The 144,179-nt window shown below is 43.5% G+C and overlaps 3 protein-coding genes and 1 pseudogene across 3 annotated transcripts; 1 reads left to right on the top strand and 3 right to left on the bottom strand.

Moving 5' to 3' along the window:
* Positions 1-12,310: 12,310 nt before the first annotated feature.
* On the bottom strand, positions 12,311-29,193 carry LOC140724649 (extracellular calcium-sensing receptor-like). Its single transcript, XM_073039073.1, has 5 exons — positions 28,936-29,193; positions 27,155-27,988; positions 26,184-26,411; positions 13,889-14,012; positions 12,311-13,218 (listed from the first exon to the last, which is right to left on the bottom strand). The coding sequence occupies exons 1-5, from the start codon at positions 29,191-29,193 to the stop codon at positions 12,311-12,313; spliced, it is 2,352 nt and encodes a 783-aa protein (XP_072895174.1).
* A 27,881-nt stretch (positions 29,194-57,074) lies between these two features.
* LOC140724648 (vomeronasal type-2 receptor 1-like) lies at positions 57,075-97,266 on the bottom strand. The gene is made up of 8 exons (XM_073039072.1): positions 97,143-97,266; positions 92,437-92,751; positions 75,268-75,427; positions 71,971-72,262; positions 70,194-71,027; positions 69,229-69,456; positions 58,493-58,616; positions 57,075-57,982 (listed from the first exon to the last, which is right to left on the bottom strand). Exons 1-8 carry the CDS (start codon positions 97,264-97,266, stop codon positions 57,075-57,077), a joined length of 2,985 nt encoding a protein of 994 aa, XP_072895173.1.
* A 12,760-nt stretch (positions 97,267-110,026) lies between these two features.
* On the bottom strand, positions 110,027-118,895 carry LOC140724647 (extracellular calcium-sensing receptor-like). The gene is made up of 5 exons (XM_073039071.1): positions 118,638-118,895; positions 116,879-117,712; positions 113,636-113,854; positions 111,018-111,141; positions 110,027-110,937 (listed from the first exon to the last, which is right to left on the bottom strand). Exons 1-5 carry the CDS (start codon positions 118,893-118,895, stop codon positions 110,027-110,029), a joined length of 2,346 nt encoding a protein of 781 aa, XP_072895172.1.
* A 10,457-nt stretch (positions 118,896-129,352) lies between these two features.
* The window catches only part of LOC140724646 (extracellular calcium-sensing receptor-like), a 14,830-nt pseudogene continuing 3 nt past the window's right edge, over positions 129,353-144,179 (top strand).

Below are 144,179 nucleotides of genomic sequence, written 5' to 3'. Positions count from 1 at the left end.
CTCTCTCTCTCTCTCTCTCTCTCTCTCTCTCTCTCTCTCTCTCTCTCTCTCTCTCTCTCTCTCTCTCTCTCTCTCCCTCTCTCTCTCTCTCTCTCCTTCCGCACGAAGGAGGTATCTGCACCTCTACACTACGAATAACCCTGGAAGTTATAGGACAGTGAACCTCACATTGCTAGCGGGAAGTTATTTGAATGCATTCGAAAGGATTGGATGCATAGGCAGTTGGAAAGCCAGGGGCTGAACTGGAAAAGTCATCATGCATTTGAGCGGAGTAAATCGTGTTTAACGAGGAATCTATCATGAATGTTAGTGAGGGGATGTTGCCTATATGTACACGAGCAAGTACATTGTCATGGCCACGAAGCTTCAGTGGCTTGGCATTTAAGATGAGTGTGTAAATTGCCTTGAGCATTGGACTTGTGGATGATGCCAGTACGAAGTTATAACTGCACTAGGGTTAGGAGTGAATGCTGCCTCTCTGACTGAAGCCTGCTGAATGGCGGTGTGGCCCAGTCATCGGTGCTGGGCCGTCGTTGCCCGCCATCTGTATCAGAGATGTGGATCTGGATCTGAATCAGCAAATATGAGGATGACGCAAGGAATGATACTGGAATAAATAGTGAGAAAGTCTATCAAAGGGATCATGTGGATTTGAGCTAACGGAATACAATGGCTTGAATTTGGCTGGTGACGTTTAGTGACTACAATTGTGAGATGCACAAACTTGGAAGGACGATGGGGGCAGGTCTTATATCGTGAGCAGTCGGGCACTGAGGATAGTGGTAGAACTTGGTGATATGAGAACGAAATTATATGAGTTAAGTGTAGAAGGTAAATATTTTCAGGAACAATGATGGAGAACGTTTTCACAAAGAAGCTGGTGGGAGTGTGCAACAAGTTATCAGCTCAAGTGGTGGATCTAGGTTCAACTTCAACAATTAAAGAAATTTGGATATGGTAGAGCGGAGTAGGGCAATGGAAGGCAATGCCCGACAAAGGTCTTGGTGTAAGTTAATAGGACTCAGCACGGAGCAGATAAGCTGAAGGGTCCGCTTATGGTCTGGGTAGCTCTTTGATGCTCTGACACTATGATTATAAACCTGAAATTTTGATAATACTATCTATATGAATAGATTTTTGCAATATACATAAAGTTTCTATTCAAGAGATTAATACACTAGAAGCACCTGTTAAACAAGAGGAAATAGCTAAGGCGATATCTTGTATGCCACTAGGGAAAGTTCCGAGTCAATATGGATATACAATGGAGTTTTTTAAGACTTTTCCTGAAATGCTCACGTCACATCTTTGTCAAACTTCACTGATTCTATATCCTGTGAGAAGCTTCCGAAAACTTTTTATGGGGTATCAATTTCATTGATTCCTAAAAGAAGAAAAAAAATCTATCTCAATGTGCCTCCTATGGATCAATTTCCTTATTGAATATGGACTTTAAAATTCTCTCTAAGATTCTGGCTAATAGGCTTGAGAATTTTTGTGTACTGTCATTTCAAATGATCAAACTGGATTTATTAAAAATAGGTATTCACGTTTTAATATTCGAAGACTGGTAAATATTATTTATTCTCCCTCAGTTTAATAAGCTGAATGTATTGTTTCTCTCGAAGCCGGTAAAGCTTTTGATAGTGTCGAATGGCCTTATTTATTTCAGGTTTTGGAGAAATTTAATTTTGGTACGGGATTTATTTCCTGGATGAAACTGATCTATCAAGATTCAAGATTCAAGATTCAAAAACTTTATTGTCATTCCAACCATACATCAGCTCTACAGGGCAGATGAAACAGCGTTTCCCAGGGGCAAGTGCACTCATAACATAACAAAAAAAGCAATAGATAGTCCCAGATGGTGGAGGTTTTAACTAACAATCAAAAATCTCCTTACTTTAGACTATATAGAGGAACCTGTCAGGGTTGTCCTCTTAGTTCTTTATTATTTAATTTGGTTTTAGAACCACTTGCCATCGCTCATAGGGATTCCAACTCTGTTCAGAGTATTAAGAGACGGGATGAAGTCCATAAGATTTCGTTTACGCAGTTGTTTTATTAATTTACATTTTAGACCCTAGGAAATTTATTTCCTCTATGTTATCCATATTTACTGAATTTAGTATTTTCTCTGGATATAAGCCAAATTTACATGGAAGTGAACTATATTTTATTAATAATTATTCTGATCACTGTGATCAAATACCTTTTAATATTGCTAAAATTATTTTACCTAACTTAGTATTAAAATTACTAAAAAAAATAAAGATTTATATAAATATAATTTTCTTCCTTTAATTGAATATACTCAACAGATGCTTTCCAAATGGTCGCCTATGACGATGTTGTTAATTGGTCGAATGAATGCTATAAAAGTGACATTTTTACCGAATATTTTATGTACGTTTCAAGTTGTTCCATCATTTGCCCCAAAAACGTTACATGATAGAACAGAATCAATACTCTTGTAATATATCTGGAATAATAAGAGTTCTAGAGTGAGTAAATATTTACTGCAAAAATTTAAAAAAATAGATGGAGGCTTGGCTTTAGCAAACTTTTGATTCTATTACAGGCTAATTAATATTCGTTAAATTACGTTTTTGGATTTACTGTATAGATAACCAGGACTGTCCTTCAGGTTTGGACTTGGAGGAGAACTCGGTAAAGGTGTTCTCTTTAGCTTCTTTACTGGAAGCTCCGCCTCATTTTTGTTTTCTGGGCTTGGTAGACAAGATCTTAGTCCCATGATTAGACATGCATTAAAACATTTGGTTTCAGTTTCGCAGATTTTTTGACTTAATAAATTTGCCCTTTCTAGTAATATCCATCTTAACTATTTTAAACCATCAATTTTAGGTAAGGCCTTTTTAACATGGCAATAAAAAAAACTTCTCTAGATTTGTTTTTAGAAGATTTCTTAATGTCCTTTTTTGCAGCTAGTGGACAAGTATTATATAATTGTGCGACCCACTTCCCAGCGCACTCGAACCGGCACACAAAGTGGCACGCGCCGGCAATGAGGCCGGCCCCCAAAAAGGGCGCCAGGCTTTCTTCACCAGCAAATGCAAAGCCGGCGCGCGGGACGAGACTGTGAATATGCGCCCCCTACTAAATTCCCGCCCGGGGAGGATGGGAACAGGAAGGCTTTAAAGCGAGGCCGCGAAGTTTGAATGAATCTCTTTTGCAACTGCAACTCACCGACTGCGTGTCGTTATTTCAGCGCTGTTTGTAGCACACCTCTACAATTAGTGACCCCGACGGTCCAAACGATATTTTGACCGGAGATGAACGACGCCGCATCTGTTCATGCAGTTTCGTTAAAACTGCCAAGCTTCTGGTCGCTGCGACCTCACCTATGGTTCCAGCAAGCAGAAGCTCAATTCCACATTCGGCAGATAACCGCGGATTCCACATGTTACTACTACGTGGAGCGCTCTCTCGAGCAGGAGACAGCCGCCCAGGTTTTCATAAAGTCGCCCCCGGAGGACGGCAAATACACAGAATTCAAAGCCTTGCTCATAAGGACTTTCGGACTCTCACGGCGCGAGCGAGCTGCCCGCTTACTGCACCTGGATGGTTTGGTAGACAGGCCGCCGTCGGCTTTGATGAACGAGATGCCGGCCTTGGCTGGAGGACAGAAACCCTGCCTGATGTTTGAGCAGGCTTTCCTAGAGCAGCTGCCCGAGGACATACGCCTGCTGCTGTCTGACGCGGATTTCAGCGACGCCCGGAAGGTGGCGGCCCCGGCAGACGTGCTGTGGAAAGCTAAGAAGGAGTGTGGGGCGTCCGTCGCACAGATCACCAAGCCATGCTCCCAGCAGCAGACCAGACCAGACCCGGCTGCAGAGCCTACTGACCCCAGAGGTAGGAGTGAGGAGACCAACAAACAATGGTGCTTCTACCACCAACGGTGGGGCGTAGAAGCCCGCCACTGCAGCCTGCCCTGCAGGTTCCTGGGAAACGCCAGGGCCAGCCGCCGCTGATGACTACGGCGGCTGGCCATTGGGTAGCCTCCTGTATGTGTAGGACAAGCAGTCGGGACGCCGCTGTTTGGTCGATACGGGAGCCGAGATCAGTGTCTTACCTCCAATGAGTTACGAGACCCGCAGCAGAGAACCGGGTCCCATCCTGAGGGCCGCGAACGGCAGCACAGTAAGGACCTACGGCACCCGTAAGGTGCGGCTACAGGTCGGCTCCAGGCGGTTCACGTGGGACTTCACACTGGCCGCTGTAACCCAACCGCTGCTAGGGGCGGGTAATTTGCAAGCTCACAGCCTACTGGTCGACCTGCAAAGGAAGAGACTGGTCCACGCCGAGACCTTTCAAACGTTCTCCCTGGGTGAAGCCCAGTTGCTGGCCCCACACCTTGACTCCATCCCGCTGTCCGACAACGACATCACCAGAGTCCTGGCGGATTTCCCATCGGTTCTGGCACCGCAGTTCACTGCAGCCATGCCCAGACACGGAGTACAGCACCACATCCCGACCCAGAGACCCCCCCCTCCTCCACGCCTGTGCTCGAAGGCTTCCCCCGGACATGCTCCGACTGGCAAAGGAGGAGTTCAAGAGGATGGAGGAATTGGGGATCATACGGCAGTCCGACAGCCCATGGGCCTCCCCCCTGCACATGGTGCCCAAAACAACAGGGGACTGCAGACAATGCGGCGACTACCGCAGGCTGAACGAGGTTACAATACTGGACCGCTATCCTGTGCTGCACATTCAGGACTTTGCAGCAATCCTGGACGGTGCACGGATCTTTTCCAAGGTAGACCTCTTCCGGGTATACCATCAAATCCCGATGCATCCGGAAGACGTCCCCAAAACGGCACTCATCACCAATTCGGCCTTTTCAAGTTACTCCGCATGCCGTTCGACCTAAAGAACGCCGCACAGACGTGCCAGCGGTTAATGGACGTTAATGGACCTGGTCTTCGCTTTCATCTAATTGGATGACATCCTCATAGCCAGCAGTAGTCATCAGGAGCATCCGTCCCACCTCCGTTAACTCTAAGCCCGACTGAGTGAATACGGCCTAGCAATCAACCCGGCCAAATGCCAGTTGGTGCTCGACACCATCGACTTCCTAGGCCACGGGATTACTAAAGACGGGGCAACCCCTCTGTCCGCCAAGGTAGACGCGGTCCGCCACTTCCCCCGACCCAACACAATCAAAGGCCTGTAGGAATTCGTGGGTATGGTGTATTTCTGCCACCGCTTCTTCCCCTCAGCAGTCCGAATCATTCGCCCCCTGTTCACTCTGATGTTGGGTAAGGACAAGGACATTACCTGGGACGAAGAGTCCGCAGCCGCGTTCGTTAAAACCAAAGAAGCCTTGGCAAACGCCGCGATGCTTGGCAAACGCCGGACGTCCCTACCTCCCTCACAGAGGACGCATCTAACACGGCAGTTGGTGGAGTGATGGAACAACTCATCGAGCGTCGCTGGCAACCCCTGGCATTCTTCAGCAAACACCTACGACCACCCGAGCTCAAATACAGTGCTTTCGACCAGGAACTGTTGGCGCCATATCTGGCAATCCGGCATTTCAAGTACTTCTTAAAGGTAGGCCCTTCACCGCGTACACGGACCACAAACCGCTCACGAAACCGTCCGACCCCTGGTCGTCCTGCCAGCAGTGACATCTGTCCTACATCTCCGAATACACGACGGATATCCGGCATGTTTCGGGAAAGGACAATGTCGTGGCGGACGCTCCCTCCAGACCCTGATCCAGATCCAAGCCCTGTACACTATGAAGCGCTGGCGGAGGAGCAGCAGGCAGACCAGGAGATCCCGAGTTACAGAACTGCAGTCTCCGGTTTGCAGCTCCAAGACTTCCCCGTAGGCCCAGGTGAGAGGACCCTACTCTGTAACGTAAACACCGGCCAACCCCGCACCGTCGTCCCGGCAGCCTGGCAGCGGCGCGTTTTCGACTCCATTCACAGTTTCCCGCACCCCTCCATCAGGTCAACCGTCCGGATGGTAGCCAACAGGTTTGTTTGGCACAGACTCCGCAAGCAGGTCAGTGAATGGGCCAAAACGTGCATGCACTGCCAAACAGCCAAGGTGCAGCGGCACACCAAAGCCCTGCCGCAGCAGTTCCACCCCACCTGCCGGCGTTTCGACCACATTCATGTGGATATCGTGGGCCCCCTGCCAGTGTCGCGAGGAGCGCGGCACCTCCTGACTATCGTAGACCGGTTCACAAGATAGCCAGAGGTAGCCTCGCTCACCGACCCCACCTATGAATCCTGCTCCCGAGCACCGATTGCAACCTGGGTATCTCGCTTTGGTGTACCGGCCCACATTACCTCCGACAGAGGCGCCCAGTTCACCTGCAGCCTGTGGTCAGCTATGGCCAGCCTTTTGGGGACACAGCTGAACCACACAACTGCCTACCACCCACAGTCGAACGGACTAGTGGAGCGTTTCCACCGTCACCTGAAGTTGGCTCTCATGGCCCCCCTCAAAGGGCCTAATTGGGTGAACGAGCTTCCCTGGGTCCTGCTCGGAATCCGCACGGCGCCCAAAGAGGATCTGCACAACTCGTCGGCCGAGTTGGTGTACGGCGCACCCCTGGACGTCACAGAAGAGGTCATACCAGCCCCAAGGGGGCAAGAGGAAGAACCCGCAGCAGTCCTGGACAGACTTCGTGAGAGGCTCGGTAACCTGGCCCCCGTACCGATTTCACAGCACAGACAGACCCCGACCTGCGTACCCAAAGACCTGCAGAACTGTAAGTTTGATTTTGTACGACTGGGCGGACACCGGACACCGCTACAACGCCCCTACGAGGGGCCGATTACGGTGATCAGAAACAAAGGGTCCACATTCGTGCTGGACATTGAAGGGAGAGAGGAGGTTTTTCACAGTGGACTGCGTCAAACCGGCCCATGTGGACTTGGTGCAGCCGGTCGAGATTCAGGTACGGCGACGCAGAGGCAGACCTCCAAAGCAGAGACCGACACAGACTGAGGACATTGGGGGGAGTATCGCCGGTTCTGGGGGGGGGGGGGGGCGGTGTTATGTGGCGACCCACTTCCCAGCGCACTCGAACTGGCTCACAATGTGGCGCGCGCCGGCATTGAGGCCGGCCCCAAAAAGGGCGCCGGGCTTTCTTCATCAGCAAGGGAAAAGCCAGCGCGCGGGACGGGACTGTGAATATGCGCCCCCTACAGGAAGGCTTTAAAGCGAGGCCGCGAAGTTTGAATGAATCTCTTTTGCAACTGCAACTCACCGACTGCGTGTCGTTATTTCAGCACTGTGTGTAGCACACCGCTACATAATGCACTCGTTTTAGATATTTACAAGTCAGGAACTTTTCACGCGATTTGTTACCGAATTATCCATTTGTTTTTTTTTACCAAATATGATAGATGTTATCTTTCAGCTTAATCCATTTCAAAAGGGTTGATAGCCATTATATATAAACGGCTATTGAACTTACGAATGATGTGCAATGATAAGGTTAAACGTGCTTGGAAATTGAACCTTCAAGGGTCACTTATAGAAGCCCAATGGAATAAAAATTTGCCCTTTAATTAACAATTCATCTGTCTTTGCCCGTCACTCCTTGATTCAATTCAAGGTAGTGCACAGGGCGCATATGTCAAAAGATAAATTAGAGCATATTTTTTCTAATATAAATCCTACCTGTGATAGATGCAATACAGTACTGAGATGGCTACCTTAACTCATATTTTTTGGTCTTGTATAAAGTTGAATAATTTCTGTAGAGATGTTTTTGGAACGTTATTAAAAGTCATAGGTTTGGACCTATAAACTAATTCATTTACATCAATCTTTGGGATAATTATTGTCAGGAGCGGACATGGAATGGACCCAAATGCAGGACGCAGGCACTGAAGTACTAGGGGTAGGACAGGATAGGGATGCCATGGCATGCAAGGGGTAATGCAGGCCGGGCTGGATCCCGGAGGTCAGGCAGGCAGAGCAGGATCTCAGTGTTCAGGCGAGTCAGGATGATCCCAGAGTTCAGGCGAGGCAGGATGATCCCAGAGTTCAGGCGAGGCAGGATGATCCCAGAGTTCAGGCGAGGCAGGAGGATCCCAGAGTTCAGGCAAGGCAGGAGGATCCCAGATTTCAGGCAAGGCAGGAGGATCCCAGAGTTCAAGCAAGGCAGGAGGATCCCAGAGTTCAGGCAGGCAGAATAGCCCCCTAGGGCGGGCGCATAACTCCTGGGCAGGGCCGCCTCCCAGGCAGGAACACGGAGGCCCGGGCAAGAAGCGGAACCCTGGGCAGGTACGCGCACAACTCGTCGGAACAAGGGGAGGAAATGGTAGGAGTCCTCAGGGCGGGCCGCATCCTGGGCAGAACCGCCTCCCAGGCGGAGACCTGGACAAGGGGCGGACACCTGGACAGGTGCGGGGCACAACCCATCCGAGGTGAGGGGCAGGAAGGGGCAGAACCACCCGTAGGGTAATGGCAACGGCCTGGCTTACCCCACTGAGGCAAGGGACACGAAGGGACAAAACCACCCGAGAGGTACTGGCGACGACCTGGCTTACCTGACGGAGCCAAGGGACAGGAAGGGACAGAACCACCCGAGGGGTAACGGCGAAGGCCTGGCTTACCCGACGGGGGCGAGAGAACAGAAGGGAGCTGGGTCCGGAGTGAGCAGCAGGACTACCGGGATACACTGGTAAATTGGGAAAGGCAACCGACAGCGTGACAGCGTGGGCAAGGCAAATAAGGCGGAACAGCGGGACCAGCGTACACGAGAGAAGCAGGGGAACAAGACCAACCGGACAAAACAGATACAGAGCAGGCCGGCAACGAGACAGAACCGGATCCGGAGCGGGCGAAACAGGTACAGAGCAGGATTCAGAGCCGGCGGACCAGGTACAGAGTGGGTTAAACCGGCTTCGGAGCAGAACGACCCCCCCAACTAGGCTCAGTCCCCGAACCCCTTATAAACACCTGTCTCCTAATAGGCGACAGGTGTACCTCCTTAAGCCAAGATGATCCAATGGCTCCGGGTGACAGGAGGGCTGGCTACAAGGCCCAGAGTCCGAAGTCCGCGGACCGGAGCAAGATCCGGAAGGCGGGCTCCGGACCAGACCCTAACAATTATAACAGAAGCAGGAAATGTTCTTGCTTCCGCTCAACTCATGGTAGCTTTCTCAACATTATTTACTAGGATTCCTGTTCTATTGTACTGGAAAGATCCCAATCCACCCACTGTTTGTTTTTTTTTTTCTTCCTGGCTCCCCTCCGTTATGTAGTGCTTCAGTTTGGAGAAATTTAGGAGTCGCACGTTTGATACATCTTTTAAATTTGAGTAAACTTGGCGAACTTTTCTTCAATATTTTCATATGATCTAATTTATTTTAATTTTTTCTGTTATTTTTTCTCGTCTTCGCGAAGTTTTAGATTTGACCAGAAGGTTTTTATTTTCCTTTTTTTTACCGTATCCTCAAAATGGACTGGCCAGTCCCTCCCCCCTCCTTTTTTTTGTTTTTAGTGTTTTTTTTCTCTCAATAACAGAATGCTTGAGTCTTTTTTTTCTATGAACTGTTGACGGGACGTCGTTCTTTTATTTCTTTATATTAGCATAGTACTATACATGATGTTGACAATGTATATTCCTTTCTTTGTTTGAACTATTATTGAAATATGTATTTGAGTTAACCTCTCCTCTGATTTGTATTTATCCTTAGTCTTTTAAATCAACAAAGATTATTGAAAAATAAGAGTCTCTATGATTAAAGAGTAAGTAAATCTACCAGGTACAGTGAAAGCGGAAGAAATCTTACAGAAATTCGGATCAGTGCTGCATCCTCTGCAGAGGCAAATGTGATTAACTGGAGGACATGTATTGAAGTTGAGAGAGGGAAACTTTAAGAAGATGAGGGTTACTTCTTTTACTGCAAATATGGTTGCTTCCGATGGGCTTCCTGAGGTAGTGGAGCAAGCAAATTCAATGTAGGTACTGAAGAGTTTTTTTTTGGATATGCTGATTAATATTGAAGAAGTACCGCAGCTAGAAGGTACTTGGTTTGAATTTAATGTTTTGATCATAGGAGATATCACGGGAGAAAGGGCTCTCTGCTGTCTAGTAAGTGGCGGTGCCTGTAGAAGGTAGCATTCATCAGTAAGGATCGTCGCAGTTCAGGCTGTGTGTCTACTTCGATGTCAGAAGGAAATATGATCATTATACGGGTTGAATTTAACAATTTGAACAAATAGTTGTGCACATTAATCTAGATGAAAAGTTTATATAATGTTTTATGAGTCTTTCTTACAGAAGAATGTCCTGGAGTCAATCAAGTTCAGGCTTGAAGGTGCAATGATGTATCAGGAGTCAACTAAAGAGTTCAATCTGAAGGGAGGCTATTGTAACATACGTCAAACTAGAGTTACATTTTATATCCAATTCGAGCGAATGAGGAATGGTGCAAACAAAGAATGTTACGGAGTCAATACATAGTTGGAAACGCAGATCAAGCTTCCAGAGGATTCCTGAAAAAATCCCAGCAATTTGGAGGACATTTAGCATGTAAACAGTGAGAGAAAGTAAAGGGATCTATCGAGTTACCATCCTGATACACTATTGTTTAAAATTGCTTAAAATTTCTAATATGGCTGAAGATGCCCTGATGCAGGGTTTTCTACACGAAAGGCTCCTTCCTTTAACACTTCAGAGGTGCATTTAAATTTCATCTATGATTGTTAATCAGATTCCTCATTTTTTTGGCATGTCCGTATTTGGACAGGAAAGTTGAAATATGTACAATTGGACATAAGCTAAAAACAGGCAGGGAGACTTTCTTTGATGGGTATCCTATTTGATATGGACAATTTGGGCATCATGGTCCATTTTCAATCCGGATAATTCTAAATCATTACATTTCCTTAGCTAAGTCATTTCTACAGATTGAGAACCAAATATTTGAAAGTACTGGTTCTCAGTGTAACTCATTAGTATCCGTGCTAACTCAAGTCAGCCTAACATACTCCAAAATCTTCGTCTAAGCCAGCATACCCAGCGGTTCTATTCTAGTCAACGAAATTCTTGGGTAATAGTGTGTTCTCTGCGTGACGTTGATTTTCGCAGAACGACAAAGGGGATTTGCCAATGAACAACTAACTGTACCACGATTGGTAACAGCCAATGTAAAAAAAAACAATATCTCTTGTAAAACACAGGACCTTAGAGGAGTCTGCTTTCATTTTCAAAATATATATATTTTTTGCAATATCATCACCCTTCTTCTACAGTTCTCACCCGGTTTCATCCACAAAGGTCCGTAAATATTCCCTCTTTATTGTCTTAAACACCACCAGTCTCGATGCAATGATGATGATCATTCCATTCGTCGAAAAATCTTTTTTATACGTCGTACAAGTCTCCATCATCTAAAAGGTAACTGTCGATAAACTGACTTTAATCTGAACAAATTACTAAGGTTTCCGTTTTAATTATCACATTGCAACTTTAGATTCTTCATAAATACAGTTTGTCTCAACACAACAATTTTATTTTATTTTTGTATCTTTATATAACACACTTTCTGATATATTCCAGCATTTTCCCAATTGTTCTCTTCGAACCTCCAGATTTATTGGGTTCGTGTGTTTACTTTCTCCTTTGCAGTCATTTTTGTCACCACAGCATAAGAATCCATATAATTGTGGATGTCGGAAAGTAAATTATTCACTGACTTTGAAGACATCTCTTTCGAAACTCTGGCGTTGAGGCTTCCAGGTTCTTTGGACTTACGTCCACCATTGCAGCATAGCCAGTTCTGTACTAGGTGTTGATTGTGATATTCTTGAAACACTGGTTCAAACTGAGCACTTTCGACAATCCTCTCAAATATATTTGATCACAGCTGCGTTAGATATATTTTTTCTTGTTATCGCCTAACGTCGGTAACAAATAAAGAACTATCCAATAACCATGTAAATTGACTTGAACAACACAATAGAAACATATGTTGTTTTTTTAATCATCCCCAAATTCCAGACTGATAAGATGACACATATTTTGTGTAAATTTAAGAGGAGAAGGTTTGACATGGCAAGTTTAACAGTGCATTAACCATAAATATACTGTAAATTGGACGTCAGATTACCTGTAGATCACATTATAGTGTTAATCATTATATGCCAGTTTGGTCTGATCTGAACCATTTAGAGCATACCGTAAACGATTTTTTGGAATTTCTGCATTCCCACTAAATTAATCTGTGATTAGGTTCAAAAGATTAAAATCGGCATCTACTAATCTCTGATTACACATTGTTGCTACAATTATACAAAGGACTGCTGCTAGTTAAGGTAAAGTTCCTTTCGCCATCATTTGCTTCTTAGTATTAAACTCCGGTTTCAGTAAGATAATGTAACATTTCGGTGCAAAAATACAGACGAGCAGACCGAAGCTCGATGCCCAAATAGCGAACACCTCTACAGCCACAGTGTACTTTCCTGGAGAACTCAGATAAGCAGGAATAAAAGTTATCCAAACAGCGCAGAAGATGAGCATACTGAAGGTGATGTACTTGGCGTCGTTAAAACTGTCCGGGAGTTTCCGGGCAAGGAATGCAAGCACCAAACACACAACGGACAACAGAGCAATATAGGCTGACACTAAGTAAAAGGCTGACAATGAACCTACGTTACATTCCAAAATAATTTTGTCTCTGTAATGACTCATATTTTTCAGGGCGTAAGGAGGTGACACACTAAGCCAGCCAACGCAAACTAATCCTTGAAAAAAGGTAAGGATGAAGACGCCCAAGCGTTGCTGCACCGGTCCGAACCAGTTCATCGCGCTACTTTTGGGTAGAGTTGCTTTAAAGGCAACTACGACAAGAATGGTTTTACCCAAGATGCAGGAAATGCAGAGTACGAACAGAACCCCGAAAGCCGTGCGGCGCAGCATGCAAGACCAGTCGGACGGTTCTCCTATGAAGGCGAGCAGGCAAATAAAACAAAGCAGAAGGCCGAAAAGAAGCAAGAAGCTGAGCTCTGAGTTGTTCGCTTTGACCATTGGTGTTTCTCGATGCCGGTAGAAAATTGCAGCGGTGGCCACTGTAAAACACACACCTACTAGAGCAAGCAACACTGATACCCATCCCAGAACGTCTTGAAATGAAAGGAACTCAACTTTCTTGAGAACACATTGGGTGTTTGCCTCATTAGACCAATATTCTGAAGGACACTTGATGCAATCCGAGGAATCTGGAAAAGTAATCGTTTCACAGACAAGTGAAAATCTGCACATGCTGCGAATTCAAACAACACACACAAAATGCTGTCGGAACTCAGCAGGCCAGACAGCATCTATGGGAAAAAGCGGAATCGACGTTTCCAGCTGAAATATTTCCGCAGGACTGGAGAGAGGGAAAAAACTGAGAAGTATATTTGAAAACTGGGGGTGGGAGAGAGAGAGAAATACGAGGCTATAGGTGAAACTTGCAGGGGAAGGAATGAAACAATACGCTCGGTATTTGGTAAAAGAGACAGGTGGCCATGGACGAAAGAAAAAAGGAGGCTGGAGTTTTTGAGGGGTACCGAGGGGACGATGGGCGGTCAAGGAGGTAACATTAGAGAGGAAAAAAGCGATGGGAATTTGTGAAGGTGGGTTGAAAAGTATTTGCCAACAAGTTGGAGGCGACCCAAACCGAATATAAGTTGTTGTTCCTCCACCCTAAGTGTAGCGTTATCACGACAGTGAAGGAGGTCATGGATGGACATATGATACTGGGAATGGGAAGTTGTATTGAAATGGATGGCTACACGGAGATCTCGCTTGTTCTAGTCGATGGAGCACAGAGGGTACGTATTAGATAATCATTTAATACACAGAACTGTCGCATTGAGAAAAATAGCTGTTGATCTTAGCACTTACCAGTGGCGTTGTTGATCTCACCATCGGCGCATTCTGCACAGTCAAAACAACATATTGGCTGCCCTTTCCGGCTTACTTTTCTTGTTCCAGGAAGACAGGGCTCTGAACAGATTGCTCGTGGAATCTGAGATTAAGGGAAAGTTCCATATAGTTTCCATTAGATGAGTAAAAACATCCATAAAGGATGCTGAATAGTTGGCAAAGAAAAAAAAAAGCTTTTGAAAGGGAGCAAGAAAAGTTTGAAAATGTTAAATACAGATGAACGTTGACAGACCGTATAACTGCGCAATATATTCTACAGGACCTTGAACACTGAGGGTATGGCGTGCAGCGGACTTCAACGTTTGAGCGTATAGACATTAATGAAGAGGATGTGTTCAGTTCTGGTCATTTCACTACAGGAAGAATCCATATACTCTAGAGAGAATTCAACAGAGATTTACAGGGATGTTCTGTGGATTGGAGAGCATCCCTCATGATAATAGGTTCAGTAAACATGGTGTTTTCCACTGGAGTGGCGGAGGATGACAGGTGACCAGATAGAGGTGTATAAGATGATGAAGGGCATTGATGGTGTGGATAGCCAGAGGCTGTAATCCCAGGGCTGAAATAGCGAACACATACTTTCAAGGTACTTGGAAGTAGACACAAAGGGGATGTCAGAGGTAAGTCTTTAACACAAAGAGTGGTGGGTGCGTGGAATGCACTGAGAGCGATTGAAACAAAGGCAGATACAGTACGATCTTTCAAGAGACTCAGGTGGAATGTAGCTGGAGCTTTGTAAAATAGAAGTCTAGGCGTGATGTTATTTCTAAGCTGTTTCGAAGTAGGTTACGTGGTTGGAACAATGTTGTGGACCCAAGGGAACCTAATGTGCTGTGGATTTCCCTGTTCTATGTTCTAATAATATATAGAAACCTATAGCACGTTACAGGGTGTTCGAACTACAAAGCTGTGCCGATTATGTTCTTACCTGAGAAATTACCTAAGGTTACCCATAACCCTCTATCTTTTTCGGAGCTCCATGTACTTATCTAAAAGGCTCTGAAAAGACCCTATCGTATCCGCTTCTACCACTATCGCCGCCAGCCCATTCCACGCGCTCACCACTGTTTGCGAAAAAAAAGCTTACCCCTGATATCTCCTCTGTACTTATTTCCAAGCACCTTAAAACTCTGCCGATTCGTGCTAGCCATTTCAGCCCCGGGAAAATGCCTCTGACGATCCGCAGGATTAATGCGTCTCACCATCTTATAACTCTCTATCAGAGCACATCTATTCCTCGGTCGCTGCGAGGCAAAATATCCGAGTTCCCTCAACCTATTCTCATCCAGGCAACATTCTCATGAACGTCCTCTGCACCTTTCCTACAGAGTCCATATCCTTCCAATACTGAGGATCCCATGCCTCAATAAGCATTGCATGGGGTACCTTGTCAAATGCCTTGCTGAAATCCATACATCTAGTGCTCTACAATCGTCAATGTGTTCAGTTACAACCTCAATCAAACTCTTAAGGTACGACCTGTGTTCCAGAAACCCATGCTGACCATTCCTAATCATATTATCCGTCTCCAAATTTTCATAAATCTTGCCTCTAAGGATCCTCTCCATCAAATTACCAATCACTGAAGTAAAACTCACTGATCTATAATTTGCTGGGTTATCCCTACTGCCTTCCTTGAATAATGGAAAGCATCTGCAACCCTTCAATCCTCTGTAACCTCTCTCGTCCCAATTGTTGATGCAAAAAGCATCGGCAAAGGCTCAGCAATCACCTCCCTCGCTTCCCGCAGTAGTCGTGGGTACATTTCGTCCAGCCCTGGTGACTTATCCAAAATTATGGCTTTCAAAATCTCCTGCACATCTGCTTTCTTAATATCACATTAAGTACCTCTGCTACGGGTTTCACGGGTTTCATACACACGTTTTTTTCCCATTGTCCACCATGATTGGTCCAATTCTCTCAGGTCTTATTGACTTGCTCTCAACATTCTTGTAGAATGCCTTGGTGTTTTCCTTAATCCTGTCCGCCAAGGCCTTCTCATGGTCCCTTCTGGCTCTACTACTATTTTCTTCAGCTCCTTCCTGCTAGCCTTATAATCTTCTATATTTTTATCATTACCTCGCTTTTTACACCTTTCGTAAGCTGTTATTTTCATCTTGACTGCATTTGCTACAGACTTTGTACACCACGGTTTCTGTACCCTACCATCTTTCACCTGTCTCATTGGAACGTACCTACGCAGAACTGCACGCAAGTAACCCCTGAACATTTGTCACATTTCTTCCGTACATTTCCCTGAGAAAATCTGTTCCCAATTTATGCTTCCAATTGCCTGCCTAATAGCCTCTTATTTCCCCTTATGCCAATTAAACGCTTTCCTAACTTTTCTGCTCCTGTCCCTGTCAATGCTTTGGTAACGAAGACAGAATTGGGATCACTCTCTCCAAAATGCTTTCCCAGTGAGAGATCTGTCACCTGACGAAGTTCATTTCCCAATACCAGATCAAGAACCGCCTCTCCTCTTGTAGGCTGATATACATATTATGTAAAGAAGCCTTCCTGAACACACCAAACAAACACCACCCCATCTGAACCCCTCGCTCTAGGGAGATGCGAATCAATAATTGGGAAATTAAATTTTCCCACCAGGCCAACCACGATATGACTACACCTTTCCAGAATATGTCTCCCTATTTGTTGCTCGATGTCTTTCGCCTTTTCTGCAACCGAAAAACATTCACGCTCCCACCGTATTTGCCTCCCACCATGTACGTCCTGAAACATCTAAAGCCTGGCACTGGAGGTAACCATTCTTATTCCTAAGCCAGCCAAGTCTCTGTATTGGCCACGACATCATAGCTCCAAATAACAATCCACGCTGTGATCTCAAGCAGCACACAAAAAATGCTGGTGGGACGCAGCAGGCCAGGCAGCATCTATAGGAAGAAGCACAGTCGATGTTTCGGGAGGAGGCCCTTTGTCAGGACTAAGTGAAATTAAATATAGTAAGTGATTTTAAAGTAGGAGGGGAAGGGGGAAACCCGAAATGATAGGAGAAGACATGAGGGGGTTTGGTGAAGTTAAGGGATGGAAAGGTGATTGGCAAAAGGGATACAGAACTGGAGAAGGGAAAGGAATATGGGACGGGAGGCCGAGGGAGAAAAAAGGGGGAGGGACGCATCAGAGAGAGATGAGGAACAGGCAAAGAGTGATCGGCAGAGAGACAGAAAAAAAGGAGTGGGGGGAATAAATCTGGGATGGGGTAAGAAGGGGAGGAGGAGCATTAACGGAAGTTAGAGAAGTTCTAACTATGCTCTATGGCCTCCCGTCCCATGGTCATTTCCCTTGTCGTGAAATAACGGCTGCAGTGATAATTCATCGATTGGTTAAGGGAACAGACAGAAGGTTTGTGGACAAGCAGATTTCCAGGTGGTATATTCCCTCCCAGATTCCAGTGTTAGGGATGTATTCCGAACGAGTCCACAACATTCCGAAGTTCAAGGGCGACATGTCAGAGTCGTGGTCAAAATCGGTACCAATAATATGTGTAAGCAGCGTGACGAGGTGCCACAAACTGAGTTCAGGGAGATATGTGCTAAGGTAATGGACGACTTTCCGTGATTCTAATGTAAAGGTCGCTACGCTTCACACCTACAGGCAAGAATAGAAAATGGATGACTGTACAGTTTAACACGTAGCGAAAGGGTTGGTGTAGGGGTGATGGATTCATAAGTTTGGATCATTTGTCTCTTCCAGGGAAGATGGGACCTGTAGAAAAGTGACTTGCTACATTTTAACTTGTTGTGGCTAACATCCTTACGAGAAAATTCGATGGTGCTGCATGAGACGGCTATAAATATAGTTGCAGAGTAGTGCAATTTCGAGCTCCAGTGCAGATTGGAGTGTGATTATACGTAACAACAGTGTTAAGCCTACATGCATGCCCTGTGTGCAATGGAATGTCTTAGCGTGGTGAGAGTAACGTTTTGGCTTGTATACATTTAATTGCAAGGTGTAGTGTAGAAAAGGCAGATGAGCCTAGTGCATGGATCTGCACACGGAATTATGCATTTATAGCCATTTGTGAGTTATACTTATAGCAGGCATCGGAACATTAGCTCAATGCTCCAGGGTTCCATTGATATAGACATGACTATAGGAGGGCGGGATGGTATTAGCGGTCATGGAAAATATCTGGGCATTGCTCAGATAGGCCCGATTACACATCCCGTCTACTAAAACTATATGAGTGAAAATGAGGAATAAGCGAATGAGCACATGAATGAGATTATAGCATAGACCTCCCAACAGCCTGGGTGATTTAGAATAGAAATTGTGTAGAGAAATCACAGACTGTTGTAACAAACATCAGGTTTTGATATATGGTGATTTTAGCTTTCAACATATTGAATAAGACACTCATATTGACAAAAAGGCTGGCTGGGACAAACAGGAGAATTTCCTCTGTCAGCATATAGCGACACCAGCTTCAATGAATATGATTGTACGTCTTCTATTAGGAAATGAGAGCCGGTATGTGACAGATGTCTGTGCAAGCTAACACTGTATCGAGTTTCAAAATAATTATGTAGAAGGATAGGTCTGGTCCGCGGATTGAGATTCTAATTTGGAGAAAGCTCTGTGTTAATGATATCAGAAACGTTCTGGCGACTGTGGATTATGAGAAGTTGCGTTTATTGTTTTTTTGTCTGTCAAAAGTGTTCTCAGTAAGTGGGAGGCCTTCAAATGTGAAACTTTGAGAGTACAGTGATTGCATGTTCCAATCAGAATAAAAAAGCTGATCTAACTCTGATCCTGGTGAGCTAAAGTGACCAGGTTAAGAAAAGAAAAGGCGCAGAGCTGTTAAACACCTAAAAAAGCAAATGGGAAAAGAAAATAAGAAGATAAGTCCACAAAATCGGAAGACATATGAGCAGAATCAGATCATCGAGTCTCCTCCGTCATTCTAACACGGTTGTTCTCGGATCCCACTCCAAAGCGTACAGCTGCCTCCTCCTGCATATCCTTTGATACCCCGACATCTTAAGTATATTCACTGAATTAGCTTCCAGTGCAGAATTTAGCGGAACATTCTACATATTCACTACACTCTGGCTGATAATTAAAACATAAGGAAAGAATATCACCTTTTGCTGCTCTGAAAGGTCGCTGCTCAGTTTTAAGATTGTGAATACCCCCACAACAGAAAACATCCTTTCCACTTCCACTCTATATACTCTTCAAAATTAGGCAGGGTTCAATGAGATCCTTCTGCATGATTCTCAATTTCTGCATGTATACGCCAAAGGCTGAAAACGCTCCTCGTATGTCAAACCCTTCATGCCTGGAAGCATCCTCATTCATCTCGCATAGACTCTCTCCACTGACTATGCATCCTTTCTGAGAGATGGATCCCAATACTGTTGACAATACTCCAAGAGGGACCTGACAAGTATCATGTAAAGACTCAGCATTATTTCCTTTTTGATGTTCTTTTTTCCCCGATTTTATTTTCCAAAATTGCATTTAGTCGTCTTTATCACAGTCTCAGCCTGTAATTTAGGAGACTTGCACGAGAGCTCCTGATTTTAAATCTTCTCCCTACTTAAATAATCGTCAGCACAATCGTTCCTTTTATCAAAATGCATAGTCTTGCTTTTCCCAACACTTTTTTTCCGTCTGACAATGTTTCCTTTTTTTATTATTATTTGCTCAATTCCGTCTGCAACCGCATTGCTTCCTCAGCACTGCCAACCCGTAAGAACATAACACAAAGGAACAGAACTCTGCCATTCGGCCCATCGAAACAGCCCCGCCATTTTATCATGCGATGATCCATTCTCCCATTTAGACCCATGCCCCCGCCTTCTCACCTTTGATACCCTGACTATCAATCTCTGCCTTAAATACACCCAATTACTTTATCTCCACTGTCGTCCGTGGCAACAAATTCCACAGATTCACCAGATTCACTTAAAAAAAATCTTCGTATCTCTGTTCTGAATGGGCGCCCTTCAGTACTTAAGTCATGCCCTCTTGTACTAGACTCCCCCACCATGGGGAACAACTTTGCAACATCTACTTCGTCCATGCCGTTCAGTATTCTAAACGTGTCTATGAGGTCCCCCCTCATTCTTCTAAACTTCATGGAGTGCAGTCCAAGAGCGATCAAACGTTCTTCATATGTTAACCCTCTCATTCCCGGAGTCAGTCTAATGAATCTTCTCTGAACCCTCTCCAACGTCAGTACATCCTTTCTTAAGTAAGGAGCACAAAACTGCGCACAGTACTCCATGTGAGGTCTTACCAGTGTCTTATAGTGCCTCAACATCACATTCCTGCTCCTATACTCTATTCCTCCAGAAAGGAATTAGAACATTGCATTCGTCTTCTTCAACACCGAATCAGCCTGGAGGGTAACCTTAAGGGTACCCTGCACGAGGACTCCAAGTCCCGTTGCATCTCAGAACTTTGAATTCTCTCCCCATTTAAATAATAGTCTGACCGTTTATTTCTTCTACCAAAGTGCATGACCATACACTTTCCAACATTGTATTTCATTTGTCACTTCTTTGCCCATTCCTCAATCTATCCAAGTCTCTCTGCAGTCTCTGTTTCCTCAGGACCTCCGGCCCCTCCATTTATCTTTGTATTATCAGCAGACTTAGCCACAAAGCCATCAATTCCATAATCCAAATCGTTGATATACAGCGTAATAAGAAGAGGCCAACAACGCAGACCACTGTGGAACACCACTGGTAACCGGCAGCCAACCAGATTGGGATCTCTTTATTTCCCCTCTCTGTTTCCTGTCAATCAGCCAATGCTCTATTTAAGTATGTAACTTACCCGTAATTCCTTAGCCACATATCTTGTTTAGCAGCTTCATGTGTGGCACCTTGTCAAAGGCCTTCTGTAAATCCACTGCATCTCCCTTGTCTAGCCTACTTGTAATTTCCTCGAAAAATTGCAATCGGTTTGCCAGGCAGGATTTTCCTTTAATGAAACCAAGCAGAGTTCTGCGTATCTTGTCATATGCTTCTAGGTACTCCATAACCTCATCCTTGACAAGCGACTCCAACAGCTTCCCAACCATCGATGTCAATCTAGAAGGTCTCTAATTTCCTTTTAGCTTCCTTGTCCCCTTCTTAAAAACCGGAGCTACATTTGCAATCTTCCAGTCCTGCAGGACCATGCCAGAATATACTGACTTTTGAAAAATCATTGCTAATTCCTCCACAAAATCCAGAACTAGCATTCCATCTGGTCCGGGAGATTTATTAACACTTGGACTATTCAGCTTCCTGAGTACTTTCTCTGTCGTAATTGTGACTGCGCACACTTCTCTTCCCTGACACCCTTGAGTGTCCGGTACACTGCTGATGTCTTCCTCAGTGAAGACTGATGCAAAATACTCATTCAGTTGCTCCGTCACCTCCTTATCTCCCATTACAATTTATCCAGTATAATTTTCTATCTGTCCTATAGCTACTCTCACCTGCCCTTTACTCTCTATATACTTGAAAATGCATTAAGTATACTCTTTGATATTATTTTCTAGCTTTATTTTGTAGTTCATCTGTTCCCTCTTAATGACCTTCATTGTTTCCCTTTTTACGCTTTCAAAAACACCCAATCGTCTTTCTTCCACTAATTTTTACTTCCTTGCATGCCCTCACCTTTGATTTTACCTTGGCTTTGACTTCTCTTGTCAGCCAGTGTCGCATCTTTTTTTCCATTCGACACTCAAGGGCATCTGGCATATTGCTAACGTTTTGCAAAGTGAAGCCAGATGGAAGGTACGCATTAAGATTATCTATAATTTCTTTGTCCCCTATTACTACTTCAGCAGCATCAGTTTCCAGTGGTTCAACATTGTCCCCGCCCCCGTTTTACTCTTTACATACCTGATGAAATGTTTTGATAGCCCGTTTTATGTTATTGGCTGTTTTGCATTCAGATTTCAACGTTTCCGCTTTAAACGGTTGTTTTTTTTTGTTTTTTTAGTTTTGGATTCATACAACCTCTCACTCAGTGTTGCTACCATATAAACGCTTTAATTGGCTTTCATGCAGTTCTTATCTTCCGGTGTCAGATAAGAACGGCTGCCTCCCTCTGCCATTGGAGTACGTCTTCCTCTGTGGGGCATTCTATCCTGCACCGGGAGAGCTTCAGCCATCTCTACTCTGCCGTCAGCCCCACCAGAATCCTCCTATAATCTATTTGGACAAACTCCTCTCTCATGCCTCTGTAATTCACCTTATTCTATTGCGACTCTGATACGTAAGGCTTCTGCTTCTCCCTGTCAAGTTTCCGTATGAATTCAAACTAATCGTGATCACTGCCTCTTAACGTTTCTTTTACGTTCACATCCGGAAAATATTTGTGTTATTACACAGCACCCAGTCTAAGATAGGCTTTCCCCAAGTAGGCTCAAGCAAAACCTGCTCTAAAAAGCCATCTCATAGGGATTTAACACGTTCCCTTTGTTGCAATTCGACTCCAACCTGATTTTCCCGATCCCCTTTCACAGTGAATTCACCATTACCCTTATTACACATCATTTCCAGCTCGCTTTATCTCAGTCCCACATTTTGGCTACTATTTGTGTGCCTATATATGACTCCCATAGTTTTTTCTTAACTCCACCTACAAAGATTCAACATTCTCTGATGAGATGACATCTTTTGTTAAGATGAAATACAATCTCCGAACTATGGCATTATTTCAACCATGACTCACGATGTCCCGTACACGATGCTTCCCAAACTCTAAATTCTCAAAACGTTTGTCCGCTTCATTCCAAATGCTGAGCTTATTTAAATATAGCATCTTCAGTACGAATTTTGCCACGTGGAACAAGTTAACTCTTTGCGTTGTCTGCATTTGTACCCAATCAGTGTATTGTCCTTCATTACATTCATATCACGTCCATCATCTAATTGTAAACCTGCTGACTCATCCACAGCACTATGGTACGGGCTCCCATCTAACTGCCATATTACTTTAAACCATCAGCTCCAGTAAATCTGCCCGCAAGAATATTGGCGCCCTTTTGTGTCAAGGGTAACTCGTCCCTTTTTCGCAAGTCCCACTTGCCCCAGAAAAGGTTACAATTAAATCTGAATCCAGAATTAAATCCAGAAATCTGAATCTCTGCTTGCTGCTCCAATTCTTCAAGCACGCATTGATCTGTAACTCTATACTATTACTAACGTCACTTTCGCGTGGTACAGGATGCAGTCCCGAGGTTTCCTTCCCTGAGGTTCTGTTTCTCAGTTTCCGTTCGAACTCCAAGTATTCGTTCTGCAGCACCTCCAATATTTTTTATCTATGTTTTGTTACCAATATGTACTACAAATTCTGATTGCTCAGCCTCCCTTTCTAGGATATTCTCGACACGTCCGAAAATATTGTGGATACAAACTAGTATCCGTGCTTCTATTTTACGTCCATATAATGGTCCATCTCTCCCCATAAATATAGAGTCCCCTATTACGGCTCCCATCCACATCATTTCCCTACCCTTCAGTGTCACAGAGCCAGACTCAGTGCTAGAGGCTCTGCCACTATTTCTTCCTTAGTTATTTCGTTCCACGCCAACAGTACACAAAATGGAAAATTTATTGTTGAGGGAGACGGCCACAGATGTGCCTTCAATTTTCTGATGTTAGCCCTTCCCTGTCCTAAAAGACACCCTTTTATCTGACGTCTGTAGCCTTGGCCTGAGTACCTCCCTGTAGCCTGTATATCGTTGCTTCACTTTCCATAATTAGCTGAATATCATCAAGCTGTAGCTCCAGCTCCCTAACGTGGATTCTTAGGAGCTTGACCTCAATGTACCTAGCGCAGAGGTGGCAGATCGGGGTGGCTGGATTGTCCAAGAAATCACATATATTACACAAGAACAGAACCTTTCTGTTATACAGGAACGCTTCTATTGCATCTTAACTGTACTCCAATCAAATCCTTAAGCAACCTTCCATTTGGGACCTTATCAAAGGCCTTGCGAAATTCCAGAATATAGCATCCACAGTCTTGCCGCACACAAATAGTATATGACGTATAAGTGTGCAATTTATATTGGTGTCAGGAGGCCTAAAAACTGGATGCACTAGACAAGGTGATGGAGAATTCCAAGGGCTTCGACAGATACGTTAAGAGAGAAAGTGGCAAAGATCTATCTTTTGGAAGATATGCGTGGCGATCTAACATGGAGCCTAACGAGATGGGGGACATAAAATGGTTTTGTTGCATCTGCATTCGCCTAGGAGATCTATAGAAGTAAGAAAAAAAAATAGGAGGAAGCTTGTGCGTCTACAGTATATTTAAATGTTTGTATAGACAAGGATTATTTAGTTTCTGTGCATAACAGCTCGTGTTTATTCAATCTTCTGGAGTTGTTGTTGTGTGTGTGTGTGTGTGTGTGTGTGTGTGTGTGTGTGTGTGTGTGTGTGTGTGTGTGTGTGTGTGTGTGTGTGTGAGAAACCACGAATGTTGATGACTGCAAGATAATGGATGCTGTCTTCTGGACTTGTGCAAGGCCTCAGACAAGATCCCACACGGGAGTTTTGTCGAACAATATCAGTCGCTTGGCATTCAGGATGCGGTAGTAAATTGCGTTAGAAACGGGCTTCGCAGCAGAGCTGACAAGGTGGTTGTTTATGATTGCATAACTGCCTCCATGTCTGTGACTGTTGCCATGCTACATGGGTCGGTTGTGGATCGTTGTTAATTGTCATCCGATAGTAACAATCTGAATGATAATTTTGTAAACTCGATCAGTAAAGTTGTCGATGACAGCGAGTTGCGGGTACAATGGACAGCGAGATTGATCGTTAAAGCTTGCCACATCATCCGTGCGGGCTGGTGGTATGAGCGAAAACAATGGCAGATGTAATTTCTTGCTGAGAATTGGGAGCTGTTACACTTTGGGAAGGCAAACCCGGAAAACACTTATGCCGTGAGTGGTAGGGCACTGCGGAAAGCGTTAAACAGAAGGAACTAAGCATACAGTTTCAAAGTTCATTGACAGTGGCCGGACATGTAGATAGGCTGATAAAGAGAAGTTTTCGCCTGTTGGTCCGAATAAATCAATATAATCACTACAGGATTTCCGTTGTTATGCTGAAGATGTGCAAGACGTGTATGATATTTAATTTAGAGTAGTAAGAGCAGTTGTTGTAAACGACCTATAGAAAAAGTATCAATAAGATTTAAAACGTGCAGAGAAAATTCATAAGGATGTTGCCAGGATCTGAGGACACGAGTTTCTGGAAAGGATAAGATAGGTTAGCGCTTTATTCACTCAAGCTTACATGAATGAGGGGAGTTTATACAGAGTGTACTAAATCATGAGTACAGTCAGGATAAATACAAACAGATTTTTACAACAGAGTTTTGGTGAGACTAGAACTAGAGGTCATGGGTTAAAAGGGAAAGGTGAAATATTTAACTGGACCTTGAGAGGGCAACTTCATTACTGAGGGGTGGTGAGATCGTGAATAGAGCTGACAACGGAAGAGTGGACGGGTATAATTTCAAACTTTAAGAGAATTTTACATAGATCTGCTGGGTTATGTTGTGGGTAGAGCTCTATGGGACTAGTATGAGTAATAGTTCTGCATGGGCTAGATGGGCAGAAGGCCCTCCTTCTTTGCTGAAGCGTTCCTTGAATCGTGAAAGCCAATCTGGCGTTATAACATTGTTCTCTAGGTTAGTAAATATTAATTTGCGAAGAGAAATGGAAAACATAGTCACACAAGAACGCAGCATGTAGAAAGAGGCCACTCGGCCCTTCCAGCCTGTCGAAACATTCAACCTGATCATATCCGAATTACTGCATGCTATATTCAACTCCATTTTTCTGCCAAATCCCCGTTATCCTCAATTTCTTTCGAATATCTTCTGAATCTAATACATAACCTGTCTTTTACTACCTTCGTGCAGAGAATCCCAGAGATTCACCAAATGTTTGGAGGCTTAGTATCTACGCACCACAGTTTAAATGATGAGCGTCTTACCTTGTGAGCGATTCTCCTTGTTCGATCAGCTCCAACTGTTCAGTCAATCTCAAATCTACCCTGAGTTACTATATCATTGAAAAATATCATCGCTTGTTTTGTAAACTTTTGAGCAAACAGACCAAATTCTGGAGAGTGCGCTTTAATATGAATACATTATGCTAGATCATTATTAGCAATATGTTTCTACATTATCACCCACATCCCAGTTATACAACCATTTTTCATTCGGTCAACGGGCGTAGATGTTAAAAGAAGGACCATACCGCATTTTGGTTCGTGTTCCACCTGATTTTCTCTACATTCAACACTAGCTCGTGCCCCAACGGTGCCGAGCCGTCATAATATCCGACGTATACAATGTCAACGCTCCCCTTGAAATTCGCTTGTAAGTTCACGAATTCGTATCTTGGAACAGGGTCTCCATTTTCATCAAAATATGTTGGATCACCTGTCTTTGTGGTGAAATTCACCTTGCGGAGGTAATGCAGTAACTGCAGCAGGGGTGCGGAGAGGGTGTATTGGAGAAGGAAGCAATGGAGAGTATTCTTTAATCTGAGTGCAGATTCAGTCTACGTAAATGCAAACATATACATTTGCCATCAATGTAAAATATTAATCTGTGCTACACGATAAGCACCAGATAAAGAAGAAACGTATATTTAAGACTGCCAAGGAAGCGCTGAAGCTACTTTAGGAATGATACAGGGGATTCCCCAGATAAAACAAGCAAATAAGATGCTCTAGGTTTTAGATCTGACGAAGGTCTCGAACTCGTTCTCTAGGCTTGCATGTCATTGCAGTACCGCAGGAATGCAACCCTGTTCGATATACAGTTAGGTGCTGGCCTCTCACACTACCTAATAAAGCGTAATAAAGTCCAAAGGCAGCTACTATACAGGGAGCAGGAGAATTTTAACAGTGATCTTACAAAGATTCATACTTGAATGATTACCCTACGTAAACGAAAGGAGCGCGTATTGCAGTTACTGGAAGAGATTGCATTCCTGCACTGCATTCCCCATTGATTAAGATATTGGCGTACTAAACATTTGTAAACCTTTTTTCTGAGAATAAAAGTTTGACCATCACAAAGGGAATATATTGCAAATCTATAGAGGATAGCAGTTGCATACCAGAAAACGACAATGTAACACGATATGGGATTCAGAATGTTCTCATGATTGATGACCTTCTAAATGGGGACCTTGCTTTAGAAAGAGAACTACATGCCTACCTGCCATGGTTCGAAATTTTCAATACGTGCGTCTGTTTGATTCCTAAAGGGTCCGTCGCCTTCTATAGAGCTTAGCAGATTGTGCAGTGCATGAGCGATGGAGTAGACAGCTGTATACACGTGGTATGAACTCCCGTCCATTATCGCCGAAAGGTATGCATTTTCCATCCCTTCCATCTGTTCCTTCCCTGTACATTGCCTAGCTTGACCCGGAGCGTTCCCTGGTTTTGTCCCGTTGTCAGCAGTAAAAGAACAGGAAAATACTGTTTCCCAAAACTCCCTCACCAAAGTACTGCCAGGAAACTTAGAAGGATGGACATTATGGAGATAATCTCTGAGATCATCTATGTCTGTCCTTCGAATGGTTGGGCCGATTGTGCCTGCGAGATAAATCACTCTTTCTTCAGGAAGCAGAAAATCTTCTGTTACCCAAGCTTCACTTCCAATCCATTGTATACCGGTAACATTTTGACGCAATATTTCATTCAATAAAATTCGCATATCACCAATGTGAACAAAGGCAACTACTACTTTAGTGGACGCCTGTTTAATCACCTGAACAATTTTGGTGATTTTCTCTGGAGGGTCTGTCCTGTAAAATGACTCAGAGTAGGCAATGCAAACACCAAACTTTTCCACATGTTCCATAAAACCTTGCATTCCGAAATTACCGTATTCGGTGTTACTCCTAATAGTTCCAATCCAAGTCCAACCAAAAGTTCTCACAAGCTCAGCGAGGATTTTGGATTGGTACTGATCGCTGGGAATAGTTCGAAAAAACGTGGGATATTCTTTTTTATCACTAAGGCAGGAGCAGGTGGCGTAGTAACTAACCTGTTGAGATGAAAAAAATAACTTAATTTTAAGATTTGAATATGCAACATGAAGAAAATAAAGCGTACTTGCATAATTTACAACGTTGCATAAACTGCTTATTGATTATTCTGTTTATAAAACTACAGTCAGAAGCAACAGGTTCACTACTGTCAATTTTGGTCGCTCAATTATCTGAACGATACAGTGGCTTCCGACGAGGTGCAGGATTACAAAGTTGCTGCTTACATCAGACGACCTGTGTTATGAGTTTGGTCAAACTTCAGTTCACCAAACTTCCTTTGATCGGGAGGATTAGGGGATACGTGATAGAAATATATAAGATTATTGAGATTGAGTCGAATGTCGGTGTTTCTTATTTTTTCTCTCCACCGGTTTAAATATCACATACTAGCATTTAACGTGAGAAATAGGAAAGATTAAAGGAGTTATACACAACATTTTTTCATAGTATTCATGCCTGGAATGTGCTGCCTATTGCAGTAATGGTGGAAACTACGAGACAGACGTTTAAGAATTTCTCAGATGGGTACTTAACTGTGTATAAGAAGGAGGGAGATGCATATTCTGTATACAAAAGGGACTAGTTCAACTGATTATTTAACTAATACTTCAATTATGCCAGCTCAACACATCGACCGAAAGGAATGTTCCTGGGTTGTACTGTTCTATGTTCTGTGCTGTATGTTCCATTACAACGAAATGTAATAGGGGATAAGTTAACATGTGCACAGTTTATTACAGTGAATGGAGCATAACCAGTTTCTGCATATTTCAACGACTATAACAACTCACGATAAAAAGTACACATTTAGATGTGTTTGTATCCGAGATTAAGACATCACTGCTGACACTTTGTCCTGACATAGGATCATATGTTTGTTTAGGTGCTAATAATGAGATGGTGCCATGATAGTAAAAATGCAATCGAATAGTTGAGACGTTACCAACGGAATTCCAAAGGAACCGATTGTCCTGGCGGTTACGATGGAATTTGTAGATAGTTCGCAGCCTATAATGGAGGCGACGTTGGAGGAACCTCGACATTGTGGGTATTCAATTGATTCGTCTTCTCCGTTGATCAAAGCGAGCGCTGCTTTCGAAGCGATCGCGGGGGACGAGCAGTCATCATGGATCTGATACCCAAGTGTGATCCCCGGAAGTAGATTTTCATTTTGATTTATCTCTTCAATGGCAAAGATCATCGTTTGCGCCAGTCGGAAACTTGCTAACCAAAAACTGTGGGATAATTGCAAGAGGAGGTGATAAAGCTTTTCAGAATTCCAATTCAATCAGGAAATAACATTAGATAATCTTAAATTTGATTTGCTTTTAATTTAACAGTTTTCTTGGTATCGGAGAAGGATGTCACAGCACTGACCTCGAATTCGGATGCAGGCTGATTGTTAGCTATTTCACCAGCTCAATAGACCTAATTCGCACCATTTTACAGTAAAGAGGGTTCAGGTGATCTTTTCGGAGACGACTGGAATGGAACCGTATTCCTAGAAGTACGTGCCCGATCTTGAGGTGAATATCAAGGTCAAAGCAACACAGAAATAATGCTGAAGTAACTCAGCATGTCAGACTGTGTCTACGGAAAGAAAATAAACGTTTGCCGTTTTCCGTCGAGACCCTTCGTCAGCGTTGGACAGGAAAGGGCCACACATCATATGGTCATGGAACCCGACAACAGCAGCTTTCTAGTTCTGATGAAGGATGTTCCACTCCCACCCTCCCCCCCACCCACCTCCCCCGAAACAACGGCCGAATATTCTCCTCCTTGCGTCGGCCTTGAGTTCCTCTAATAATTTATTTGTGCCTTTCAGGATTTCCAGCATCTGAAGACCCCTTTCTCTTCGTAGCGAGAACGCAGTGGGCTCAGATGATGAAAATTTCTGCTGCCGTTCTGCAATAGTCAGTTTACTTATCGGAATAATCGAAAAGTTTTGAGAGCTGTTGTACTCAGGTAACTCTGATTAGAAATATTATGGACACAAACCAGAGGAATATTAAGTGTTCGGGGACAGAAGCCAATAAATATCATTATAAATGAAATTTTAAAAATGCTGGAAATCCAGAATAACACACACAAAATGCACAAGGAACTCACTAAATTTTCTACGATTCAGTCTGAGTTCCCACATCAAGATTCGTCATGATATAAATGTTCTCAGTGTCTTCAAGTGATTTTCTTCATCATCTCTGAACTGTATTTAAATTGGGTGATATCAGTTAAATTTAAATACACATGGAACATAAAACAATTTAGCGTAGTTCATAGAATAATTCTGCTGAACAAATTGCCCTGCTAATTCAATGTTAAACTAAACAAATCGATTCGGCCTACACAATATCTCTATCCCTCCATTTACTGTACATTCACCGAAGTACTATTAAAATCGATCCCCCATGTCGTGACATTAGAAAACAGCAGTACACTGCCCTAACTCTGGAAATCAGAGCCCAGCCGATAAACCGTGACGGAGATTGTAAGTAGATCAGCACAACTGCAGACAACAAAATCACTTATAAGATCAATGGTGGGCTGATACTCATTACGTGCCAACAAGGACAATTCTTCATTTGGAAGAGGAGGAAACTTCAGGTGCAGCCATCAATTTTTCAGACATTAGATCAGCATCATCACTGTACGGTTTTCCGCAATGAACGCTATCAACCCCATTCAGTAGAATAGTCAGAATAAGTAATTAAATCATTGGCCACGAATAAGAATCACTCATAAGAGAAGGACAATAAAGACAATTCAACAAATAGTACGAGACATTATTCATGCAATTCATACATAATGCACTCTCATGCCATTTGGACGCCGCTATGGATCCCTGCCATCAGCAGGAGAAGAGACTAATCCCGTGTTCTGGCTAAGTCCATTCGCCTTTTAAACACGCAATTTTCAAAATAAAATGTGCATAGAAGCGTTGACAATAAAAAGAGTCAGTGCTATTATGTGTACTTATGTTTTATATTACATTCATCCTTTTTAGTATTTATTTTCTATTAAGAGTATGTTTGTTGTGTTTCACTATGTACATAATGCGACGCTCTGTACCTTAAACTCTGTGACGTCGTCCTTACCACTGCAAAAACGAAGTAACTACTTATTTTTAAAACGTTAACAGGAGCTATATGGTTACAAATGAACGGTTTCGTTCTGAAATCTCGGTTGTTCATTTTCTTACACATATTCTGCCTGACCTGCCGAGATCCAACATCAGTCCTTTATTCTGAATTTCTAAAGTCATTTCCAGTGTGAATGGTTAGTTGAGAAGCTGCGGCTGCATTTCCCATTGGATGGTGACCTGGTTTCCAGTTTCAAATATCCTGGGTTTCACAAAATTGCATGTGAAAGAGACTTTCTCTTTTCTTCATTTGTTATAGAGATGACCATTAGGAAATTTTTTCTCCCTGCTCATTTTCAACTATGTATGTTCGTTGAATGTACGGATGTGTGTTGAGTATTCAGAATTCTAGTGTCTGTGACGTGGGAAACATGAATATCTGCCATAAATTTTGCCATGTAAAATTATTAATATACCAATTTGCTGAGAGTGCATCCATCCTGTATCAATTGCCAGACCTATGAACTTGATCATATCTCTCTCAAAGGATGAATACCATCTGATAAATAAGAAAATTGAGCATCACAATGCAGAACCCTTTTTTGGTGGATTGAATGTATAATGCCTTGAATTGGACACATCACTGAATTTTCCATTCCATCTGACTGCAGAATACCCAATTTGGCGCTGTGGAATCTAATATACCACAATATACCCAACGACAGTGCACAATCAGATGGGGAAAAATAACATTTGTTGTGTGTTTTCCAGTAATTCTAATATGGAGAAAAATAACAAGACTAATATTTATTTAAAGCCGCATTTTTCGTCGGAGATAGATAGATAGAGAGAGAGAGAGAGAGAGGGAGAGAGGGAGAGACAGCGAGAGATACAGAGAGAGTGAAAGGGAGAGTGAGACAGAGACAGAGACATAGAGAGAGTGAGAGAGAGAGTGTGAGAGAGAGAGAGAGAAAGAGAGCGAGAGAGAGAGAGAGAGAGAGAGAGAGAGAGAGAGAGAGAGAGAGAGAGAGAGAGAGAGAGAGAGAGAGAGAGAGAGAGAGAGAGAGAGAGAGAGAGAGAGAGAGAGAGAGAGTCTATTTGTGTGATTGTGCAAAGGACATTTTGTGACCGTTAATTCTATATTTCATGTCGATGCAACAAGATTAAATTATTATTCTACCAGGCTATATCAGCAGAAAGATAAGATATCAGTACAATTAGGTAAAGAAAAAAAATCAGGAGATCATTAGCTCTCACATTGAAATCACTTATGAATGGATAAGAACAGTATGCACTCAGAGAGATTACGAATTGCAAACTACAAGAGGTAAACTCACCTTTTGCACAGAGCGGGTTTAGGTGTAAACGTAAATGAATGAATCTCATGAATTAGATCCAAATGCATGGTGAATATTCCACCGAGGATGACATCTCCATCTTTGGACAAATCAGGCAAATGAACTTTTGCTCTCGGTTTACAGAGGATTCCATGCGATTCTGGTGAAGCGGTGAGAAACAGCAAAAACAGAAACGGAGACATCACTCTCTTGCAGAAACTTATTACAATTACAGGGAAGAACATTTATGTTGTGTCATTGAAGATATGAAGATGTATCAAAGCGGTTTGAAACTGTTATACCTATTATAATGTGTCAAGTCTCTGAAGATGACATGGTACTCGAGGGATTCATCTATTGATGTAGGTTCATTTGGCTAACGGCTGGGGAATTTCGCAGGAATAATAATTATATCTAATAATTTTCGGTTAATCTGCACTCCCAGCAGAGCGTAAATAACTTCCAAAGCAATAACAAGGAACCTCCAGTGTATAAAGTTTTTTTTTTACAACCACACCTGGTATGTAATTTAGTCTGTTGGTACTTCCTCAGCTCATTAATAACTGAAATAAATTCCAAGTTGAATAACAACTACAGAAAACAACTAAACTTATAGTTATAGTTAGTCTCTGTAACAGAATCCAGGAAACGACCATTCAAGATTCCAGAATCTGTTATATCTTTCATTCCCAACATAATGCAGATATCCTGAATTCACACAAAGCAAGCTTTTGCAAAGTATTGAATATAGCAGACGATTTGATGTGTGAAGGAACTGCAGAGCGAACCTAGCGCTGAGCAAGAATGCTATACTGCAGGCAGCAGCAACTGCACTACGAATGTTCTCAACACTGGTACCCTCTAAGTCTGCGTCATCAGCCTTCTATTCTACTCTTAGAATCATAGAACACTACTGCACAGAAACATGCGCTTCGATCCATCTAGATAATGCTGAACAATTAATATGTCTAATGCATCGATCATACACTTTCAACAAAATAACCCAAAACCTGTACTCAGAAAATTGATTTATGAAGGCCAATACACTGAATGCTTTCTTGACGACCCTACCTATCCTTGACGTTTCATTCAGAAATATGGATTTGTATACCATGATCCCTCTGTTCTACTGCATTCCTCAGTGACCAACCACTTATCGTGTACCCGGTTAGTCCTCCCAAATTTCAAAACACCTCACATTTTTTTCAGTATTGAATATCATCATCATTTTCAGCACATTAGTGCAGCTGGTCAAATCCCATTGTAAGGTTTTCTAGTCTTCCCCCCTTTCCTCTATACCGCAATCTTGGAGTCATACACAAATCCGAGAATCCATTTTACCATAACGTTTTCCATATCGCTGATACAGATGAAAAACAAGAACACACCACGAACAGATACTGTAGCACACAACAAGGCACGGGCCTCAAGTCAAACAGCCAGCCTTTATCTGGCCTCTCCCAAGCAGCCAAAGTCAAATTTAATTTGTTACTTCATCTTTCATGGCAAGCAACTGAACTTTCTTAACAAACCTTCAATGAAGGAGCAAGTAAAATACCCTACTAGAACCCATATAGCCACAATCCGCCTCCTCGCCTTCTTAAACCTGCCTGGTAACGTCATCGAATAACTCTTGAAGATGCACCGACCACGGAAAAACAAATGATATTTATATCTAACAGTCTCTGCTCATTGACCTCGGAAGGAACTTTCGGAGGAGGGATGGCATAAGGCTTTAGAATCATTTGGGTCTCTTTTGGTGACGGTGGGACCTATCTGGAACGGACGGTTTCCACCTGAACTAGAGGAAAACTAGTACCGTTGAATATCGCTGAATATGAGGTAGCTGGATTACAAATAAAATCTTGTGTAGTAAAATGGGGGTCTTCATTGTGCAAATCCGTCGTCAATAAAAGAGTTGGAACTTGAAAGGCGGACAAACTCGATGGGGGGGGGGAACACCGGATTGAAGGGTTTTTTCTTGTATACAGTATACAGTATAAGTTAGATGAACTTGTGTCGCAGTGATGAATTGGCAGGTATGGTGTCGAGGGCATCTCTGAATGTTGGTTGAGATAAGATTATAGCTGAAAGCTTAAAGTCCTAGGATACACATTGCATCGAAAGGACAGGAAGGAAATGGGGCGGCATTTTTCCATTGGGGAATAAAAAGTTAACTTAAATCAAATCAAATCATTAGAAAGTTAACAGAGTTGAAAGAGGTGACATTGGGTAGGAAGGAGTTGAATCATTGTGGGTTGAGTTAAAGAACTGGAAGTGTAACAAGAGACTGACGAGAACTGCATTTCGACCCCCAAACAGTAGTAAGGATATGAGCTATGATTTACCAGGAGATAGCAAACGAATATCAAAAGGGCAATGTTACAATAGTCATGCCGGATTTAAAATATACAAGTAGATTAGTGGGAATTTGGAGGTTTTGAAAACTTTTAAAATCCAAACAAAAGGCGAATACAGAATATGAAATTAATGTAGCCAAAAATATTAAAGATAATGCCAAAGGTGTCTTGATATAGAAAATGTGTAAAACAGAGGTAAGGGTGAATATAGGACCTCTGTAAAACAATGCAGAGATGCACTAATGTGGGCGAAGAAATAGGGGGAAAATTAAATAAATATTTAGCGTCAGTCTTCACTGTGGACGGCGTTAGCCGTATGCGAGAGTTCCAGATGTCAGTGTTCATTAAGTGTGTGATGTTACCATTATTAGAAAATGATTTGGGGAATTTGAAAAGTCTGGTTAGGTAAGACACATATACCAGATTATATACACGACATGGTTCGGAATGAGGTGGCTGAAGAAATCTTGAAGATATTAGTGAAGATCTATTAGGAAACATTATAAAATAATGGAATGGTTCCACAAGAGTGGAAACTTGTGAATGTTCCCTCCAATCCTCAAGAAGGAAAGAACGGCAGAATTTCGGAAACTATAGGCTGTTAGTCTGACTTCCGTATTTGGGAAGATGTTGGAGTCGACCATTAAGGATAAGGTCTCACAGTAGTGGATGCAGATGTTAATGTAGGCAGGAGTAGCAAGGTTTCTTGAAAGGCTAATGCGACGCTGGTATTCATTTCAAGAGGACTAGGACACAAAGGCGGGACATAACGTTGAGAATTGATAAACCATTAGTGAGGCCTCAGTTGGAATATTATGAGCCGTTTTGGGCCCCTTATATTAGAAATGGCGTGGGAAATCCTGGGATTATTCAACAGAGGTTCAGGAAAATGATTCCAGTATTGAGCGATTTGACATATGAAGAGCGTTTAATGGCTCTATACCTGTATTAATTGGAATTTTGAAGAACGACAGCTGGCATTATTGAAGCATATCGAATAGTGAAAGCCTTTGAATTCGCGAATGTACAGAGGATATTTAGTATGATAGAAGAGACTAGGGCTAGAGGATACAGCCTTCGAACAGAGGCGAATCCTTTTACAAGGGAGATGAGGAGCAATTTCGAAACCCAGAGGCAAAGCCACAGCCACCGCAGACAACTGTGGAGGAAATGTGTATGAACATTTAAGGAAGTAGTTGATTAATTCTTCATTGTTCATGGTATTAAGGGATATGGAGAAAAAAGTAGGCGAGAAGAATAATGGATTAATCATGACGAAATGGCGGACAAACTCGGTGGGCCATATGGCCTACTTCTGCACCTACACGGGTATACAAAAGTTTGGGCACCGCGTTCAAAATTTCTGATACAGTGAAGAGTTAAGTGAGTAGAAGATGAACAGATCTCCAAAAGTCATGAAGTTAAAGATGAAACATTCTTTTCAACATTTTCAGAAACATTCGTGTATTATTTTTGTTTTGGACAATTTTATTGTGAAAAAAGCAAAAGAGCACCATTCAAAAGTTTGGGCCCGCAAAGAGATTTGAGCTCTCAGATAACTTTTACCAAGTTTTCAGAACTTCATTAGCTTGTTATGGTTATGGTTAGCTCACAATCATAGTTAGGAAAGGCCAGCTAATGCAAATTTCAAAGCTTTATATATTCTCTGACTCCTCAAACCTTATCCCTACAATCAGCAACAATGGTCTCCTCTAAGCAGCTGCCAAGCACTCTGAAAATTAAAATAAATGATGCCCACAAAGCAGGAGAAGGCCAGAAGAATATAGCGAAGCGTTTTCAAGTAGCTGTTTCCTCGTTTCTTAATGTAATTAGGAAATAGCTGTTAACAGGAACGGAGAAGGTCAATTTGAGGTCTGGAAGACAAAAAAACTTTCCGAGAGAATTTTTCGTAGGATTGCTAGAAAGGCAAATCAAAACCCTCGTTTGAGTGCACAACTCGTTAGGCAGATTTAGCAGACTCTGGAGTAGTGGTTCACTCTTCTACTGTGCAGCGACGCCTGAACAAATAACACTTTCATGGAAGAGTCATCAGAAGAAAACCTTTCCTGAGTCCTCTTCACAAAATTCACGGTCAGAAGTTTTGAAAGGAACATCTAAACAAGCCTGATGCATTTTGAAAACAGGTCTTGTGGACTGATGAAGTTAAAATAGCACTTTTTGGCAGCAATGAGCAAAGGTATGTTTGGAGAAAAACGTTTGCAAAATTTCCTGAAAAGTAAATTTCCAAGTGTTGATCACGGGGGCAGATCGATCATGCTTTGGGCTTATGTTGCGGACAGTGGCACGGGGAACATTTCACTGATAGAGGAAAGAATGAATTCAATTAAATACCAGCAAATTCTGAAAGCAAACATCAGACCGTCTGTAAAAAAAAGCTGACGATGAAAAAAGGCTGTCTTCTACAACAGGATAATGATCCTATATACACCTTAAATCCACAATGGACTACCTCAACCGGCGCAAGCTGAAGGCTTTGTCATGGCCCTCACAGTTGCCCGTCCTAAAACTCGTTGAACATCTGTGGGTGGACCTCAAAAGAGCAGTGCTTGCAAGACGACCCAATAATCTCACTGAACTAGAAGACTTTTGCAAGGCAGAATGGGCGAAACTCCCTCAAACAAGAATTGAAAGTCTCTTTGCTGGCTACAGAAACCGTTTACAACCTGTGATAATTGCCAAGAAGGGTGTTACTAAGTACTACCATGCCTGACGCCCAATCTTTTGCTTCGGACCCTTTTCCTTTTTTGTTATTTAGAAACTGTAAAAGATTGAAATAAAAAACGTAATCTTGCCTAAAATATTAAAAGAATGTGCTATCTTTAACGTTATGGTTTTTGGAAATCAGTTCATCTTTTATTCGATTAGCTATTCACAGTAACAGAAATTTTGACCAGGGCTTTCCGCGGATTTGCATGCCATTGTATGTCTTGTGGTGAAAACTCCTTGATAAACATACGATCTTGGCTACTCTGTAAAATCAGAACTATCTCTCATGGGTGTTATCCTTGATTCAGAATTAAATTATGTCTTGTATAAAGAAAGTTAACAGAGCAACATTTATAAACTTTAAAAATACTGCCAAGATGCGTTCATTTCTGTCGCGTAATGACGCTGAAAATCAAATTCACCTCTTCATATAGAATAGAAGAGATTATTTCAATTCACTTTGTTACTGGCCTTGCAAAGCATTCAATAGAGAAATTTCAACTCAATCAGAGCGCAGATGAGAGACATTTAACCAAACGCAGGAAGACATAGCAAATCACTTCCAGAATACGTACTCTGCATTGGTTTCCTATATCTTTTAAAATTGGTTTTGAAATACTCGTACTTGTTTTCAAATCTCTTAATGATCTAGAAACGGACTACAGCACAAACTGGCTTTGGTTTTATAATCCTGCTCAATCTCTCAGATCTTCTTCAGCCAGCCTCTTAAATTAAAAAAAAATACAATAATAAAAAAACCCTCAAAATCTAATTAGTTGGTCAGCTTTGTGAATTAGGCGCCTTAACTGTGGAATTTTATACCGAAATGAAGAGGGATGCAGACTCAGTAAACACCTTGAAATGAAAATTTAAAACCCATTTACAAAGAACATAGAACAGGAACCTTAAAACTGTGACAGCACACCAAAATGCTGGTGGAACACAGCAGGCTAGGCAGCATCTATAAGGAGAAGCACTGTCGACGTTTCGGGCCGAGACCCTTCAACTCTAAAATCCTGTGATTTTAGATTGGCAATAACATCGCCTCCATGATCTTCATCAGCATTATGTACCAACAGGTATGTGTTTTGCATCATGCTCTACTCGCTTTAAACAAAAGACTGTTAAGCACAACACCAATGGCATGGGCATGTTCAAGAGTGCTGATGTTACGACTGACCTGGGTTGATTCATTAGGTGGTGATGAATCAGGATTTGGAGGAAGATTTAAAATCTGTCCGAGTGGTGTCTTAACAATAAACTATTATTCAATGTCAGCAACGACAATGTTTTGGTTATAGACCAGTCAGAGGAAACCACAGGGATCCATTCTCAGGATCAGAGGCAATTAAAAAAATTCTTGGTGTTATCACCTCAGAGGACCTGTCCTAGGCTAGGACGTAAGTGCAATTGCGTAGGGAAAACGACAATCCCTCTACTTCGTACATGGCAGCTAAAGTTTTGGAAAACCTCGATACCTGTGCAGTGGGGAATATGTTAACTGACTGAATCACAGCCGGGCGTGGAGACATCAATGCCTTTGAAAATAAAATCCTGCAGTAAGAAATTGATACAGTTCACTACGTCACATGGAAAGATCTTGCAAATGTTGAGCGTACTGGATCTACATGAAATAATGTCTTAGGAAAGCAGCATCGATCTTCATGGATCCCAACCACCCACGTCATGTTCTCCTCTCACTGATGCCAGCGGGAAGAAGGTAGGTAATACGAAGGACTCGCCCCTCCAGGTTCAAGAATAATTACTACCCCATCTTAGATCATGAAGTCAATAGTCCATACACTCATAGAAAACTGATAATTTCTGCACTGTACAGACCCTCCGACACATAATGTCATAATAACGTTTTAACTTGCTCTGAGATCAATCGATAATTATGTCTCCAAGAGAAATTTCAATTTTCCTATCATCCATGTGCTTATCGAAGTTTTTTAAAAAGTTAATTGTCCTTAATTCAACTGTCTCCAGCACGATTCCTAGCAGAGAGTTCCTCCCGCTCGACACTGTACCAAACAACCCTGCTATGACATCACACACCCCGCATACATACTTTCAATCACCTAAAAATATGCGCCCTCGAATTAACTATATCTGCTTAGAAAATGACTCTACGTCCCCGCTTGATCTGTGCCTCTTGTTATCACATCTACCTCGATCAATCCAACTCTGCAGGGAAAAGTTCTAACATATTGAAGCCATGTTCATAAAGCATGTTCTCTAATCCAAGCAGCATCATCGCAGATCTCCTCAAATATTCTATAAAGCTTTCATATCCTTCTTAAATTGAAGGGATCAGGCCTGAATATAGTGCTGCAAGTCTAGTATCGCGAGGGCATTATAGAGCTGCAGCAGTAATTCGCGGTTTATGAAACAATACGTTGACTGCTGAAGATCAAGACAAATATGCCTTTGTAACTACTCAACAAACTTACACAGCAACTTTGAGGGATCAAAGGTCGTGGATTCCAGGACGTCCCGTCCCTCTACACTCCTAAGAACCTTGCCACTCCGCCTTTAGAATTCACCTTCCCAAGTGAATTACTTCACCTTAGAAGGTCAAATAAAGGATACCCAACGAAAACATTAGTCCTCTTGAAAGACAGTGTGCGAGCAGAACGAGCAGATGTCTAAAATATATGTTGAGGAATACTTTGAATCTCATAAATACAATTCAATTACTTTCAATGTCTTTTATGGAAACGGACAGATTTGTTCTTTGTTTGAGACTCTAAACTGGAAAATGCCAATTTTGATGGCGCTTCAAATCATCCAGCAAGTGTGAGTTGGGGCAACAAACAGAACAAAATTGCAGATGACTGTGTACCAAGGATTAGGATAGGTTGGCAAAAGTATACTTGGCCTGGGGGAGGCAGGCAAATGTGAAATTTGCCGACCGGTTAGTCTGGGTAGCCTCCAGTCCCTTGGCATGAAACATATACGGTTTGGGTCGTCTCCAGCCTCTTGGCATGAATATTGAATTCTCGAACTGTTTGTACTTGCCTCCCCCTCCCTTCACCCATCCCAATTCCCCTCTGCCTCCTGGTGCAGCTGCCTATCACATCCCTCATTTTTTCACCTCCTTCTACTACCCATAGTGCCTTTCCCTGACATTCCTTCCTCATCTTTCTAGCCTATCCCATCCCTGATTCCCCTCCCCCACCCCTTGATGTTTCCCTTTACTGGTTTTTCGCCTGGAACCCACCAGCTTTCTCCTTCCTACCCTCCTCTCACCTTCTTTATCGGGCCCCTGCGCCCTCCGTCTTCAGCCAGAAGGGTCTCGGCCGGAAACGTTGACTGTTCGTTTCCACGGTTGCCGCCCGACCTGCTGAGTTCCTCCAGCGTGTTGTGGGTGTTGCTTTGACCACAGCATCTGCAGAGTATGGTGTGTTAAATGTGAAAATTTAATTTGTATGTTCCTGTCAGAACATAAAGACAATTATAGTACGTTCATAAAACACTGATTTCTGTGAAATACTGAGGACCAAGTTAAGAAAGGAAAGGGTCGGAAATGCATCGGAAGTATATGCTGGCAGGAACAAAACAAAACAGTGCTTGCTGAGTATAAAACGTATTGGACAATTTACTGTAGATATCGAGAGTGCCTAACAGAGATGCGGATTGCTCTAACAGACAAGTTGAAGGGGACAGCTCATGGTTCTACAGATATATTAAACGTAAAAGGATAGCCAGTGATAAACTTGGAGCCCTCGAAGTTCAGAGTGGTAATTTACGTTTGGAGCCAAATGAGATGGAGTAGATATGAAATCGAGTTCTGGAATCTGTATTTACCACAGCCTCAAACCTGCAAATTAACTTCCAGGGAATCCTACACAAGGAAACACTAGACTCTTTGCAACTGAGTTTTTACTTAATATTTCCTCCTCATTTAGAAAATATTCCAACATATTTATTTCTTCCGCAAAAGTACATTCCCATACACTTCCAGTCAACGCATTCAGCTGCTATTCCTTTGTGAATTCTCCAAATCTGTATTCTCTATACTTACGCAAAACTACTAGTCTGTAATCACCGTAACCAAGCCATGCATTCTATTACCGAACTCATTGACATGAGCGATAAAGCCCATTGGTTACAAATCAGACCGCTATGGAACACCAACAGTGACAACCAGCTCACCATAAAAGACTTCCTTTATCCCCACAGTTCGCCACTTGCCAATCAGCCACATTATTAATGCTAGATTCTTCCCTGTGTTATCATGGGTTTTGGTTTGTTAAGGAGTCTCATATGCCACCTTGACAAAAGCCTTTGGAAAATCCAAGTACTCATCTATCGATTAATCTTGGTTCTATCCTGTCTGCTTTTTCTCAAAGGATTATATAGCAGGTCTGTCAGACAGGATTTTCCCTCCGGAAATCATGCTGATTCCGGCCTATTTTAGCATGCCCCTCGAAGTAAACTGAGACCTCATCCTTCAGAATCATTTCTCAACATCTTCCTAAACACATGCCCTAAAATTTCCTTTATTATGCTTCTTTCTCCTTTTAAAGAGTGGAGTGACCTTTGCATTGTTCCAGTCTCCGGGACCAAACTAGTGATTCTTGAAAGATCATAACTAATGTCCCCACCGATCTCTTCAGCCACCTCCTTCAGAACTCTGGAGTGTACAGAATTTGGTCCAGTTGATCTATCTAAGTTCAGACCTTTCAGTTTCCCAAGACACTTCTCTCTATTTCTGGTAACTTTTCACATTTCGTTACCTCTGACACCTGGCAGTTCTACCGTACTGCTGGTCTCTTAGACATTGAAGACTAATGTAAACATATTTATTAAGTTTAGTAATAAACGTCTGTATCTACAAAGTCACTCACATTCTAGGCTGATAAATATTTTGCATTTTAACACGATAATTTCAAGTGCATATTTTGGTTCATATTTTTCTACTATAATGCTGCACGTCTCATTTTGTGCTGCTTTTCGTGTGCTGCGTGTTTCAGCTTATGTCTGGGCTATTGTGATAATAAGGGATGAGGAGACATGTCTAACATCCAATTGGCTTGGCTGCATTGAAGGGGGTTTCGCTGGTGGGGAACACGACGATTAGTTTTGTTTTTTTTTTATTTGTCTGGTTAGTTGGAGATGAAGAGTGAAGACGCCGGAGAGAAGAGGTCGTAGGGTTCGACCTGGAGTCGAACCATGATTCGTCAAAGCCCAGGGTGAGATCGATTCAGGGTCGGTGAATTGGGGAGTCCGTGAGTCCACATTGTGTACATTGGGCTATTGCAATAAACTGGGACTTTTTTTTTGTTTTGGTTTGTTCCTTTCGTTACCAATCCTTTATTGAAATTCAGAATTATAAAACTAAAACCTTTAATTCTATGCGGTGTCCTGCCTGTTATTTCGTTCACCCCTTTGTGAAAGGGTAACGAATTGCACAGCAGCCACACAAACAGGATATTTTTGGGTGGGCTCGCGCATCAGTCTCGCACGTTTGGCGGGGTTGCAGAGTGTCATCGCTAGACTTTCGCAGCCAAGGAAACAAGACTGTTTCACATTGTAATAAAAGGGCCATGTTGTGTTTCCAGTCCTTTTCGACACATTATTTTAAATATTTATCATATCTCCACGACCTGTCGGTTCTGAGTCACCAGAATACACAATCGTTACAATCTCAACTATACCCTTCGAATATTTTCTGTAAATTCACTACTTCTTAACTTGGCACAGCGTCAGCCTTTTCATCAAAATACACTGATATTAAAATATTTTCCTGTCTTTGCTGTGAAATCCAAAGATAGTGCAGCAACTAAAAAATAATAACGCGTGCGACTTTACTTTAACTGGGGCGTGGATTCAGTGAAAGTAAACACAGATGTTCAAATTCACAATAAAGCTTGACTTACACAAATCTAAGTAACAAGTACAAGAATAGGAATTTTGTGTTCAAAATGTTAGTAAGACGTAATTGTGAAGTGCTTTGTAGAGTTCTAGTTGCCTACCTTCAGGTAAGATATCAATAAGATTGAACAGCATAGAAAATAGAAAATTACAGCACAGTGAGAAGCCACTCCACCCAAAATGCGGCGCCGAGCTAGCAATAAAATAAATCTAAAACCTAGCACAAATATCTCATATCGACATCACTCAGAAACTTAATCTTACTTACATCTATGTACCCATCAAAACGTCGCTTCAACGACTCTAATGTAGTTGCTTCTACCACCATACCAGGTTTCACATTGCATGCCTCCACGACGCAAAGAACGTAGAACATACTATAGAAATCTACAGAATATGAGAGGCCCTTCACCCACAGTGCTGTGCCGACAATGTAAACTGCTCTTTTATGCTGCTTAGAATAACCCTACTGTATAGCCCTCTATTTTCCAATATTCATGTGCCTATCTAAGAGTCTATAAAAAGACCATATTGTATCCTCCTTTATTACTATAGTTAGCTGTGCATTCCATTCACCCACCACTCTTTGTGTAAAAACTCCATCTCTGACACCCCCATTCGGACCTACTTCCAAGAATCGTAACATATGCTTCCCTGTTAGAAATTCCGACCCTGGGAAAAAGCCACTGGCTATCCACACTATTAGTGCATCTCATTATCTTATATACGTCTATCAGCTCTCTTTCTCCGCCCCCACAAGGAGAAAATGTCAAGTTCACTCAACTTATTCTTATAAGGCATGCTCTCCTATCCATGTGTCAACCTCTCTTAATGAGTAAAATAAAGACAAACAAACAAAACCCCTCACATCCTCCTTAAAACTACCCTCTCTCACCTTCAATACATGTCCCCTGATATTAGACATTTCAGCCCAGGAAAACATACACTTTTCCACTCTATCTACGGCTCTTATAATGTTGTAAACCTCAATTAGATCTCCACTCAGCCTCCGACACCCCACAGAAAACAGCTCGTTGGTTATCCAGCCTCTCCTGATAGCTCATGCTCTCTAATCCAAACTGCATCCAGGTTAAGCTTTTTTGCACCCTTTCAAAAGTCTCAACATCCTTCCGCTTGTGGGGCGTCCACAACGGTATGCAATGCTCCATCGGTAGCCGAACCATAGTTTGATTAATTTGCAAGATAATCTCCTTGTTTTAAACTCAATACCTCGATTGATAAAAGAAAGTATCCCATCTTCGTTCTTAACCACCTTATCGAGCTGAAGTAACCACTTTCAAGGAACTATGAATTTGGATCTCAAGATCTCTCTGCCCAGCAATATATTTAAGGACTTGGGCTTTAACGGCGTACTGTCTCCTTTCTTTACTTCTCTACAGAGGTCAGTGTTAGGATTGCTAATTTGTCTGGGTTAAACTCAACCTGCCATTTTTAGACAAGTCTATCTGATCGACTTTGCCTCTAACTTTCACCCAGCCCTCATATTTACTTGGTCCATCTCTGATACTTCTCTCCCCTTTCTTGATCTCTCCGTCTCCATCTCTGGAGTCAGACTGTCCACTGATATCTTCTATAAACCCACTGACTCCCATGACTACCTTGATTATACCTCTTTTCCACCCTGCCAAATGCAACAATACTATTCCCTATTCCCAGTTCCTCCGTCTCCGCCGCATCTGCTCCCAGGATGAGGCTTTCCGTTCCAGGACATCTTAAATGTCCCCTTACTTTAAGAATCATGATTTCCCTTCTGCCGTCATCTATGATGACCTCACCTGCATCTCCTTCATTTCCCGCACTTCGGCCCTCACCCCATCCTCCCTTCACCACACCAGGGATCGTGTTCCCCTTGCCAAACCGACCACCCCACCAGCCACCAGATCAAGCAAATTATCCTCCTCAACTTCCGCCTCCTTCAATAAAACCCCACCACTAAGCACATATTTCCCTCTCTACCCCTCTCTGCGTTTTGCATGGATCGTTCCCTCTGCCGTGGGAGAAGTAGGCAGCATGTGTGTGGATTATATTGCGTTGAAGAGTTGCACCGTTATTGACCAAAATAGCTCCCTGAGGGCGAAAGGGGCGCTGTCTACTGAGTGGTGCGAAGTGGTTTAAGGTGCTGGATCTGAGGAATGGATGTTGCCAGATCCCGATGAGTCGGCCGACAAGGAGAAGACGGCCGTTATGGGTCCCCTAGGATTCTTCCGGTCCGAAATGATGCCACAGGGCATATCCGGATCCCTTGCAATCTTCCCGGGGAGCAAGTGGAGGACCATGGGGGATATGGAGGTGTTTGGAGTTTTGGCGGATGTGGATGATCTCCTGGTATTTGGGTTTGCTTCGTATGAATATGACGCGAGACTGTTGCAGGAGCGGCTGAGAACTAAAGATTTAAAGCGTTCTGTGGACACATGCCAGGTCTGGCGAAGGTCGCAGTTCCTGAGTGACTGTCTCTACGGAATCAAGTTTGAAATGTAGGCGCGAAGACTGGAGAGAATGACCTGGAACCAGTTGGAAGACTTACAAGTTGAGGAAGACAAAGAAAGTTCTCTCACTAAGAGCAGAAGAAATCCGAGAGCTCAGAGAGGGGAGTCTGAGGAGGTGAAGCAATTGCGGACAGGTCTTGGAAGAGGGAAGCGACAGCTTGAAGGAAACCTAAATATGACCACCAATAGTCTAAATGAAGTGGAAAACCTGAAAGTTTACCTGGATGAAGTAATTAGGAAGAAAAAGCTGGAGTTAAGTGCAGTGAATACCGAACTGGAGGCTGACCAATCTTTAACTGCTGCTTTTCAGGTCGGGGTCGAAGAAGTTGTTGGAGTAACTGCGTCCCAGATTGAGATGGCCGGAACGCGTGAGTCAGAACTGCTGAGCCTATGGCGAGAGTTGGAGGAGCCGGAGAAGAAGCTGATCTCTCGATTGCAAGAGGCTGAAGAGACTGCAGGAGCAGTGCAGGCCATGTGTTTCCATTTGTAGAAGATCAAACAACAGCCACCGATCGCAGAAATGAGGAAGAATACGGATTCGAAGGATGATGTGCTGGATGTGTGGTACAGGCCGCCTTTTGCTGACTTTCCCTCGATTGAGGAAGAGACCATTGAGTTAGATGAAGTGGGGACGGTTAGCTGTGGGCAGCAGGGGACTCAGTGTTGCAGTTGGGGTATGAGTGAGAGGTTGAGAGAGGAGTTGCTTCCGGGCCCGAGGTATCCCCAGTTGTGTCCGAGCCTGAAGGGTTTACGGGAGTGTTCCGGAGTGTTAGTGACCTCCCAGATAAGTTGACCTATGTAGCGCCTGAGGAACAGGGCGTGAGGTTTACTGTTTGGGAAGCAGTGCCAATGTTTGTGCCTGAGTTAGGGTTTGTGTTGGCACGAAAGGTTAGCGAGTTATTTAGTAGTCATCAGGACATGACTTTTATTTGGTGGGGGGAGGGTGTAAAGGAAGTTTCTTCTTTTTTCTTTTGTTACTGCGTATGTTGATCAAAATGGCTTATTTCTTTATTTAAAATGTTACTGTGGATGCTAATCAAAATGGCTTCTTTGTTTTGTAAAAAGTATTACTGTTTCTTTGTTGCGAGAGAGTGTTGGAGGCTTGTTTGTGTTAAAGTTGATTGATAACGAGAATTGTATTCCTTTGTTAACCAATTGGAATTAATGTTGTTCTTTCTTCTGAGTCTGTAAGCTATTGTTGGCGAGCATTTTGGGGAGATCGTCGCAAGGGGGTGAGAGAGAGAGGACGCGATGCTGTGAGCTGGGCGAGGAACGGACCCCCAAGCGGACTTCGATGAGTTTGTCACCTTTTCTTTATTTTCTTTTCCTTCATGTATACTGCATCGTTATTAATCACTAAGTTATAGTAATCTTAATAAATTGTAATCATTTAATCGCATATGTTGTACTGTCTGTTCTTTGGCGAGGCGGGAATATCACACAGCATCCACACAAGCTGATTACCCAGTTTGGCGGGTCTGGAGGCTGCTCCACCGAGACGAGAACGAGCTGAGCGAGCCTCAGGCGACCCAGGGGGTTACCCATGCACTATTAAACGATTGTGATTTATCATTCTTAATATCACTATAGGGTTAGTAAAGAAAGCAATATAGAATAAGGACCAATTTTCATGTAATAGTATAATGTGCATGTTGCGGCTCACGATTGTCTGCCTTTTCATTCCCAATCGACATTGTCCAAACCACATCGACCGTCAGACCATCGCTCCAAATGCACTCCGCCGGGATGTCTACTAACTCTGTCCACTTGCGACTTCTCTTTTCAGCTCTCGCTGACAAGATACTGCGAATAACTTCTCTTAGATAGACAGAAAAGAAACAGCACGCTTTCATTAGATACCGCACATTCCTAAGCGCCCATTACTTCCAGTCATAACCCAAACACTGCTATTAAATGTAAGCCATTACATTATCACTGAAGCCTTACACTCTCCCCCCCCCCATCAAATTTAGTCACGTCCTCGTGACGTTCAGATCATTCGCAAAGCCTTCCTGAAAGCACAAAGTCCAACCCAGCTGTAAAAGCAATGATATATCTCCCTAATTCGGTAGGGGCCACATTCTGTTCCCCCGGTGTTACATAGGTCAGACTATCGGGTGGTCCCCTATTTCCCAGAGATCTCCATTCCCCCTCATCTAAATTTTCGGGTTCCGACGCTATTGCGGATAATTCAGGTCTACCTGGCCAGGCCTCCGCCGCCCTGTCAACCGTGCCCACTCGCAACTCGCACTGCTCTGCCAAGCCCGGCTTCATCCTTCGCAGCGTTCCACTGCCACCCAAGCAGTCCACAGATGCCACATCCACCGCATCCCACCCGTCGATTTCAAAGTGTCAGGAGTCTCTTCCTCAATCAATGGCAAGTCCGCAAAAGGAAAAACCTACCAAATCTTCAGGTCCTCATCATCCGAATCAATATCTTTCTCAGGGGTGGAAGAAGTTTAACCTCTCCTTCTGCCGGTCCTGCAGTCGCTCCGTGTCTCCGCAGGGTCCTCTTACAAGATGTAGTTTCCATGTCGGGCTCTGGGGCTGCCTGCACCTCTTGTTCATCAGGCAGAATGTGGTTCCGACGAAGAATCTTGACAGCCTTATTTCCACCCTCTGGTTTCACCCGGAAAACTGGTTGGTGTGCCATCTGACTCTCCGCCACATAGGGCGTAGCCGCTCAGCGGTCATCCAGCTTTTGCTTCCCAGGGAGAACCAAATTCCTTATGAGGACTCGTCTCCCGGCGGGAGTTTTCACTTCTGGTCGCATCACTACAGGAAGGATGTGGAAGCCATTAAAAGGGTGCAGATGAGATTTATAAGGATGTTGCCTGGATTGGGGAGCATGCCTCACGATAATCGGTTGAGTGAACTCGGCCTTTTGTCCTTGGAGCGACGGAGGTTGATAGGTGAGCTGATGGAGGTGTACAAGATGATGAGAGGCATTGATCGTGTGGATAGTCAGATAATTTTTTCCCAGGGCTGAAATGCTTGCCACAAGAGGAAAAAGGTTTAAAGTGCTGGGTCGTAGGTACGGAGGAGATGTCAGGGGTAAGTTTTTTTTTATTCCGAGAGTAATGAGTACGTAGAATGTAGAGCTGTATACTGTAGAGTCTTTTAAGAGGCTTTTAGAGAGGTACATGCAGCAGTGTAAAATTGAGGCTATGTATAAGCCCATTAATTTCTGAGATAGTGACATGTTCGGCGCATCTTTGTGGGCCGAAGGGCCTATGGTATACAGTACGTTTTCTATGTTTCTCTTTTTCTATGTTTTGATCATACCTCCTCTTATTTCCTTGAATATGCTTGGTAGGCCGAACACCATATAATTCATAAGCCCTTTTCTGCTCCATTCTCATATCAGACACATACCTCAGGGAGGTCTTCGGTAACTAGGAGCCCTCATCAGTCCCAAAACAAAGGTTAATAGGCAACCTTGCCTTTTGCCCTAACAGCAAGTAATATTTCGAGTATGTCGTAGTTTCATTTTGGGTACAATTATAACTGTAAAACAGATGTCCAATATATTGACTCCACCTGCTCTTCTTGTTGCTTGCCACGTTCCGGTCATATCTAGTAAGGTTCAATTAAACCCCTCGGGCTGGAGATCGCCCTGCGGAAGATAGGGACTGGTCTTTGACTTCTCGACTCCAAGCATGCCCAGTAATGCATAGATAAGCCTGCTCTCGAAATTCCGTCCCTTATCACTATGCATCCGCCCGGTTGTGGGTGTACTGGTCATAGTAAATGACATACTTCTTCTATAATACTTTGGCCACCGTGGACGCCCTCTGGTCCTTGGTAGGGAAAGACTGCACATACATTGTGTAGTGATCCGTGATGACTAAGACATTCGCCATGTCGCTGGCATCGGGTTCTATTGACAGGAAATCCATACACAATAGGTCCAGGGCCCTGCACTCTGCAAGTGGGTCACGGGAGCTGCCCACTAAGACAGCGTCTTACACCGTATGCATTGAATGTACGACTTGCAGTATCTTTCGATCTCCAGCTTCATTCGGGGTCAGTGAAACCAGTCTCTGAGAAGTCCATTAGTCTTTTCAAACCCCAAATGACTAGAATCATCATGAAGTGAAATCAATACAATATTTCGATACTTCTACAGCAGAACCAACTGGGAACGCCGAGGTCGGTCGATATTTGGCATGAGCCGGTATAGGATCAGGTACCGCAATTCCAACAGAGGCCATTCTCTAAGTAATGGAGGCACCAGAGCTTGATTCGTCCTCTCTGCCTGAGCCATGTCTCCCCCTTCCTATTTCTCACCAGATCATCTGATGGTAAGGATGTTCGGCTCATTTCGCTGACCACCTACCGCTTCCCAAGAAATTAATTCCGGATGTTAACTTGTATACAGGGCAGTTAAGGTACAGTAAACTTTGTGAAGCCGTCATTAGAAGCTCACAATTGTTCCACCGCTATATTTTGCCTCTGCTTTCCGTCTGCCTTCAGAGAGATGACAAACTGGCACATGGTCTTCACCCCCGGGGCAGGAACGTCCCTGAATGCCCCACACGCACCCCTCGGGACATTGAATGATGATCAATTTCCCTTCTGCCCGGTAGGTACTTCAAGCTGAAATCAAGAGTAGAGAACGCCGTCAACCACCAATGGAATGTGGCATCCAGTTTCGCCAATGTTAGGTTATAAGTTAGGTTATTGTTGTCCATCCTCACCTCAAAACATACAGTTAGACAGTCAGTTTATCCATCACTGCTCATTTCACGCCAGAGTCTCAAACTTTTTTGTGGGACAGTTTTTATCGGAGACCCGCAACGGGTCTCAACCTGGTGTCCTAACCCTGATACAAGACACCCCTAAAATCTCTCGGCACGCATCCGTGCACAGTACGTAGGGCAAGCTGAGCTCCGTAAAAGCCAACAGTGGCGTCTGGATGCGCAGCTCCTTCAATGACCGAAAAGCCTCTTCATATTTGACATCCCACCTTGGCCCCAAAGGCTCCGACGGCCTGAAATACTGTTTTTTTCCTTCTCTCTGTCGTCCCCAGGGGACGGTAACCAGCCAGTCAGAAATGATTCAACGGGTGACTCATTTTTGCGTATTTCGCGAACCTCTGAGAGTAACCATAGAACCCGAAGAACGAACGCAGACCGCTCACAGACTGGGGTATTGGCCATGTGGTCACCGCTTCTACCTTAACCGGGTCTGTAGCTACTCCAAGATCGTGAGACTATGTGCCTACCAGAGCTTACTGACTTTTTTTTTCTGAACTTGCCTTGTCCAGCAAAAGGTTTAACCCTTCGGATTTCCGGCAGCCCAGCACCATGAATAGCTTCGCTTCCTTATCTTCCAAGATGGACCCAAACACTATGGGGTCATCCAGATACACTAAAACATCAAACAAGTACGTAACCCCATCCGTCTTCTCCATGACCCGCTGGGAGTTGCAGGAGCCCGATATGCCCTGGCCATCCTTTCGAACTGGAAACGTCCCAGGGGCCGTCTACACATTATCAGCCTCCCCCATGGGTGTCTGGTATTATCCACTCCTCGAGTCCAGCACACTGAACCACTTCAGACCATTCCGACAGGCTAGCGCGTCTTACTATCCTCAGGACCATATATCAAGGACGGTAGTCATGTTCAGAATCCTATTGTTCACACACATCCATACCTCCCCTTTCTTCTTTAGGCCACTACTATTGGGGACGCATATTGAATATTGGGTTCAGAACTCCTTTAATTTACTCACATTTTACCTTCCACCTTACCTTACCTTACGTCTTCCACCTCTGCAGCGACCAGTTTCGGCGACCAGTCTTTAAAATCGTTCTGCAAGATAGTGTGACAAGTGCTCTTGGAACAATCAACATCAAACTTGTCAGCGGAAAATACAACTTCCAGCTTCAACATCTTTCTACCAACCTCTTCTTCTAACCCGCATGAAACGGGGAGTCCCCTATTCGGAATGACTCAGCGGTGGACTTTCTCTCTTTGTCCAGTAGTTTCTCCCCGGCTTGTCTCCCGTGGTCACTAGACATTAACGTCAACGGGAACAGTTGCGCTTGGAACTGGCTTGAAGGAGTTTTCCTGCTTCGCAGTGTTCCTGATAGTCATTGCAATGCTGTCCACCTGAATAATCGAGGACTTCTGCAGTTCAGGCCTCACGATTACCCCTTCCGGAAATCCCGACACCCCCCAAGGTCTTCCACGACGAGGGCTTCGCCCTCAGGCACTACAGAAGATGTGTGGATCGGCATCACTAGCTTACCGGGCCGTACACCGATTGTCTTCGTCTGGATGAACCAGACAGTCACTCGTCTAAATTCGGTAGCTGACTGAATGCAGCCACGCACTTGCTCAAAAGCATCTCGAAATACGGAGTGCACAGACATTGTTCTCTGAAAACTCTCCTCAGCCTTCTTTACATGTCTCAGGAGCCTTCTTACAAGAGTGTTTTCCCCTTATTGACAGTACTCCCTAGACGTGATTATTCATTATTAGCTCATCATACCTTTGTTTTCCTGATTTGCAGTGAAGATATAGACACCAGCGGACTGTATCCGACTTTGTATGACTATATGCAGTGCTCTATTTCGATAGAATGGACTCCAATCTCATCATCGGCCTCTTTTAGACTTTGCACCTCATCATATCAGCACTACACTTTTTCTATAACTGTTACACTTTATTATACATACTCTTTTTTTTTACCTTTCACAGTCTCAAACTGTTCTGCCGGAAATATACAGTCTAATACAATCTAATTGGTTCAAAACTGTGCCGATGTCAGTGAAGGAAGGCTGCTTCACTATCTGTCACTTCCTCGGTTCTTTCACACTTGACTGCTCTTCTTTCACATTATGTAGTACCCTAATAAAGTGGCTACTGTGACTCTAGGAGAATGGAGTTCAATGGAATGAGCTTAATTTTCCGAAACTCTGTCAGTTCAGAATGTTGATTGTGGCTAAGTGAGTAATTGTTTTCTCTAACCAGAACTAAGTGGAATAGTGAAGCAGCACTCAGTCAAAATTATCAGAGTAGAAGTGATATAGACAGTTGATGGTCAGTCATGATAATGACGTATTTTCTCTGCAAAGTTCTCTGATATCTATGGTTGGTACATAGAGCAGAGTTCGTGGACAAAGCTGCAAGTGCAGGCAGAAGGTTCAAGTGCAACGGAAGGTGAAAGTGCGTGTGTCAGATTTTACTGCCAATGTAATGGTCTTTCTGTAGAAGCAGTGTTTGGGCTATAGTTAGAGGAAACGGGTGCTTTCGAATGTCCGCCGTCCAATAACGGTGGACGATGGGTTGAGACGAGGACATCTGCAGATGCTGGAAATTCAGGCAACACACACAAAATCCTGGTGGAACACAGCAGGCCAGGCAGCATCTATAAGGAGAAACACCGTCGACGTTTTGGGCCGAGATCCTTCGTCAGGACCAACTGAAAAGAAAGATACTAAGAGATTTGAAAGTAGGAGAGGGAGGGGGAAATGCGAAATGATAGGAGAAGACCAGAGGCGGTGGGATGAAGCTAAAAGCTGGAAAGGTGATTGGCTAAAGGGATACAGAGCCGGAGAAAGGAAAGGATCATGGGACGGGAGGCCTGGGGAGAAAGAAAAGATGAGGCGGAACACCAGCAGGAGATGGAGAACAGGCAGTGTGATGGGCAGAGAGAAAAAATAAATAGATGTGTCAGGGATGTGTTAACAATGGGAGGAGGGGCATCAACGGAAGGTAGAGAAGTCAAAGTTCATGCCATCAGGTTGCAGGCTACCCAGCCGGTATATAAGGTGTTCCTCCAACCTGAATGTTTAAGAAGATCCAGCACTTCTTCTTCCTTAATTTCCACATTGTCCAGCACACAGGCCCGCTCTAGCTCGACCTCATTCTAATCAAGATCCGTTTTCACTTGTGAATACTTAAGCAAAGTATTCATTTAGGACCAGCCCAACCTTCTCCGCCTCCGGCACATGTTGCCCTCTCTATCCTTTAGCGGTCCCACCTTCGTTCTCGTTATCATCCTATTTTCCACATGCGCATAGAACGCTTTGGAGTTCTTCTTAATTCTACATGCCAAGGCCTTCTCATGCCCCCTTCGAGCTCTCCTAAGTCCTTTCTTTAGCTCCTTCCGGGCTACCCTATATTTCTCATAAGCCCCTCCTACTTCCTGTTTCTAATATCTAACATATGCGTCCTTTTTTCCTCCTGACGAGTTGCCTCACATGTTTCGTCAGCCACGGTTCCTTTTTCCTACCTCTTCTTCCTAAAATTGATAAATCCTCAGGGCCGGATATGATACACCCTAGGTTGTTGTGGGAATTGGGGGAAGAGATCGCAGAAGCATTGCCTATGGTCTTTGAATCCTCTTTTGCTGCAGGGGAAGTGCCGGAGAACTGGAGAATGGCAAATTTAGTTCCCTTGTTTTAAAAAAAGTAACAGGGAGAAACCTGGGAACTATAGACCGGCGAGTCTTACGTCGGTTGTCTGCAAACTACTGGAAAGGATTATTAAGGATAGGATCTACGAGTATTTGGAGAAGTACAGTCTATTCATGGATAGTCAACATGGCTTAGTGAAGAGAAAATCGTGCTTCACGAGCCTGATTTTCTTCTTCGAAGAGGTAACAAAAGAAATTGATTAGGGTAGAGCAGTGGATGTGGTCTACATAGACTTTAACAAAGCACTTGACAATGTCCCTCATGAGAGACTCATCCAGAAAGTAATGAGGCATGGGATAAGTGGAAATTTGGTTGTTTGGATAAAAAAAAAATTGGCTTAAAGGAAGAAAGCAGAGGGTAGTTGCGGAAGGAAAGTATTCTGCCTGGAGGTCGGGGACTAGTGGTTTGCGTAGGGATCTGTCCTGGGACACCCTGCTATTTGTGATTTTTATAAATGACCTGGATGTAGAGGCGGAAGGACTTGTGAGTAAGTTTGCGGATGACATGAAGATTGTAGGAGTTGTGGATGGAGCTGTAGGTGGTCGAAGGTTACAAGAGGATATAGACAGGTTGCAGAGTTGGACAGAAAAATGGCAGATGGAGTTCAATCTGGACAAGTGTGGATGATGTGTTTTGGAAGGACAAACCAGAGGACTGAGTACAGGATTAATGGCCAGTTACTTAAGAGTGTAGATGAACAAAGGGTCCTTCGGGTTCAAATCCATGCATCCCTGAAGGTCGCTGCACAGGTTGTTACGGTTGTTAAGAAGGCCTATGGGATGGTAGGATTCATTAACGGGGGATTGAGTTCAAGAGTAGAGAGGTCATGTTGCAACTCTACAAATGTCTGATGAGACCGCACTTAGAGTATTGTGTTCAATTCTGGTCACCTCATTATAGGAAGGATGTATAAGCTATGGAGTGGGTGCAGTGGAGATTTACCAGGATGTTACCTGGTTTGAGAACAAATCATATGAAGCAAGTTTAGCAGAGCTGGGACTTTTCTCTTTGGAGCGTAGAAGAATAATAGGGACGATAGAGGTTTGCAAGATTCTGAGAGGCGTAAATAAGGTGGATAGTCAGTACTTACTTCTCAGGACACCAATAGCAAACACCAGAGGGCATATGTACAGAATTAAGGGAGGGAAGCTTAGGGGAGACCTCAGGAGTAAGCTTTTTTACACAAAGGTTTGTGAGTGCCTGGAATTACTTGCCAGGGATGGTGGTGGAGGCTAAACTATTAGGAGTATGTAAGAACCTCTTGCACAGGCACGTGTATGAAAGAAAAATGGAGGGTCATGGGGTGGTGTGGGTTTAGTACATTTTTTAAGGATTATATGGGTCGGCACAACATGGAGGGCTGAAGGGCCTGTACTGTGCTGCAGTGTTCTATCGTTCTATGGTACAGATTGAGAACTAAAAATTTGAAAGTAATGATTGTCGGTCTAACTGATTAGTTTCCATGTGCTAACACAGGTCAGACTAACATGCTTCAAAATCTTCTTCTAAGCCAGCATTCCCAGCGGTTCCATTCTGGTCCACGAAATTCTTGGGCAATACTGTGTTCCCTGCGTGACGTTGATTTTCGCAGAACAACAAAGGGGATTTGCCAATGAACAACTAACCGTACCAAGATTGGTAACAGCCAATATAAAAAAAAATTCTTGTAAAACACAGGACCATAAAGGAGTCTACTCAGATTTTCAATATAATTCTTGTTTTGCAATATCATCACACCTCTTCTACAGCTCTCACAAGGTTTCATCCACAAAGGTACGTACATTTTCTCTTTTTATTGCCTTAAACACCAACAGCAGTCTCGATCGAATGCTGATGATCATTTCATTCGTCGAAAAATCTTTTTCATACGCAGAACAAGTCTCCATCGCCAAAAAGGTATCTCTCAATAAACTGATATTAATCTGAACAAATTACTAAGGTGTTATTTTCCTTATCACATTACAACTTTAGATTCTTCATAAATGCATGTCCACTTTCCCAATATATATCCATTTTCCCAATTGATCTCTTCGAACCTCCAGTTTGGATGGCTTCGTGTGTTTACTTTATCTTTTGCAGTCAATTTTTGTCACCACAGGAGCCTATAAGAATCCATATAATGTTGGAAGTCGGAAAGTAAATTATTCACTGATTTTGAAATCATATCTATCGAAAGTCTGGGACTGAGGCTACCAGGTTCTTTGGACTTATGTCCACTATTGCAGCATAGCCAGTTCTGTACTTGGTGTTGATTGTGATATTATTGAAACACTTGTTCAAGCTGAGCACTTTCGACAATACCCTCAAATATATTTGATCTCAGCTGCGTTAGATGTTTTTGTTGTTATCGCTGAACATTCGTAACAAATAAAGAGCTATACAATTACCATGTAAATTGACCTGAACAACACAATAGAAACGTATGTTGATTTTTTTTTATCATCCGCAAATTCCAGACTGATAGGATAACACATATTTTGTGTAAATTACGAACAGAAGTTTCAACATGGCAAGGTTAATAGTGCATTAACCATAAATGTACTGTAAATTGGACTTCAAATTACCCGTTGATGGCATTCTAGTGTTAAACATTATATGCCAGCTTGGTGTAATCTGAACCATTTAGAGCATACTGTAAACAATGTTCAGATCTCTGCAATCCCAATAAATTAATCTGTGATTAGGTCCAAAAGATTAAAATTTGGTATCTAATAATCTCTGATTATACACTTTTGCTACCATTATACAAAGGACTTCAGATAGTTAAGGTAAAGTTCCTTTCGCCATCATTTGCTTCTTAGTATTAAACTCCGGTTTCAGTAAGATAATGTAACATTTCGGTGCGAAAATACAGACGAGCAGACCGAAGCTGGATGCCCAAATAGCGAACACCTCTACAGCCACAGTGTACTTTCCTGGAGAACTCAGATAAGCTGGAATAAAAGTTATCCAAACAGCGCAGAAGATGAGCATACTGAAGGTGATGTACTTGGCGTCGTTAAAACTGTCCGGGAGTTTCCGGGCAAGGAATGCAAGCACTAAACACACAACGGACAACAGAGCAATATAGGCTGACACTAAGTAAAAGGCTGACAATGAACCTACGTTACATTCCAAAATAATTTTGTCTCTGTAATGACTCATATTTTTCAGGGCGTAGGGAGGTGACACACTGAGCCAGCCAACGCAAACTAATCCTTGAAAAAAGGTAAGGATGAAGACGCCCAAACGTTGCTGCACCGGTCCGAACCAGTTCATCGCGCTACTTTTGGGTAGAGTTGCTTTAAAGGCAACTACAACAAGGATGGTTTTGCCCAAGATGCAGGAAATGCAGAGTACGAACACAACCCCGAAAGTCGTGCGGCGCAACATGCAAGACCAGCCGGACGGTTCTCCAATGAAGGCAAGCAGACAAATGAAACAAAGCAGAAGGCCGAAAAGAAGCAAGAAGCTGAGCTCTGAGTTATTCGCTTTGACCATTGGTGTTTCTCGATACCGGTAGAAAATTGCAGCGGTGGCCACTGTAAAACACACGCCCACTAGTGCAAGCAACACTGATACCCATCCCAGAACCTCTCGAAATGAAAGGAACTCAACTTTCTTGAGAACACATTGGGTGTTTGCCACATTAGACCAATATTCTGAAGGACACTTGATGCAATCCGAGGAATCTGGAAAAGTAATCGTTTCACATACAGGTGAAAATCTGCACATGCTGCGAATACAAACAACACACACAAAATGCTGTTGGAACTCAGCAGGCCAGACAGCATCTATGGGAAAAAGCGGAATCGACGTTTCCAGCTGAAATCTTTCCGCAGTACTGGAGAGGGGGAAAAATGCTGAAGAGTATATTTGAAAACTGGGGGTGGGAGAGAGAGAGAAAAAAACGTGATGGAAATTTGTGAAGCTGGGGTGAAAATTAATTGCCAACAAGTTGGAGGCTATACAAACGGAATATAAGTTGTTGTTCCTCCACCTTACGTGTGGCATTATCACGACTGTGAAGGAGGTCGTGGATGGATACATGATAACGGGAATGGGAAGTTTTATTGAAATGGGTGGCTACTCGGAAATCTCGCTTGTTTTAGTGGATGGAGCATAGAGGGTACGTATTAAATAATAATTTGATACACAGAACTTCCGCATTGAGAAACATGGCTGTTGATCTCAGCACTTACCAGTGGCGTTGTTGATCTCACCATCAGCGCATTCTGCACAGTCAAAACAACATATTGGCTGCCCTGTCCGGCTTACTTTTCTTGTTCCGGGAGGACAGGGCTCTGAACAAATTGCTCGTGGGATCTGAGGTTAAGAGAAAGTTCCATATAGTTTCCATTAGATGAGTAAAAAACATCCATAAATGATGCAGAATAGTTGACAAAGCAAAAAATCAAAAAACAACTTTTGAAAGGGAGCAAGAGAGGTTTGAAAATGTTAAATACAGATGAACGTTGACAGACCGTATAACTGCGCAATATATTCTACAGGACCTTGAAAACGGAGGGGTTGACGTACAGCGGACTGCAACGGTTGAGCGTATAGACATTAATAAATAGGGAGTGTTCAGTTCTGGTCAGTTCACTACAGGTAGAATCTGTATGCTATAGAAACAGTTCAACAGAGATTTACAGGGATGTTCCGTGGATTGGAGAACACCCCTCATGATAAAACGTTCAGTAACCATCGTCTTTTACACTGGAGTGGCGGAGGATGACAGTTGAACCGAGAGAGGTGCATAAGATGATTAGGGGCATTGATCGTGTGGATAGCCAGAGGCCATTGACAATAAACTGAACTGGTCAAAGGACACTGAGTCTGTCTACAAGAAGGGGTAGAATCGTCTTTATTTCGTGAAGCGACTGAGGTCCTTTAACATCTGCCAGAAGATGCTGAGGATGTTCTACGAGTCTGTGGTGGCCGTGCTATCATGTTTGCTGTTGTGTGCTGGGGCAGCAGGCTAAGGGTAGCAGACACCAAAAGAATCAACAAACTGGTTCGTGTGGCCAGGGGTGTTGTGGGGGTGGAACTGGACTCTCTGACGGTGGTGTCTGAAAAGAGGATGCTGCCCAAGTTGCATGCCATCTTGGACAATGACTCCCATTCACTCCGTAATGTACTGTTTAGGTACAGGAGAACATTCAGCCAGAGACTCATTCCACTATCAACCTCCCGCTGTAACCTTTGACAGCCATCCACACTATCCATATCACCTCCAACCTTTGTGTCCATCAGCAAATTTACTAACCCATCCTTGTATTACCTCATCCAGGTCATTTATGAAAATCACGAAGAGTAGTGGTCCCAGAACAGATTCCTGAGGCAAAGCACCGGTGACCCGACATCCATGCCGAATATGATCGTCTCCAACCACTCTTTGCCTTCTGTGTTTAAGACAGTTCTGCATCCAGAAAACAATTTCCTCATGGATCTCATGCTTCCTTACTTTCTCGATAAGCGTTGCATGGGGTACCTTGTCAAATGCCTTGCTGAAATCCATACATCTAATGCCTTACCATCGTCAATGTGTTCAGTTACAACCTCAATCAAGCTCGTAAGGCACAACCTGCGTTCCAGAAACTCATGCTGACTATTCCTAAGCATATGATGCGTCTCCAAATTTTCATAAATCTTTTCTCTCAGGATCTTCTCCATCATATACCAACCGCTGAAGTAAAATTCACTGATCTATAATTTGCTGGGCTATCTCTACTCCCTTTCTTGAATAATGGAAACAATCTGCAACCCTCCAATCCTCCGGAAGCTCTCTCGTCCCCATTGTTGGATCAAAAATCATCGGCAAAGGCTCAGCAATCTCCTCCCTCGCTTCCCGCAGTAGTCTGCGATACATTTCGTCCAGCCCTGGTGACTTATCCAACATGATGGTTTTCAAAACCTTCTGCACATCCGCTTTCTTAACATCTCATTAAGTACCTCTGCTACGGGTTTCACGGGATTCATACACAGTTTTTGCTTTCCAATATCCACCTTGATTGGTCCAATTCTCTCAGCTCTTATAGAATGCCTAGGTGTTTACCTTAATCCTGTCCGCCAAGGCCTTCTCATGGCCCCTTCTGGCTCTCCTTTTTTTTTCTTCAGCTCCTTCCTGCTAGTCTTATAATATTCTACATTTGTATGATCACCTAGCTTTTTACACCTTTCCTAAGCTGTTATTTTCTTCTTGACTGCATTTGCTACAGACTTTGTACACCACGCTTCCTGTACCCTACCATCTTTTACCTGTCTCATTGGAACGTACCTACGCAGAACTGCACGCAAATATCCCCTGAACATTTGTCAAATTTCTTCCGCACATTTCGCTGACAACATCTGTTCCCAATTTATGCTTCTAAGCTCCTGCCTAATAGCCTCTCATTTTCCCTTATTCCAATTAAACGCTTTCCTAACTTGTCTGCTCCTGTCCCTCTCCAATGCTATGGTAAAAGAGATAGAATTGTGATCACTCTCTCCAAAATGCTCTCCCGCTGACGGATCTGACACCTGACCAGTTTCATTTCCCAATACCAGATGAAGTACAACTTCTCCTCTTGTAGGCTGATCAGCAAATTATGTGAAAAAGCCTTCCTGAACACAACAAATAAACTCCACCGCACATAAAACCCAGCTCGAGGGAGATGCTAATCAATAATTGGGAAATTAAATTGTCCCAGCACGACAACCCCGATATTATTACACTTTTCCAGAATCTCTCTACCTATCTGCTGCCCGATGACTTTCGCCTTTTCTGCAACGGAAATGGACCGCTTTTGCACAGTTTTTGCCTCCCTCGATGTCCTTTGTGAAATATCTAAAGCCTGGCACTCGAAGTAACCATTCCTACCCCTGAGCCATCTAAGTCTCTGTAATGGCCACAACATCATAGCTCCACGCTGTAATCTCAAGCAGCACTCAAAAATGCTGGTGGAAAGTAGCAGGCCAGGCAGCATATATAGGAAGAAGCACTGTCAAACTTTACGGCCGAGACCCTTCGGCTGGACAAAGTGAAATAAAAGATAGTAAGAGATTTGAAAGTAGGAGGAGGAGTGGGAAATCCGAAATGATAGGAAAACCAGGAGGGGGTGGGTTGAAGCTAAGAACTGGAAAGGTGATTGGCAAAATGGATACAGAGCTGGAGAAGGGAAAGTATCATGGGGCGGTAGGCCCAGGGAGAAAGAAAGGGAGAGGGGAGCACCAGAGAGAGATTAGGAACAGCTAAAGTGTAATGGGCAGAGAGAGAAAAAAAAGAGCAGCGGAAATAAATCAGGGGTGGTGTAAGAAGGGGAGGCAGAGCATTAACGGAAGTTAGAGAAGTTCTAACTATGCTCTATGGCCTCCCGTCCCATGATCCTTTCCCTTGTCGTGAAGTAGCGGCTGTAGTGACAGGTCATCGATTGGTTAATGGATCAGTCAGGAGGATTGTGGACAAGCAGATTTCCAGGAGGTATATTGCCTCCCAGATTCCAGTGTCAGGGATATATTCCGAACGAGTCTGCAACATTCCAAAGTTCAATGGTGACATGTTAAAGGTCGTGGTCAACATCGGTAACAATAATATATGTAGGAAGCGTGGCGAGGTGCCGCAAACTGAGTTCAGGGAGATATGAGCTAAGGTAATGGACGGGATTTCCGTGATTCTAAAGTAAAGGTTGCCTCACGTTACACGTACAGGCAAGAATAGATAATGGATCACTGTACAATTTAACACGTAGCGGACGAGTTGGTGCAGGAGGGATGGCTTCATAAGTTTAGAACTTCTGTCTCTTCCAGTGAAGATGGGACCTGTGGAAAACTGACTTGCTACTTTTAACTTGTTGTGTCTAACATCCTTACGAGAAGGTTCGATGGTGCTGCATCAGACGGCTATAAATATAGTTGTAGAGTCGTGTAAATCCGAACTCCAGTGCAGATTGGAGAGTGATTATATGTAACAATGGTGTTAAAGCCAAATTAAATTATAAAGGACTATGGGGACAACCCTGACGGGTACCTCTATATAATCTAATGTAAGGAGACTTTTGATTATTAGTTAGAACCGCAGCTACCAGGGCATAATAAATTAATTTAATCCAGTATATAAAAGTAGCTCAATGTTCCAGGGTTCCATTGATTTAGACATGACTATACGGAGAGGGATAGCATTAGCAGTCACGGAAAATATCTGGACAGCACTCGGATAGGACTGACAACACATCCCTTCTACTGAAACTATATGAGTGAAATTGAGGAATAAGTTCATGAACACATTCATGAGATTATAGTGCAGACCACCCAACAGCCTGAGGGATTTAGAATAGAAGTTTTGTAGAGAAATCACACACTGTTGTAAGAATCATCAGGTTTTGATACTTAGTGATTTTAGCTTTCCAAATACTGAATGAGACACTCATACTGACAAAAAGTCTGGCTGGGACAAACAGGAGAATTCCCTTCTTCAGCATATAGTGGTACCAGGTGCAATGAGTATGATTCTAGATCTTCTATTAGGGAATGAGAGACGGTACGTGACAGATATCTGTGCAGGACAACACTGTATCGAGTTTCAAAATAATTATGTAGAAGGATAGGTCTGGTTCGCGGATTGAGATTCTAATTTGGAGAAAGCTGTTTGTTAATGATATTGGAAACGATCTGGCGACTGTAGATTATGAGAAGTTGTGTTTTTTTTCTATCAAAAGTGTTCTCAGTAAGTGGGAGGCCTTCAAATGTGAAACTTTGAGAGTACCGTGCTTACATGTTCCAATCAGAATAAAACAAATCTTTGGTTCTGGCGAGATATAGTTGCAGGTTAAGAAACGAAAAGCGCAGACCTGCTATAGACCTAAAAATGCAAACAGGGAAATAAATTATGAAGATAAGTCCACAAAATCGGAAGCCATAGGAGCAGAATCAGATCATCGAATCTCCTCCGTCATTCCAACACGGTTGTTCCCGGATCCCACTCCAAAGCGTACAGCTGCACTACACTCTGGCTGATAAGAAAAAAAAAAGAATATCGCCTTTTACTGCTCTAAAAGGTCGCTGCTCAATTTTGAGATTGTGGATACCTCCACAACAGAAAACATCCTTTCCACTTCCACTTTACATACTCTTTTCAAAATTAGGTAGGTTTCAATGAGATCCTTCTGCATTATTCTCAATTTCCGCATGTATACACTCAAGCCTGCAAACGCTCCTCATATGTTAAACCCTTCATGCCTGGAATAATCCTCATTCATCTCGCCTAGACTCTCTTCACTGACTATGCATCCTTTCTGAGAGATGTCCCAATACTGTTGACAATACTCGAAAAGGGACCTGACAAGTATCATATAAAGACTCAGCATAATTTCGTTTTTGATGTTCTTATTCCCGATTTTGTTTCCCAATATTACATTTAACCGTCTTTATCACAGCCTCAGCCTGTAAATTAGGAGACTTGCACGAGAGCTCCTGATTTTGAATCTTCTCCCCATTTAGATAATCGTCAGCACAATCGTTCCTTTTATCAAAATGCATAGTCTTGCATTTCCCAACACTATATTCCATCTGACAATGCTTCCCATTGTTTTTACAATTTGCTCAATTCCTCCTGCAACCACATTGCTTGCTCAGCACTATCAACCCATAAGACCATAAGACAAAGGAGCATTAGTTGGCCATTCGGCGCATCGAGTCTGCTCCGTCATTTTATCATGAAATGATCCATTCTCCTATTTGTTCCCACTCCCCCGCCTTCTCACCATAACCTTTGATACCCTGGCTATCACTCTCTGCCTTAAATACACCCAAATTACTTTATCTCCACTGCAGCGGGTGGCAACAAATTTCGCAGATTCACCACCCACTTCCTAAAAAAAAACCTTCGTATCTCTGTTCTGAATGGGCTCCCTTCAATACTTAAGTCATGCCCTCTCGGACTAGACTCCCCCACCATGGGAAACAACTTTGCAACAACTACCCTGTCCATGCCTTTCAACATTCGAAATGTTTCTATGATGTCCCCCTCATTCTTTTAAACTTCAAGGAATACAGTCCAAGAGCGGTCAAACGGTCCTCATATGTTAACCCTCTCATTCCCGGAGTCATTCTAGTGAATCTTCTCTGAACCCTCTCCAACATCAGTACATCCTTTCTTAAGTAAGGAGCTCAAAACTGAACACAGTACTCCATGTGAGGTCTTACCAGTTCCTTATAGTGCCTCAACATCACATTCCTGCTCCTATACTCTATTCGTCTAAAAAGGAATGACAACATTGCATTCGCCTTCTTCACAACCTACTCATCCTGGAGGTTAACCTTAAGGGTATCCTGCACGAAGACCCCTAAGTCACGTTGCATCTCAGAACTGTGTATTCTCTCCCCATTTAAATAATATTCTGCCCATTTATTTCATCTAACAAAGTGCATGACCGTACACTTTCCAACGTTGTATTTCATTTGTCTTTCCTTTGCCCATTCCCCAATCTGATCAAGTCTCTCTGCAGACTCTCTGTTTCCTTAGCACCACCGGCCACTCCACATATCTTTGTATTATCAGCAAACTTAGCCTCAAAGCCATCTATTCCATAATCCAAATCGTTGATATATAACGTAAAAAGAAGCGGCCCCAACACGGACCCTTAAGGAACACCACTGGTAACCGGCAGCCAACCAGAATGGGATCCCTTTATTCCCACTCTCTGTATTCTGCCAAGCAGCCAATGCGCTACTCACGTATGTAACTTTCCCGTAATTCCATGGGCACATATCTTGTTTAGCAGACTTATGTGCGGCACCTTGTCAAAGGCCTTCTCAAAATCTAAATACACAATATCCACCACATCTCCCTTGTCTAGCCTACTTGTAATTTCCTCAGAAAATGCAACTAGGCTTGTCGGGCAGCATTTCCCTTTAAGGAAACTAAGCTGAGTTCTGCCTATCTTTTCATATGCCTCCAGGTACTCCGTAACCTCATCCATGACAATCGACTCCAACAACTTCCAAACCACCAATGTCAAGCTAACAGGTATATAATTTATTTTTTGCTTCCTTGCCCTCTTCTTAAACAGCGGAATGACATTTGCAATCTTCCAGTCCTGCCGAACCATGCCAGAATATATTAACTTTTGAAAGATCATTGCTAATGCCTCCGCAAAATCCACAACTACTTCCTTCAGAATACGAGGGTGCATTACATCTGGTCCGGGAGATTTATCAACGCTTATACTATTCAGATTCCTGAGTACTTTATCTGTCGTAATTGTGACTGCGCACACTTCTCTTCCCTGACTCACCCGAGTGTCAGGTACACTGCTGATGTCTTCCTTAGTGAAGACTGATGTAAAATACTCGTTCAGTTACTCCGTCACCTCCTTATCTCCCATTACAATGTGTGCAGCATAATTTTGTATCTGTCCTATATCTACTCATAACTGTCTTTTACTCTTTATACACTTGAGAAAGCTTTTAGTATCCTCTTTGATATTATTTTCTAGCTTTATTTTATAGTTCAACTTCTCCCTCTTAATGACCTTCTTTGTTATCTTTTTTAAGTTTCAAAAACTTCCCAGTCCTCTGTCTTTCCACTAATTTTTGCTTCCTTGTATACCCTCTCCTTTGCTTTTACTTTGGCTTTGACTTCTCTTGTCAGCCATGCTCACATCCTTTCTCCATTCGATACTCAAGGGCATCTGGAACAGTGCTAACGTTTTCCACAGTGAAGCCAAATGGAAGGTAGGCATTAAGATTATCTGTCATTTCTTTGTCCCCTATTACTACCTCAACAGCATCATTTTCCAGTGGTCCAACATTGACCCGCCTCCGTTTTACTCTTTACATATCTGATAATTGTTCTGGTATCCCCTTTTATGTTATTGGCTGTTTTGCATTCATATTTCGTCTTTTCCTCTTCATAGTCTTTATGCTTTTTTTTGGATTCATACAACCTCTCACTCAGTGTTGCTACCATATAAACGCTTTCATTGGCATTCATGCTGTTCTTATATTCTGGTGTCAGCCACGGCTGCCTCCCTCTGCCATTGGAGTACGTCTTCCTCTGTGGGGTATTCTATCCTGCGCCGGGTGAGCTTTAGCAATCTCTACTCTGCCGTCATCCCCACCAGTATCTTCCTACAATCTATCTGGGCAAACTCCTCTCTCATGCCTCTGTAATTCCCCTCATTCCATTTCGACTCTGAAACATACGACTTCTGCCTATCCCTGTCAAGGTTCCGTATGCATTCAGGCTTATCGTGATCACTGCCTCCTAACGTTCCCTTTACATTCACCTCCGGAAAGGATTTGGGGTATTACATAGCACCCAGTCTAAGATAAGCTTTCCCCAAATAGGCTGAAGCAAAACCTGCTCTAAAAAGCCATCTCATGGGTATTAACAATTTCCCTTTGTTGCAATTCGACTCCAACCTAATTTTCCCGATCCCCTTGCATATTGAATTCACCATTACCCTAATTACACATAATTTCCAGCTCCCTTTATCTCAGTCCCACATTTTGACTACTATGTGTATGCCTGTATAAGATTCCGATAGTGTGTTTTTTTTAAACATTTGCGATTTCTTAACTCCACCCACAAAATTCAACATCCCCGATCCGCTGACATCTCTTCTTAAGATGAAATACGATCTCCGAACAGTGGCGTTATTTCAACCACGACTCATGATGCCCCGTACACGATGCTTCCCAAACTCTAAATGTGCAAAACGTTTGTCCGCTTCATTCCAAATGCAGAGCTTATTTAAATACAGCGTCTTAACATACGACATTATTCACCCTTTTGAATTTTGCCCCGTGGAACAAGTTGACTCTTTGCTCTGTATGCATTTGTACCCAATCAGTGGATTGTCTTTCACTACATGCATGTCACATCCGTCATCTAATTGTAAACCTGCTGGCTCATCCACAACACTATGATACGGGTTCCCATCCAACTCCTATATTATTTTAAACCAACAGCTCCAGTAAATCTGCCAACAAAAATATTGACACCCTTTTGTTCCAAGGGAATTCGTCCCTTTTTCGCGAGTCCCACCTGCCCCAGAAAAGGTTGCAATTCAATCTGAATCTAGAATTAAATCCAGAAAACTGAATCTCTGCTTGCTGCTCCAATTCTTCAGGCACGCATTGATCTGTAACTCTATTCTATTTCTATTCCGTCGCGTGGTACAGGATGCAATCCCAAGGTTTCTTTCCCTGAGGTCCTGTGTGGGAGAAACCAAGAATGTTGATGATTGCAAGATATTCGAATGTCAGTCGCTTGGCATTCAGGATGCGGTTTTATATTGCGTTAGAAAAGGGCTTCGCAGCAGAGGTGACAAGGTGGCTGTTTATGATTCCATAACTGCCTCTAGGTCTGTGACTGTTGGCATGCTACATGGGTCGTTTGTGGATCGTCGTTAATTGTCATCCGATAGTAACAATCCGAATGATAATTTTGTAAACTGGATCTGTTAAGTTGCCGATGACAGCGAGTTGCGGGTACAATGGACAGCGACAATGATCGTTAAAGCTTGCAGCATCATACGTGCGGGCTGGAGGTATGAGCTAAAAAAGTGGCAGATGTAATTTCTTGCTGAGAATTGGGAGCTGTTGCACTATAGGAAGACAAACCCGGAAAAAAACTTAAGCCGTGTGTGGTAGGGCACTGCGGAATGTGGTAAGACAGGCGGATCTAAGCATACAGTTTCAAAGTTCATTGATAGTGGCCTTACAGGTAGATAGGCTGATAAAGAGAAGTTTATGAATGTTAGTCCGAATAAATCAATATATTGACTACAGGATTTCCGATGTTATGTTGAAGATGTGCTAGACGTGTTTGATATTTAATTTAGAGTAGTAAGTGCAGCTGTTGTAAACTACCTATAGAAAATGTATGAACAATATTTAAAACATGCAGAGAAAAATCTTAAGAATGTTGGCAGGATCTGAGGACCCGAGTTACAGGAAAGAATAAGCTAAGTTAGCGCTTTATTCACTCGAACATAAATTAATGAAGGGAGTTTATACTGAGTGTACTAAATCATGAGTACAGACAGGATAAACACAAACAGATTTTTACAACAGAGTTTTGGTGAGACGAGAACTAGAGGTCATGGGTTAAAAGGGAAAGGTGAAATATTTAACTGGGGCATGACAGGGCAATTTCATTATTGAGGGGTGGTGAGATCTTGAAAAGAGCTGACAATGGAAGAGTGGACAGGTATGATTTCAAACTTTAAGAGAATTTTATATAGTTCTGCAGGGCTATGGTGCGTGCAGAGCTCGATGGGACTGTATGAGTAATAGCTCTGCATGGGCTAGATGGGCAGAAGGGCCTGCTTCTTTGCTGTAGTGTTCCTTGAATCGTCAAATCCAAGCCGGCGTTACAACATCTGTTCTTATGGTTAGTAAATATTAATTTGCGAAGAGAAATGAAAAACAGTCACACAAGAGCGCAGTATGTCGAAAGAGGCCACTCGGTCATTCCAGCCTGTCGTAACATTCAACCTGATAATTTTGAATTAATGCATGCCGCTTTCAACTCCATTTTTCTGCCAAATCCCCGTTATCCTCAATTTATTTCGATTATCATCTGAATCTAATACAGAACCTGTCCTTTACTACTCTCGTGCAGAGAATCCCGGAGATTCACCAAAATCTTGGAGGCTTAGTATCTACGTTTAAATGAGAGCGTCTTACCTCGTGAGTGCTTCTCCTTGTTCGATCAGCTTCAACTGCTCAATCAATCTGAAATCTACACTGAGGTTCTATATCATTGAAAATATCATCGCTGGTTTTCTAAACTTTTGAGCAAACAGACCAAACACTAGAGAGTGCGCTTTAATATGAATGAATTACGCTCGATCATTATTAACAATATGTTTCTACATTATCACCCATATCCCAGGTATACAATCATTTTTCATTTCGTCAACGGGAGTAGATGGCAAAAGAAAGACCATACCGTATTTCGGTTCGTGTTCCACCTGATTTCCTCGACATTCAACACTAGCTCGTGCCCCAACGGTGCCGAGCCGTCATAATATCCGACGTATACAATGTCAACGCTTCCCTTGAAATTTGCTTGTAAGTTCACGAATTCGTATCTTGGAACAGGGTCTCCATTTTCATCAAAATATGTTGGTTCTCCTGTCTTTGATGTGAAATTCACTTTGCGGAGGTAATGCAGTAACTGGGATAGGGGGTGCGGGGAGGGTGTTTTGGAGAAGGAAGCAATGGAGACTATTCTTTAATCTGAGTGTGGATTCAGCCTACGAAAGTGCAAACATACACATTTGCCATAAATGTAAATTATTGATGTGTGCTGCACGATAAGCATGACATAAAGAAGAGACGTATAGTTAAGACTGCCAAGGAAACGTTAAAACTACTTTAGGAATGTTATAGGCAGATATAAGCAGCAAATATGATACTGTAGTTTTTGGATCTGAGGTAGGTCTCAAACTCGTTCTCGAGGCTTGCATGCCATTGCAGTACCGCAGGAATGCAACCCTGTTCGATATACAGTTAGGTGCTGGCCTCTCACACTACCTAATAAAGAGTAATAAAGTTCACAGACAGCTACTATAAAGAGAGCAGGAGAGTTTTAACAGTGATCTTGCAAAGATTCATACTTGAATTCTTACCCTACGTAAACGAACTGAGCGTGTATCGCAGTTACTGGAAGAGATTGCATTCCTGTACTGCATTCCCCACCTATTATGATATTGGCGAACTAAACATTAGAAACCATATTTTTCTGAGAATAAAAGTTTGACCATCACAAAAGGAATATATTGCTAAACTATAGAGGATAGCAGTTGCATACCAGAAAACGACAATGTAACACGATATGTAATTCAGAATGTTCTCATGATTGATGACCTTCTAAATGGGATTCTTGCTTTAGAAGGAGAACTGTATGCCTACCTGCCATGGCTCGAAATTTTCAATACGTGCGCATGTGTGATTCCTAAAGGGTCCGTCGCCGTCTACACAGCTTAGCAGGTTGTGAAGTGCATGAGCGATGGAGTAGACAGCTGTATACACGTGGTATGAACTCCCGTCCATTATCGCCGAAAGGTACGCATTTTCCATCCCTTCCATCTGTTCCTTCCCTGTACATTGCCTAGCTTGACCCGGAGAGTTATCCGGTTTTGTCCCGTTGTCAGTGGTAAAAGAGCAGGAAAATACAGTTTCCCAAAACTCCCTCACCAAAGTATTGCCAGGAAACTTAGAAGGATGGACGTTATGGAGATAATCTCTAAGATCATCTATGTCTGTCCTCCTGGTGGTTGGACCGATTGTGCCTGCGAGATAAATCACTCTTTCTTCAGGGAGGAGAAGATCTGCTGTTACCCAAGCTTCACTTCCAATCCATTGTATACCGGTAACATTTTGACGCAATATTTCATTCAATAAAATTCGCATATCACCAATGTGAACAAAGGCCACTACTACTTTAGTGGACGCCTGTTTAATCACCTGGACAATTTTTCTGATTTTCTCTGGAGGGTCTGTCCTGTAAAATGACTCAGAGTAGGCAATACAAACACCAAACTTTTCCACATGTTCCACAAACCCTTGCATTCCGAAATTACCGTATTCGGTGTTACTTCTAATCGTTCCAATCCAAGTCCAGCCAAAAGTTCTCACAAGCTCAGCGAGGATTTTGGATTGGTACTGATCGCTGGGAACAGTTCGAAAAAACGTGGGATATTCTTTTTTATCACTAAGGCAGGAGCAGGTGGCGTAGTAACTAACCTGTTGAGATGAAAAAAATAACTTAATTTTGAGATTTGAATATGCAACATGAAGAAAATAGAGCGTTACTTGCATTAGTTACAAAGTTGCATAAACTGCTTTTTGATTACTCTGTTCATAAAACTACGGTGAGCCACATCAGGTTCACTGCTGTCAATTCTGGTCGCTCAATTATCTGAACGATGCAGTGACTTCCGACGAGGTGCAGGCGAGGACTAGAAAGTTGCTGCCTGCATCAGACGACCTGCGCTGACTTTGGTCAAACTTCAGATCACCAAAGTGAAACTTCATTTGATCGGGAAGATTAGGGGATACGTGATAGAAATATATAAAATTATTGAGTTTGAGTCGAATGTTGGTGTTTCTTTTTTTCTCTCCACCCGTTTAAATATCACATGCTGGCATTTAACGTGGAAGATAGGAAAGATCAAAGGAGGTATGTACCACTTTTTTTCATAGTATTCATGCCTGGAATGTGCTGCCTATTCCAGTAAAGGTGGAAACTACGAGAGAGACGTTTAAGAATTTCCCAGATGGGTACTTAACTGTGTATAGAAAGGAGGGAGATGCATATTCTGTAGACAAAAATGGACTAGTTCATCTGATTACTTAACTGATGCTTCAATTATACCAGCTCAACACATAGTCTGAATGGAGTGTTCCTGGGTTGTACTGTTCTATGTTCTGTGCTCTATGTTCTGTTACAGTGAAATGTAACAAAGGATGTTAACATGTGTACAGTTTACTACAGTGAATGGAGCATAATCAGTTTCTGCATATTTCAACGGCTATAAATTTCACGATATGAGGTACACTTTTGGATGTATTTCAATCCGAGCTGAAGGCATCACTGCTGAGGTTCTGTCCTCATATGTTTGTTTAGGTGCTAATAAGGGGATGGTGCCATGATAGTAAAAATGCAATCGAATAGTTGAGACGTTACCAGCGGAATCCCGAAGGAACCGATTGTCCTGGCGGTTACGATGGAATTTGTAGATAGTTCGCAGCCTACAATGGAGGCGACGTTGGAGGAACCTCGACATTGTGGGTATTCAATTGATTCGTCTTCTCCGTTGATCAAAGCGAGCGCTGCTTTCGAAGCGATCGCGGGGGACGAGCAGTCATCATAGATCTGATACCCAAGTGTGATTCCCGGAAGTAGATTCTCATTTTGGTTTATTTCTTCAATGGCAAAGATCATTGTTTGCGCCAGTCGGAAATTTGCTAACCAAAAACTGTGGGAAAATTGCAAGAGGAGGTGATAAATTTCTCCAAAATTCCAATTCAATCAGGAAATAACAATAGACAATCTTGAATTTGATTTTAAAACAAATAACACTTTTCTTGGTATCGAAAACGTGTGTCACAACACTGACCTCGAATTCAGATGTAGGCTGATTGTTAGCAATTTCACCAGCTCAATAGCCCTAATTCGCTCCATTTTACAGTAAAGAGGGTTCAGATGATCATTTCGGAGACGACTCTAGTGGAACCATATTCCCAGAAGTACGTGTCCGACCTTGAGCTGAATAACAAGGTCAAAGCGACACAGAAATAATGCTGAAGTATCCCAGCATGTCAGACTGTGTCTAAGGAAAGAAAATAAACGTTTGCCGTTTTCGGTCGAGACCCTTCGTCAGTGCTGGACAGGAGCAGGGCCATACATCACTTCGTCAAGGAGCACAAAAACAGCAAATTTCCAGTTCCGATGAAGGATATTCCCACCACCCCCACCCCGAAACACCGGCTGAATATTCTCCTCTTTAAGTCGGCCTTGAGTTTCTTCAATACTTTGTTGTGCCGTTCAGGCTTTCCAGCATCTACAGAGTCTTTTCTCTTCGTAGCGAGAACACAGTGAACTCAGATGATGAGAATTTCTGCGGCCGCTCTGCAATATTCAATTTACTTATGAGAATGATCGAAAGGTTTTGTGAGCTGTTGTACTCAGGTAACCCTGATTAAAAATATTATGGACACAAACTAGAGAAATTTTAAGTGTTAGTGGACAGAAGCCAATTGATATCATTAGAAATGAATTTTTTTTTAAAAAATGCTGGAAATCCTGACAACACACACAAAATGCACAAGGAGCTCACTGAATTGTCTACGTTTCAGGCTGAGTTCCCCCATCAAGATTCGTCATTATATAAATGTACTCAGTGTCTTCCAGTGATTTTCGTCATTATCTCTGAACTGTATTTCAATTGGATGATATCAATTAAAACTAAATACACATGGAGCATAGAGCAAATTAGCATAGTTCATAGAATAATTGCGCTGAACAAATTGTCCTGCTAATTCAATGCCAAGCTAAACGAATCGATTCCGCCTACACAATATTCCTCTCCCTCCATTTACTATACATTCACCGAAGTACTATTGAAATCGATCCCCCATATGGTGACATTAGAAAACAGCAGTACACTGCCCGAACTCTGGAAATCAGAGCACAGCCGATAAAGCGTGTCGGAGAATACAATTAGATCAGCACAACTACATACGGCAAAGTCACTTTTAAGATCAATGGTGGGCTGATATTCATTACGTGCCAACAAAGGCATTTTTTTAATTCGGAAGAGCTGGAAACTTTAGGTGCAGCCATCAATTTTCCAGACATTCTATAAATCATCCATTGAATCAGCATTATCTTTCATCATCATGGCACGTTTGCCGCAATGACCGCTATCAACCCCACTCAATAGAATAGTCATAATAAGTAATAAAATCATTGGCCAGGAATAAGAATCACTTATAAGAGAAGGACAATAAAGACAAATAGTGCGGGACGTTACTCATGCACTTCATACATAATACTCTCCCATGCCATTTGGACGTCGCTACAGAACCCTGCCATCAGCAGAAGAGCCTAATCCAGTGTTGTGGCTACGTCCAAATCGCCTCCTAAACACCCAATTTGCAAAATAAAATATGCATAGAAGCTTTGACAGAAAAGAGTCACTGCTACTATGTGTATGCATATTTTAAATTACAGTTTCCTTTTTAGTATTTATTTTCTCTTGAGAGTATATTTGTTGTGTTTCACTATAGATATATATATAGATATATATATATATATAGCGTGATGTTCTGTATCTTAAGTTCTGTGACGTTGTCCATACCACTGCATAAACGAAGTAGCTACTTATTTTTAAAAAGTAAGCAGGAACTATATGGTTCCAATGAAGGGTCTCGTTCTGAAATCTCGATTGTTCATTTTCTTCTACATATTCTACCCGACCCTCCGAGATCCTACAGCAGTCCTTTATTCTGATTGTCGAAAATCGCTTCCTGTATGATTGCTTAGTTCAGAAGCTGCAGCTGCATTTCCAGTTGGATGGATGCCTGGTTTCCAGTTTCAAATATCCTGGGTTTCTAAAGTTGCATGTGAAAGAGAATTTCTCTCTTCTTCCTTAGTTAAAGACACGACCGTTGGGAAGGTTTGCTCTGTGCTTATTTTTAAACTAAGTATGTTCGTTAAATGTACGGATGTGTGTTGAGTATTCAGAGTTCTCGTGTCTGTAACGTGGGGAACATGAATATCTGGCGTAAATTTTGCCATGTAAAATTATTAATATACCGATTCGCTGAGAGTGCATTCTGTATCACTTGCCAGACCCACGAACCTGATCATATCTCTCTCAAAGGATGAATGACATCTCATAAATAAGAAAATTGAGCATCACAGTAAAGAATCCATTTTGGTGGATAGAATGCATACTGCCTTGAATTGGGCACATCACTGAATGTTCCATTCCATATGTCTAAAGATCTCCGAAAATGGCTCTGTGAGATCTAATTTATCACCGTCTCAAACGATAGTGCACAATCAGCTGGGGAAAAATAACATTTAATATGTTCTGAATTCTGATATGGAGTAAAATAACAAAACTAATATTCAACTAAACCTGCATTTTTTGTGCGTGAGAGAGAGAGAGAGAGAGAGAGAGAGAGAGAGAGAGAGAGAGAGAGAGAGAGAGAGAGAGAGAGAGAGAGAGAGAATTGTGAGATTGTGCAAAGGATATTTTGTGACCGTTAATTCTATAGTTCATGTTGATGCAACAAATTTAAATTATTATTCTACCATGCTATATCAGCAGAAATATAAGATGTCAATAAAATTAGGTAAAGAAATAAAATAACAGGCGATAATTAGCTCTCACATTGAAAGCACTTATGAATCAGTAAGAGCAGTATGCACTCAGAGAGATTAAGAATTGTAATCTACAAGAGGTAAACTCACCTTTTGCACAGAGCAGGTTTAGGTGTAAAGGTAAATGAATGAATGTCATGAATTAGATCCAAATGCATGGTGAATATTCCGCCGAGTATGACATCTCCATCTTTGGACAAATCAGGCAAATGAACTTTTGCTCTCCGTTTACAAAGGATTCCATGCGTTTCTGTTGAAGTGGTGAGCAACAGCAAAAACAGAAACGGAGACATCACTCTCTTGCAGAGACTTATTACAATTACAGGGAAGAACATTTATGATGTGTCATTGAAGATATGAATATGTATCAAAGCGGTTTGAAACTGTTATACCTATTATAATGTGTAAAGTCTCTGAAGATGACATGGTACTCGAGGGATTCATCTATTGATGTAGGTTCATTTGGCTAACGGCTGGGGAATTTCGCAGGAATAATTATTATATCTAATAATTTTCGGTTAATCTGCACTCCCAGCAGAGCGTAAATAACTTCCAAAGTAATAACAAGGAACCTCTAGTGTATAAAGTATTTCTTTTAACAGCTACACCTGACATGCAACTTAGTCTGTTGGTACTCAGCTAGCTCATTAATAACTGAAATAAATTTTAAGTTGAATGACAACTACAGAAAACAGCTAAACTTGCATATTTCATAAATGGAAAGACTAAAGTATAAGTTACGACCTGTTCTTTTATAGTTAGTCTCTGTAGCAGAATCCAGGAAACAACCAATCAAGACTCCTGAATCTGTTGTCCCTTTCATCATAATGCAGATATCCTGAATTCACACAAAACAAGCTTCTGCGGAATATAGCAGATGATTATATGTGTGAAGGAACTGAAGAGTGAACCTAGCGCTGAGCAAGAATGCTATTCTGCAGGCAGCAGCAACACTACTATGAATGTTCTCAACACTGGTGCCCTCAAGTCTGCGTCCTCAGCCTCCTATTCTACTCGTAGAATCATAGAACACTACAGCACGGAAACATGCGCTTCGGTCCATCTAATTAATGCGGAATAATTGATATGCCTAATGGATCGATCTCATACACTTTCAACGAAATAGCCCAACGCCTATCCTAAGAATATTGATTTATGAAGGTCAGTACACTGAATGCTTTCTTGACGGCCCTGCCTACCCTTGACGTCACTTTCAGAAATATGGATTTGTAAAGCCTGATCATTCTGTTCTACTGCATTCCTCACTGATCAACCATTTATCGTGTACCTTGTTAGTCCTCCCAAATTTCAAAACACCTTTACATTTTTACAGCATTGAACATCATTATCATTTTCAGCACATTAGTTCAGCTGGTCAAATCCCATTGTAAGCTTTTGTCGTCTTACTCGCTTTCCTCTATACACCTAATCTTGGAGTCATACGCAAATCTGAGAACGCATTTTACCATATCATCATCCAGATCGTTGATACAGATGAAAAAGAAGAACACACCACTAACAAAGTCTGTAGCACACAACAAGGCACGGGCCTCAAGTCAAACAGCCAGCCTTTATCTGGTCTCTCACGAAGCCAATGTCTAATTTAATTTGTAAAATCATCTTTCATGGCAAGCAACTGAACCTTCTTAACCAACCTTCAATGAGGGAGGAAGTAAAACACCCTGCTAGATCCCATAGAGACAACATCCACTTCCTCGCATTCATAAACCTGCCTGGTAACGTCATCGAAAAACTCTTGAATATCAGTTAGATGTACCTACCAGGCAAAAACTAATGTTGACTATATCTAACAGTCTCTGCACATTGACTTCGGAAGGAATTTTTGGAGGAAGGATGGCATAAGGTTTTAGTATCATTTGGGTCTCTTTTGGTGATGGTGGGACCTATCTGGAATGGACGGTTTCCACCTGAACTGGAGGGAGACTAATATCGCTGAATATGAGATAGTTGGATTACAAACAAAATCTTGTGTAGTAAAATAAGGCTGCTCATAGTGCAAATTCGTCGTCAATAAAAGAGTTGGAACTTGAAAGGCTGACAAACTCGATAGGGGAAAACACCGGATTGAAAGTGCTGTTCTTGTATGCAGTATACGGAATAAGTTAGATGAACTTGCGTCACAGTGACGAATTGGCAAGTATGGTGTCGAGGGCATCTCTGAATGATGGTTGAGATAAGATTATAGCGGAAAGCTTAAAGTCCTAGGATACGCATTGCATCGAAAGGACAGCCAGGAAGGAAAAGAGGTGACATTGCTCCGTTGGGAAAAAGTTATATCAATTAATTAGAACATAAGAGTAGAAAGAGGTGATATCAGGTGGGAAGGAGATGAATCATTGTTGGCTGAGTTAAGGAACTGGAAGCGTAACAAGAGTCTGATGAGAACTGCAAATCCCCACTCAAACAGTAGTAACGATTTGACCTATAATTTACAAGAGGAGATAGAAAAGGAAAGTCAAAAGGGCAATGTTACATTAGTCATGCGGGATTTCAAATATGCAAGTAGATTAGTGGGAATTTGGAGGTTTTGAAAACTTTTAAAAAACAAAAAAGGCAACTAAATCATCATTATGAAGGTGCATAAAGAATATGAAATTAAAGTCGCCAAAATATTAAAGAGAATGCCAAACGTGTCTTGATATAGAAAAAGTGTAAAACAGAGGCAAGGGTGAATATAGGACATTTGTAAAACAATACAGAGAAGCACTAATGTGGGCGGCGAAATAGGGGGAAAATTAAATAAATATTTAGGGTTAGTGTTCACTGTGGACGGAGCTAGCCGTATGCGGAAGTTCCAGGTGTCAGTGTTCATGAAGAGCGTGATATTACAATTATTATAGAAGGATTCGGGGAATTTGAAAAGTCTGGTTAGGTAAGACACTTAGACCAGATTCCAGATGTGGTATAAACCACATGGTTCGGAAGAGGTGGCTGAAGAAATCTTGGAGATATTAGTGAAGATCTATTCGGAATTATTATATACTGGAATGGTTCCAGAAGAGTGGAAACTTGTGAATATTCCCTCCACTCCTCAAGAAGGGAAGAACGGCAGAATTGGGGAAACTTCAGGCTGTTAGTCTGTAGTTTCCCCAATTCTGGCCCTAAACCACATGGACAAAAATGACACATACGTTCGGATGCTGTTCACAGACAGCATCAACATTCAACACAATCATCCCTCAGAAACTGATTGGAAAGCTGAGCCTACTGGGCCTGAACACCTCCCTCTGCAACTGGATCCTAGACTTCCTGACTGGGAGACCTCAGTTAGTTCGGATCGGGAGCAGCATCTACAACACCATCATACTGAACACGGGTGATCCCCAGGGTTGTGTGCGCAGTACACTGCTGTTCACTCTGCTGATCCACGACTGAGCTGCAACACACAGCTCGAACCATATCATCAAGTTTGCCGATGACACGATCGTGGTGGCTCTCATCAGCAAGAACGACGAGTCAGCTTACAGAGAGGAGGTGCAGCGGCTAACGGACTGGTGCACAGCCAACAACCTGTCTCTTAACGTGAACAAAACAAAAGAGATGGTTGTTGACTTCAGGGGGGCACGGAGCGACCACTCCCCGCTGAACATCCACAGCTCCTCGGTAGAGATTGTAATCAGCGCTAATGTTCTTGGTGTTCACCTGACGGACAATCTCACCTCGTCCCTCAACAACAGCTCCATAGCAAAGAAAGCCCAGCAGCTTCTCTACTTTTGGGGAAGCCTGAGGAAAGTTCATCATCCACCCCCCATCCTCATCACATTCTACAGGAATTGTATTGAGAGCATCCTGAGCAAATGCATCACAGCCTGATTCAGAAATTGCACCACCTCGGATCGCAAGACCGTGCAGCGGACAGTGAGGCCAGCTGAGAAGATCATCGGGGTCTCTCTTCCTGCCATCACGGACATTTACTCTACACGCTGTATCCACAAAGGAAACAGCAGTATGAAGGACCCCATTCACCCATCATACAATCTCTTCTCCCTTCTACCGTCTGGGAAAAGGCTCCGAAGCATTCGGGCTCTCACGACCAGACTATGTAACAGTTTTCTTCTCCCAAGCTATCAGACTCATCAATACGCGAAGCCTGGACTGACACCATGCCCTACTGTCCTGTTTATTATTTATTGTAATGCTTGCACTGTTTTTGCACTGCAGCCCAGTGTAGGTGTGTAGTCTAGTGTCGCTTTCTCTGTGTTTATTTTTAATTACGTAGTTCAGTCTAGTCTTTTTGTACTGTGTCATGTAACACCATGGTCCTGAAAAACGTTGTCTCATTTTTACTATGCACTGTACCAGCAGTTATGGTTGAAATAACAATAAAAGTTGACTTGACTTGACTTGACCTAAACGGACGGTACTGCAGAGTAATGGAAAATCTGTGTGAATTACGGTTCTTTGATAATTACCCCGATTGCTATCGATACACTGAGTTTGGGCCCACTGAGCCCACTGAGGAAAAGGTTTTGGGCCCACTGAGGTAAAGGTTCTTTGCTGCTTTAGAGTATTGCTTGCTATATTGATGGGAACGTCTTCCAGCCAAAACGCTAGGCCGTTCCATCATTGGATCTGTTCAAATTTTCTGACATATTTTCGCTTAAATACACGGGTGTCAGTCTCTGTGAGTGTTCCCGTATCTCGCACTCCAGCCTGAAGTGTCCCTCTTCACCACTGTCCTAGTAGACACTATCGGTTTCCTTCTTTCTCAAGAGACCCCGTTCAATTCAACCCTCATCTTAGTCCGTCACTTCAGAGGGTCCGTGTTCCTGTCGGCTTTCTTAACGAGAGCGTCAACCTGCGCTGCTGCTTTAGCGTTCTATGGACTCGGTCCCCAAGATCCCTCTGATCCTCCACACTGCCAAGGTTCTTACAATTAATGCTATATTCCGCCATAATATTTGACCTACCAAAATGAACTACTTCACAGTTATCTGCCCTGAACTCCATCTGCCACTACTCAGCCCAGTTTTTCATGCTATCAATGTTCCGCTGTAACCTCTGACAGCCCTCCACACTATGCACAAACATCTCCAATATTTGTTTCAACAGCAAACTTAATAACCCATCCATCCACTTCCTCATCCTGGACACTTGCAAGAGTCAAGAAGATTCCGGTTCCTAGAACTGATCCCTGAGGCACACCACTCGTCACCGACCTCCATGCAAAATATTACCCGTCTACAACCACTCCTTGCCATCTGTGGGCAAGCCAGTCTGGATCCACAAAGCAAGGGACCTTTCGATCCCAGGACTTGTTACTTTCTCGATAAGCTTTCCATGGGATACCTTATTACATGCCTTACTGAAAGTCATATGCTGCTCTTCGTTCATCAATGTGTTTACTCACATCCTCAAAAAATTCAATCAGGTCCATAAGGCATGATCTGCCCTCGACAAAGCCATGCTGCCTATTCTTATTTATATTATACCTCTCTAAATATTCATAAATCTTGCCTCTCAGTATCTACTCTATCAGCTTACCAACCACTGACGTAGAGTCACTGGTCTAAAATTTCATGGGCTCTCTCTACTCACTTTCTTGAATAATGCAACAACTTGAACAACCCTCCAATCCTCTGGATCCTCTCCCGTACCCATCGATGATTCAAAGAACATCATCAGAAGCTCAGCAATCTCCTACATCGCCTCCCACAGTAGCCTGGGTTGCTTCTCAACCGGTCCCGGTGACATATCCAACTTGATGCTTTCTCACAGATCCATTACATCCTCTTTCTTAATGTCTACATGCTCTTACCTTTCAGTCTGCTACAACTCAGAGCTACAATCATCAATTTCAATACTGAATACTAAAGTAAAGTGTTCATTAAGTATCTCTGCTATTTCCTCCGGTTCCATATACAATTTCCCACTGTCACAATTAACGAGTCCTATTCGTTCACGTCTTATCCTCTTGCTGTTCAAATACTTGTAGAATGCCTTGGGATTTACTTAATCCGGCACGCCAAAACCTTCTCAAGGTCCCTTCTGGCTCTCCTATTTTCCTTTTTTAGCTTCTTCCTTATAGCCTTATAATCTTCTATATCTCTAACATTACCTAGCCTTCTGAACCTTTTGTAAGCTTTCGTTTCTTCTTGACTGGAGTTATTACAGCTTTTTTACCCCTTTCCATAACTTCCCTGCATCAGTGGAACGTACCTATGCAGAACTCCACACAAATATCCCCCGAATATTTGACACATTTCTTCCGTACTTTCCTTGGGAACATTTGTTCCCAATTTAAGCTTCCAATCTCCTGGCTGATAGACTCATAATTCCCCTTACTCCAATTAAACGCTTTTCTAAGTTGTCTGTTGCTATCTCTCTCCAATGCTTCTGCAAAGGAGAGAGAATTATGTTCCCTATCTCCAAAATGCATTCCTGCTTAGAGATCTGACACCTGACCAGGTTAATTTCCCAATACCAAATCACGTGCAGTCTCTCCTCATTTAGGCTTATCTAAGAAGGCTTATCTTGTCACGAAACCTTCTTGAACACACGTAACAAACTCCACCCCCATATAAACCCCTTGCTCTAGGGAGATGCCGATCGATATTTGGGATATTAAAATCTCCCATCATGACAACTCTTGTTATTATTACATCCCTCCAGGATGTTTCCCTATCTGCTCCACAATGTCCCTTTTATTTTAGGGCGGCGTATTAAAAACTGCTTCCTTCCTTCTTTTGGACCTCTTCCCTTTTCCTACCTATGACATTCGTACCAATATGTACCACAAACTCTGGCAGTTCTCCTCTCCACTGCAGGATATCTTGAACGTGATCTGAAATATCCCGGAGGCTGGCACCTGAGAGGCAAACTACCATCCGAGTTTATTCCCTACGTCCACAGAATCGCCTGCCCGACCCTGTAGCTATAGAGTTCCCCCATCACTGCTGCCTTCCTCTTCATTTATCTACACTTCTGTGTCACAGGATCGGACTCTGTGCCAGAGCGACGGCCACTGTTGCTTCCCCCAGGAAGTCAGTACCGCCCCCAACAGTACTGATCAGGAGTACTTACTTCTCAAGTGGTACAGCCACAGGCGTACTCTCTGGTAACTGACTCTTCCCCTGCCCTCTTCGAACTGTTACCCACTTGTTAGTCTCCCGTGGTCAAGGTGTGACCACCAGCCCATAACTCATTTTTATCACCTCCTCGCTCCGTCTGAACAGGTGAAGGTAATCGAGCTGCATTTCCCGCTCTCTAACTCGGACGTTTGGAGCTGCAGCTCGGCACACCTGGTACAGATATGAACTTTCGGGAGGCTGGGAAACTCCAGGACCTCCGACATCAGATACCGAACACAGAAAACCAACCCTAAACACATACTACTTCCGTTCTGCAAATAACATAGTTAAAATTTCCTCGCCTCGTTTCCGCCTAAGCCGGTTGGGCCAAAGACCTATCACTCCGCTATCTCTCGGTCCGTTTCCCGCTGGATTTGGTTGTCTTCTTTTTAAGCCTTTCGCGCTCTGTGGGATGACGTCACGCGCCTGCGCAGTCTTGCGTCTCTTTTACCATGAGTCGCAAACCTGTCTTCTCCTTCTCTGCGGAAATCCTTTGCCGTTTACTTCCAGCCTTTTTGCTCCGAATACCATTAAAGGAAGCATATTTATGAATACTAACTTAACTAAATGGCTCATGTAGAAAAGAAAGGGGAAATGATAAAGATGTCTGACATAATTCATTCGTCAAATGTGCACAGGTTGGAGCTCAACTATTTACTAATTCATATACACGGACTCTCATTAGACTCCCGTATCTTCGTCCATCGAATACTGGTACCCAACAGGTCGAATCTATGACCGGTTCTCTCTAGTATCCTCTTTCTTCATCGCACTCCGATCCAAGACAAAACCTCACATCGCTGTTCGGCACTCATTGATAAAATACGTTCCCCGATTGGTTGGCTTACATTCCGAGCAGCGTTTATTCTGACCATAATCAAAGGCTGCACATTACATGAAACACCACACAACAGCAGTGAAACCCATAGCCGGGCGTCTCTTTCCAATGTACAATTTTAATCGCAGGACAAGACCAATCTTCTCACATAGTATGCGAGTTTCAGGCAACATGTTAAAAGTTAAAATCATTTTGAATCATACCATTATGTTTCTGACAACAATCTGTAATCCCATGTAATTTTGGGTGGTCAACAACACAATGCCATTATCATGGTGATACGTTCCTTATCCCTCAGTTTTAACCATATAACCTGACGAGACGTGCATTTGATCTGTCATGACTGAGCACTATAGTGACATTTCCCTTACCAGTATTGGCACCACACTCTCTTTAATCCTTCCCACTCTGTGACGTCAATACCACGGAGTATCGGAACACTGAGCTGATAATCCAACTTGAACAGCAGCCGTCCTGCCAGTGGCTACAACGTCATTATTCCATTTGTTGATCAATGTCCGAACAACATCTTTTCCTACAACTGTCAAGAGTCAAGCGGTAATGTTACAGCTATATAAGCCATTTAAGATCTTGGCAGATCCCACTTTCTGTCCTGTTTTCAGCTATGGTCGCCTCACAACAGGAATGATGTTGATACTATGGGATTGGAGACGGGACAGAGGATATTGATAAGCTCATTGCCTGGATTGGAGGACACACTTTATGAGAATATTTTGAAAAGAATTGGAATTTAGTCATTGGAGCAAACTAATGAGAGGTGACCTGACAGAGGTATAAAAGATGATGAGAGAAATTGATGGCATGGATAAACAGAGGCTTTTTTACCAGGGCTGAAATGGCTAACACAAGGGACCTTATCTATATGGTGCTTGATAAAAGACGACAAGGGAATGTCAAGAGTATGTTTTCCATGCAGAGAGTAGTGGGTGCGTTGAATGCACTGCTAAGTACATGGAGGTTAGGAACATTCCAGTAAGTCTCTACAGAACGTAATGTGGTCTGGAATACATAGTGTGCCGAAGGTTTATAATGTGCTATAAATATCTATGTTCTGTATTCTGTGATGTGGCCTCTCTTCTATCTGTTCTAGGGTGTAGTTACCATCCTCATGTAACTCTAGATTGAACCAACCCCGTGCTAAATTAGCAAATATTTCCGATAGGATACCAGTGTTCCATCAGTTTTGGTGCAAACTGTCGATTTTATACAGTTCCCAACTTCCCTGGAAGAGAGACATTAATGATCGAAATATTTTAAGTGACATGGGTAACAATCCTGCAATTACAGGCAAAGCATCCGGAAAGTCACACAGAATGTGCATTCTCTTCACGTAAACGACGAATCCCCTTTCACTGCAGCTCGCCTACTTTATGAGAAACGCAGCCTGAGTTACATACCACGTGGGTATCTTGTGACTCTCTAATGACCATTATGTAATTGAGCATCTGGAGAGCATGATGAATTGGGGTGATGTAATTTCCCGCCTGTGTGAGGTCACATGATGGAATTTTCCCGCCAGTGAGAGGTCATGTGATGCCTGTTTCAAAAGGTATAAAACGGGAAAGCCTTGCTGTGACGCGGGTCAATTCGTGGTTTTATTCGTCAGTTATTCCGTTATGCTGCGGATTCGTCTGATGAGGCAGTTTTGTATTAAAGTGTTTTGCTTTCTGTCTTTAGACTCAAATGTTGTTGCCAGCTGTCTCGCACAACGCTGCCAGTTTAGTCCAGTCACAGTGTGGACAATTTATCGAAGTACGGAAAAACACGAAGGATCGAGTAAAATTCGTGTCGTCGATGGTAATACAGGATCAACCTTATTTAATCTTCGTTCAAAGAGATAGTAACCTGATCCGAGATAATCCCTGCTGTATGAGGAGAAAGGATTGGACGCAGTGTTATTCGCCAAGGAGAAGATCAGTGCCTTTGAGCCGCTTTTCTTTCTTTGGTCGTAAATCCTTAGAGCAAGGCATACTTCGGCGGGAATCAGCAGTCGTCGAGGAATTCGTTTTCTTCAGTAAAGTCTCTCGCCATAACAGCCTGTCTCACTGCCAGGGACGTCACTGCTGTTGCTTTTCTCTTCCAGATTACACCCCCACAACAGTATCGAAATTGGTATGCATGTTGTTGAGGGGAATGACCACAGGAATACTATGCACTGGCTGCCAATGCCATTCGGAAAATGACAATTACACACCTACCTTTGATGTGCTCTTTGGTTGTAACGATCTCCATGTATGTTCCATCAAATCTTGAGCCTCCCTGCTGCACAACTACCCGCAAAAGAGCATTTCCGCTGCCGTGCCTAACAACAGCGCTGCTCAACATGTGTAGTATCAAAGTAATGAAGAACAAGATATGTCCAGCTACGGCCTATGGATTTCCTCGATGAACCACGAAAAATCAACAACTCAGTTCTAACATTGAATCACATACACAATGGTCGCACGTCATGAAACTAATTTCTTTTTCTTTCCCGGAGCTTTCTAACTGCCTCTTTATGCACAATTCAAAGTGTCCTCGGGAACTGTGGCGCGGAAAAATTGTGCAGACTGTCCCAGTTTTCTTCTTTGAATGCTACCAATATTCGAAACACGTCAGACATATAAAAGGAATGTAACTATTTCAAATTTCACCAAGGTGGAGAAAGGGCACATCGTATTTGTGTGGTCGCGCTCAAGTTTAATTGATTTGTCCAATCGGTACACATGAAAACCGACGTTCAAAATTGCCATAAACGTAAATGATTGCAATAAATTGCATGGTAAATACCTCATATTAGTATTTATATTGGAGTGGATATTTGAGTCAGTCAAATATTGGATCAAGAGAGAAATATCTGATGTAAGAAGAAATTAGTGTACTGCTGAACTCTGTAGATTGCAAGCGTTTCGAAGCTATCATAAGGAATGGCAAAATTAACTATTAGTATATAGGGGCTGATCAGGGATATCAGCTCGGCTTTTTGTTTGACAGGTCGTATCCAGCCAAGTTAACAGGATTGTGATGAAAGCAAATCTGTGGGAATGTAGTCTATAGGGACTTCAGCAAGGCCTTTTCACAATGTCCTGTATGGGAATCTGGTCAACAAGAATCAACCGATGGTATTCAAGGTAAACTGGTAATTTATCTTCAGGGGAAAAGGCAGAGAGTTGAACTAGAAGATTACCTATGTGATTGGTTGTTGGGTCTAATGGGGAGCCGCTAGAATCGGTGCTGGGTCCTGTCTTTCATGTCATATTTGTCTCCATCTCGAATATAATGCGCTGAACTTGGTAAGCAAATTGCTGCTGACACCATGATTGACGGTGTAGTTCTGAGCAAGGTTGACTTTCGAAAGTGCCAGCGTGATGTTCAAAAGCTGCAGAAATGGATTGAAAACTGCAAGGTGGAAATCAGTTCATTCAAGTGCAAGATTATACATTTTGGTAAGAGTACGAGCATAGGGCATCACAGTGCGCGGTAGGGCACTGCCGAGTGCGGTAGACACAGTGATCTGGACATATGGATCTATAATTCATTGAAAACGGCGTCAAATGTGGATAAATTGCAAAGCATGTTTTGGAATATTGGCTTTCAAATCTATCTGTATTCAGTACAAGAGTTAGAATGTTAAGATGAATTTACATAAGATATTGGTGATGGCTAATTTGGAGTATCATGTGCAGTTTTGGCATACACTTACAGCAAACTATAAGGAAGATTGATACAATTTCAAGGAATGTTACCAGAACTTCAGAACATGAATTATAGGAACGATTTGAATATGATAGGATTTAATCCCTAGAAGACCTTAATACCTGAAGACAATAATGCATAGGAGCAGAAATAAGTCCGTTGGTCCATTGTGTCTGCTCTGTCATCAAGTCATGGGTGATCTATTTGGTCCTCACCTCCCCATGATTCTTCCTATAACTTTGGATACCGTGTCCAATCTGAATCCTTAGAAGTCTGCCTTAAGTGCACCTAACGACCTGGCATCCACAGATTCCTGTAGTCATAAGTTCCACAAATTTTCCACCCATCGGAAAAATAAATTCGTCACATTTGTGGGCTTACTGTATGCTCTTCTGTCCTGAGGCACTTTTCTGGGGAAAGACAGCCTCCAGCCCAAACAAAATTGAGAAATCTTATTTGTGTGAATGCTGCGTGATGTGATGCCCGGTTACAAACCCGTACCACTAATTATCAGTACACCACGTGTAAAGGGGTTTTCTTTTTTTTTCCTTTGTTACTGCCTATGTTAATCAAAATGGATTATTTGATTCGTTAAAACGTTACTCTATATGTTGATCAAAATGGCTTCTTTCTTTTGTTAAAAGTAAGACTGCTTCTTTGTTGCGACAGAGTGCTGCCAACTTGTTTGGGTTAAAATTTACTGATAACGAGAATTGTATTCCTTTGTTAACCAATTGGGATTAATGTTGTTCTTTCTTCTGAGTCTGTAAGCTATTGTTGGCGGGCATTTTGGGGAGATCGTCGCCAGTGGCTGTGAGAGAGAGGACGCGGTTCTGTAAACTGGGCGAGGAACGGTCCCAAAAGCGGGGGTCCAAGGCCAGGAGATACCACGAGGAGAGGAGGCGAGGATAGATATGCTTGGTTGACCAGTTCGGGTGATCCTGAACTGCGAGTCAACGAGCTCGGAAAGGATCGAATGGTGGCCGGAAGACTTCGGTAATTGAACTCCCCCGGTTGTGAACGAAGTGGTTTGCTCTTTGACAAGTTTGGCACCTTTTCTTTATTTTCTTTTCCTTCATATATACTGCATCGTTATTAATCACTTAGGTGTAGTAATATTTATAAATTGTAATCATTTAATCGCATATTGTTTATTGTCTGTTCTTTGGCGAGGCGGACACATCACAAAGCATCCACACAAGCTGATGACCCAGTTTGGCGGGGCGGAAGGCTGCTCCACCTAGACGAGAACGAGCTCAGCGATCTGAGGCGACCAGGGGGTTAGATTGTGGTGTGCTCGTCTGGATTGATTTCTGTGGAAGCTGTGTGATCGCTGTATCTAAATTATGTCTGCGGCGAAGAGCTGGTGTGCCTTTGCGTGTGTGCGATTGCTGGTTATCGCTGCGTGTCTGTTGGGTGGGGTGGCTGTTGGTGCCCCGGAGGGCGTTGTTCGAGTTCCGTCTAGCACTGACGAAATGGTGGTGGGACAATGAACTATCCATGCTGTTACGGGAGAGGGGGATGGCAGTGCTTGGCTGAGGGAAAGCGACAGCGCTTGGTTGGAAATTTGAGTAGGCGGGCTAGTGACGTTGTTAGAACTGGCTGGTACAATTACCTCGAAGTGACAGCTGCCAGTTATGGGAAAGTGTGGGAAAATGCGTTTGGTTCGACTGGAGGTCAAATGCTGCAGCTGGGGGGCTTACCGTATCTGTGGCAGGAGAATGGCGGAAAAGTTTCAGAGGATATTATTTGGCTAAGGGGGCAGATAAATTGCTTGCGGTGACAGGGGGATCTGTCAAGGGGATCAGCTCCTCCCTCAGTAGTTCAGTTGATCCGAGAGGTGCGGGAAACTTAGAGGAGGACCAGTGGGTGAACGGCTTGGGGTCACTGGGGGAGCACGTTCCCAGCAAGGTACTAAGGAAGTCCCGAAAGGAAGATACCCTATTCCTGAAGGCTTAGAGTGACCACGCACTCGGGCTTCGTTACAGATAGATGGAAGCCACGTTAAAACCATCCTGGACACCAGGGCGCAGGTCAAGTTGCTATATAGTTCGTTTTACAACCGTTATTGGAAGCATTTACCCTTGACGACATTGAGGGCACTGGAGATTTGGAGTACCAGTGCCGGTGATTATCCAGATGACGGTTATTGGTCAGTGAAAATGGAGTTCTTAGTGGCCAATGTGTGGGTGCCTGACGTTCGTGAATCGTTAATGCTGACGTGTCCGGACACTGTTGAGACGGGAAGCGTTTCGGTTCTAGACAGGACCAATAGTCTGCTGGTCAGCTTGGGGACCTGCCCGGAGGAGGCGGATGAGCGCTGTTTGGAGGCATTGTCGATGCACCGAGTTTCGAGCTGCTTGTCCGGACGTGTGTAGCAGCATTGGGCCGGTACTGAATTTAAACGCGAGCCGATGGTGGTACGTCCTTAGGGAAGTCTCTGAAGATGAGACCCTCTCAGTGGGCGCTACGAAACACCACGAGGGAGGGGAGTTGACCGCTGAAGACACCTCAGTGAGAGAGAGAGGTTACGGCGACTGGCCCCTACAGCCGTGGGAGACTTAGCCATCATGTGTGTGGATTATATTGCGCTGAAGAGGTGCACTGTTATTGACCAGAATACGGCCTTGAGGGCCAAAGAGGCGATGACCTGTCTGAGTGGTGCGAAGTGGTTTAAGATGCTGGATCTGAGGAATGAATTTTGCCAGGTCCCGATGAGTGAGGCCGACAAAGAGAAAACAGCCGTAATAGGTCCCCTACTATTCTTCCCTTCCGAAAAGATACCACAGGGCACATCCGGAGTGTTTTCAATCATCCCGCGGGTCATGTGGATGACCATGGGGGACGTGGAGGTGTTTGGAGTTTTGGCGGATGTGGATGATCTCCTGGTACTTAGATTTGCTTCGTAAGAATATGAAGCGAGGCTGCTGCAGGAACGGCTGAGATCTAAAGATTTAAAGCGTTCTCTGGACACGTGCCAGGTCTGGCGAAGATCGCAGCTCATGAGTGTCTGTCTCTACGGAATCAAGTTTGAAGTGAAGGCGCGGAGACTGGAGACAATGATCTGGAACCAGTTGGAAGACTTACAAGTTGATGAAGGCAAAGAATGTTCTCTCACTAAGGGCAACAGAAATCCGAGAGATCAGAGAGGGGAGTCTTAGGAGGTGAAGCAATTGCGGACAGATCTTGGAAGAGGGAAGCGGAAGCTTGAAGGAAACCTAAATATGACCATGAACAGTCTAAATGAAGTGCAAAACCTGAAAGATGACCTGGAAGAAGTCATTAAGAGGAAATAACTGGAGTTATTTGCAGTGCATACTGAACTGGAGGCTAACCAATCTTTAACTGCTGCTTTTCAGGTCGGGGTGGAAGAAGCTGTTGAAGTAATTGCGTCCCAGATTGAGATGGCCGGGATGCGTGAGTCAGAACTGCTGAGCCTGTGGCGAGAGTTGGAGGAGCCAGAGAAGAAGCTGATCTCTCGATTACTAGAGGCTGAAAAGACTGCAGGAGCAGTGCAGTCGACGTGTTTCCGTTTGGAGAAGATCAAATAACAGCTACCGATCACAGAAATGAGGAAGAATACGGATTCGAAGGAAGATGTGCTGGATGTGTGGTACATGCTGCCTTTAGCTGACTTTCCCTCGATTGAGGAAGAGACCTCTGGCCTCTCTCCCACTGAGACAGTTGTAGTGGGGAGGGTTAGCTCTGGGCAGCAGGGGACTCAGAGTTGCAGTTGGGGTATGAGTGAGGCATTGAGAGAGGAGTTGTTTCCGGGCCCGAGGTATCCCCAGTTGTGTCCGAGCCTGAAGGGTTTAGGTGAGGGGAAATGGAGGTCTCGTAGGGTTAGAAAACTCCCAGATACTTGGACCCATGTAGCGCCTGAGGAATAGGGCGTGAGGTTTACTGTTTGGGAAGCGATGTCACTGTTTCTGCCTGAGTTAGGGTTTGTGTTGGCAGAAGTGTTAGCGAGTTATTTAGTACTCATGAGGACATGACATTTATTTGGTGGGGGGAGGGTTTAAAGGAGGTTTCTTCTTTTTCTTTTGTTACTGCGTATGTTAATCAAAATGGCTCCTTTCTTTTGTTAAAAGTAAGACTGCTTCTTTGTTGCGAGAGAATGCTGCAAGCTTGTTTGGGTTAAAATTTACTGATAACGAGAATTGTATTCATTTGTTAACCAATTGGGATTAATGTTGCTCTTTCCTCTGAGTCTGTAAGCTATTGTTGGCGGGCATTTTGGGGAGACTCTGCGCGAGGGGGTGAAAGAGAGAGAGGACGCGATGCTGCGAGCTGGGCGAGGAACGGATACCAAGTGGGGGTCCGAGGCCAGGAGGTACCACGAGGAGAGGAGACGAGGATCGATATGCTTGGTTGACCACTTCGGGTGGTCCTGAGCTGCGAGTCGAGCAGTTCGGACGGGATCGAATGGTGGCCAGAAGACTTGTAATTGAGCTCCAACAGTTGTGCCCGAAGAGGTTTGGACTTTGATAAGTTTGGCACCTTTTCTTTATTTTCTTTTCCTTCATATATACTGCATCGTTATTAATCACTTAGGTGTAGTAATATTTATAAATTGTAATCATTTAATCGCATATGGTGTACTGTCTGTTCTTTGGCGAGGCGGACACATAACAAAGCATCCACTCAAGCTGATGACCCAGTTTGGCGGGGCCGAAGGCTGCTCCACCTAGACGAGAACGAGCTGAACGAGCCTAAGGCGACCAGGGGGTTACACATACCCAATTAAACGATTGAGATTTATCATTCTTAATCTAACTATATGGTTAGTAAAGAAAGCAATACAGAGAAATGACACATTTTCATGAAACAGTCTAATGTGCATGTTGGAACTCACGATTGTCTGTATTTTCATTCCCAATCGGCGTTGTCCGAGCCACATCGACTGCCAGACCATCGCTCCAATTGCACTCCGTCCATATGTCTACTAATTCTCTCCACTTGAGACTTCACTTTTCAACTCAGGCTGACAAAATACCGCGAGTACCTTCTCTTAAATAGACAAGAAAGAAACAACAACACACAAAAAATGTTGGTGGAACACAGCAGGCAGCATCTATAGGGAGAAGCACTGTCAACGTTTCGGGCCGAGACCCTTCGTCAGAACTATGTGACGACAGTGCTTCTGTCCACAGCTCTTCTCCCAATAGTTGTTGTCTGGCCTGCTGTGATCCACCAGCATTTTGTGTGTGTTGTTGTTTGAATTTCCAGCATCTGCGGATTTACTCGTGTTTGCGCAAGAAAGAAACAGCACGCTTTCATTAGATGCTGCACATTCCTAAGCTCCCATTATTTCCAGTCATAACCCAAACACTGCTGTTACAGTGAAGCCATTACATTAGCACTGAAGCGTTACACTCTCCCCACGCCCCCCCCTTCAAATTTAGTCACATCCTCATGACGTTCAGATCATTCGCTAAGCCTTCCTGAAAGTTCAAAGTCCAACCCAGCTGTAAAAGGCAATGATATATCTCCCTAATTCGGTAGGGGCCACATTCTGTTCCCCCGGTGTTACATAGGTCAGACTATCGGGTGGTCCCCTATTTCCCTGAGACCTCCATTCCCCCTCATCTAACTTTTCGGGTTCCGACGCTATTGCGGATAATTCAGGTCTACCTGGCCAGGCCTCCGCCACCCTTTCAATCGTGCCCACTCGCAACTCGCACCCCTCTGCCAAGCACCGCTTCATCCTTTGCAGTGTTCCACTGCCACCTAAGCTGTCCACAGATGCCACGTCCACCGCACCCCACGCGCTGATTTCAACTGACTCAGCGGGAAAAGTGCCAGGAAACTCTTCCTCAATCAATGGAGAGTTCGCAAAAGGCAGAACCCACCACACCTTCAGGTCCTCATCATCCGAATCAGTATCCCTCTCGAAGTAGAAGAAGTTTAACCTCTCCTTCTGCCGGCTCCGCGTCTCCGCATGGTCCTCTTAAAAGTTGTAGTTTCCAGGTCGGGCTCTGGGGCTGCATGCACCTTTAGTTCCTCAGGCAGAGGTTTGTTCAGACGGAGAATCTTGACAGCCCTGTTTCCACCCTCTGGTTTCACCCGGAAAACTGGTAAGTGTGCCATCTGACACTCCACCACATAGGACGTAGCCGCTCAGCGATCATCCAGCCTTTGCTTCCCAGTTTGTACCAAATTACTTATGAGGTCTCGTCTCCCGGCTGGAGTTGTCACTTCTGGTCGCTTCACTACAGGAAAGATGTGGAAGCCATAGAAAGTGTGCAGAAGAGATTTACAAGGATGTTGCTTCGATTGCAGAGCATGACTTACGAGAATATTTTGAATGAACTCGGCCTTTTGTCCTTGGAGCGACGGAGGATGAGAAGTGACCTGATAGAGGTGTAGAAGATGATGAGAGACATTGATCGTGTGTATCGTCAGAGGATTTTTTTTTTCCAGTGCTGAAATGCTTTCCACAAGAGGAAAAAGGTTTAAAGTGCTGGGACGTAGGTACAGAGGAGATGTCAGGGTTAAGTTTTGTTTTACTCCTCGAGTAGTGAGTGCGTGGGATGGGCTGCCGGCAATGGTGGTGGAGCCGGATATGGTAGAGTCTTTGAAGTGGCTTTTAGATAGTTACATGCAGCTTAGTAAATTTAAGGGCTATGTATAAGCCGATTAATTTCTGAGGTAGTGACATGTTCGGCGTAACGTCGTGGGCCGAAGGGCCTATATTGTACTGAGGTTTTCTATGTTTCTTTACTTCTATGTGAAGCCTCACCCTTTGATCATACCCCCTCTTATTTCCTTGACTATGCTTGGTAGCCAAAATCCCAGCTAATTCATATGCCCTCTTCATCTCCTTTCTCATATCAGACACATACCTCAGGGAGGTGTTCGGTAGCAAGTTGCCCTCATCAGTCCCAAAACAAAGGTTAATAAGCAACCTCGCCTCTTGCCCAAACAGCCAGTAATATGGCGAGTATGCCGCAGTTTCATTTTGGGTACAAATATTGCTGTGAAACAGATGTCCAATATATTGCCTCCACCTGTTCTTCTTATTGCTCGCCAGGTTCGGGTCATATCTAGTAAGGTTCAATTAAACCTTTCGGGCTGGAGATCGCCAAGCGGAAGATAGGGACTAGTCTTTGACTTCTCGACTCCAAGCATATCCAGTAACGCATGGATAAGCCTGCTCTTGAAATTCCGTCCCTGATCACTATGTATCCACGCGGTTGTGGGTGTACTGGTCATAGTAAATGACATAATTCTTCTATAATACTTTGGCCACCTTGGACGCCTTCTGGTCCTTGGTAGAGAAAGCCTGCACATACCTTGTGTAGTGATCCGTGATGACTAAGACATTCACCACGTCGCTGGCATCGGGATCTATTGACAGGAAATCCATATACAATGGGTACAGCGCCCTGCACTCCGCAAGTGGGTCATGGAAGCTGCCCATTTAGGCAGCGTCTTACGCCGTATGCATTGAATGTACGTCTTGCAATATTTTTCGATCTCCAGCTTTATTTGGGGCCAGTGAAACAAGTCTCTGAGCAATCCATTGGTCTTTTCAATCGCCATATGACTAGAATCATCATGAAGTGAATTCAACGCAATATTCTGATACTCTACTGCAGAACCAACTGGGAACACCGAGGTCGGTCCATATTTGACGTGACCCGGTATGGGATCAGGTACCGCAATTCCAACAGAGGCCATTCTCTTAGTAATGGCGGCACCGCAGCGTGTTTCGTCCTTTCTGCCTGAACCATGTCTCCCCTTTCCTATTACTCATAGAAACATAGAAACATGGAAAATAGGTGCAGGAGTAGGCCATTCGGCCCTTCGAGCCTGCACCGCCATTCAGTATGATCATGGCTGATCATCCAACTCAGAACCCTGTACCTGCTTTCTCTCCATGCCCCCTGATCCTTTTAGCCAGAAGGGGCCATATCTAACTTCCTCTTAAATATAGCCAATGAACCGGCCTCAACTGTTTCCTGTGGCAGCGAATGCCACAGATTCAACACTCTCTGTGTGAGGAAGCTTTTCCTCATCTCTGTCCTAAAAGGCTTCCCCTTTATTCTTAAACTGTGACCCCTCGTTCTGGACTTCCTCAACATTCCAAACAATCTTCCTGTATCTAGTCTGTCCAATCCCTTTAGAATTTTATACGTTTCAATAAGATCCCCCCTCAATCTTCTAAATTCCAGTGAGTATAAGCCTAGTCGATCCAGTCGTTCTTCATATGAAAGTCCTGCCATCCCAGGAATCAATCTGGTGAACCTTCTCTGTACTCCTTCTACGGCAAGAATGTATTTCCTCAGATTTGGGGACCAAAACTGCACACAATACTCTAGTTGAGGTCTCACCAAGGCCTTGTACAACTGCAGTAGAACCTCCCTGCTCCTGTACTCAAATCCTTTTGCTATGAGTGCCTCCTTTTGCTATGAGTGCCAACATACCGTTTGCCTTTTTCACCGCTTGCTGTACCTGCATGCCCACCTTCAATGACTGGTGTACAATGACACCCAATGACAGGTCTCGTTGCACCCCCCCCCCCCTTTTCCAAATCGGCCACGGTTCAGATAATAATCTGTTTTCCTGTTCTTGCAATCAAAGTGCAACTCACCAGATCATCTGATGGTAAGGAAATTCGGGTCATTTCGCTGACCACCTACCGCTTCCCAAGAACTTAATTCCGGATGTTAACTTGTATACCGTGTAGTTACGGTACAGTAAACTTCATGAAGCCGTTATTAGAAGTACACAACTGTATCACCGCTAGATCTTGCCTTTGGTTTCCGTCTGCCTTCACAGAGATGCAAACTGGCACAAGGCCTTCACCCCCGTGGCAGGAACGTCCCTGAATGCCCCTCACGCACAACGCGGGACAATGAATCATGATCAATTTCCCCGGACGGTACTTCAGGCTGAAATCAAGAGTAGACAACGCCGTCAACCACCGATGGCATGTGGCATTCAGTTTCGTCAAGGTAGGATATAAATCCGGTTACTGTTGTCCATCCTCGCCTCAAAACATGCAGTTAGACACTCAGTTTATCCACCACTGCTCATTTCACGCCAGAATCTCAAACATGTTTGTGGGATAGTTTTTATCGGAGACCCGCAACGGGTCTCAACCTGGTGTCATGATCCTGATACAAGACACGCCTAAAACCTTTCGGTAAGCTTCTGTGCGCAGTAAGTACGGCAAGCGGAGTTCCGTAAAAGCCAGCACTAGCGCCTGGATGAGCAGCTACTTCAATGACCGAAAAGCCTCTTCATATTAGACATCCCAGCTCGGTACACCTCGGATTTTTTTTTCAAACTACTTGGGATAAAAGAGGCGCGACTGCGCACGCACGTGACCTCAGAGCGCGGAAGATTTAAAAATGGAAGCAAGCTTCAACGGTTCTTCTGAATTGCAGCAAGCAGGCAGAGGAGTAAGTCGCCGGTTTTTTGGGGAAAAGTTCAGATTTTTTTCAAACTACTTGGGATAAAAGAGGCACGACTGCGCAGGTGAATGACCTCAGAGCGCGGAACGGGTGACTCATTTTTTGGCGTATTTCACGAAACTCTGAGAGTAACCACAGAACCTGAAGAACGAACGCAGACCGTTCACAGTCTGGGGTATTGGCCAAGTGGTCACCGCTTCTATCTTAACCGGGTCTGTAGTTAGTCCAAAATCGTGAGACTATGTGCCTACCAGAGCTAAGACGTGTTTATTTTTCTCTGAACTTGCTCTTGTCCAACAAAAGTTTAAACCCTTCAGATTGCAGGCAGCTTAGCACCATCAATAGCTTCGCTTCATTATCTTCTAAGATGGACCCAAACACTATGAGGTCATCCAGATACACTCATACTTCAAACAAGTACGTAACCCCATCCGTCTTCTCCATGACCCACTGGGAGTTGCAGGGGCCCGATATGCCCTGGGGCATCCTTTCGAACTCGAAAAATCCCAGGGGCCGTCTACATATTGTCAGCCTCCCCCATTGGTGTCTGGTATTATTCACTCTTCGAGTCCAGCAGACCGAGCCACTTCAGACCACTCATACAGGCTAGTGCGTCTTACTATCCTCAGGACCATATACCGGTCAAGGACGGTAGGCATGTTCAGAGCCTTATAATTCACACACATTCATATTTCCCATTCTTCTTTAGGCCACTACTATTGGGGAAGCATATGGGCTTCGGAACTCCTTTAATTTACATAAATTTTACCTAACGTCTTCCACCTCTGCAGCGACCAGTCTCCGCAACCTGTCTTTAAACTCGTTCTGCAAAATAGTGTGTCAAGTGCTGTTGGAACAACCCGCATCAAACTTGTCAGTAGAAAATACACCTCCCAGATTCAACATATTTCGACCAACCTCCTCTTCCAAACCGCAGGAACCGGGGAATCCCCTTTTTGAATGACTCAGCGGTGGACTTTCTCCCTTTGTCCAGTAGTTTCTCCCCGTCTTGTCTCCCGTGGACACTAGACATTAACGTCATCGGGAACAGTTGCGCCTGGAACTGGCTTGAAGGGTTCTTCCTGCTTCGCAGTGTTCCTAACAGTCATTGCAATCCTGTCCCCCTGAATAATCGAGGGCTTATGCAGTTCAGGCCTCACCATTACTCCTTAGGAAATCCCGACTCCTCCGGAGGCCTTCCACTATGATGGCTCAGCCTCAGGCACTACAGAAAATTTGTGGATCGGCATTACTAGTTTACCGGGCCGTACCCCGATTGAATTCGGCTAGGTGAACCGTCTAAATTCGGTAGCTGACTCAATGCAGCCACGCATTTGCTCAAAAGCATCTCGAAGTACGGAGTCCACGGACATTGTTCTCTAAAAACTCTCCTCAACCATCTCCTTACAGGTCTCAGGAACCTTCTTACAAGAGGGCGTTTGTCCCCACCAGAATTGAAACACTGCCCTTCTCAACGGCGTCTGGACAGAGCAGCACAACGGTATGAAGGATCTCAGGCACACCCACATAAGCCTCCGAAATCTCCAGCTTCACTGTCACGTAACCATCGTAAGAGCAATCATAAGCATTAAGATCTCAGATGTGCAGTGAACTGAATGGTGTCAATGGTAAATGCTTCAGATTATGTTTGTAAATCGCAGGTTGTGACCTGCGACCCGGTGCCGAGTATGGCTTTAATATAAATACCCTCCAACCGTAGCAGTAGCCTGGAGCATGGCCCCACTAAGCCTTCAGGAATAGATTCTTTCGCTTTTGGAAGATGCTTGGTATATTGCTGGGAACGTGTTCCCACAGAGACACCAGACCGTTCTTTCACTGGATCTCCTCTAAGTTTCTCGACGACTCTCTTTCTACTTAGGTACCAGTGAGCTCACTCTCCGAGGGCCTTCCCGTCGCTCAAACTCCCGCCTGAAGTGTCCCACTTCCCCACAGTTATAACAGACATAACCGGCAGCTCCTTGTTCCATAACCCAGCCACCGACAGCCCCCTGTGCTGTCCGTCCCCGTAGGGATCCGTCTCGCCTCTCTATCTGTTCTATCATACGGGGGGTGGGGGGGGTGGACAACAGCTGTTAAAAACTAGGACGACTCAGTTCTTAAATCTGCCACGATCTTTCTTTACCGCCTAAAATCCACCCCCAACCCCGCACCCGGCAAGGTCTACATGTGGTCACCTCACCACAAGGTGCTACTACCGAGACCTGTACCCTGCAGACGGAGCCCCCTCACGCCTCCGACGCGTTCGTCTCCTCACGTACCTCTCTGATCAGCTCAATAATAGAAGGACGAGTGCTCTTTCTTCAAGACATTCGGAGACCCCAAACAATCAGGTCTGGGATTGGGCACCATTTGACATCTGGTCTATTCTTAACTGATCCACCTCAGCCGCCTGAATGCCCCTCTGAGCCATAAGCAATTTAGCTGCTTGTCTGGCGGAAAATAGTAGCAGAAAGCTCCTGCAGTTATGAGCGACTTTCGGCTCCCTGTCGTACCAACTGCGTTGTCAACCGCTCCCAGGTAACCGACAGTGTTGAGTAGGAGGTTCGGAGTATTCACTGCTCACCCCACGTCAGCGCCACGACCCCTCAAACTCTTCACTAATCTCTGTCTCGTTACGTCATCAGAGCACTTACACTGATGGAGCAACTGAGGTCTGCTCCGCACAGGTCTCATACTCCTCTTCCCACTGGGGGGTGGGCGTTATTCTAAAGAATAATCTCAGCTTCCGTTGGGGCCACCCTATCTGCGCACTGGGCCACTAATTAACCAGAGAGGTAAGGGCTGATACTAAACTCAGAACTCAGATTCTTCACTGGGGGACGTGGACTAATTAGACGTTTCAAATTCGAACACTCCGTCCCCTCACTCCTCAGAAAGGATAGAACCCTGACTCGGAAGTCTCAGTCACCAGCGACGGAAATTTTGACTAGTGATTAGGCCCGCTCCGCTCTTCTCCGATCCTTCTTGAGAGTATGGGCAGACCATGACACCGTCTCACCTGTGGCAGCAATAGTAGCGGGCAGTTCCACTACCGTTACGTCAGCGCTAATCTGCAATAAAACAAGGTGGGTGACCGACATTTCTTCAAACTCCACCCTGCAATCGTAACTTGACCAACAACTTTATCAGTCCTCAAATATCGAAAAACAACTCAAAAGGAGTACGAATATCTATCATACTCAACACGCATACATTAGATCCCGGTAGCCCCATGGAGGCACACCACCGCTCCACCTCGGCAGCAAACATCCCGCACAAACTTGAACCGCCGTCCGGGCAGATTCTGTTGGGTTTTAAGTGATTGTCCTGAACATTGAAGCAGAGGCAGACAGACGGACAGACATACTTTATTGATCCCGAGGGAAATTGGGTTCCGTTACAGTCGCACCAACCAAGAATAGTGTAGAAATATAGCAATGTAAAATCATAAATAATTAAATAATAATAATAGGTAAATTATGCCAGATGGAAATAAGTCCAGGACCGGCCTAATGACTAGGGTGTCTGACACCCCGAGGGAGGAGTTGTAAAGTTTGATGGCCACAGGCAGGAATGACTTCCTATGATGCTCCGTGTTGACTCTCAGTGGAATGAGTCTCTGGCTGAATGTACTCCTGTGCCTAATCAGTTCATAATGGAGTGGATGGGAGACATTGTCCAAGATGGCATGCAACTTGGACAGCATCCTCTTTTCAGACACCACCGTCAGAGAGTCCAGTTCCACTCCCACAACATCACTAGCCTTACGAATGAGTTTGTTGATTCTGTCGGTGTCTGCTACCCTCAGGCTGCTGCCCCAGCACACAGAAGCAAACACGATAGCACTGGCCACCATAAACTCGTAGAACATCCATAGCATCATCCGGCAGATGTTAAAGGACCTCATTCTCCTCTGGAAGTAGAGATGGCTCTGACCCTTCTTGTAGACCGCCTCACTGTTCTTTGACCAGTCCAGTTTATTGTCAATTCTTATCGCCAGGTATTTGTAATCCTCCACCATATCCACACTGACACCTTGGATGGAAACAGGGGTCACCAGTGACTTAGCCCTCCTCAGTTCCACCACCAGCTCCTTAATCTTTTTCACACTAAGCTACAGATGATGCTGCTCACACCATGTGACAAAGTTTCCCACCGTAGCCGTTTACTCAGCTTCGTCTCCCTTGCTTATGCATCCAACTATGGCAGAGTCATCAGAAAACTTCTGAAAATAGCAAGACTCAGTGCAGTAGTTGAAGTCCGAGGTGTAGATGCTGAAGAGAAAGGGAGACAGGACAGTCCTCTGTGGAGCCCCAGTGCTGCTGACCACTCTGTCTGGCACACAGTGTTGCAAGCGAACGTACTGTGGTTTGCCAGTCTGGTAATCAATAATCCATAACACCAGGGAAGCATCCACCTTCATGACTGTCAGCTTCTCACACAGCAGATCAGGGCGGATGGTGTTGAATGTACTGGAGAAGTCGAAAATCGTGACCCACACAGTGCTCGCCGGCTTGTCCAGGTGGGCGTAGGAACGGTTCAGCAGGTAGACGATGGCATCCTCAACTCCTAGTTGGGGCTGGTAGGAGAACTGGAGAGGGTCTAAGCGTGGCCTAACCATTGGCCAGAGCTAATCTAGAACAAGTCTCTCCAGGGTCTTCATGATGTGTGAGGTCAATGCCACCGATCGGTAGTCATTGGAGCCACTGGGGCGCGGCTTCTTCGGTACAGGAACGAGGCAAGACGTCTTCCACAGCACCGGAACCCTCTGGAGACCCAGGCTAAGCTTGATAACATGGTGAAGTAATCCACACAGCTGAGGGGCACTGGCATTGAGCACCCTGGGGCTGAAACCATCTGGACCTGCAGCCTTGCTTGAGTGGAGACGTTTCAGCTGTCTTCACACCTGTTCAGCTGTGAAGCCCACCGTGGTGGTTTCAGTTGGGGGAGGGTTGCAGTCATAATAGCAGGATGGGGGCTGGTGAGGAGAGGTAGGAGTAGAGAGTGGAGTATGTGTTGATTGGGGCCGACAACAGATGAATCATGTGGGGGATGGGCAGGGGCCACAATGTCAAATATGTTGAAGAACAGGTTAAGTTCGTTGGCCGTGTCCACACTGCCTTCAGCTCCTCTGTTGCTAATTTGCCGGAACGCAGTGATGGTCCTCATCACACTCCAGACCTCTCTCATATTGTTCTGCTGGAGTTTCCACTCAAGCTTCCTCCTATACCAGTCATTAGCCTCTCTGATCTTGGCTTTCAAGCCCCTCTGTATTGTCCTCATCTCGTCCCTATTTCCATCTCTCAACGCCCTCTTTTTAGCATTCAGGATGTCCTTAATGTCCTTTGTTACCCAGGGCTTGTTATTTGAATAACAAAGGGCAGTTCTTGCCGGAACATTGCAGCCCACACAGAAGTTGATGTAACCAGTGATGCACTCTGTGACCCCATCAATGTCCTCTCCATGTGGTCAGACTGCCTGCCAATATGTCACCTCAAAACAACCCTCCCCCGACCACTGCCTCACTGTCTTCGAGGCTGCAGGTTTACTCTTCACCAGAGGCACGTAGCAGGGTTTGAGATGCACCAGGCTGTAATCTGACCTTCCAGTGGGGGGACGGGAGAGTAGCCGTATACATCCTTAACTTTAGCATACATTAAGTCGAGGGTCATCTCCCCTCTGGTTGTGCAGCTCACATACTGCGTGAAGTTGGGCAGTGTTCTTGCTATGGTAACATGCTTGAAGTCACCCGAGATGGTAATGAGGGCACTCGGGTGCTGTGTTTGTAGTCTGGCTATGACGGTGTGAATGATGTTACACGCCGACGTCGGGTTGGCAGAGGGAGGGATGTACACAACAACCACAATGGCATGTGCGATATCCCTTCGAAAATAATATGGCCGGAGTCCAACAGCAAAAAGTTCAATATCCGGGCTAAAAACACGTTCCTTGATCGTAATATGACCAGGATTGCACCGTCTGTTGTTAACCAGAACATCAAGCCCCCCTCCTTTACGCTTACCGCTCTCAGTGCAATTCCGATCGGCCCGAACGTTCTGGAGTCCCTCTATGGAAACGGTGTGGTCGGGTAAGTCCTCGTGCAGCCACGTTTCAGTAAAACACATAACATTGCTCTCCCGAAAAGTCCTCTGACTCCTGGCTAGCGCTGTCAACTCGTTCATTTTATTACCCAGCGATCTCACATTGCTCATAATGAGAGAGGGGTGCCACGGCTTATAAGTCCTCTTCTCCATAAATCTCTGTTGTCTCGACCCGGTCTGTTCCCTCACATTTATATCTCTGTCTGCTTTTCTCCAGATTTCAGCAGGGGTATACGCCGCTCTGTTCGCTAAACCGGCCGGCTTAAGCGCGATCAGCTGGTCCCTGGAATAAACAATGCCACCATACTGCTGCTCCGCTAAAGAGACGTGTCCGAATGTATCTCCAGTGCTAAAAACCAAAATAAAACTCTCTAAACCAGCATGTTAGAAAGGGTGCAGCTTCGACGTGTTACCGTGAAAGAAAAATAATACAACAAATAACGTAAGTTAGAAAAGTAAAAAAAAATAAACTAGTCAGAGCGCCTGTTACAGGCCGCAGGTACGGCCGGCGCATGCGCACAAGGCAAAGGAGAATTGTGTGATTAAGCCTGTGCTAAAGTATTGACCGATAAAGTGATTACGATACGTGGATAGAGATGCTGCCGGGGTTGAGCGGTGTTGCAAATCCACGGGATTACTGGCAAAGATTCCGTGCGTGTGGAGTGGGGTAGATCTTCGTACTCCTGCTCTATTATTAATTAAAAGTTAAGTACTGTTAAAGCTGTAGGAAAAGTTACGATTTTGGGGCGGAGGTTCGATAAAATGGCGGGCAAAGATTTTGCTTTAGTGCGGGCTAGCGATGACGTAACGGCAGTGGAACTGCCTGGTACTATTGGGGCTCCAGGAGAGCGAGGGGTGCTTGGACCATCAGGGAAAAGGAGAATTTACTTGAACGGGCCGAATCGCAAGCCGACTCTCTCATCACTGGGGGTGTAGACTTCAAAGACAGGGTTCTTTCGTTTTCGCAGAGCGTGGGGAATGAGTGGAATGATTTGGAATGTCCAATGAGTTTCCGTCCCCCAATTAAGAGTGAGAATTCTGGCTTAGTATCAGCATGTTGTGCATGGCCCGATGCACTGGCAGAGCGTCCTAGTTATCCGAAGCTGAGAATGCTCTCTAGAATGAAGGCCCCTCCTCCCCCCGCCACCCTCAGAGGGGGAAGCGTTGTACTAGATTTGGGCAGAGCATACCTCTTAGTTGTTAGATGAGCGGCAGTGCTCTGATGAAGTACGCAGACAGAGATTCATTGAGAGTTTGAGAGGACGGTCCTCTGACATGGTAAGAACCGCCAATGTAACCCTTTGTCACTGCTGTTGCTTACATGCAAGAAATCCAATTGATCTCATGACGGGTATTCACAACGTGTAAAGAGAAGGGAAATATGTTTTCCGCCTAACATCCTTGCGGCGCAGAGGGGTCATTCATGCGCTGAGATGGATCAGTTAAGAATGTATCAAATAAGGAAAGGCACCGACTCCCAGGATCTGTTCACTTGTTGTCTCCGACTGTCTCGTAATACGCCCTCCGCTCCTTCGTTTGATGAGCTGATCAGAGAACTACCGGAGGAGGTGGCGTGGGAGGGCTCCGTCAGCAGTACTCGCTAGTAGTCCTATGTGTTGAAGTGACCACGGAGAGTCCAACCCGGGCAGTGCGGTAAAGGAGATCGTAGCAGAGTTGTGAACTAAGATGTCACGGTTATTTACAGTGGGTTTACCTCATCCCTGTGATGGAACTAATAGGGATACTGACCCCCGAAGGGGTTCAGACTACACAGAGGACGACTATTAGCCGGGGTCCCGGGAGAAGGGCGATCGGTATTTTGTTTTATAACTGCAGTGAAGAGGGAAGGAGGGACACTAAAGACGGGAGTGTGAACGTCGGGAAACCACTCAGAGAGTGAACTGCCGCGGATCTAAGCAGAGACTTAGATTAGACTCAGTACGGGACCGGTGTGGCGTCTCGGGAGGTCACCTTCCCCCAACGTATTAAGGAAAGCAAATAAAAAAAATATTCTGAAGGTTTAGTGTGGTCAGGCTCCAGTGTATCGCTAAGGATAGAGAATATATATGCTAGAGTCATATTCGACACAGGGTCGCGTATCACTTTGTTATACCTATCGTTTTACAACCGGTATCTGACGCATTTACCATTGACGCCTCAGTGCACTAGTGATCTGCGGTCTGAGTGCAGGTGATTATCCCTACGATGGCTAGTTGACTGTGAAGGCCGATATGGGATAGGCTGAAGTCCTTGATACATAAACGCTATTTTTTTTTTCCGGATCCCGTTAAGAAAGGCAGCAGTTACACTCCTGTGACAACCAACGCTATAATAGTGAGGATTCCCAGCGGAGCTGACGAAGCCAACCATCTTATGACCCAGGAAAGTAGCGAGAGTAATCAGAAATCCTAAATTTCCCGGATTGCCTGAGAGCGAGAACCTCTTACTGGATACTCTGGAAGACGAGGAATGGGAATCGGGCTTACCTGCTGTCGTTCTGGTTTTACCAACACCCTTCTTGTGAGGAGGCCCCTGGAGGCCTGAAAGGAGACAGTTGGGGAGAGTTTTCTGGAAAAAGTGTCCGTACACCCAGTTTTCCGATTTACTTTTGAGGAAGTGCCTGGCTGCATTGGACCAATTACTGAACTTAGGCGATGGGCTCTGTGGTTCACATGATCAAACCCAATCGTGTCATGGCCGGGGGAACTAGTGAAGGGGATCAATAAATTTCCCGGAATGCTTGAGGGCGAGGGCCTATTATACAAGACCACCAGTGGGTGTCGTGATTTCCAGCTGCGATACTGTTGCGATCCGAAGAGCAGAAGCCTGTGTTGAACAGGCGAACAGGATGGCACTGAATGTCAGGAACACTACGAATTGGGACATCATATTCAAGCGGGGGGTTCCCCTGGCGCATCTCTTTCCAGCAACGGGAATGACTAGAGACCCTGTGGTACAACCTGGGGAGAATCCATCTGCAAAAGGGGGAAAGTTGACCGCCAAGTTCTTCAAATTTGGGGACACCTCGCTACCTACTAGTTGTAAGAGGAAGTTGATAGTGAAGATGTTGAAACTGGAATGTGTCTTTTCCTCTGAAAAATTTGATGTGGGTTGTTCCAAGAGCACAGATCACATTATCCGGTTGACCGAGGAAAAATCGTGCAGGGAAGGGCCGCAGCGACTTGAAACCGCAGAGGTGGAAGAAGTTCGGCAGCATTTGTGCAAGTTGAAGGACCCGTGACGTAGAGTGCCAAAGGTTTTAAAAAAAGACCACCATATACAGCGGGCAGCGTTGAGTGCTCAGGCGGGAGAGGTTAGAGGGCTTGTCTACCGGGGTCATATGTGTGGAGCTGAGAAGCAAGAAAGGTATGACCACATTAATGGGGTTGTATTACACAACACCCAATAGTCAGCGAGAATTGGAAGAGCAAATCTGCAGAGAGAGAGCAGACAACTTCACGAAACATAACATTTTGAAGGTAGGGGGTTTAAAGGTATAGACGGATTAAAGTTTGTAAAATGTGATCAGGAAAGGTTTCTAAATCTATATATATAAACACACACACACACACACACACACACACACACACACACACACACACACACACACACACACACACACACACACACACACACACACACACACACACACACACATATATATATATATATATATATATATAGAGGTACCAACTAGAGATGATGCAATATTACATTTCCTAATAGGAAACGAGTTAAGGCCAGGTGACAGATGTCTGTATAGGGTAACACTTTGGTTCCAGTGATCATAACACTGTTTGTTTCAACTTAATTCATGGATAAAGATAGATCTGGTCCTCGGGTTGAGTTTCTAAACTGGAAAAAAAGATCAAATTTGAAGAAATGCAAAAGGATCTAAAGAGGCGTGGATTGGGAAAGCTTGTTCTCTGGCAAGGATGTGATTGGTATGTGGAAGGCCTTCAAAGCAGAAATTTTGAGAGTGCAGAGTTTGTATGTTCCTGTCAGAATTAAAGGCAAAGTGAATAAGAATAGGGAACCTTGGTTCTCTAGGGATATTGTAACTCTGACGAAGAAGATGAGGGAGGTGTATAATATGTATAGGCCACAGGGAGCAAATAAGGTGCTTGAGGAGTATAAACAAATGCAAAGAAATACTTTAGAAAGAAATCAGAAAGACTAAAAGAATATATGAGGTTGCTTTGGCAGTCAAAATGAAGGATAATCTTATTAGCTTCTACAGGTATATTAAGAGGAAAAGGATAGTAAAGGATAAAATTGGTACTCTTGAAGATCAGAGTGGTCGGCTTTATATTGAACAAAAATAAATTGGGGAGATCTTAAATGTTTTTCTGTTTCGCGTCTGTATTTACTAAGGAAACTGGCATGAAGTCTATGGAAATAAGGCAAACAGGTAGTGAGGTCATGGAACCTTTACAGATTGAAGAGGAGGAGGTGTTTGATGTATTGAGGCATGACAGAGAGGATAAATCCCCAAGACCTGACAGTGTATACCCTCGAACCTTGAAGGAGACTCGTGTTGAAATTGCAGGTACTGTGGCAGATATACTTAAAATGTTGGTATCTACTTGTGAGGTGCCGGAAGATTGGAGGGTAGATCATGTTGTTCCGTTGTTTAAAAAAGGCTCTAAAAGTAACCCGGGAAATTATAGGCCGGTACGTTTGAAGTCAGAGGTAGGTAAATTATTGGAAGGTGTACTAAGAGATAGGATCTCCAAGTATTTAGATAGAGAGGGACTTATTTGGGACAGTCAGCATGGCCTTGTGCGTGGTAGATCATGTTTAACCAATCTATTAGAGTTTTCGGGCAGGGTACGAGGAAAGTGGATGAATGGAAGAAGGGAAGGCAGTGTTTGTTGTCTACACGGTCCTTTGAAAAGGACCGTGTAGACAACAGGTCCTTTGAAAGGACCTGCATGTGAGGTTATTTCGGAAGATTCCGTCACTATGCATAAATGGTGAGGTAGTGAATTGGATTAGACATTGGATCTATTGGTGAAGTCCGAGAGTTTTACTGGAGGATTGCTTCTCTGAGTGGAGGCTTGTGACTAGTCTTGTGCACAGGGATCTGTGCTGGGTCCATTGTTATTTGTCATCTATATCAATGATCTGGATGATAATGTGGTAAATTGGATCAGCAAATTCCCTAAAAGTACCGTCACAGGTAGATAGGGTCGTAAAGAGAGCTGTTGGTGCATTGGCCTTTATAAATCAAAGTACTGAGTATAAGAGTTGGAATGATATGGTGAGGTTGTATAAGACATTGGCGAGGCCGAATTTGGATAAAGGTGTGCAGTTTTGGTAATTATACCTAATTATAGTAAGGATATTAATGGGGTTGAAAGATTGCAGTGAAGGTTTACAAGTATGTTGCTGGGCTTGAGAAACTCAGTTACAGCGAACGGTCGAATAGGTTAGGACTTTCTTCCCTGGGGCGTGGAAGAATAAGTGGATATTTGAAAGAGGTATATCAAATTATGTTGGTTAGAGATAGTGAGAATGCAGGTTGGCTTTTTCCACTGAAGTTAGTGGAGAGAAAAAAAAGAACAGATGACCTGGGTTAAGGATGAAGTGGGAAAAGTTAAGGGAACATTGGGGGGTGGTTCTTCACACACAGAGAGCTGGGAGTGTGGAATGAGCTGCCAGATGAAGTGATAAATGCAGGCTCACTTTTAACATTTAAGAAAAGCTTGGACAAGTGCATGGATGAGAGGTGTATGGAGGGATATGGTCCAGGTGCAGTTCTGTAGGACTAGGCAGAAAAATGGTTAGACAGAGCCAGGATGTGCCGAAGGGCCTGCTTCTGTGCTGTAATCCGCAACGGTTCTACGGTTCTGTAACAGCCAGGGCATGCCGTATTCACATTTGTATCGTCAGCAAGGAGGTACAGAAGCCAAAAGGCACAGGCTCAAATTATTTCGGTCTGCCATCTGATTTCACGAGACATTCTGGTGATATTAAACGTGATTTTGATTTTTCGCCGGCGCTACAACATCATCTACTTTTTCGGGATATGTTATGTGGAATATAACAAGTTGAGACCTATATCCATAGTCCTTTCTGATTTTGGTTTACTGTTATAATTTCATTCTTCCGACTGACTATGATTTTGCTCTGTCGCCTGTCTGTCCTTCCTCATGGTCCCACTCCATACTGCATAGCAACTGCTACATACTCAGCCATATGAATCTGTTTCCATCCTCGTGTCAAGTTAATTTAAACCCTCCTCAACAGCTCCAGGGAACCTGCGTGTAATGATATTTGTCCCGCTCGCGTTTAGTTTTGGACCGTCCTTTATGTGCAAGTCACACCTTCCACAGTACAGATCCCAACAATCCAGAAATAGGAAAGTCTTCCTCTGCAGAATGTCTTCTGCTCCCCATTGATCATCGTATTCTTCACTGGCGGTTGGCACAGGAAACAATCCAAAGATTAGTATCTTGTTTCTACCTGACCCACTAAAATCTTTCTTCAGCAATGTTAATCCCGATATTTACAACAACATCCGGCTGCTCACTTTTTGCCTTTAGAATTTTGTGGACCCGATACGTGACGTCCCTGATCCTGGCACTTTGGGAGCTACATAATATGCAAGCGACTCGTTCACGACCACAGATTCTGCTGACAGGTACTCTCATTTTGAATCTATTATCACTACTTCAGGCCTGTCTAACACACCGTCGCCTTTTCTTCAGAGGCACGCAGACATAGTTAGTGCCAGAGAACAGTTGTTGTGGCTGCCGAGGTAGGTTTTAGCAACCAGACAGTATGCAAAGCCCTATACCTATTATCGAAGGCGATGTCTTCCCCGGAAAATGATTGCTGCACTTTGTGCAGCTTGACGGTGTCTTAAACAACACCATCCAAACATGAGCACTCTTCATATATTCACAGATATTTCACGTATCCATAATTTTCGTTTCACGGTATTTTGACATCACAGGTTTTATGATCGATTCTGGCATGCTCACAGCTATTTATTTGGAACACATTTGCTCTCCACGGCAACCTATTTGAATCTATATCATTTTTGCATATTTTCACGGAAGTATACACTGACTCTGAAACCATCTCATAGAAAACTTAGGGATTTAAAACACCAGGTGCTTACGACTTCTCGGTTTACAGACTAATGTCCAGCATAACAAATATTGTGTTCGGTTCTGATCGTGATGTTATTGCACTTGTTCAAAATGAACTTCTTCGATATAAATACGTCAATACATTTGAGATCTAATAGACTTGGAATTTGTATTTATCCTTCTGCACCAGAAACTAATCACGAATTGCCCAGCGCCATGCTTCAATCTAAATTGAAATGAATTTCATTTTTGAATATGAAAGTTCCAGACTAATGAGTCTGATCGATAGGATGTATTTTAAGGAAAACAATGAGATCAGTGACGGCAGAGAGGAAGTTTCGATCAGTAACGTTTATTCATGAAGTAATTATAAATGTATATTGTACATCATATTGACCTCTGGCTCCCATTCTGTGCTAAACCTGTTTTCTCGCAGTCCAATCCAAACTATTGTCAACGGAATTTTAAACGCATGCAAAACACTTGATTCAAATTCTCACTAACGTAACCTGCTGGAGCATGTGACGGAAATTGAAAACTACCTTTCATAATCGTAGATTACACACAATGAGGCCCCAATGATACAAAGGGGTGGTGGTAGTTACAGTGACGTCCTTTTAGCCATCATCTGTTTCTTTGTATTATTCTCCGGCTTCAGCAAGATAATGTAACATTTCGGAGCAAAAATACAGACGAGCAAGCCGAAGCTTGATGCCCAAATAGCAAAAGCTTCTACAGCTACGGTGTATTTTCCAGGGGAGCTCACATAGGCTGGAATGAATGTGATCCAAACTGCGCCAAATATCAGCATGCTGAAGGTGATGTACTTGGCGTCGTTGAAACTGTCCGGGAGTTTCCGTGCAAAGAATGCAAGCACTAAACACACAATGGACAGCAGAGCAATATAGGCAGAGACTATGTAAAAGGCAGTCAATGAGCCCACGCCACATTCTAGAATAATGATGTCTCTGTAATGGCTCATATTCTTCTGGGGGTGGGGTGGTGACACGCTTAGCCAGACAATGGAAACAAAGCCTTGCAAACATGTCAGCATAAATACGCTCAAGCGTTGCTGCGAGGGTCCGAACCAGTTCATCGCGTTGCTGTTGGGAAGAGTTGCCTTAAAGGCAACAACAACAACAATGATCGTTTTGCCCAAGATGCAGGAAATAGAGAGAACGAACACAACTCCGAATGCTGTGCGGCGCAACATGCAAGACCAATTGGACGGTTCTCCAATGAAGGCGAGCGAGCAAATGAAGCAAAGCAGGAGGGCAAAGAGGAGCAGGAAACTGAGTTCGGAGTTGTTCGCTTTGACCATGGGAGTATCTCGATACCGATAGAAAATCGCAGCGACAGCCAATGTGAAGCACGATCCTATTACAGAAAATGTCACTAATACAATCCCGAGAACTTCTCGAAAGGAAAGGAATTCAACATGCTTGAGAACACATTGGGTTTTTGCCTGATTAGACCAGTAATCAGAAGGACATTTGATGCAGTCCGTGGAATCTGAAAATAAACAAAGAGAAAATTCATATGAGCGCAGAAATGTGGAATTGGGACAAATTGCTGTACATCCATGCACTTACCAGTGGCGTTGCTGATCTCTCCATCAGCGCAGTCTGTACAGTCAAAGCAGCAAATCGGCTTTCCTTTCTGGCTCACTTTTCTTTTTCCAGGAGGACAGTTTTCTGAGCAAACTGCTCGTGGGATCTGTAGCAACGGAAATCATTCTAAAAATATCGATTTATTTGATAATGCGCTTGTTCCAAACAGATCGGCTCTGAAATACTGTAGTCCTCATTGCATAGGTTTTCTACGAACCGTGTCAGTACTTCCTTCATAACCTTGTCAAAATACAAAACCCTATAAACTTTAAAGAAACGTATGCTGCTCAAAATTAATTTGCTTGTACATTGCTTGAACATGGTATGCTTTTCGCCTTTGGAAATTACAAATTATATGTCGCAAATGATAGCATAGACAGTAGGAATCGTTTCCCAGTATTGACATACCTAATGATAGAGTGCATGCATTTAAGCTGAGATGTCGTGCGATGTGAGAGGGTAAAAATTTATATGGGATACATCAACCAAGTTGGTTTTCATGCAGATAGTCAAAATCATGTGCATTGGTATGAGTATACATACCCAGGGTATAACGGCAATGAAAATGTACAGTTAGGAAAAACAGCTCAGTACATTACAAACATGACAATTGTTAGCTATAGGAAACTAAGTTATATATGACTATATTTAACTTAACGGAATAAAAATAATATATCAACATTAAGTCAACTTCAGGAAAATATAGTGCGAGATAAAATCAGGGTTTTGCAGCTAGTGGCAAGTGTTTGGAACAGGCTGCAGGGACGGTCGTTAAAGCAAATTATGTGATTGTGTTTAGCAGGCTACTTGACACACCAACATGCATGGAATAGAGGGATACGGTCGAGCGCGGGGTAAAGGAATTTATTTTATTTCGGGATAGTGTTGTTATCAGTCTTTACCAAAAGTCCAAATATAAAAGCAAATCTGTAATGTTGAGGGTATATAAAGCACAGGTGTGGCCTTGCTTGAAGTATTCTGAGCAGCTTTGGACACTTTATCTCGAACAGGATGTATTGATATTGGAGGGGTTTTAGAGGCGGTTCACGAAAATGATTTGGGGACTGCAAGGCTCATTTCATGGAACTCAGAAAACTTCGTGGGGGTCGGAGGAGGGTTCTTATTCAAACTTAACGATTTTGAAAAGAGAGATCAACATGGAGAGGACGTTTCTGCAATGTGGAGACACTAAGCTCAGGGGATACAGCCTCAGAATACAGGACTGCCGATTTAGAAAGGTAGTGAAGAGGAGTTTCTTTCGGTAGAGAATGATAGTTATGTGGAATTTGTTGCAACGGGCGGCAATGGAACCTAAGCCATTGGGTATATTTCAGGCGGATGCTGATAGTTCCTTCGCTAGTCTGGTCATGAGGGGATACAAGAAGAATCCAAGGTATTATGGCTGGAAAGGAAATGGATCAGATATTATGTAATGACGGTGCAGACTCGAATGCGCAGAACTTCCTAATTATTGCTTCTATGGTTTTATCATCTTACGGAATTCTGTTCGACGCATTCTTCGTGAGCATACGATATATTTTTTTTTCTCTGTACTGTAAAGTTCTATGTTCTCTGTAGCTCATTATTGCCTCCAGAATCGCAGGAGGCTCATATCTTCTGAGAAATCTCCGTATGAAGGTGGGGGTGGGGTGGATCGGTATATCAACTTCTTCCCAGGTTCAAGGTTATTTCCAAGGGAATGCATACATAAGATTTGAACGTCTACTTTCCAGCAGCAGCCCGGTATATTACAAATATAAAAATCATAAACTTAAATTAACAGAAATTAAAAGTAACATTGTCTCCTTTGTTTGCAGACGAAGACACCCCACCCCTACCCACGCGCAAACAACCACAACCCTCTCAGCCTTGGACCACTTTCTGCCAGGTTTTGTGAAACCAAAAAAACGTTGCAGTTGTTGAAGCAATGAATGAATTATCCTGGAACTGCGACGACATTAGAAGCAGACTTTGAAAGTTGGTTCGAATTCAGTGTATAGTTTACCCGAACTAAAAGCGAAGTCTTCGTTAAAGAACAAAGTTTAAAAGTGTATATTGTATCTTGAGGAGAGAAATTCGTTAGATTTCCAGAAGATCACATAGTAAGGAATCTAGACCATCCTGAGTTTTAAGCATATCTCATTGTTCATTCTGATCAGCGCCAATTTACGCTGGGCTCAATCTCCCTTATATGCCAGTTCCCTACCACCCTGAGTCCCTTTCGATTATATATCTGACTCCACCGTACTCGCATCTATTGATCTGACTACGACCAATTTCGGAGACAGAGATATGCCTACGCCACTCCGATGGAAAGAAACAACCACTTACCTCGTGACTGCTTTGGCTTGTTCAAGACTTCAGCAGCTAAAACGATCCCAACGTGTACCCAAAGGATCCGATGAGTTTGAATAAGGTGATCCTTTTTGTTCTCCGAAGTCTTAGGAAAAAATGACCCTAACTCTCGAGACTGCACTTTACATTGCATGAAGCTAGAACATTATTTACAATATCTGTACCTGTGATACCAGCCGCATCCTATGTATACAACTGTTTCCGCTTTTTGTCAACGTAAACGCATTGTGAAGTAAGTGCCATACCGTATTTTCAGTCGTGCTCCACTCGATGTCTTTGATATTCACCGTTAGTTCGCGACCTGGCGGAGCCGAGCCATCATAATACCCAATGTATACTATGTCACTCAAATTTGTTTGCAGGTTCACGACTTCGTATTTTGGTACTGGATCACCATTCAAATCAAAGTATACAGCTTCTCCTGTCTTCGCTGTGAAATTCACTCTGCGGAGGGAATTCAGTAACTACGGAGGAATAAAGCAGAGGAGGCTAGTTTTTAACCGGGACTTGGATTCCCTGCATACAAGAACAGACGTTTAAGGTAACCGTAAATACGAAAAAAAGTGAAATGTATTGCAGTTTAGTCACTGCATAAAGAGACTTATATTTGTGACTACCGATTTTAGATCTGGAGTAAAAAATAATCAAATGGGAAGAAACATGAAATGCTAAAGGACTCAGCGTGCCTGCCTGATTTCTGGCAGAACTTAGATCGACGCACCAATTCACTCCACAGATTACCTGAAACAAAGTAATTTGATTGTAGAAATGATATCGGAAGCAGGTCATCAGTATAACGTACATATTTCTAGGAGTGGATTAGAGACCCATGGAGACGTCAAGGAGTAATTTAGTTTCCGTGGTTGCTCGGTTTCCCTTCTAAATGAAACACGGGATTCAAGTGCCAGGGTTGACACTCAAATACGTCCCCCAGGGTGCATTACTGTTAGATGTACAGTATTTTAAACTCTGCCTTCTCAACCACAGCTAATAAAGAAGATTACAGTCCATGCGGATGTACACGCCAGAAAGCAAGAGAACTCTGCCAGTGCCTTACCTAAATTCATCATTTAGCGAACACCCTTTACACACGATCCAAGCAAGAATCACTCAATATAGGTGGAGGTTGCATAGATTATGACAAGTGTAGTCCACCGCCACTCCCCAAGTAACCTGCACATCTTGAGCAATTTAGCAAGGAGGAATGGGTTAATCTTGCTCCAACACGTTGTGCTAAGCTAATAGAGGTTTATCCAATGACACTATATGTTGTAACAGCTGCGAAAGGAGGTTCAAGTAAATACTTAACAAAGAGGGAAGGGTTTTGTTTGAAAGATAGAAACACAGAAACATAGAAAACCTACAGCACAATGCAAGCCCTTCGGCCAACAATGTTGGCAGCCCATTCTACGGACTCACAGCTCTCTGAGTGAAAAACGTAACCCTGATATCTCCTCTGTAACTACTCTCCCGCACCCTACACCTGTGTCCTCTTGTGGCAACTATTTTAGCCCTGCGGGGGCGGGGGGGGGACCACTGTCCACAAGATCAATACTTCTCATTATCTTATACACCTCTATCAGGTCACCTCTCATCCTCCATCACTCCAAGGAGAAAAGTCTGAGTTCACTCAAACTATTCTCATAAGGCATGCTCCCCAAACCAGGCAATATCCTTGTAAATCTCCTCTGCACACTTTCTATAACTTGCACATCCTAATTGCAGTGAAGCGACCGGAACTGAGCACGGAACTCCAAGTGGGGTCTGAACAGGCTCCAATATAGCTGCAATATTACCTTTCGGCTTCTAAATTCAATTCGACGATTGATGAAGGCCAATGCTCCGTACACCTTCTTAACCACAGAGTCAACCGGCACAGGTGCTCGGACCCCAAGATCCCTCTGATGCTCAACATTACTAAGAATCTTACCATTAGTACTATGTTCTGCTATCATAATTGACCTACCAAAATGAACCACTTCAGACTTATCTGGGTTGAACTCCATCTGTCACTTCTCAGCCCAGTTTTGCATCCTAGCAATGTCCCGCCGTGACATCTGACAGCCCTCCACACTATCCACAACACCTCCAAACATTGTGTCATCAGCAATCTTACTAACCCGTCCCTCCACTTCCTCATCCAGGTCATTTATCAAAATCACGAAAAGTAAGGGTCCCAGAACACCAGTGAGGCACACCGCTGTTCACCGACCACCATGCAGAACATGACCCGCCTACAACCACTCTTTCCCTTCTGTGGGCAAGCTAGTTCTGGATCCACAAAGCAATGTCCCTTTAGGTCCCATGCCTTCTTACTTTCTCAGTAAGCCTTGCATGGGGTGCCTTGTCAAATGTGTGAGCCTCTGACATCTCAGTATTTTTTTTTTATTTAGTTTTGCATGCTTTTCAATTTCTGCAGTTTGGTGGGCTATGCTGTGACAGGAAAAAAAGGAGCATGTGATTAAAAAATAGAAGTTTCCTAAGTAAATTGATGAAAATCCCTAGTTGTAATACAATTTTATATTTTTGAAGGGTTAAGGATAATGCTTTTTCAAAGCACTGTATGTAGAAGGTTTAGAGATGAAGTAAATGACATTTACCATAAAGTCGAATGGAATGGTGGCCATGTCGCATGAAAACAGATATGGTCAGTTAGGGCTTTGCTCATAGCAGCGAAAGAGGATGAAAGAAATGTAGAAAATGGAAAGAGGCATAGATGGAGTACACAGCTAGAGAATTTCATCCCAGGATAGAATTGGCGAGTCAGAGAGGGCATGAATTTAAGGCCGTTGAAGAAATCATAGAGGGGATATTTGAAGCAGTTGTTCTTTCTTTTCCATTTTGCAGAGAGTAGTCGGTGCGTAGAACTTACAGCTAGATGTAGTGGGAGAGGGCATTTAAGAGGCTCGAAAATAGGCATATTGATGAAAGAAGAATGGAGTGTTATGTGGAAGGGGAGCGTCAAATTGAAATTAACGTTATTACAGTTCGGGGCTCTCCAGATTTCGAAGTTCAGTCTCGGGTGCAGTTCTGTAAGCAGTCTCAAATGCCCATGGAATGCGTGGATTTTCTCCGGATATCAGATTTCCTCCAACAGCCCCAAGTTGCAACATCTAGGTTATTTAGTTATTGTATATCTGTCGCGTAATTCGATTAACGTTAATCAGGTTTATCGAAAGTTGCTAAAGTGGCGTGGCTCGAAGGGCCTGAAGGGCTTACTTCCCACTGTGCCGCTAAATAAAATAAGTGAATCTTAGAGAAGGCTTCAGACCAGTATAATATCGGTGGCCGAACGTACTGCACTAAGTTGTACTGACCTTTACCGAGAATAGAACCTTAGAATCGACAAATCAATCTGGTTGCTAAAACGATTTTCAATGGCTGAATACTCGCACATGAAAATGTAAGGAGATAAGTTTTAAACAGCAACTACATCTGTTCACCTTAGTAATTAGGTGCTATCTGCTGTAGATTACATCCATGCCTACCTGCCACGGCTGGAAGTTTGAAATTTGTGCACACGTTTTATTGATAATCAGCCTGTTCCCATCCGCACAGATCAACAGATCGTGGAGTGCGTGAGCGATGGAGTAGACGGCTATGTAAACGTGGAACGAACTCCCATCCATTATCGCTGGAATGTAAGTATTTTCAATGTCTTTTATTTGCTCTTCCCCTGTGCATTGGCCAGTTTGTCTTGTGGAATTCACTGATCCTGTCCGATTGTGTGCTACGAAGGAGCAAGAGAATAATGTTTCCCAAAATTCCGTCACCAAAATATTGCCAGGAAAGATGGAAGGTTGGATTTTCTGAAGATAATCCCTGAGACCTGCGACCTCTATCCGGCGAGTGGCCAGTCCGATTGTCCCAGCGAGATAAACTGCACTTTCTTCAGGCGGGAGAAGATTTCTTGTTACCCAGCCCTCAGTTCCAATCCACTGTATACCGGTTACATTTTGACGCCAAATTTCATTCAATAAAATACGCATATCACCAGCATGAGCAAACGCCACCACCACTTTAGTGGATGCGTGTTTAATCATCTGGACAATTCGTCTGATTTTTTCTGGCGGGTCAGTTCTGTCAAATGATTCAGAGTAGGCGATGCATACCCCGAACTTTCCCACATTTTCTATAAATCCTTGCATTCCGAAATTACCATAATCATTATTACTTCTTATGGTTCCAATCCAAGTCCACCCAAAAGTTTTCACCAGTTCAGCGAGAATTTTGGACTGGTACTGGTCGCTGGGAATAGTTCTAAAAAACGTGGGGTATTCTCTCTTATCACTCAGACAGAAACATGTGGAGTAGTAACTAACCTGCAGAGAATGAAATAGATAGATGAATTATTGTGTCCCGCTTTGTGATTGTAAGTGAATGATACTCCACTATCGATTTACTGTGAGCGATTTATATTTGTACATAATTGTAACACTGAGAATGACTCATGAAGAATATACAACATACTACATATAACATCATTAACCGAGATTACTAGCATGTTGGAACGTCAGTTAAGCTACTTAGTTACTGATCTTGTAATAAAATGGTGATTGGACGCATCTGGAATATTGCTTTAAATTCTGAAGGCTCCTTTACAGAAGGAAATTTGGGAAGGCAGTTTGCCGATACTCTTCCTGAATTAAAGGGGATGGACAATGCAGAAACTCTGTACTAACTTGCATTTCTTTCACTGGCAGACAAAAGCCTGAGTGGATAACTAACATCTTTACGCCCAGTGTTTAAAGTCTGCGGGCATGCATTTAAGGTGAGAGGGAAATAAGTTTAAATTAGATGTTCGGGACATTTTTATACAGACTGTAGTGGATGCCTGCAATGCGCTGCCAGAGGTTGTGGTGGAAGCAAATAAGAAGCAGGAGTTTAAAATTGCTTTTTCCCCCCAGCAAAACCAATATGCAGAGGACGGAGGCATCGGGATATCGCGTCTGCACAATGAACGAGTTAAGCATTTAATTAATAGATTAATTAGCCCTTTCCAATAAAGCTGCGCTGCTCGGCCTGTGTTGTGTGATCTATAGCAACAACAAAAAAAAATATCACGATTGTCTGGTAGATTTCAACCAATTCTAAAAAGAACACAAGATCTGAAATAAGACATGACGATTAGCTGAAAATATGACACTCTCTTTTTCAGTCCTGACATGAGAATCTTGTATCAGTGTCCCTCCAAATAATGTGATGCTGTCACTAGAGTAAAATGCACTGGAACATTTGATTTATTACCAGCGGAATCCCAAAGGAACCAATTGTCCTTGCAGTTACAATGGAACTTGTGGATAAAGCACAGCCAACAATGGCAGCGACGTTGGAGGAACCTCGACATTGAGGGTATTCAATAGATTTTTCATCTCCGTTAATCAAAGCGAGCGCTGCTTTCGAGGCAATCGAGGAGGACGAGCAGTCATCGTGTATCTGATACCCGAGTGTGATTCCCGGAAGCAGATCCTCATTTTGGTTTATTTCTTCAATGGCAAAAATCATCGTTTGCGCCAGTAGGAAATGTGCAACGTCAAAGCTGTGGGATAAATATAAGGGATCATAAGATCATAAGGCACAGGAGCAGAAGTCTGTCCTTCGGCCCATCACTTTACTCATGCACTTCATGCGTTGTTATTTCCCCTCTCAACACACAATCTACTGTCTTTTTCTTTTAACCTAATTAACCAAGGATCTATCAGCGTCCGCTTTAAATATGCTATATAGAGAGTTCAGCACAGCTGTCTATAGCACTAAATTCCACAATTTACTATGCCTAAGAAATTCCTCCACATCCCTGCTATAACGAGGTGTGCTTTTATTGTGAGGCTGTGTATTCTGGTCCCACACTGTCCTACCATTAAAAATATCCTCTGTAAGTCCATTCTACCAGGCTTTAAATATTCGGTTCGTCTGAATGGGATCCCCTCATTCTTCCAAACATCATATAAAACCATATAACCATATAACAATTACAGCAGAGAAACAGGCCGTCTCGGCCCTTTTAGTCTGTGCCGAACGCGTACTCTCACCTAGTCCCACTGACCCGCACTGAGCCCATAACCCTCCAATCCTTTCCTGTCCATATACCTATCCAATTTTACTTTACATGACAATACCGAACCTGCCTCTACCACTTCTACTGGAACGAACAAGCTGAATTAGTGACTATATAGTCATCAAATGCTCCTCATTTTCGGGAACATTTACATCATCCTCCGCTGGATTCTCTCCAATACCAGTATATTATTTGCAAAATAAGGTGTCTATAACCGTTCACAATAAAAAGGTAGTGAGAAACGTCTTCAGCTTCGAATTTCTATCAGATATCACGTCAAGGATTTCAAATCCATTTGCTTTCTTATTTGTGATAAAGAGTAAAGAATTGGACATTCAAACTCCTTGCTATTCACGCAGAATTGCTCAAACGCACCGAGCTAACAAATCGCCGCTCACAATGATGATCTATAGATGAACCTGCCGCTATGTAAATTTCAGCTTGCTCGTTTCATTCTGGCCAAACATCTATCGTCCTGCCCTCCGGTCTTCCCAGTTCATATCTCACATCTGAACGCATGCCGATATTTGAATTATTTATCACCAATTAGCTCAGTATATCAATTGAACTCACAGTATCAGGATACAAAGAGCTTCACCGAAGAGGGCATGAAAGGAATGCTCGATTTCTACCCATATTCCTAATCATGCACAACCGATTTCGAAAGCATGAAAATTGCAAAACTTCCTGTTTAAGATGGCACTACTGAAAAAAATAGTGCCACAACTTACTGGTAGTTGGTATAGTAAAAACTACAATTAAATACTTTATTAATAGCAATTCTGTCTGTGGGAAATTCTGCTAACAGATCACCACATACAATGAAGAGGCGAATGAAGCCCGGGACGTCTTGAGGGGCGAGGCGTGTAGACGCAATGCAAAGTCGGAGCCAGGTTCAGACTTATTGGAGGAGAAGTTGTCGAAGTGTCTTCGAGGTGAGAACAAGAATGAGTTGCGGCGTACACAACGGAGAGAAATCAGAGGGAAGGTGATTCGCAGCACCTCCGACTAAATCGAGAGTGGGGATGCATCGATCTAAAGAACGAATCTATTTGCAAAGGTAGGGTTTGAGGCGGTATATGGCGTCGGGATCAGTTTGAGAGCCGTTTGAAGCAATAGGACACTTTTCCTAGTGCAAGGGTCGACCGGATGCTTGGTCAATTTGAACTCCAGGCTGGATGGATAGAAAAGATGGGTGTCGGGACTGGCGTCGAGAGTCGGGTCGATTCTGCTCGCTGCTTTGTGACGTATAGTTTACTCTCCAGGGCAATGAGGTTAAAGCCGTGGCCAGTCCTACTACTCCGGGTTGCAAGTATGCGAGATCCGCTCTGCCCTGCAGCGTGATGCACTGAAGCCGAGGATTCATCCTTCGTGTCTATAGACTCAATTTATTTCCGAATTCTTAAGTTTGCTTTTATTGTTTTCAATGGTTTGCGTACTTCTTTTTCCTCTGCGCACTCGGTGTTGTTCTTTTTTATGGGCTGGTTTCAGTTTCTCGTTTTGTTAGTAAATGTAAGGAGACGAATCTCCAGGTTAGAAAAGACACATTGAAAAACTACAGCACAATACAGGCCTTTCGGCCCACAAAGTTGTGCCGAACATGTCCCTACCTTAGAAATTACTAGACTTCACCATAGTCCTCTTTTTTTCTAAGCTCCAAGCACCTGCCCAAAAGTGTCTGAAAAAAGCTTATCGTATCCACCTCCACCACCATTGCGGTAGCCCATTCCATGCATTCACCACTTTCTGAGTACAAACCTTACCTCTGACATCACCTCGGTACCTACTTCACAGCACCTTAAACCTGTATCCTCTTGTGGCAACTATTTCAACCCTGGTAAAAAGACTCTGACTATCCACACGATCGATGCCTCTCATCACCTTATGCACCTCTGTCAGGTTACCTCTCTTCCCTGTCGCTCAAAGGTTAATAGGCAGGGTTTATTCAACCTGTTTTCATAAGGCATGCTCCCCAATCCAGGCAACATTCTTATAATTCTCCACTGCACCTTTTCTGTGGTTTCCACATTCATCCTGTACTGAGGCGATCAGAACCGAGCACAGTACACCAGGTAGTGTCTGACCAGGGTCCTCTATAACGGCAACATTACCTTTCGGCTCCTCAATTCAATTCTAAGATTACTGAAGGCCAATACACCGTATGCCTTCTTAACCACAGCATCAACCTGCGCAGATGTTTTGAGCGTATTATGGACTCCTTATTGACGCAATCCAATTTTTAAGCGATGCATCGTTGAAGGTGTTTCTTACAAATTTATCACGGCTTTGCGTTGCAGCTATTGTGCATGTGACCGGAAAGAACTACAGAAATTTGTAGACACAGTTTAGCAGATTTCTGAAATGTGCCTCCCCTCCAGGCACTCTCTCAACCCTTGTGCTGCTGCTGTAAAGCAGCCAACACTCCTTACTTCCATTACTACCAGAAGGTCTAATCGCCGGAACGTTTCTGCTAGCAGGCTTAATGACAACTTCTATCCCGCAATTATATGTCTACTAACTGACTTCGTATTCATTAGATCAACTCTTGAACTCACTGCATACCGTGTCATGGCCTTTTACTCTACTGACTCCCTTCACTGCACCTTCGCCGTAATTGTATCACTTTAATAGTACTCTATTTAATCTTTAATTGATATAGGATAGTCGTTTTCCCTTCTGCGACCTCAATGCGTACTTTTATTCAAATGACATGGATGGATACCATGCAACATGGAGTTTTTCACAGCAGATCAGTGCATGTAACAATAATAAACCAATTCATTTAAAAGAGAAAAAAAAAGAACAACAGATTCTGAGCAGAGTTCAGCCAACCTTTGCACGCTTTGCGTTTGCACTCACTGGCATTTACAGAAAAGAAGAACAAACATATATTTTTTGTGAAGAAAGTTAATTCAACCATTCCACGATTGTCATAATATTGATAATCCTCTTCCAGCACTCTACATCTCAAGTATGAAGAAAGATACTAAGGACAAGGATACAGATATGAAACAATATCAGATGACAATTAGCGTCGAATTAAAACATCTACTCAATAGCTTTTTCTACCAGACTGAGTGTAGAATCGCAATCTACAAGAGGTAATCTCACCTTTTGCATCCAGTGCGTTCCGGGGTAAAGGCAAATGTATTGGAGCTGTAAATCGGATCAGAATGTATATTGAATAACCCGCCAAGGATGATATCTCCATCCATTGATAAATCAGATAAACTAACTTCTGTTCGACGACTGCAGAGGATTCCGTATATTACTGGTGTAGCGATAAGCAACAGGAAAGGCAAATACGGAGACATTGCCCTGTTGTAGGTGCCTATTTCGATTAGAGTGAAGGATGTGCATTTATATTGTCTCAATGAAGATCCGAAGTTGGTTTATAATTGCAACCTCTGCGATGATAACATAGTGCACTAGGGGCATATAATTAATAGTGGTACATCTGAGTAACAGCTGGGGAATTCCACCGAGAATGTAAGTTACATTCAACAATAGTAAGTAAATCTGCACTCCCAGAAGAGTTGTAAAGAGTTGTTAATTAAATAAGAATGATCTCCAAAGAATCCGAACTTCTCGTGCCGCTCATTGTTGACACCAGTTGTGTTATTTTTTCGTTACAAACCTGCTCCTATCATGACTAATTGAAATAAATTATTAATTAAATGACAACTGCAGACCTCTTCCTTAATGGTATTAGTGCATGGCACGAACACAGGTTGGAAGGCCCCGAGGTATAGAAACCTTCCGACCCACACAGTTAGGTTTACCAACAATTCTTACACTATTCCGTCAGTATCTAGAAACGAAATTCATGCATCACTGCTAATTCAGAGAACTACAGAATCAGTTGCAAAGACACTTTGCAAAACATTTTCTCAACAGTATTTTATAGTTTGCTATCCTTTTCATATCAGTTATGGTTATTTTTTTGCTTCTGGATAGTTATTTTCTCACAAATTCTACTGTATTTCCTTCTTGTTGATATAAACGTCAAGAAATGAATCTTCAAATAGTATATGGCAAGTCACATATGCCTTGATAATACTTTTTTACTTTGAAATTTGATTTAGGAAAACATAATTGTTGCAAACTTTTCCCCCAAAAGAAAATGTAATCGAGATGTAGATTCCATCATTTGCAGACTCTTGCTTCACGGACGTTAGCCAGACATCCAGAAGAAGACAAACAGGACAAGTATTTAGTCACATCTAATTAGATCAGACAATAATGACGTGCTGAATAACTACATGGCAGCTTCCATATTAACTTGTTTGTTATCTCTTCCGTCTCTCTGGGAAACAAAGACACCTCCTTCTCCCTTAATAGGGAGAGAGAGCATGTGGTAGGTCGATATTGGGTTTGTGTCGAATTGCAAGAGAAGGACTTTGCTGAATGTCTACGTTATGGATTTTTAGAGCAACATGGGGCAAGTCTATCTTAGATTGGACGTTTTGTAATAAATCAGATCTTATTAACCCATAAACCTGAGGGAGAATGATTCCAGGAATGAAAGTGTTATCATATGAGAACCGTTTGGCTGCTCTTGTGCTGCATTCCCTGGAGTTCCGGAAAGTGAAAGTGGAAGCTCATGGAAACATTCAGAATGTTAAAAGGCTTTAACAGATTAGATATGGCAAAGTTATATCCCGTGGTAGGCAATTCTAGGACGAGAGCGAACGACTTCAAGATTGAAGGACGTCCATTTACTCAGAGGATAGTAAATCTATGCAATTTGTTGCCATGAGCGGCTGCGGATTCCAAGTAGTTGGGTGTATTTAAAGCAGAGATAGATAGGTTCTTGATTAGCCTGAACATCAAAGGGCATGGGGTGAAGACAGGGGAGTGGGGATGACTGGAAGAATTGGAACAGCGGATGATTCAACGGCGGAGGAAACTCGTTGGACCGAATGGCTTACTTCCGCTTCTCTATCTTATCGTCTTATGGTTTTATGGTACAGTGGAGGAGCTTAGTAGAATCCATGGCGCCTAACGGAGACACCTTTTCATACATCTTAGGGAACACATCTCTCTCCATCTTTAATATATATTTTTTTTCCTTTCAAGTTTTTTTTCAAGACCCTGTTCTGGCGTTACACGCTGACTATGGCTCTTTGCGGGAATGCAACCCGCACTCGGGTTTTCACGACTGGCCGTTATTCAGCACACGATGGGCGCGGCCTAAGAGCTTCGCTAGACTTCGGAGGTTAGAGATATCGTATATCTGGAGACGGATGTCGGTTTCGAGACAGGAGATCGTTGTGCCGTGAGAGATGGAAGATCTAATAGCGTGTGCCCTGGGCCCCAGAATTCGGAAAGTCATACGCTTCGAGAGATAGAGATATAGAGAGACGTAGAGATAGAGATAGAGATATAGAGCGTTAGAGTGAGAGATATAGAGAGAGATATAGAGAGATATAGAAAGATATATATATAGAGAGAGAGAGAGAGCGAGAGAGAGATAGAGAGATAGAGAGAGATAGAAATAGAGATAGATAGATAGAAATATAGAGAGAGATGGAGAGAGATATAGAGAGAGATACAGAGAGAGATATAGAGAGATATATATAGAGAGAGATAGAGAGAGAAAGAGATAGAGAGAAATAGAAATAGAGATAGATGGAGATAGAGAGATAGAGATATAGAAATAGAGAGATAGAGATATAGAGACTGAGATATAGAGAGATTGAGATAGAGAGATAGAGAGGTAGAGAGATCGAGATATAGAGAAAGATAACACTGGAATTTAGAAGGATGAGACGGGATCTGACTGAAACATATAAGATTATTCCAGGGATTGGCCACGCTAGTGGCAGGAAAAATGTTCCCGATGTTGGGGGAGCCCAGAACCAGAGGCCACAGTTTAAGTGTAAGGGGCAGGCCATATAGAACAGAGTTGAGAAAAAAAAACACCCAGAGAGTTTTAGATCTATTGAATGCTCTGCCACAGAAGACAGTGGAGGCCAATTCTTTGGATGCTTTCAAGAAAGAGTTAGATAGAACTCTTAAAGATAGTGGTGTCAAGGGATATGAGGAGAAGGCAGGAAAGGGGTACTGATCGTGGATGATCAGCCATGATCACATTGAATGGTGGTGCTGGCTCTAAGGGCCGACTGACCCGCTCCTGCACCTATTGTCTATTGAAATCGCCAAAACGGGATGGTGCAGCTTTAACGTGCTCAGGAGTAGGTACAGAGGAGAAGACAGGGCTAAGATTTTTTTTTACGCAGAACCGTCAGTGCGTGGAATTGGCTGCCGCTGAGGATGGCGGAGGCGAAAACAATTGTGCAGTTTAAAATATTCTTGGATAGGTACATGTGGCCATTTCCTTGAACTGCAGGAACAAACTTGGGACTGTGTGGGGACATGGATAAACTAGCAGAGGAAAACTACTGTATCCATGTGTCTGGCATTGAGGTCGGCTCTGTGGCTTAGAAGGTAATATGCGTGGGGAGGGGGAGAAGGGGTTATCTGTCGAGGTAGTATGTTAATTGTTTAGTAGAACAGACAGCATGGTTCTCAGATGGTATGTTTCTGCCCAGTAGCAAGAATCTGACATTTCAAATCGCATACATTGCATTCTTATGTGGGAGGATGAGCGGGAAGAGGTTACGCTCCACGACGGAAACAGGGTTACAGGGGGAATGTTCACGAAGTCTGACAAGGTGCTGTCAGGCTATTAGGTATAAATCTCGGAGACAGAATCTCCGGAGCTGTACCATCGGACTTGCTACCTGTACCATAATCTACTGAGCTAGAATAATACAAATTTCAGAACGATCAACACGTGGCTACGGAGTTGTTACAAAAGGGAGGGTGTAATATTTTTTGACCATTGGGCTTTCTTCCAGAGACGGTGGAGCGTGTACTTGAACTGGAGGGGGTAATGACTTTGTGGGAATGGTTGCTGTTGCTGTACGGAGGCGTGTTAGTCTATATTTGCAGGGGTATGGGAAGCACAGCCTCAGAGCAGATACAGGAATTATTCTGGATAAAGATGCAGTTAAGCCTAGCTGCATGCCAGGAATTGAACGGTTGAGTATGGTGAGAGTACTGGTCTTAGTATTTTTCAATATTTCAATTCAAAGACTATTAGAGGAGTGGAGGACAGGTTAAGGGCAGTGGTAGCAAGTGGCATTAACACATTGTAGCCATTTGGAAGACCTGATTGTAGGAGTGACGGTTCTGGCAATACAATATTCCGTGTATCTGTTGCTTCGGACGTGATTGAATGGGAGGGAGTAAAAGGTGTGGAGTGACAGTACGAGTTAGATAAAAGAACAGGGCTGTGCTCAGAATGCACAGCAAACCGACCTTTTATAATGACGATATATGGTTGAGCCTGAAGAATAAGAAAGGGATGAACACATTAATTGGATTCGCAAAAAAACACTCAGCGGTCCGTGTGAGTTAGAGAACCATATTTGTTGAGAAGTTACAGACAGTTACAAGACACTTAAAGTTGTGATAGTCGGTGATATTGATTTTCAGATATTGACGGTAAAAGGGTTGGATCTTATCGGGTTTGTCAAATGTGGAAAGGGAAGTTTACTTCTTAAAATTTAAGAAAGGTGGGATTGAGACCCTGTTGAAGAAGAGAAGGAGTTGAATAGCAGTTATAGGAAGGGAGGAACTCGACGTTTGTAACAAATAACATAGAGCAGATGAGAAGGAAAGCAGGAGAGCAAATGGAAAGCATAAGCTTGTTCTCGTAGACAAGGTAAATGAGAATCCTTAGGGCTTCTCAAGATTCATACCATGATAGCAAGGGAAAAAATGGCCGTCTACATCAAATTGGTCAGATGCTAGTTAATCCGAAAGAAAAAAGAAATGGGACAGGTTTTAATTAAAATTTATGCCGGAGACATGCACAGAGTCTATAGCAGTGAAGCACAGCAGCTGACCAGAGACAGGTAACAGAAAAGGAGCTGTTTGGTGTCTTGAGGCGTGTAAATCACAATGCCTATCAAGGTGTTCCCTCAGTAAATGTGAAGACGTGAATAAATTGCAGGTTTCCTAGCAATGACATTTAAAGAAAAGCCTTAGCTGCGAGTGAAGTGACGGAGGTTTCGGGGAGAACTAATGTCACTCTGCAGGTTAAGAAAGCTTCTCAAAATAAGGCAGGATATTATTGGCTTGTGAGACTGACGTCAGCGGTGGAAATGCTGTTGCAACTTATTCTTAGGGACTTGGATATACGTATTTGGATAGACAGGGACTAATTAGCAATTGCCAACATGGCGTTGTGTGTGGTAACTGGATTCTAACTAATTCTATAACTTTTTTTTTGTAGACTTTACCAGGGAGGGAGATGAGGATAACATATTGGATGTTGTCCACATGGACTCTAGCAAGGGCTCGGACAAGTTCCCTCATGGGATTTTGGTTAAGAGGGTTTATTCACTTGTGATTCAAGATGAGATAGTATGTTCAATTCGACTTTAGATTCGTAGGGGAAAACAGGCAGTGGTAGCAGATGATTGCCTTTCTGAATGGAGTCATGTGACTTCCTGTGCTCGACAGGGTTTGCTGCTGGGCCCAGTGTTATTTCTCATCTATATCAATTATTTAGATGATGGCATGGTAAACTGGACTAACAAATTTGGTACGATGATTCGGGGTGTAGTGGACAGCAAGGAAGACCAACAAAGCTTGCAAAGGAAATTGGATCAATTGGAAAAAGAAGTGCTGGAAATAAAAGATTGATTTTCTTGCTAACGTGTGTGATCATTTGCACTTTGAGAGGACCGATCAGTGTAGAGCTTACACAATAAGAGGCCGGGCATTAATGAGTGCAGTAAAACAGAGGAACATAGTTATTCAAATCCTTAACTCTATGAAAGCGGCATCATGCGTAGACAAGGTCATAAATCAAGGAATTGACTATATAAGTTGTGATTTTGTGGATTTGAAGTTCTACAAGGTCGATGATACAAGATATATTAATTGCTCGGCATGCAGTAGGTGGATCGATTGACCTGTTTCTGTACTGTAGTGTTACCGCAAGAGGAACTTCTGTCAGCTCTTGGGCTGTATTCCCTGGAGTTCAGGAGAATGAGGGGCAACCTCAGAGAAACATTTCGAATGTTAAAATCCCTAAATAGATTAGATATGGGAAATATATATCCCGTGATAGGCGAGTGCAGGACAAGAGGGCACGAGTTCAGGATTGAAGGACGTCCAATTTGGACAGAGATGCGGAGAAATTACTTTAATCAGAGGGCGCTAAATCTATGGAATTTGTTCTCTCGAGCGACCGTGAAAGCCGAACATCGGGTGCATTTAAGGCAGAGAGAGATAGGTTCTTGATTAGCCCGGTCATCAAAAGGGATGGGGAAAAGACAGGGGAATAGGGTTGACTGAATTTATTTTCTAAAGTTATTATTTATCTTAGTTATTTCAGTTATTCATGATAGATCTGGGTAACTAACGAAGGAACTGCATATGTGGTGTGAATTATTAGCAATACGAAAACTGTATACCCTCGAGGTTCCTTCTGATTTCTTTGGAAGCTATTTACACTCTGCTGGGAGTGCAGATTTACCTATTATTATTAGACATTATTTTTATTCCCTGTGCAACACTCCAGCTGTTACGGAGATGTGCAATTATCAATACAGATCCCTGGGGAATCATGTCATCATCGGAGATTTAATACGTTGCAATATTTGTAGCAGTTCTGAAAATCTCTTTGAAACAGCTTCCGATCTTCCCTGAGAAAATATATATCCATGTTCTTCCCTCTGATCGTAACAAGTCCCTGCAACCGAGCAATGTATTTTTTTCTGCTTTTTATGATGCTATCAACTTCGCCAGAAACACATGGAGTCATTTGCAAACGTCGAGCAAAAGACAATTTGCCGGATTTATCCAAAGATGAGGAATATTCACGATGCATTTGGATCTAACGCATCACTTCAATTCATTTAACTTTTCCCCGAAAAGCACTATGTGCAAAAGGTAAGTTCACCCCTCTTGCAGACTGTCAATTCCTCATCACCCTGCCTGGTTTGGTAATTTATGGTAGAAATCGCTCTTAGTCATTCATTTGATCATTCAATTCGAGGTCTAATTATCAGTTAAAAAAAAACAGATATTGGTATCATTCGCTTTAAGTCCTGTGGATGTAGCATGGTAGGATAGTAAGTTTTAATTTGTGTTTGAAAGTGAAATAGTTGAATGGTCGTTCAAAAAAGTCTCTTCTGTCCTCATAAGCGTATTTGATTATTTTTCAAATCTTTATTTGCCTCTCTGTGATTTAAACACATTTCGGCACGAGAAAAACAAACATGAAAAACCTGCAATTGGTGGAAATGCAAGTAACATGCAAATATCGCTGGAAGAACTCATCGGGCCATGCAGCATCGATGGAAAAGAGTGCAGTCGGCCACTTCGGACCGAGACCCTTCAGCAGGACCTGCCCTGTATCTGCGATTGTACTCATTTCTACAACTACTTTTTTCTGACCTGCTGAGTGCCTCAAGCATTTTGTGTGTGGCACTAAAAATATGCGCCTAACGGAGTAGAAGTCATATTATTTTTCTCTATTTCAGAGATTTTTTGAGGGGAAAACCAGCTTTTTTTCTTTTCGTCAGGAGCTAAACTTTCGCTGGGTATCGTGGTGAATTAGTTACCCAGCGTCGTAATGGGAACAATGTACTCAAATTAAAAGGGACCAATTGAAGATATTTATCATGGGCCAAATAAAGTTATATTGTTGCCCACCAAGTAACACTTCGAATTAGAATATTTTGCGTCCACATCACTGAATAGTTGTCCTCTTGTATAATACATACTGTGTTATTATTTTTTTCAGCAGCGACATGTATATTTCTAGTGAGATATAATATACGGAAATGCAAAATACGACAGTTGATAGAATATGGTGTTTCAGTGATTAAAAATAAGAACTGCTTTACGATCTCGATGGGTCAGGCAGAATCTATTGAAAAAAAATGAACTGTCGACGTTTCGACGCGGAACGCTTAATTGTGTTCACATCCTAAATGAGTCATTATTATGAGCAGCTGGAATTCATGTTTAAATAATAACTATGTAAGTTATCATTATATATGAAAGTGTTATTTAATAGTCTTCGGTGTGGCCTGTGTTTGGTATTTAGCATGTCAAGCAGCATCTGTGCTGGGGAATAGAGAGTTTATTTTCGGGCCTCGACGCGTATGCGAGACTAAACAGGACCGAGTAGAGCCAGAATACTAAACCGGTTATGAGGGCGAGTGGGGATAGACGGAATAGAAGCAGACAGGTGATAAGTAAGTTCCGGGGGAGGGGGGAAACGAAGGGGGTGTGGGGAGAAGTGATCAGGTAAGAACTTGGGGAAAATGCCCAAGTTGGGAGAACTCATTTGTAATGTTGGATGCTTTATCGGGCAGTGAGAAATGTACCCATAGCGGGGAAGGCTGATTAGATGGTGCGCTGAGATTTGTCCACAACTTGATGCAGCTTTTGGGAACTCAGTTAGAGCAGTGTTAAACCAAACCATGTTGTGCCTCAATAGGATTATTTTTATGATGGATTACTAAAGTTGCCGAGTGTCAAAAAGGGCTTGCCAGGCGGTGCCAATTTCTCAACGGGATGCAACTTCATTTTCACCTTTCTCTTTATATAACAAGGAAACACATGGTTTAATTCCTTCAGTATAGAAATGTTTAAGACTGCTTGGCATACATTTATATTACTATAAAGGAATCCGTCAATTTTAAGCAGTGCGTGCTGTGTACGTAGTTTTCACTGTCGGGGTTGTGGTGGAGGCAGAAATTATATAGACACTTAAGAGCCCTTAGATACATACATGAATGCGTAGAGTGTGGAGCGATAGAGCCACGTTTTTTTGCAGGGAGGATAAATTTAGTTAGATATCTGACCAGCAGTTTAGCACAGCTGCCCTGTCATTATTATTATTAAATCTATGGCGCTGAAGTGTTCTACGTTCCCTGTGTACTTAAATTAAATTGATATCTTACAGCAGTTTAAATTCATTTCAGATACAGTATAATGACGTCAATTAATGGAAGATACCGTACATTAACTTATGGTGAGTTTAAATGAAAGGTCTCAGACTGCAACGTCGATATTTTACCTTTCCATAGATGCTGTCTAACCTTGTGATTCCTCCAGCATTTCTTGTTTGTTCCTCAGGATTTCCTGGATTGTAAAAATTTCAGTGCTTCTATGAATATTTATTGGTGCCTACGCACCAGTACGTCAAATTACAATATTTTATGTCGATAAGCTGTCTCGTTACCGTTAATGGTATTTCAAACGGTTCACGAAAAACTCTGATCACTGTCTGGCAATTAACGGACACTGACATTGCGACCACAGAACCTGAGCGCACTCCATCCTCATTACAAGAACAAGAAGAAGTCCGAATGTGTTGGAAATACTGAACAATGTACACACGGTACTGCAGGAACTCAGCAGCTGAGAGGGTATCCATGGTGGATAAAGAACATAGATGTTTCGGGTCGGAACTATATCAGAACTGGAGAGGCAGCTACTCACCGGCTCTGTGCAGTTCTGTTCCAGTCCAGATGAGCGGTCTCGGTCCAAAATGTGAAGTGCTTCCTTCCGTTGATACAACATGACATACTGTGTTACTCCAGCATTTCGCGAGTGTTGCCTTTGAGCCCTCTTGGATAGTGTCCATTCAATCCTGTTTATTATGAAATTGAACCATTTTTTCTAAGTTGAGCTGGTGAAGCTACCGAAAATCACTATGCGTCCGGAGCCAAGATCTGTGCTGTGAACCTCTTGGATCGAGTACAGGAAAATGTTCCATATTAAATATTTCAAAATTCAGAAATGTGTACTGTCATTTCCTGATCGAATTTAGCATCTGTAGACTTTATAAACTTAACTCATGTTTATACCATAGCTTTAGGTTTAACAGCTTCCGACTGGCGCAGACGATGATTTTTCCCATTGATGAAATAAACCAGAATGAGAATCTCCTCCCCGGTATCACACTGGGGTATCAGATCCACGATGACTGTGCGTCCTCCACGATCGCCTCAAAAGCAGCACTCGATTTGATCAATGGAAAAGAAGAATTAATTGAATATCCTGAATGTATCGGTTCTTTCAACGTCGCTGCAATTGTTGGCTGCGGTCCATCTACAAATTCCATCGTAACTGCAATAGCAATTGGATCCTTCGGAATCCCGCTGGTAACGTGTCATAGATTTGACTGCATTGCAACTACGGCGGTACATGTCCTAACTAGCACAATAAAAATATTATATGTTTGGTGATTTTACAGTCATATGAAATTTGCCAGAAAGTCGTTATGCACAATTCACTGAAATTTTAACTTATTGCCTGTTAAATTGCATTATAATAGAAGATAGAACAAAGAGCATAGAAAGGTAACGCATAGGAACATTCCCTTCAGCTGTACCGATTTGATTAAACAATTAGTTCAGTGAGAAACAAATCAGTCACTTTGAACTGCAAAATGCCCTGTCACCCCTATCACTGCACATTCATGCACCCATCTACGAGACCTTTGATAGTTTCTATCGTACTCATTCCCCTTCATCGACCCGGTCAACATATTCCAGGTACCGTACGAAATTTCTCATCCATCACCTTAAATTTTTGCACTACGATATGGCACATTTAAGGAATTAGAGAGAGTGAAAAAGAATAAACAGGGACAGTCAATGTTGAACTTTTTTCCAGTCACCCGTCATCCTCCGTCGCTCAGAGGAACTAAAAAAACATAAGAGTGTTCAAATTATTCTTATAGCTTATGACTTCCAATCCATGCAGCATTCCGGTAAAGCTCGCAGAAATCCATAACAAAGTTCCACATCGTTCCTCTAATTAAGAGATCTGAAGCAAAAGCAGATCCTAATGTCGCTAACAGATGCATTATTACAAGAGTAATAAATAAGTTGTTTACAGAGCGTTATAAATTATGCCTGAAAAGTTTTGTTTATTTTTCATGTTGCATATTTTATATTAGCTATGTAGACTCATTAGAAGCTCCACAAAGAAAAGTTAGCTGCATATCAATCTCTTATAAAAGCCGGAAACAGTTATTCATTAACTTACCTCCTTCTCTGCAGGTTAGTTACTATTCCACCTGCTCCTGTCTCAGTGATAAGAAAGAATACCCAACGTTTTTTAGAACTATTCCCAGTGATCAGTACCAGTCCAAAATTCTCGCTGAGCTGGTGAAAACCTTTGGCTGGACTTGGATTGGAACTATTAGAAGTAACACCGATTAGGGTAATTTTGGAATGCAAGGATTTATGGAACATGTGGAAAAGTTCGGGATCTCTATTGCCTATTCGGAGTAATTTAACAGGACCGATCCGGCACAGAAAATCAATAACGTTGTCCAGGTGATTAAAGAGGCGTCTACTAAAGTGGTGGTGGCCTTTGTTGATGGTTGCGATATGCAAATTTTATTGAATGAGATTTGGCGACAAAATGTAACTGGTAAACAATGGATCGGAAGTGAGTCCTGGGTAACAAAGACATTTCTGCCGCCTGAACAAAGAGGAATTTATCTCACTGGGACAATTGGTCCAGCCACCCGAAGGATGGAGATAGATGATCTCAGAGATTATCTTCATAATGTACATCCCTCCAACTTTCCTGGTAATATTTTGGTGACGGCGTTTTGGGAAAATTTATTCACCTGCTCTTTTACCACAGACAACGTGACAAACACGATCATCTCTCCATCTCAAGTTCATCAATGCTCCGGGAAGGAGCAGATGGCAGGGATAGAAAATGACTACCTTCCGGCAATAATGGACGGAAGTCCATTCCACGTGTATGCAGCGGTCTACTCCATCGCTCACGCACTCCACAATCTGCTAACCTGTGCAGAAGGCGACGGACCCTTTATGAATAATACATTCGCACATATTGCAAATTTCGAGTGATGGCAGGTAGGCATGAAATTCCTTTGCTAGAGCAATAGTGCCATTAAGAAAGCAATTACATAGTAGTATATTTTGAACGTATTTTGTGTTCCATTTTCATTTGCTGATATGCAACCACTAACTACTATATTTTAGCATGAATTTTGTTTGTGGTAGTCAGACTTTTATTCTCAAAAGATATTTCACAATATTTTGGAAATCAGTCTGTTGATGAGATTGGTCTAGATAAGCTCATGTACCGAGATGCAAACTCGACAGCAGCATTGTTATTTACGCTTGGATCCTTTGTAGAGGACTTTGGTTGAAGTGCGAATGTTGGCAAGAAAACTGGCGAAATATCTTGCTTACTGTGTAGCAGACCCCAGTGGATTATATTACACTTTGTTAGATGATGTTGTTACGTACCCGTGACACGTGTCAGTGGTACCCTTGTCACGTGACTGGGGTTGAAGCTATACTGGACGAGAGGTAATGGTCTTGTGTTGGTGGAGTGACGTCATTTTCCAGCCAGTAGAGATCATGTGACAGGTTTTTTTTACAGGGTATAAGAGGAGGACCCCTCCCCGTGAGGTGGAGCAGTTCGTGGCTGGATTTGCCATGTTGACTTCATGCCACTGCTTGATTTAATATTATGACGCAGTTTAGTTGAAAAATGAAGTTTTATCTAATGCCTAAAGTTTAAAAGGTTCATTGCCAGCAGTTTCTTTACAATACTGTTGGTTAAGAATCGGTGGAGAGTAAAGATCGGAGTTCGGGAGTTAAAGATCGAGGAGAATCGAATTTCGACGGTGAAACAGGTTCGACCTTCTGTGATCCTCATTCGAAAGGATTTCGTTGACTATTCTTGTGTTAATCTCTGGGAAATACCAGAAAATATTGAGAATAGTGTGGAAGAGAAGGTCAGTGCCTTTAAGCCGTTTTGTTTCATAAAATTCTTCGTGGGAAGGGTTCGACTTTGGATACTGAAGAAAAACGACTTGGAAGAGAATTTAAATCGCCTTAAAAAGTCTCTCCTTTTAAATGGAACGTGAGCATTTTGAACTTTTGGCAATACAACTTTAAAGAACTGTTTTTGCAACATCGTTTTAAGAACTGTTTGAGCTGCATCGCTAAAAGAACTGTTAAGCTGCCGCACAGCAGCTGATTTCCGGTTACATTAGTGTTTGTTTACTTTTGGGGGGGTTTCTTTTCAGTGTTTAATAAACGTGTTATTTGTTATAAAAACCCTTGCCTAACTCACATATTTTTATTGTTACCTGAATAGGTAACAATGTTGAGGCTGCATATCTAACATGCAAAATAACGAACATGGAAGTACGCCAACAGATTTGCTACTCTGTCCGCCTCGTAAGCCTACAGGAGTATGTGTCTCTACCTTAGGTCTACAAAGCACAGTGTCTTCGTCATTGGTTATATCTGCGGATAAATTGCAATTATATTATTATTTACACACAATACACAAACCCCAGAAATTTATTCGTCATGTTTCTGAACCGCGTCCAATGTCAAAGCAGAAAACAAATTGTTGCAGGAAATCACCAGGTCGTTTAAATGGACAGTCGTTCCAACCCCAGCACAAATGAAGCCTGGTCTATTGCAGTCCATGAGCAATAGTTGCTTTCATATCAGATTTTATATTCTGGATCCAAGTCTTTCCAATTTCTAATTACACCACTGGTTTATATCGTACTTATCATGCAGCCAATCTCAATCATTTTCGTTAAACACAAATTTGAATGTCTGTATTTGTGTGTTCCATATCTACGTCTTGGTTGAAGAATAACATCCATTGCTTCCTTCACCCCCCCCCCCCCACCAGTTGATGCAGTACCTCCGCACCGTGAATTTCACAGCAAAGACGGGAGACACCATATATTTTGATGAAAACGGAGTCCCTGTTCCAAGATATGAATTTGTGAACTTGCAAAAGAATTTCAAAGGGGCAGTTGACATTGTAAACGTCGGATACAACGACGGCTCGGCAACCCCAGGACGCGAAGTAAAGATGAATTTCAGAGATATCATGTGGAGTACGACCGGAAATAAGGTATGCATTTTTTTAACGATACATTTAATTTGGAAAAATGGAAAACAGTTCCACGCACTGGATATGGCTAATATTACATTTATATTTTCTTGCAATTTAAAGAGCTGTCTCCATAGAGTGGTGAATTTTCTAATAACTTCAGATATTATATGCTTTTTTTGACTCTGTATTTACACAGGAGACGGAAGCAGTCTTTAGAATTGAGACAAAGTAGCATCAGCTTCATCAACCCTGTACAGGTTACTGCGGAGAAGTAATTTTCTCTCTTAGTACAAATTAGTGTCAATATGTCCGCATGGTTTGAGAAAGTGTTTTCTTGGGCTAAACGGAGGCAAATGCGACAATTGCAGGGGCCCTGGGATAGATATTTATATCACCTTTAGCTGCAGGGGAGGTACCATAAGATTGAAGAATATACAGTGTTGTTCCAGTGCTTAAACTATGGTCCATAAGGAATGAAAGAGATTATAGGCTAGTTAGCCAGACATCAGTTGTGGAGCATTTTTAGAATGCATTTACACTGATATGATATAGGAGTATTCGGATAGACATGGACTCACGAAGGATAGTCAGGAATGGCTTCCTGCGTGATAGGTCATGCCTACCCAATCTCAAAGAGTTCTTCGAAGAGCTTACCAGGAAGTTTAATGAAAGCAATTGAGTGGATGTTGACTACATTGATTTGGCAAGACATTTAATATAGACTCGCACGGGAGGTTGGACAAGAAGAATCAGTCAAGCTGAGGGAGTAATTTGGATTAGAAATTCACTTTGAGAGGGAGGCCAGAGAGGGTCAATAGACGGTTGCCACTCTAACTTTGGGGGATGTGTCTACTGGAAAGCCACAGAAAGTGCTGTTGGGTCCGTCGTTATTTGTCACCCGTATCAACAATCTTAATGTTTACATCTTTCTCTGGTTCAGCACTAGAGCCGATGGCATCCAGATTGGAGGTGTCGTGGACTGCAAGGAATACTACAATGGCTTGCAGTGGGATCTGGACGAAATGGAAAACGGGCTGAGAATGGCGGTAGAATTTAATACAGATAGGTGCGAGGTATTACACTTCGATAGGACCAAACAGGAAAACTCTTACACAGTGACCGGTAGAACAATGACATTGGGAATTACAGGTCCATAATTCATTGAAAGTGGTATCATAGTTTGATTGAATCGTACAGAAAATGTTATGGTCCGGTCCGGAGCTAGCATTCCGGTTCTTGATCCGGTCCATGGACTTCGGACTCTGGATCTTGTAGTCGTTCCTCATTTCACCCTTGAGCCAAGTAGTCACACCTCTGGATCATCGTGGCTTGTTTGGACTCAAGGAGGCGCACCTCATGCCCATCGGCTAGCGCTGTATATAGGGGTCTTCAGGACTGAGTGGAGTTGGGGGGTTGTCCTGCTTACCCTGTTCCACCGGTTGCCTTGTCTTGGAGTTCCCCTTGTTAAAGAAAAGTTCTTCGTGTAAGTCTGGAAGTCACCCTCGAACTAGCTCCCTTCCTATCCCTTGCCTCTGTTGGGCAAGCCTGTTCGGACTGCAGTTGCCCGGCGGGGGACTCTGCCCCTTTACATCCCTCGCTGAGGACGGGTTGTGCCCCGCAAACTACCCAGGTACCCAGCGACCTGCTCAGTCCCCGGTGTTCCTGCCTGGGAGGTCCGGGACCTGCCTAGGAGTTATGCGTCCCGCCCAAAGGTCTCTGCCCCTACCTATCTCTCGTTGTCGACAGGTTGTGCCCCGCTACCTATCCAGGTTTCCCGTAACCATCCCATGCCGCCGTGTTCCTGCCTAGGATGTCCGGGTCCTGCCCAGGAGTTATGTGGCCCACCCAGTGAACTCCTAGACCCTGCCTGAACTCTGGCATCTTCCTGCCTTGCCTGAACTCTGGGATCTTCCTGCCTTGCCTGAACTCTGGGATCCTCCTGCCTTGCCTGAACTCTAAGATTCTCTGGGAAACCCAGCATCACCTTTAACGTCACGTCCTTCACGCACACCACGGTCTCCATGTCTTGTCTCTCGTTTAGTTGTTCCTGTACTGCCCCTAGTACTTCAGTACCAGCGTTCTGCACTTGGCTCCAGCCTCCTGTCCCCTTATGATAGAACGACCCCGCCAGCATGGACCCAGCTACGCAGGCACTGTAGTCGATTCCCGTCACCCTGGAGTCCCCTCTTGTCTGAACACTTCTTCCCCCCGTCTCTTCTCTGGGCCTAGAGACCCTCCTCGGTCGCCTGGAGGCTCCCTTTGAGGGGGCTGGGTGCTTATGGTCCAGTCCTGTGCCCGCATGCCAGTTCTTGATCCGGTCCGTGTACTCCGGACCCCGGGTCTTGTAGCCGTCCCTCCTTTCAGCCTTGAGCCAAGTAGTCACACCTGTGGATCATCGTGGCTTGTTTGGACTCAAGGAGGCGCACCTGATGCCCATCGGCTGGCGCTGTATAAAGGGGGTTGTGGGAATGTGTAGAGTTGAGGGGGCTGTCTTGTCAGTCCTGCCAATTCTGGTCGTCCTGCTTACCCTGTTCCTCCGGTTGCCCTGGCTTGGAGTTCACCTCGTAAAAGTCGAGTTCTCCGAGTAAGTCTGGCAGTCACCCTGGATCTAGTTCCCTTCGTATCCCTAGCCCATGCCGGGCAAGCCTGGCCGGACTGCTGTTGCCCAGCGAAGTCTCTGTCCCTTTCCTTCCATCGCTGCCTACGGGTTGTGTCCTGCAACCTACCCAGGTGCCCCGTGAACTGCTCAGGCCCCCGTGTTCCTGCTTGGGAGGTCCGGGCCCAATGTCCCTGCCTTGCCAGAACTCTGGGATCCTCCTTTCTGCTTGAACTATAAGACTCTCTCGGAACCCCAGCATTACCTTGAACGTCACCTCCCTCACGCACACCACGATCTCCACGTCTTGTCTCTCGTTTAGTTGTTCCGGTCCTGCCCATAATACTTAAGTGCCTGCGCCCTGCACTTGGGTCCAGCGTCCTGTCTGCTTATCACAAATTTGTTGGCACATTGGCCTTAATAATTCAAATTACTGAATACAGGAGATGAGATGTCCTGTGGAATTTGCATGATATATTTGTAATTTGGAGAAATGTATGCAGTTTGGGTTACCTATCTACAGGGAAGATGTTAGCAAGTTTGAAAAGGTACCAAGGATGTTGCCAAGTTACGAGGACTTGATTACGTAGGAAATATTGAATGGTTTATGTCATTATTCAAGGAAACAATAAAGATCGAAAAGGGATTTGATGAAGGGATACAAAATTACGAGGGGTTTTGATACGGTATTTGAGGGTACGCTTTTTTCGCTGAGATTGGATGGGACTGCAACTAGAGATCCTATGTTTACGGTGAATGTTGAGAGGTTCACGGGCAACATGAGGCGACGCGTCTTTACTTAGAGGGTCGTCAAAGTTTGCAACGCGCAGCTAGCACAAGTGGTGCTTAAGAGAAAATTGGACAGTTACATGGATAGTAAGTGTATGGAAAGTAATGGAACCGCTGCAGCTCCATCGCAGTAGGCTATGACTCTTCTACTTACCTGACTTCAAAAGAGTATATATCAGTCTCCCGAGTGAATAAAGATGGAAGATGGATGAAATTCAGTTACAATGTCCTCCGTGTCTTTAGCCTCCACCCATAGTTTATCATCCTCATCTTTTGGAGGACGAACTTCACGCCTTTCTATCCTATTCTTTTAAATATACCTATAGAAACCTTCTTGTATTTTCCTTCATGTTGTTTGCCTGAGCAGCTACATGTCTTCCTTTTACGCATGGAGAATTTAAAATGTTCTATTGCATTTCTTATTTTACACGGGCCCTCTTGTTTGTTCTTTCCAAATATAAACTTTCTAGGTACTTCGTTTATTTTCTTATCCGGTTCTTGATTAGCCATGACCTACGCTCACCAGGTTTTCCTACAATATGCTGAGAATTGAAACCTACCCAACTCAGACATCAGGCCACGATGCTCAGCTTTTGATTACATACTTTCCATGCAGGCTTAACAAGAATTTTCCCTACAACTTTCGCACTTCCTCCATGGCAACACGCAAAGATATTAGGGGAACTCAGCAGGCTGAGCAGCTTCTATGAAAAAGAATAAACTGTCTCTATTCTGGGCAGAAGCCCTTCAGCAGGACTACAAGATAGGAGGAGAAGTTAGAGTTAGAAGGTAGGGGAAAGGAGGGAGAAATACAAGTAGAACGCGACGAATGAGACTGTGAGATGGTGAAAGATAAAGTGCCGTAGAAGGGGGAAACTGATAGGAGAGGTTATAAGACCATGGAAGAAAGGGATGGAGGACAAGCACCAAGGGGAGATGATGGGTAGGTAAGGAGATAACTTGAGAGAGGAAATTATCAATGAGGGATCATGAAGGTGTCTGAAAAGAGGATGCTGTCCAAGTTGCATGCCATCTTGGACAATGTCTTCCATCCACTCAGTAATGTACTGGTTAGGCACAGGAGTACATTCAGCCAGTGTCTCATTCCACCGCGATGCAACACTGAACGTCATAGGAAAAAATTCCTGCCTTTGGCCATCAAAATTTGCAACTCCCCCCTCGGAGTGTCTGACACTCTGAGCCAATAGGCTTGTCTTGGACTTATTTCCACTTGGCATAATTTACTTATTATAATTTAATTATTTTAGTTTTATTTTGCTATTCTATTCTTGGTTGGTGCGACTGTAACGAAACCCAATTTCCCTCGGGATCAATAAAGTATGTCTGTCTATCTGCCTGTCTATCTGAAGCAGAAGGGGGGAGCTAATTACCGAAAGATCGAAAAATAATTGTTAATAACATCATGTTGGAGGCTCTCCTGGCGGAATAAAAGTTGTTTTACTTCCAAACCAGATGAACCTTATTGCAGTAGTAGATTTGGCCATAGACTGTCACGTGGAAATGGTAATGGGAAATAGAATTCAAATAAGAGCCTACCGTGCGAACCTGCGTTTTTTTTTGTCTGGGAGACGGTGTGTAGGTGCTCTTCGAAGCGGTCTTAGGGATATGCAGCCGACTATACCGGATGCACCAGATACAGAAGAAAATCCCAATAGACTCGTAGGTGCGGCTCCAACTGGAAGGACTGTTTGGGCCCTGAATAGCAGTGAGTGAGTTGGTGCAGGGACTGGCGTGGTAGTTGGTCTCTTGGAAGGATAAGTACCATGAGGACGATCAGTTATAAGGGATAAGTCGACATAGGAGATGCGTAGAAAGTGATCACTGTTGAAAGGGGTAGAGAGGGGTCGGGGGCGGGGGATCTGTGCGGAGGGTAAGATGTGCTTGTTGTTTGGATCTCGCTGGAGAATGCAGAATTTATGGAGATTTATTTGATAAACGCGGAGGCTAATAGGGTGGTAGGGATTTTCAAGAGGAAGGTGTAATCCCTCTGGAAAGGTCAAGCATCTGAACATCACCCCCGCAACCCCTGCAGCCTGCCTTTAGCCACGCGTCAAACTTCTTATGTCAGAATTCACTGGTACGTTGCAAATGCAGTGAACTTAAGATCTATGGACATGAGCCTAAGACATAATAGAATGAGTAGGCCATCTGGCAAAAAGAACATGGTTTATCTAACTATGGACTCAACACCTGCATTTAAACAAACCTTAATCCCACTACTATGCAAAAGTCTACCCACCCTTAACTAAATATATTTACAGAGGTGGTCTCCACTGCTTTATTGGACAGAAAATTTTACTGATTCACCAACCGTGGGGAGATGAGGTTCCTCCTTTTCTCCGCCCTACGTTTACTCACCTGAATATTATTAATATGTTCGCTAGTTCCAGTCACGCCCTGGAGGTCTTGTCGTTTAACCTAGCACCTAATTCCCTAAAATTACTTTGCTGCAAATGTCAACTTTACCATCCAAATCCGGGGTTTGGACCTGGGTCACGACTCCTGGCTTTTCATAACCCTCGTTAAGAATGCTGAGGAGGCGGTTCGAGATGCACTTGACCCTGGCACATGGAAGGAATAAAACTAACCGGAAATCTCGCACTCGACCACAGAACGTCCTGTCTCTTATCCATACCAGTGGTTGCATTGTGACAACAGCACGCCTCTTCTACCATCTCCCACCGCCTTCCCTGCCGAGGAAAAACAGCCTGATATAAAGGCTGGCTGTCCCATTTCTCAGTCCAGTTAGTTATCCACTTAGCTGGATCACGAATATTGGGTACAACTACCTCCCCATGTAACCTGCCGATCTACACATCTGTATCCCGATTGATGTGTGGAGTTCAGGTATAAACAGCTGCATGGTATTAGAAAGTAGTTTGTGTTCGCTATTGCAACTATGTTCGCAGTTTCATGGGAGGTATTTGTGCTCCGATAATTCATATCTCCTTTTTCACTTCCGACGAAGAATTCCTGATGTTGGATTGATTCGGAAATTCATCTCTTATCCTTTGACAGAAAAGTCCGGTTTCTCCAGTTCTCCCAGTCAGCTATTTGAGCAACCTTTGTGTGTGGCTTCACATCCAACTCATATGTTATTGCCCAGGTTTAGCTCAGTTTAACGTTCACTGGACGAATGTTTTTCGTTTGCTTTTGAAACTGAGAGTTTTGTTCGCTGCTCCACATGCTAAATGAGTGCATTTACACTTCAAATGGATACGAACAGGACGCTTTTTGTTGCTTCAGATCCCAAAAGCAATTTGTTCAGAGCCCTGTCTTCCAGGAACAAGAAAGGTCAGTCGGAAAGGGCAGCCGCTATGATGTTTTGACTGTGCAGAGTGCGCTGATGGTGAGTTCAGCAACGCCACTGGTAAGTGAAGAGATGAACAGCTATGTCTCTCATTTCGCCAGTTCTACGTTTACACAAGTTTTGATATCAAATGCTTATTTTTCCAGATTCGACGGACTGCATCAAGTGTTCCTCGGACTACTGGTCCAATCCGGCAAAAACACAATGTGTTCTCAAGAAAGTTGAGTTTCTTTCATTTCGAGAAGTTTTGGGTTTTGTATTAGTCATGCTTTCTCTGATGGGTATGAGTTTTACAATGGCCATCACTATGATTTTCTACCGGTATCGGGAAACTCCAATGGTCAAAGGGAACAATTCCGAACTCAGTTTCCTGCTCCTCTTTGCTCTCCTGCTTTGCTTTATTTTGTCACTTGTCTTCATTGGAGAACCGTCCGACAGGTCATGCATGCTGGGCCGCACATCTTTCGGTGTTGTGTTCGTTCTTTGCATTTCCTGCATTTTGAGCAAAACCATACTTGTCGTAGTTGCCTTTAAATCAACTCTTCCAAATAGCAGTACGATGAAGTGGTTCGGACCGGTGCAGCAACGTTTGGGTGTCTTCAGTCTTACTTTTGCGCAAGGTTTAGTGTGCGTTGCCTGGCTGTGTGTTTGTCACCGCCCTACCCACTGAAAAACATGAGTCATTACAGAGACGTCATTATTCTGGAATGTAACATGGGCACATTGACCGCCTTTTACTTAGTGTCGGCCTATGTTGCTCTGTTTTCCATTGTGTGTTTAGTGCTTGCATTCCTTGCCCGGAATCTCCCGGACAATTTTAACGACGCCAAGTAAATCAACTTCACCACGCTGATCTTCTGTGCTGTTTGGATAACATTTATTCCAGTTTACGTGAGCTCTCCAGGAAAATACACCGCGGTTATAGAAGTGTTCGCTATCTGGGCATCGAGCTTCGGTCTGCTCCTGTGCATTTTTGCACCGAAATACTGCATTATATTACTGAAACCGGAGATTAATACAAAGAAAAATATGATGGATAAAGGGACTTTATTG

The sequence above is a fragment of the Hemitrygon akajei genome, chromosome 3 (assembly GCF_048418815.1).
Source record: "Hemitrygon akajei chromosome 3, sHemAka1.3, whole genome shotgun sequence".
NCBI lineage: Eukaryota > Metazoa > Chordata > Chondrichthyes > Myliobatiformes > Dasyatidae > Hemitrygon > Hemitrygon akajei.
This window is presented reverse-complemented; position numbering and strand designations above follow the sequence as displayed.

Coding starts and splice junctions, on each gene's coding strand:
- LOC140724649 (XM_073039073.1), bottom strand. CDS start 29,193: ATGATCTTTGCCATTGAAGAGATAAATCAAAATGAAAATCTACTTCCG. Junction 27,989..28,935: donor GTTCCTTTGGAATTCCGTTG/GTAACGTCTCAA, acceptor TCATCTCAACAG/GTTAGTTACTACGCCACCTG. Junction 13,219..13,888: donor TGAGATCAACAACGCCACTG/GTAAGTGCTAAG, acceptor TTACTTTTCCAG/ATTCCTCGGATTGCATCAAG.
- LOC140724648 (XM_073039072.1), bottom strand. CDS start 97,266: ATGACGTTAATGTCTAGTGTCCACGGGAGACAAGACGGGGAGAAACTA. Junction 58,617..69,228: donor GGAACACGAACCGAAATACG/GTATGGTCTTTC, acceptor TCTTAACCTCAG/ATCCCACGAGCAATTTGTTC. Junction 57,983..58,492: donor TGAGATCAACAACGCCACTG/GTAAGTGCTGAG, acceptor TTACTTTTCCAG/ATTCCTCGGATTGCATCAAG.
- LOC140724647 (XM_073039071.1), bottom strand. CDS start 118,895: ATGATTTTTGCCATTGAAGAAATAAACCAAAATGAGGATCTGCTTCCG. Junction 117,713..118,637: donor GTTCCTTTGGGATTCCGCTG/GTAATAAATCAA, acceptor CATTCTCTGCAG/GTTAGTTACTACTCCACATG. Junction 111,142..113,635: donor GGAGCACGACTGAAAATACG/GTATGGCACTTA, acceptor CCGTTGCTACAG/ATCCCACGAGCAGTTTGCTC.